Source organism: Copadichromis virginalis, linkage group LG7 (genome assembly GCF_057382275.1).
Source record: "Copadichromis virginalis isolate Kocher_CV1m ecotype Utaka linkage group LG7, C_Virginalis_male_GT1.1, whole genome shotgun sequence".
In the NCBI taxonomy this organism is placed as follows: Eukaryota; Metazoa; Chordata; class Actinopteri; order Cichliformes; family Cichlidae; genus Copadichromis; species Copadichromis virginalis.
This window is the reverse complement of record NC_140624.1, coordinates 1,416,467-1,554,231: the sequence shown is the minus strand read 5'-3', so window position 1 is coordinate 1,554,231 and position 137,765 is coordinate 1,416,467. Positions and strand designations below refer to the sequence as shown.

General features: G+C 42.1%; 4 protein-coding genes and 3 non-coding genes across 15 annotated transcripts; 2 read left to right on the top strand and 5 right to left on the bottom strand.

Annotated features, from left to right (window-relative positions):
- Positions 1 to 20,174: 20,174 nt before the first annotated feature.
- cbfb (core-binding factor subunit beta) lies at positions 20,175 to 48,921 on the top strand. 4 transcript variants are annotated; one of them, XM_085461114.1, is made up of 7 exons: positions 20,176 to 20,592; positions 21,025 to 21,111; positions 25,270 to 25,386; positions 41,841 to 41,957; positions 42,046 to 42,141; positions 43,259 to 43,320; positions 48,090 to 48,152. In XM_085461114.1, the coding sequence occupies exons 1-6, from the start codon at positions 20,515 to 20,517 to the stop codon at positions 43,286 to 43,288; spliced, it is 525 nt and encodes a 174-aa protein (XP_085317240.1). In that variant the 5' UTR covers positions 20,176 to 20,514; the 3' UTR covers positions 43,289 to 43,320; positions 48,090 to 48,152. The 4 variants fall into 4 exon arrangements, with proteins under 4 accessions (XP_085317237.1, XP_085317240.1, XP_085317239.1 ...); XM_085461113.1 differs by having other exon boundaries at positions 48,085 to 48,148; XM_085461111.1 differs by lacking the exon at positions 43,259 to 43,320 and having other exon boundaries at positions 20,175 to 20,592; positions 48,090 to 48,921.
- An 18,134-nt stretch (positions 48,922 to 67,055) lies between these two features.
- phaf1 (phagosome assembly factor 1) lies at positions 67,056 to 89,996 on the top strand. Of its 3 annotated transcripts, XM_085461108.1 has the most exons (17): positions 67,056 to 68,322; positions 68,439 to 68,521; positions 69,694 to 69,777; positions 69,871 to 69,914; positions 70,258 to 70,337; positions 70,447 to 70,541; positions 71,283 to 71,380; positions 71,548 to 71,660; positions 72,422 to 72,555; positions 72,776 to 72,859; positions 73,988 to 74,070; positions 74,165 to 74,208; positions 74,314 to 74,357; positions 74,738 to 74,796; positions 74,902 to 74,974; positions 75,334 to 75,433; positions 89,813 to 89,996. In XM_085461108.1, exons 1-16 carry the CDS (start codon positions 68,259 to 68,261, stop codon positions 75,427 to 75,429), a joined length of 1,278 nt encoding a protein of 425 aa, XP_085317234.1. In that variant the 5' UTR covers positions 67,056 to 68,258; the 3' UTR covers positions 75,430 to 75,433; positions 89,813 to 89,996. The 3 variants fall into 3 exon arrangements, with proteins under 3 accessions (XP_085317234.1, XP_085317235.1, XP_085317233.1); XM_085461109.1 differs by lacking the exon at positions 89,813 to 89,996 and having other exon boundaries at positions 71,316 to 71,380; positions 75,334 to 77,900; XM_085461107.1 differs by lacking the exon at positions 89,813 to 89,996 and having other exon boundaries at positions 75,334 to 77,900.
- b3gnt9 (UDP-GlcNAc:betaGal beta-1,3-N-acetylglucosaminyltransferase 9) lies at positions 83,960 to 89,815 on the bottom strand. The gene is made up of 7 exons (XM_085461106.1): positions 89,109 to 89,815; positions 88,295 to 88,550; positions 88,070 to 88,189; positions 87,352 to 87,690; positions 85,400 to 85,641; positions 85,070 to 85,325; positions 83,960 to 84,993 (listed from the first exon to the last, which is right to left on the bottom strand). The coding sequence occupies exons 2-7, from the start codon at positions 88,445 to 88,447 to the stop codon at positions 84,649 to 84,651; spliced, it is 1,455 nt and encodes a 484-aa protein (XP_085317232.1). The 5' UTR covers positions 88,448 to 88,550; positions 89,109 to 89,815; the 3' UTR covers positions 83,960 to 84,648.
- Positions 89,997 to 102,703: 12,707 nt separating the features above from the next.
- Positions 102,704 to 111,933, bottom strand: bbs2 (Bardet-Biedl syndrome 2). 4 transcript variants are annotated; one of them, XM_085461104.1, is made up of 18 exons: positions 111,791 to 111,933; positions 110,905 to 111,036; positions 110,334 to 110,561; positions 108,715 to 108,840; positions 108,546 to 108,608; positions 108,245 to 108,322; positions 107,980 to 108,084; positions 107,022 to 107,108; positions 106,772 to 106,907; positions 106,482 to 106,621; positions 105,955 to 106,084; positions 105,705 to 105,876; positions 105,485 to 105,614; positions 105,163 to 105,282; positions 104,876 to 105,013; positions 104,554 to 104,666; positions 103,551 to 103,699; positions 102,704 to 103,431 (listed from the first exon to the last, which is right to left on the bottom strand). In XM_085461104.1, the coding sequence occupies exons 2-18, from the start codon at positions 111,019 to 111,021 to the stop codon at positions 103,325 to 103,327; spliced, it is 2,139 nt and encodes a 712-aa protein (XP_085317230.1). In that variant the 5' UTR covers positions 111,022 to 111,036; positions 111,791 to 111,933; the 3' UTR covers positions 102,704 to 103,324. The 4 variants fall into 4 exon arrangements, with proteins under 4 accessions (XP_085317230.1, XP_085317229.1, XP_085317228.1 ...); XM_085461103.1 differs by lacking the exon at positions 111,791 to 111,933 and adding an exon at positions 111,492 to 111,630 and having other exon boundaries at positions 110,905 to 111,099; XM_085461102.1 differs by lacking the exon at positions 111,791 to 111,933 and adding an exon at positions 111,492 to 111,630.
- Positions 111,934 to 112,923: 990 nt separating this feature from the next.
- trnap-ugg (transfer RNA proline (anticodon UGG)) lies at positions 112,924 to 112,995 on the bottom strand. Its single transcript has one exon. It is a non-coding gene; the product is annotated as a tRNA-Pro (tRNA).
- A 19,124-nt stretch (positions 112,996 to 132,119) lies between these two features.
- Positions 132,120 to 132,191, bottom strand: trnap-agg (transfer RNA proline (anticodon AGG)). The gene has a single exon. It is a non-coding gene; the product is annotated as a tRNA-Pro (tRNA).
- A 1,329-nt stretch (positions 132,192 to 133,520) lies between these two features.
- trnap-agg (transfer RNA proline (anticodon AGG)) lies at positions 133,521 to 133,592 on the bottom strand. Its single transcript has one exon. It is a non-coding gene; the product is annotated as a tRNA-Pro (tRNA).
- Positions 133,593 to 137,765: the final 4,173 nt, after the last annotated feature.

Here is a 137,765-nt window from a genome sequence, read left to right as displayed (position 1 = left end):
CAAATTGTGATGTCCACATATGTGGACGCAGGTCCTAGGAGGTTAAAGAAGTGAGCATCCATCCATCCATGAGTGTTAGTGTAATCAAAGTGCACTGCTAAATTTGTGTTTTGATTACTACTACTTGTACTACTAAACAGATATTTGTTTGATATAAAGTGAGGCATTTATTAGTTTCAGGCATATTTTAGTGGAGTAGTTTTTGTATATGCACGCAGCTCCATTACCTGACAAAGTGTCAAAGCAGTCACTTTAGACCACAGGTGTCACACACAGAGGCCCAGGAGCAGAGCCGGGGCTGTGGCAAAAGGTACGGCCTGCTCACAAACACAGAGGGCCGTATGTGTGAAATAAGTTTGACATCCCTGGTTTATACATTAGTCTTTAAACTGTCCAAGTCTGGACTGAGTCTGTGTGACAGACGGCTCTGATGTGCAAAGGTTTTAAATAGATGTGATGTGTCCCATGGTTCTAACCTGACACTCTGGAAATTCTCCTGAAAAATCCAGCGTGCTTAAAATGAGAGATTGCAGAGAAACTGCCAAAAACCTCCACATTTTCAAACTGAGTTGAAAATAAACGCTGTTAAAACTGAAATTCAGCACATTAACAGTCACCTTAATTCTTAACTTGCGCCAGAGTAATGACCATTTAGCAGCCGCTGCTTTGTGTGAAGTCAGATTAGAGGAAGTGGAACAGAGCGGTCTTCATGCCACACACAGAAACGCCCTCATATTGTTTTTCACAGCCTCCCTGTGACATCACATCCCGGTAATATTGGTTTCATATTAGGTAAGGCGAGCATCGGATGTTTAACAGCTGCTAACAGTCCTGATTAATGGGATGTGATTCACTTCGTCTAGTTTCATAGGTTTCATCAAGATTAAGTATGGATTAGGAGAAGCTGCTGCTTGATCACCTGACTCATAGCAAATGCATTTTGTCATGCCGGTAACTGTTAGATGACTGATGTCAAACTAACAGTGACAGGATACATCCCAACCGCCTTATCAAAGGTTGATTATGTGCAGATTTCCACTTCACTTCAAAACAAAATGTTACTTGCATAAGCAATCCGTCACAGCGCCTTACACCCAGGACTGACACACTGCTGCCTCGGAGTTTGAAAGGACCTGAAGAAGCGAAGAGGACAGCTGGGAAAGCTGAGGGAAGCTTTCCACTCGTCAGAGTCCTGCTATAAATTTCAAGAGGCCTGCACTGAGCTCAGGCAGAATTAGCATGCAGCGTTCACCTTGAGATGTTTAGATAGATTCCTATCAGTTTAATGTGCCTGCTTCACTGCCACTGCTAATCCAATAGAATGCCTGCATCACAGTTTGTATTTACCGTCTAGTAACACAACATATACATCCCCAGGCCAAACTCTGTTTCACGAATAGGCTTCAGTCCTGTGTACACGAGGTATTTGTCTATGTTTGTAACATAATACATGAATACACGTGTGTTTAAATTAGTAACACATACTGTATTATACTACAAACAGAATAGACACTGGACCCAACGACGGCACACACTCACGTAAACGAAGCACGATTTTTACAGATACGTAAACTTTCATCACTTCAAGTTTCTTAAAGTGAAAATGACCCTAATCTGGAGTTCCAGAGGTCTTCATAGAGACTAATATCAGAAGGGACTTTGTGGGAAAATGGCAGCACATGAGGTCGAAATCAGTTTAAATAAGCTAAATTCCACAGTTGAGGCTTCAAAACGAGCCATCAGGTGGCTGTCTTTGTTTCCACTCTGTGTCCCTCTTTAGGTCATGTAATCTTTAGTTAGGATCTTTCTGTCAGTCACGTCTCCATGTTTGTTTATCTCCTGTCAGTGTTCATGTCTTAGTCCTGGTCTCGGTGTTTGTTACTTCCTGTTTTATTTTGATAGTCTCTTGTTTTGCTTCTGCTTGTTTTGTTAGTCAGATTGCATTCAGCTGTGTTCCCTGGTGTTTCTCTTCTCTCTAATTAGCTGATGTGTTTATACTGTCTAAGTCTCTCTTTGTTCTTTGTCACATTGTCCTTCAAGCCGTGTGTGTCTGTTTTCTCCTGCCTTGTTTCATGAGTCTCAGTAATTAAGCCAAGTCCTGCATTTGGGTCTAACCCTGCCAGCCACACAGCCAGACCTGATACTTAGACTGTCACAGTCACATACTGATGCTTAACAGGCAAAACATTTACCATGCTTGTTACCACGGTAACCTTCTCTAATTAGCATAAAACACTAAGAACAACTAAAGCTAATGATAACTGTAGTTTTGGCTTTAATATGACAAGAAACCAGAGTTCTTGCATTGCTTCCTGTAGAACCAGGACGATGTGTAGATATTTAGGTCTGGAACAAAGAATTTGGTTTGACATTCGAGTTTTCAGATCACTGTATAGAAATTACTTTTCTCCACTTTTTAGAAATGTTTTTAACAATGTTAGGCTGCTACAGTAACACAGACTCATCTCAGTAATGTGTGTTTTTAATCTCATGCTGAGTTTCCAGTGGCCTCGTGTTTGTCTATTCTCCTCATTATACTATGCAAATCTGAAGTGATTTCTGAGAACACATCTGTGTACCTGGATACCATCAGCTACCATCTGGCAGTTGTCGGGTTGCACATGTAACTGCTAAGACTGGTGAATCAAAATCTTCACCACAAAGTCCGTTCACATACAACAGGAAGGGGAGTGAGTGGGTCAGCGCTCAGGGCACAGAGACTAAGTTGGCCTTAAACACACCATTTATTTCCATGGAAACAAACACAGCCCGAATTACAAATACAGTTTAAAATCCCCCTATATGTAACGGGTGTATTAAAAAATAATTTGTATTTCACCAAAGATCCATCCTGCAGTGTTATCTCGCTTTGTCAGTATTGGTTATGTATATGTGTTTATTTATATATGTTTATTTTCTGTATTTATATTTTGGGAGCTTTTATTTTGTTTGTGTGACCTTTGACTTCCCACGAAGTCACTTCCTGTAGCTGCGCGCTATTTTCCTCAGTCGCCTAGAGGCCCCGCTGAGGAGAGGTGAGCGTACGCTAGTGTTCTCAGTTACAGAGCAAATAAACACAGTTAAAGTAACTAAAAGTAATTCAAACACTGCTCGTTCCCTTTGTGCATTTTGTCTCATAGTTCTTTTAAATGTTTTAGTGTGAATTATTGTTTCTCTGTCGAGTACAGCACTTTATTGTAACATGCTAGTTAGCCATTTCAGACCAGAGCATAGGAGCATACAGGTGGCTTCTCATGTGGTCCGCTATCCTTCTCTCTCCCTTGAAGGTGTTCATGCAGAAGTCCAGTAAAGTGAAGTTGCTGTACTGTTTTGTTTTTATTTTAAACAGGTATGTGAGCTCCCTCTTTTATTTTTGTGTCATGTGAACTGGTTATATCTTCTGTTTGTTTGTGATTCATGTTCACTGTTTCAACTTACTGTAAATATGTAAAATTGCCACTGGTAAATGAAGTCTCCCTAAAGTATAATTTTGTTGATGAGGTAATTGTCACTATATGTTCACGATGCAGTGCATTTTTGTTTGTTATATATGAATATAAATACATTTTAGCAGTATTATTTGGTAATTGGATTTGTTGTAATGTTGCACCTCAGTCGCCTAGAGGCCCCGCTGAGGAGAGGTGTTCATGCAGAAGTCCAGTAAAGTGAAGTTGCTGTACTGTTTTGTTTTTATTTTAAACAGTTCTGGAGAATAAATCCACCCAGCTGGCAAAGTGAGAGCTGAGTCCTCTGGTCATTCGCACAACACAACGCAGAGAACTAACGGCAATAAGAGTTTAAGGCCAGACCGGCTACATATATAATAAAAAGAGTGTTCTCAATACGCTAAAAACCCTGCCGGCAGAAATAACTACATACTATCAAAACAAAAGCTACACAAATGTTTCCCCCCCACAGTCCCATAATCCCACAGTCCAGCCACACGTGGGCAAATGTTCCTTATCTGAAACAGGAGAGGAATTTCTCTCTATAAAATAGTTGTTTTTCTTTTACAATCATTCATTTAAGCAGTAGGATTTACATTAAAAGAGAAACAAATTAAGTTTGAGTGAAAATATACATTTTGCATCTAACAGTATACCATGCACACTGCTTTTGGCTGACATCCTGCAACATGCCACATTTACATATAATTACCACGCTTCAAGGGAAGTCATACTTTTATAAGTAGTAAGTATAATCTCAACTTGTGGCTTACTATTGTGTACACTGACTATGCATGGATGTGGATCTTTCATGACTGGAAAAAGAAGTTATTCACATACAAAGCAGAAAAACTGATGCCATGATCCACCTGCCGGCATCTGTAAAGATCACTAATTAACATGTAATATCATGTTTGTCTGATCCACTCACTGAGGTATCAGAAAGGTCGTACACATCCAAATACCAGATCTTTCTTTAATACTGTAACATGGATCTGCTGACCTCTCAACTCTGAGTGCTACACAAAGAAAATTAGCTTTTAGCGTAGCAAGCTGGCAGAATCCAACTTAAAGCACAATTTGTGCTAAACTCTCTGTACTGCAAAGAAAGAAGAAAGAAGAAAGAAGGACACATTTGTTCTTTGTTGTGTTCATCAAACTCTGAAACAGTGGAAACATGTTTCATCTATGTCACTCTGAAACTAGTATTCAGACCATGTGAGGCAAAAACCAGATAACACAAGAATCATTTTATGTTTCCTGAAGCAGTTTACCGTTGGTAGATGGGACCCAAACTTCCTGCTTAAAGGTAGCTTCAAAACATAGACTGGTACTAAAAGAGGAAGTTCATTGAGCTCTGATGTAACACTGTCTGTGAATTTGGATTACAGTTTTTTCTGAATGCTTAAACCCTAACTGTGATTCCTGTAGCACAATCTCTAAAACTATTCAGACTTATAGCAAAACCACTCACTGAGTTTGCAAAACTAAAAGCACAAAAACTGCTTTGCACTCAGTTTGCAATTTTGTAACACACACTTTGCAAAACTGTAGGCACAATTCACTGCACAACACTCAATTACCAAATTTCCAACACACTCCTAGCAAAAGTATACACATGTATGGCTATCATTAACACTAATTTGCCAACTGTCTGGCACACTTTCACATGTGAAAACTTTTTTAGATAATTAGTTCACTTTGCAATCAGCCTAAGCACTATAATCCAGGTAAGCTGTGTGTGCGGAGTACAATGGAGGGAGCAGAAAGAGTGAGAAGTAGAGGAGGCCGAGGAAGAGGACGTGGAGGTGAAGAAGTAGGATGAAGAGGACGACAAGGACAAGGAGGAGCAAGAGGAAGACGAGGAAGGGGGAGAGGAAGACGAGGAAGGGGGAGAGGAAGATGAGGAGGGGGGAGAGGAAGGGTAGGAAGAGTAAGAAATAGAATTGCTGATGACATCAGAGCTACAATAGTGGACCATGTCATCAACCGTGGAATGACCCTGAGGGTAGCTGGCCAACGGGTCCAGCCTAACTCGAGCCGCTACACTGTAGCAAGCATCATAAGGACATCTTGAAATGAGAATCGGTTAGTACAGTCACTTTGCACAAAGATTTGTAGCACTGCCGTATGCCAATGAGAAACACACCAATACCATTGATGTAAAAATACTGAAATTGTTACTTTACAGAATTTCTTATTTGTGTGAAGAGTTTTGCAAAATTAGCCAATAGTTACAAAAAATGTGCTTAAGCAATCAGAAAAAACTGTAAGAAATAAGTGCTTACAGGTCAAGTTTAAAAACATGTTTAGCGCCATCTTCTGTCAGTGTGGAACGTGAGGTCACGTAGCCTAAAGCAGATGACTCGTAAGCTGGAGAGGAAATGGCGTGTCACAAATTTAGAGGATCATCATTTGTTGCTTTATAAGAAAGCCCTCTGCAAAGCCAGAACATCTTACTATTCATCACTGATTGAAGAAAATAAGAACAACCCCAGGTTTCTCTTCAGCTCTGTAGCCAGGCTGACAAACAGTCAGAGCTCTGTTGAGCCAACCATCCCTTTAACGTTAACCAGTAATGACTTCATGAACTTCTTCACAACAGATCATCTGCAGAGGAATGGCTTATTGGAAGAGTTTCAGTCAGGTTTCAGAGCTCATCACAGCACATCACACACACAACTGTTGTTGTGATTTGGCACTATATAAATAAAATTGAATTGAGTTGAATTGAATGTGGTTGGTTGGCTAATAGACTTACATTAGTTTATGTTAACTAGCTAGTGACAGAATCGATGACTCAGAGGAGAATAAGGACACTAAAACTAAAATTCAATTCGATTCACGTTTGAGTTGCAACAATGAGTTTGATGTACAGAAACTATACGTGGAGCGATCGTGGCTCAAGAGTTGGGAGTTCGTCTTGTAATCAGAAGGTTGCCGGTTCGAGCCCCGGCTCGGACACTCTCGGTCGTTGTGTCCTTGGGCAAGACACTTCACCTACCGCCTACTGGTGTTGGCAAGAGGGGCGATGGCGCGATATGGCAGCCTCGCTTCTGTCAGTCTGCCCCAGAGCTGCCTCCACCAGTGTGTGAATGTGAGAGTAAATGAATAGTGGTATTGTAAAGCGCTTTGAGGGGTCCCAAAAAGAGCTATATAAATGCAATCCATTACTATACTGTCCACTTTCACTCTCTGTCTCTTTAACAGGAAGTGAAGTTCATTGTTTGGCTAGCTGCACTCAAACAGGAAAGTCTGCCCGTTAGCTGTAATGTTCGGCTTTGTAAAGCACTTTATAAATAAGAACAGTGTAGACGAGAGCCTGTTCGAGTCACCAGACAAGCCGGAGTCCACAATCCAGCTTTTCCTCACCAGGCTAGGTGTGCAATCAGCTGGCAAAGCAGATGTTTGCGTGATGCTATCAGTGCTATTTTATGTGATCTGCTTAAACTGAATTCTAGTTTTAGTGTCCTTATTTTCCTTTGAGTTTTCGATTCTGTCACTAGCAAGCTAACATAAACTAATATAAGTCTATTAACCAACCAACCAACCGTCACGACGGGGCGTGTTAGTTAGAGCAGGACCCAAGAGCAGACACAGGCGAGGAGACGTGACATGACTTTAACAAAAAGCGAGCCTTTATTATGGCTGATGACAGAAGGCAAAACAAAAGCTAAGACGAGCGCAGGCAAGACAACTAACCTGGAAAACAGACTATGAAATCCTATGAAACTGTGATAAAGCTATGAAACTTGAAAACTAAGACTATGAGGACTATGACAAGCCATAACTGGGAAGGTTACACAAACTGAATGAAACACAGACACTAAATACCCACAGGGATGATCAGGAGAAGTGGAAACACATGAACCTAATGACAGGACAGGGGAAGTGAAACTAAACGCAATAAGCAAGGAACGCCGGACTTTCAGAATAAAAACAGGAAACATTTAGATTAGACATGACACGAACTTGACAACATAACCACACAGACATGACACATGACGGGTAGGCGTACGAACCACGAACGGGAGATTTAGTGGGGAGATGACAAAAGAAACTAAGAAAGAAAGGACTAAACAGCAACCTAGAAATTAACTAGATGAGCTAAACTGGAACACGAATGCACACAAAAGATATGTAAAAACTCAAACACTGGGTCACACGACCCAGTACCGTGACACCAACCAACTAATCACGTCATGTTGCACACTGACAGAAGATGGCACTAAATATATCTTTAACTTTGAACTTCAAGCACTTATTTCTTAAATCCAACTTCACAGACAGTGTTACGTCAGTGTTTGAGAGCAGGGCTTCATGATGTAAATTAGCTTTTATATGTTTAATGTTGCGTGTCCGCTTTGAAGGTGGTTTTGTTGATGTCTGAGAAGACGATGCAGAACATTGCACAACTTGTGAGTGACAAATGTCTGCAAAGACAAAAACAAGAGAAGAATGCAGCTGAAGCAGAGCTTGTGTTAAGCAAGCTCCAAAGATTAAAAGAGTCCTCTTTTATCTTCTCCCCGTCTCTTATTTATTCATCCACGTCTCCAGCACCAGAACATAAAAAGGACTCTCTAAATCAGCCCAACCTTTTTGCTGTCCCCTCCCTTCTCACTCTCTCTCGCTCCCTCCCTACTTTTCATCTCTGACTCTATTTGAAGTGGAGCAGGTGACCCACCTGGTGGCAAGGCAGTGGCACTGCACCACCACGCCCAGGATTCAGAATGCAGGACAGGAAGCCCAAAAGCGCAGTCCTTGTGTCGATAAGATGAGGATGCACTAATGCACGCAAAATTAGATCAGTCCAGTTAGACTGCTCCTGCACCCCCTCCACATTCCATCCCTCACATAGATAGATAGATAGATAGATAGATAGATAGATAGATAGATAGATAGATAGATAGATAGATAGATAGATAGATAGATAGATAGATAGATAGATAGATAGATAGATAGATAGATAGATAGATAGATAGATAGATAGATAGATAGATAGCGCTCTCTGCCCATGGGTATATAGTGCACTGTCCCCTCTAGGATACATGAAAGACACACACATACAGACTGACACACGCAGACGTGCATGGACAGGATATTTATAGTACCCTAGCCTGTTGCTAGGATACCAGCCAGCTCACAATGGTCAAACATACACTTAGGTTTGTTTACAAAAATGAATATGTGCTGTACAGTTTGCCTGACTCTCTCTCACACACACACACCTTTGAGCAGGCTAGTCTCACTGGATCACTTTAGCCTCTGAGCTGACAGTAACCATGGTGATCCTCTACAAGAAATGCTGACAGTGTTTATTTCACAGTCTGACAGACTTTGGTTGCTATGGCATCTGTCCCAGCTTCTCAGTAGCATCACTTCAGTAGAGGAAGGTGGCAGCGGGGGAACCTGAGGCTTCTCATGTGGGACTAACGCTGCCATGGTGCCCCCTGCTGGCCCAACAAGGATAGTCATAATTCCAAAAAGAAAATTCTTTTGATGGAATAGACTCAAGGTCAAGAGTAATTATTGGAAAGAAATTCATGCTTTAAATCTCTAAAACAAACACAAACAAACTAGTTGTTAGTTGTTACTTTTTATAGTAGGACACTTATGGTACATGTGGTACAATGACAGTCAGAGATTAATGCACAATAAGGCCTAAAGCATGTAAGGCATGCACAACAGGTGCCTGCAGACACAGTACAGTAGGAACAAACATGTCGGCTGGCCATAAGGTGAATATCATTAGTGTCTCGGTTTAGCATTAGTATGATATAGACTTAATAAACACAGCTGAGGTAGTTTTATTAAAACAACCTGTACAGTGTCGTGTGTGTTAAAGGTGGAACTGTTAACAATGACCAACCTGTTAAATCTTCATCTATGGTTTCATTTTATAGCAAGTTAGTGAGCCACATTATTGCACTCAATCAAAAGTGAATCCATTACCACAAACATGTATGGGAAACCATACACAAACTCCACCATAAACACACGAGCACCTTAAATAGTTACTAAAACTATATTGCTCATGGCTCATATTAGAAGTTTTATTTTAAATATTTTTAACAGAAATCAGTGGACCTCAGGTTGGAGGCAGGAAATGCTTGTTAGAAAGTATAAAGAAGTGTTTTCATGATGGATGTAAAGTTCGGAGGACAAATAGAAAATCCAACCAACAAGGGTGGAGCGTGTGGAGAAATCATCGGGGGGAAGAAGCTCCTCCTCAGTCTCTCTGTGTTGGTCTTCAGGAAAGCGATTCCGCTCCCTGAAGACCAACACAGAGAGACTGAGGAGGAGCTTCTTCCCGCAGGCGATACGGTCTCTCAATCACACCACCACACAGTCCTGACCCACACATACAGTTCTTACACACACACTGGACTTTCTGGACTTTGTTTTTGCACAACACTGGTCACTATATTCTTCATTTCCGGTTAATACTTGTACAGCTGCTGTTATTGTGTATATATTTATTTACATTTATATTTCTTCATACATTCTTATATAGTTCTATATTGTGTATTGTGTATTTTGTTGTACAGTTATTTTATTTTCAACTTTAATTTATATATTTATCTTTATCTTATTCTTCCCAGTTAAATTTACCCTTCATTCTAATTTGTGTTGTACAGTTATTTCATTTTTAACCTTAATTTATATTTTATTCCTTCTTAGTTAAATTTACCCTTTTTAATTTTTCATATTTATTTCCTATCTTATTCATAGCCTTTTCCTTTTTTGTTCTCTTTAGGTCACGAGCAGTTGTCCAAGCATTTCACTACATATCGTACTGTGTATGACTGTGTACGTGACAAATAAAATTTGAATTTGAATTTGAATTTGGATGCGATGACATTTGTCATGTCCACTGGGGGGCACCAAAGGGCATTTTCGATCCTCCATCCGTTTTTTTTTTTCAAATTCTCTGCACACATTTTAATATTGCAACAGCAAATGGAGTTTTGAGATGCTCTTAACGGATGTCAGTGCCAGTTTTTTTAAATTATTATTATTATTATTAGCATAGTGTTAAAACTAACGCGTGTTTAAGGTAAATTGAATATTGAGTTTCATTAAAAACACCTCTAACTGTTTTCAAACACTTTGAGTCTGATGTACTTTGCATAAAAAGATTTACAACACTGAAAACTGAAAATTAAAACAACAACTTGTTTGTTTGTCTTTGTGGGTTTTTGTTTTTGTTTTGTTTTTACATTTTTTCGCTTCATTTGACACTCGAAACACGACACAGTCCAATCATGGCTCTGTGTTGTCAGAGGGATAAAAATGTGGCCCCAAAAATAGGGCTAAAAGATGTCACAGGCGCACAAAATTTAAAAATATGACTGCTTTGCTAATCGTCACATCATAGCTACTTGGCTCCATGAGTGCGTGTGTTTATTTTTTCCTGTAGGAGACCCCTGCTTGCCCCCACCCCCCCTTCAGCTCTCCAACAGACAGACAAACAGACAGGCAGACAGACTGGCTGACCGTAACATTGTAACTGATATATTCAAATACTAGACCATGCGCCATTCCAAATTTGTCTTTCAGCCACGGGATCCCACCGTCTGACCAGAAATAAACACACACACAAACCCAAGCGTCTCCTCTTCTATATACTGTACTCCCCTCTGTGTGTGTGTGTGTGTGTGTGTGTGTGTGTGTGTGTGTGTGTGTGTGTGTGTGTGTGTGTGTGTGTTGGGTACCACAGTTAGCAACGCAGGGGCTGGATAAGGAAGGAGGCTGATTCTCAGTCGCTGATGTAACCTGACTGGGTCACAATGGGCCCACGTGCAGCCCTCTTTGTGGAGCCACCTGATAATCCGTCTGTTTCTAATGGCCATTTAATCTAAAGGAGACCTATTAAGTCTCTGCAGCTTCTGTCTGTGGGCTCGGTGAGCACCACAGGCCCCGCTGAACTGCCAGGAAAACTACTTAATTTCTCTCCATTTCAATAGCAAAAAAGAAAAGGAGACTGCACGTCAGCAAGAAAAAGACACGGTTAAGTGCAGAAAATCCTCCTCTCATACATCATGCATTCGCTCCTCCATTCTGGGTTTCTTTGATGGAGTTACAGACAGTAGAGAAACTTGCAAACACTTCATTTTTGTGTTCGAGTGTTTTTGAGGCAGTCATATCCAGGTAGCTGCACAGATAAAGAAGCTCTCTGTTCCTGCTCTTCCTCTCACTTCTTTTTACACAGGACCGCGGGACGCAGGTTATCTCAAGTCAGCTGTGTATCACTGTAGCATCATTAGCTGCTCCGTGTTCCTGTGTCATTGATGCATTTTAAATATTTAATAGGCCACTTTCACAGCAGCAGCAGCATCTTCACAAACAAAACCCAGACGCTTTATTCTACATCCTTGAATAACAACGAGGAGCAATAACAGGGGCAAATCTGGGTCGTATAGGAAATGATTTCTCTCTCGTGTTAGTCAGCCAAAAGTATGATTTTGTAACTCAGACAGCATTTGCCATGTTTTTATTTAATATCCAGGATCTGATCAGTCGACTGTAATGAGATACGGCTCTGTGTTTTTGTCTCCTGCACACGTTCATGTAGATGTTACATTTTGAAGTAATGAACTTGGAAATAAAACTAATTCTTTATGTTTTCATTCTCCGAGGGAGCCATATGGTTAGGATTTCATTACCAGCTGCAGCAGCTTGGCTGGTATAGTTTTCAACTTGTGTGTGTCATACAGACAAAATGTGGCCCTGGAGCCAGTACTTTGGCTGACTCTCTACCGAAGACAAAACTAGGGCTGCAACAACTACTTATTTTTATGACCAGCCGATCAGTCCACGTCAGGTCAGAAGTGAAGCAACAGTGGAAAGTGTTCATGTTTTTCCAGAATTACATAAATAGAAAGAAGCCCGATCATTCTGTTTAACTTTCTTTTTTAATAAATACAAACTGAATGGTTATTATTTTTATTTGTATATTTTTCATTGTTAAGCATTAAATACTGTTTGTCTCAAAAGTCTGGCATCTTCAGGGACTTCATGCAAAAATTAGTCAATCTGTTCTTCACAGATGCTGGGCCAAAGATACGCAGGTTATGTTTCATGGCAAGTTGAACTCGACTGAAGGTGAAAATGTGAGCCTGAATGGTTGCTGGGTTAAACACCAAACCCACCACAAGCCTGAACTGGATAAATGGAAGAAAATGAATGGATGGACGGATGGACGGGTGGATGGATCATGGATAGACAGGTGGGTGATGGATGGATCATGGATGAAGGATGGATGAAGGATGGATGGATGGATGGATGGATGGATGGATGGATGGACGGAAGGGTGGGTGGGTGGATCATGGATGGATGGATGGATGGATGGATGGATGGATGGATGGATGGACGGAAGGGTGGGTGGGTGGGTGGATCATGGATGGACTGGTGGGTGATGGATGATGATGGATGGATGGATGGATGGATGGATGGATGGATGGATGGATCATGGATCATGGATGGATGATGGATCAAGGATGGATGGACGGGTGGGTGGATCATGGATAGACGGGTGGGTGATGGATGGATGGATGGATGGATGGATGGATGGATGGATGGATGGATGGATGGATGGATGGACGGGTGGATGGATCATGGATAGACGGGTGGGTGATGGATGATGATGGATGAAGGATGGATGGATGGATGGATGGATGGATGGATGGATGGATGGATGGATGGATGGATGGATGGACGGGTGGATGGATCATGGATAGACGGGTGGGTGATGGATGGATGGATGGATGGATGGATGGATGGATGGATGGATGGATGGATGGACGGGTGGGTGGATCATGGATAGACAGGTGGGTGATGGATGGATGATGGATGAATAATGGATGAAGGATGAAGGATGGATGGATGGATGGATGGATGGATCATGGATGGATGATGGATGAAGGATGGATGAAGGATGGATGGACGGAAGGGTGGGTGGATCATGGATGGACGGGTGGGTGATGGATGATGGATGGATGGATGGATGGATGATGGATGAAGGATGGATGGACGGGTGGGTGGATCATGGATGGACGGGTGGATGATGGATGGATGGATGGATGGATGGATGGATGGATGGATGGATGGATCATGGATAGACTGGTGGGTGATGGATGGATGATGGATGAAGGATGGATGAAGGATGGATGGATGGATGGATGGATGGATGATGGATGAAGGATGGATGAAGGATGGATGAAGGATGGATGGACGGAAGGGTGGGTGGATCATGGATGGATGGGTGGGTGATGGATGGATGGATGGATGGATGGATGGATGGATGGATGGATGGACGGACGGGTGGATGGATCATGGATAGACGGGTGGGTGATGGATGGATGGATGGATGGATGGATGGATAGATGGATGGATGGATGGATGATGGATCATGGATGGATGATGGATCAAGGATGGATGGACGGGTGGGTGGATCATGGATAGACGGGTGGGTGATGGATGGATGGATGGATGGATGGATGGATGGATGGATGGATGGATGGACGGGTGGGTGGATCATGGATAGACGGGTGGGTGATGGATGGATGGATGGATGGATGGATGGATGGATGGATGGATGGATGGACGGACGGGTGGATGGATCATGGATAGACGGGTGGGTGATGGATGATGATGGATGAAGGATGGATGGATGGATGGATATGGATGGATGGATGATGGATGAAGGATGGATGGATGGATGGATATGGATGGATGGATGATGGATGATGGATGGATGGATGGATGGATGGATGGATGGATGGATGGATGGATGGATGGATATGGATGAAGGATGGATGGATGGATGGATGGATGGATGGATGGATGGATGGATGGATGGATGGATGGATATGGATGGATGGATGGATAGATGGATGGATGGATGGATATGGATGGATGGATGATGGATGAAGGATGGATGGATGGATGGATGGATGGATGGATGGATGGATGGATGGATGGATGGATGGATGGATATGGATGGATGGATGGATGAAGGATGGATGGATGGATGGATGGATGGATGGATGGATGGATATGGATGAAGGATGGATGGATGGATGGATGGATGGATGGATGGATGGATGGATTCTTTAAAGTTAATAATACATGTACAGTATTCAGTGGCACTTGACTCAAGGCAAGTTTGGGCTTAAATATCAGTATATGATATCAGTATATGATATCAGTATATGATATCAGTATATGATATCAGTATATGATATTTAAGCCCAAACTTGCCTCAACACTTACAACCCTACAGCAATATCACTAACATCTATGTGTGTGTGTGTGTCTTCATATATATATATATATGAAGACACACACACACTATTCTTCCAGCTTTTTCTTTTTAGTAGTGTTTACTTTTCCATAATTTTGCTGTTGCTGTCTAAACATCTGAGACTTGTTGCTGATATTAAATTTAAAATAATCTGTTTTTCATGAAACATCAAATATCTCATGTTAAATATTTCATGTTTTTTCTTTGATCAATTGTGAATAAAATGTTACTTATATGTTTATTTCATTTTACAGAGCATTGCTCTCTCTCTCTTGCAAACACACACGTGTGTGTGTGTGTGTGTGTGTGTGTGTGTGTGTGTGTGTGTGTGTGTGTGTGTGTGTGTGTGTGTGTGTGTGTGTGTGGTTCTTCATCTAAGAAAGATCCACTCTGTGCATCGTGAAAATGATTTACTACCATGAGTAACTGTTTACTGTTGGGACTGCTCTGACCCCCACCCCCCACTTCCTGTGGTTTTTAGACACAGGAAACATACTAACAGTTCACATGTGTAAATAAAGCAACCTACTGAAAAATCCTGCATTACACTAGATCATAATAATCGTTTTGAAAGTGATACTACTGTCCTTAGTGACGTCATTCGACCCAGAGCTTAGGTAATTTATGGAAAGAGTAAATAAATAAGCCCTTACTCGATTAACTTCACTGACAAAGTAAAGTTCAAACTCCCCAACAACACATGTGAGTGAGCATTAAACATGTAAGAGGACTTTAAAGCTACATGACATGAAATAAAGTGGGACCTGTCCAGTGTGCGTGTGAAGATGAGACCAGACTGCACGTCAGAACTCTTTGGCACAGCAACCACAGATTTTCTGTTTAATTAATGAAGCTTTTACTGCGTCACCAGCATTTTTTGGCCTGCAGCAAACACACACACACACACGAGACACTAAAATACTGGGCTTTGTGAGTGTGTGTGTGTCTTCAGGCTATCTGAATGGGTGAAGGGGTTTTGAAGAAATCAATGACACGGGTGTCATAAAAGGAGTGTTTCTTTTCGGAAAAAGGGTTGGGAGCATATGCTGCAGCCTGAGGTCTCGTTCCTAACCCTGGGACTCTTGTTAGGCAGAAAAGTAATGATTAAAACATTTGACCTGCACAGATGCACCACTTATGCTAAACTCCAGATACACATCTTTGAACAGCTGCACTCAGATGTGTGTGTGTGTGTGTGTGTGTGTGTGTGTGTGTGTGTGTGTGTGTGTGTGTGTGTGTGTGTGTGTGTGTGTGTGTGTGTGTTATTAAAGCTTAATTAGATGTGCTTCATTTTCTCTCTGTTCCATCTCAGAGGATCTTTGATCCAAACATATATTTATCTAATCTCTTTAGAAACACCAATAAAACGAACTACATCGCATGCCACGACAAACGCACACACGGAGGTTCGACCTGCTGGATCTTGTTCATAGTTTAATTAAGATCTCTGTCTGTTATTGTGAGACATACCTGAGAGTCTGATAGTCATATTTCCTGCGTACAGTATGTTTGTGTTGACAAGAGAAAAAAGAGATTTCAACATTGTGTTTATATCTCCTTTGATTGCATAAACAAACATCGATTCCTTATTTTGGTGCAAGTGCCGATAAGACTTAGCTGTCAAATGTAAAATAATATCAAACTCGAACAGCGGTTGGTGTCTGTAAGTGTTTTTTGACTATCCCTGGAAGCTTTAATTGCAACAAAGCATACTCGATAGAGAAGCAATGGAAATACCCAAGTGAAACATCTTTGTGTTTCCTGCTGTCTCGTGTCAAAATCTGAGGAAAACTTCAATCCGTCCATTTTCTTCCATTTATGTAATTCAGCTGTCATAGCACCAAAGCTAAGGTAGCCCCAGGACAGGTCACCCATCTGTCACTGTGCTTAGGAAAATGTAATTTATGAGAAACGTAAAGCTCACAAACGTGCATGTTAATAATAAAAAACGTAGTGTATTATGATGCCGTGATCACAGCAGAAGAAGCATACTCGAGTAAAGCACGTTTCTGAAATTTCAGGCACGTTCAGGGAAAAAAGCAGAGAAACTCCAAATATTAAAGCAGCGCGACTTAAACTTTGTTAAAAGAGTTCTGGTTGGTAGGGGAGACCGGGGATAGTTGTAACATTTTTCACATTTCTGTCTGTAAATTGGAGCTCTTTTAAGGTAGTGGATTCAAAATGTAATGCAAAGTATTTACATGTCTCTGCTATTAAATAGTGCAGCTATTTTCTCTGCAGCACAATTACCCATTGCATGGTATGGCCTCAAACACAAAGAGTGAAATGTTACAATTAACCCCATAGTCTGGGTTAGTTGTAACATATCCTGGGGTGAAATGTAACACAATGAAATAAGGGTACTAACAAAATATTAACATGTAATCTTTGTTTATTCAACACATGAATGCACTTACATCCATTTATGTAGGTGTGTGTGTGTGTGTGTGTGTGTGTGTGTGTGTGTGTGTGTGTGTGTGTGTGTGTGTGTGTGTGTGTGTGTGTGACAGAATGCAGAAATCTAACTTTGAACATATTCCAACCCCCCAAAAAAGACAAATTATAAAATTTTCTGCAACTGAATATTTCATTAATTTTGGTTGGTCTTCCTTGAGTTTGGCCTCATTGGCTCAGTGGGCATTATAACCTACAACTCTTGCACCAATTTTGAACATAACAATGAAGCTGAAAAAATGTAGTTGTTCACCAGCATCGCAATTCCATTACTTTTTATCATGGCTTACCTTGGTGTGGTTTGCAGAGTGCTTCAGAAAGATGAGGGAATCAGTTTCTTGCACCCATCCTGATTTATTTCCACTACCAGTACTTCCTACTGGTCCATCTCTGACACAGAGGTCTGCATAATGTATGTGTGGGAACACAAACAGTGGAGGAATTGTGTTGCCAATGGCATTAACCGCATATACAAATGCGACCAGTGAAGCTCTCTCTGCTGATGTCGTTCACAAACTTGTTTAATATAAGTTAAAGTAATAGTGTGGTAACATCTGCATTATTGTTACAACTAACCCAGACTGTTGCTGTTACAACTAACCCAGACTGTTGCTGTTACAACTGACCCAGACTCCTATAGCCACGAACTAGCTAACATTACAGCCAACGGCTAAAACACTAGCACTAAAGACTTACACAGAATATATCCCCATAGACATACAAATAACATAATTTGAGTTTGATGAGTTTAACTGCAAAGCAGATGATGCTATTACAAATTGAAATAAAGTAGAAAAACTTACTTTTTGGCATACAAATTACTTTTTTTCGTGTTAAATTGTCTGTGTTTGACGAAATGTGCTGATTTTTCACATGTGATAGCAGAACTGAATTGGGCATGCACAGGATGAGTCACATCATTTGAAACTTAGCCCTGATTGGAGAAATTGGAAGTGTTACAACTGACCCACGTTACAACTATCCCCGGTCTCCCCTACATTTTCTCGTCCATCGAATGAATCACAATCAGAGGGCGTTATGAATCCAAAGCGTGAATCGTTTTGTTACAGACACTCACGTAAAATGTAAATATGAAACAAAGAACAAAGACCAAAAAGTGGAATCTTAATTACAAATAATAAAAGAATTCCCGATGTCCAGTGTTGGGGAGTAACGGAGTACATGTACCGCCGTTACGTATTTAAAATACAAAATATGAGTAACTGTATTCCGTTACAGTTAGTAGTATGTAGTATTTATTTATTGTCATTGTCAAGAACAATGAAATTGTGTTTGGGGCTTCCATACAACCCAAAAAAAGAAGAAAATAATAAATACCCCTTAAAACCCAAGTGTACATATTTAACCCAGTGTGACTCCAATGCAATAAGACAATCCTTAGCAATAATGTTCGTAGAAATTCAGACAAAGACCTGAGAAACATGACAAAATACAACAATGCAACCCATTCAATATTATTGTACTGTGAGATATGATATCAGATATGATAGTTATCTATTTAAGAAAGAGGGGGGGGGGGGCAGGAGGGGGAAGAGAATAAAGATATGATGCACCAATGCAGACCAGTTCATTGCTATTAAGAAGTTGGATATGGTTATTGTCCGTGAGAGGGGGGCAGAGAGTTCAGGAGCCTCACAGCCTGTGGATACAGGCTGTTGGCCAGTCTGGATGTTCTGGCCTGTATAGACCTGTACCTTCTCGTTATAGCTCCTCATATATAAAGAGGAGCTATAACCTGGAGTTTAACGGCCACAGGTACAATGATTTCCTGCAGCATTCGCTGATGCATCGTGGGTGAATGAGTCTTCTGAGATGGAGAGGCTGTGGGGGATTTTAAACTTGTTTATTTATTTATCTAAGTCCTCACTCTTCTCAGTAACCTGGTATTTCTTTCTGTATGTGTACTTTAAAAGTCGAGCACAGTCTGTCTGAGGAGAAGATGTTCCAAACATTTGTCGATCGCATCAGTAAATCTGTAAATGTGAGAGAACCAGACTGACTGTATGTCTGCACAATCAGAACACCGCCCATCATTTCTACAGCAACACAACATTTGATTTCTTTTTAAAGCAAACACACACCGCCCCCTCTTTATGCTCTCCCTCCCGCTTCCACTTCTCACATAAGGATCCTATAAAGTTACTGCGGCCCAAAGTAGACGCATGCGCGTTAGGTAGCGTGTGTAGTAGTATTATTATTATTGTGAATGGGGGGATGGAGGTGTGGGCATGGGGTAGAGTGGAAATGGGATGGGGGTGGGTGGCTGGGGGGCGGTATTTTCGGTGTACAGTCACAAGAGCGACTCGACGGAGCCAGGAAGTAGACTGTTGATGCCTTCAAGTACTTTCTAAACTGTCGTAAATGTGACCTTTGACAGCGGCGCTAACGACCTGCCAAAGCGTTACCACGAAGGAAAAAAGGAGAGAAAGAGAAAACAAGAGCTCTGTTATTTTATGAGAAACTGAAGGAAGGACTGTAACAAACGGCTGCTTGTACTCCCGACTTCCACAATGATACTGCAGGCTGTTAGTGATGAATTGTAGCTATTTCCTTTTTTAAAATTCATTTTAACTCCGGGCATACTGCATTTTGGAAGCATTTTGACCTTTTGCTAAATCATGCTGATACATGAATGAAAATGCAAATTATGCTACACACCAGACAAATATTTCCTGTGCTGCCAGAGCATAAAACAGCTTTGTTCCCTGGCATCCCTGCATTTATTCTAATAGCAACTTTACAGACTTAAGCGCCTTTGTTTGGTGCTTTAAGGTTATCTGTATCCCAAAAATCCCTCTTGACCCACGGGTAGTCGGTAGGCCCACTGAGAAGAAGCACTTGAAAGTTACAGGTAGACTTGAGACGCGCTCATTTGTTGCCACTTGCTTGAGATCAGACGCTCGTCGGGAGAGGGAGGGAGGGAGGGAGGGAGAGCTACACGGTCAAACTGAGCTTTATCTGTCGCTGTGGGTCACTTAATAAGAGCCATTTGGAGCTAGAGGCGACCCGGAGCGCGCAGGAGCCGCAGGCAGAGGCAGATCATCAGTGTGTCAGCAGCAGTCACAATCACAGAGATCAACAGCACAGAGCACATTGCTCCACACAGGGAAGGAAAAAAACACAGAGAGAGAGAGCGAGAGAGAGAGACGCGGAAGAGAAGTGAGTGAAAGAGAGACTGAGTGAGGGACGGACTGCAGCACACTCTTTAACTTGTACTCTGCGCTGCGGGATAATTACCAAAAAAAGAAAAAGAGGCGAATCTGAAGTGGCCGCAAAGTGTTGGTGAAGATGCCGCGGGTAGTCCCGGACCAGAGGAGCAAGTTTGAGAATGAGGAGTTTTTCCGCAAGTTGAGCAGGGAGTGTGAGGTGAGTCTGCTGCGCTTCTACACTCGGCGGAAATAAAGAGAGAAAGGAGGCTCGTTAGAGGAGAGAAGCGTGCTGTAACAAACTTCACACTGTTGGGTAAAACTAATAAAAACTGGTAGCGCACAGAGAGGCTTTGTTATCAGTTGCTTCGACATTGTTACTCTTTGTTATTTTGCTCTTTCCCTTTATGTCGTTATGGATTTATTTGTGGTATTAATCCTGGATGAACAAAAAAAATGTATGTATTTTTTGTTTTTTTGTTAAAGGTACAAACCCCAGAGTAGAAAGAAGGATCTGTTTCTGACATCAAAAATCTAAATTCCTGTCGCTTATCTTCAAATTGCAGCTTACTGAATATCAATCAGTCCCATTCAGTGCAGATGCCAAATCAAATTCAGCTTTATGAACATGTATGTGTTCTTTTCTCTGTAGATTAAATACACTGGCTTCAGAGACCGGCCCCACGAGGAGAGACAAGCTCGTTTCCAGAACGCCTGCAGAGATGGACGCTCAGAAGTGGTGAGCAAAACAAACATTTTTACTCCTTATAGAAAATAACTGGATGGGAGGGCAGTCCTGTGTACCCATAATGTGACACAAACAGTGGGAAAAGTGCACCAGAAACTTTTCATTTCTATAACAAGCACACTGATGTGGATATGATGTGCAGTGGCTGGATGGTGTGTCTTATTCGCGCTGTTGTGAATGGCACTAGTATATATGAAATTACAAAGACACGATCGCGGCACTAATACGTGACACTACGAAAGCGTATTGTTAAACTGGCTTTGTGCGTGTGCGGATATTTTGATGCGTCCCTGCACCAGGAAGTAGACCTGTTATCAGACATGCAGACCCACCAGACTTTACTTCACTCGCGGGCTTCTTTCCTCTGTGTTCTGCAGCTGCAGTCGTCGCATGTTATCACGCAGGCTTCACGGTTCCAACGAACGCTGTGCAGGAGGCGCGATTTGGGGCCTGAAAGCTGCCACTTAAGCTAAACCTCACCTTGCTTGTCTAATGTTGTTGTACACAGGATCCAGACGACAGTAACGATACAAAAGAGTATTCACTCATTTTTTCAATAATCATGTAACTGATTAATACCTGGTAATTAGATTACTATTTTAGTTTAGATACTCAGTTGTGCTGGGCGGTCCCGTGCTCTGCTGTCGCCTGCGTCACACTGATTTATGTAAAAGTTTTTTCTTTATTTTCACTTACGGAGGAGCAGCCTGTGGGGAGCTGCGGCAGCAGGAGGTAACAGTGAGCTGGCTCTGCCATTTACCCGTTCCCCCGCCTCGCTGCGCTCTTCCAGTGCATCCAGTCAAACGTCCAGTTTGAAATGGATGCCTCCTCACACGAGCTCACTGTCACAGGATCACAATGTCAATTATAGTGCAATGCAGGTAAAACTGCAGTATTCTCCGGGGGATGTTGTACCCAAACAGTGTGAGCAGCATTTAATGTTGCTGTGTTGTGTGAAGGCTTTAAAACAGCTCTGAGTGGGAGATGAATCTGTGAACTCCAAAGTGCAGCGTAGAAGTTGCTCAGTGTCGAACTTTAACAGTCACACAAAGCAACAGTGTAACAGAAACGTATCTGCATATTTTACTGTCTTCACTTCTGTGGAAACACGACAAAGCTTTCTCCTTACAGTAAGCGCAAACAAACCCACGTGACCCGCTTTTGTTTCCTTTCAAACACACAGGGCGCAGTGTTTGCGATCAGCACTTTACCGCGTCAGAGCAAGTCTGGACACATTAATATTCTAATGAGGCGATTAGCCACGTCTGTTTCAAACTTTCTATATCACGCCTCCAATAAAAGGTGAGGTCAGACGAGAAAGCCTTCGGGCTGCTGGCGCAAACACAGAGCAACTTCTGCCGTCTTAGTCATCCTCGTGGTATTTTTCACAAACACGCTGTCATCATCGGGCAGCGGCGGTGAGCCTGGAGGGTGCAGGCCATCTAGTTTTACCATCTTTTAGTGGGCCGCGTTGCGTCTGTCTGTCTGTCCGCACTGTATTTATAAGCCTCTTCTGCCGTGAGAATTGATGGCCACGGTTTTAATGGTTTGACGGCAGCTGTGACATCATGCCTCTGATTTATCTATCGGCCTGACGCCGCTAAAGACCTCCTGCTATTTTAACGGTGAGCGTGAACAACTATTAGACACAATGTGCTGTCGAGGTTGGCCTTTTATGGACGAGACAAAGTCTTTTTAATACTTCTGGATTTTAAAGTTTGACCTCCAACGGATTGGGATGTGTGTGTAGCGACGTCACAACACGTTAACGTGTAGCTTTTAATAAAAGCTGACGTGTGTCAGCTCTGGCGCAGTCAGTCGATTATTAACTTTTAAAAACGATTGGGAAAAAATGACATCAGACCTTTTTCCAAGCAAAGACTTTTAAATCTCTGGGACTTTAAATAAATAGATTTCCAGAACAAACACGTAACTCACGGGCTAACTGTAGAATTCATTTTACTTGACATGAAAAAATCAAAGACAAAGTTTTAGTGGTTTTGTTTTCATTATTTTTTGAAAGTAAAATCAGATGTGCAGAAAGTCTTTAGAGTTCAATGGCTTTTAAAGAAACAGGCATTTATCTCGTTTAAAAAATCCTACTCATTTCTGTGCCTCGGCATTTTGTTAGACACGTACGTATCACGAGAAATGAAATGAGGCACACACACTGATACGTGGCTCTAATCGCAGGGCCAGGATTGATCTGATGAATGGGACAATAATTCAAAGTAAATGATCTTCAGCTCAGCTCATTAGAGATGAGTCCTTTTCTAAACTACTATCGATTTTCCTGCTGCGCTGCTCTCTCTGTCTCTCTGGATGTTCATCTCCTTTGACTTCATTTTCTTTGCTCCTCATACTTCTCTTCATCTCACTTCATGTCCTCCTCCACCTTTGCCTCAGTTTCTTGTCTCCTCTCCTCCACTTCTGTCTTCTTTTCTGCTCCTTTGTCTCCGTTTCCCTCCATCTCTCTTTTTGCCTCCCCTTCCCTCTTTTTTCTCTCCTGCAGTAGTAGGCAGCAAATTAGTATCAGATGGTTGTAATCCAATACTTCAAATACAGCAGAAATGATGACTCGGGTGTTCTCTGCTCCCCTCCGCGTCGTTCTGTCCTTCTTCTCTTTCATTCAGTTTTTGCTCCCTCTCTGATGAGGGACAGATTTGAAAGGGTGCATAATTCATATGCTTCCAGTTTCAGTCGCATCACTAATGCCCTTAGTATTGATCTGTCTCAGCAAACGCAACACATCACACGGACACACAAAGACAGTGGGCGCACACGCACAGATTCGCATTATAAAAACGACATTTTCTAACCTAATTTTCTGCCTCTCTGTTATTCGTTGCTTTCTGACTGCAACGGAGAAATGCATTTTATTGATTTTCATTTCATTTGTGCTTCTGTGCGTTTGTGTGGAGGTACGTGCGCATATTCCGAGCGGAGCACATCCCATTAGAGCGAGAAGCTGTTTTACAGAAATCCGAACAGAAGAAACACTAGAGCCTGGTGTGATTATATGTTTGTGAGGAGAGCAGGCCGCTGTTTCAGTTGGAGCTTTTGTTCTGAGAGGAGAGCGGTTAGACCACGAAGAAACTCAGAAAGGCAAAAGGGAAAGAGGAGGAGGGGGCTTTGATGCATCGAACTTTAACATTTGTCACTTATTTTCAGCATTTCAGGTTTCCTGCTGAATGTGCTGGGATTCTTCTCATTTCTGGACGTTTTAAGAAAAAGGCCATTAACATTGATTAATTACAATAATGCCACTGAACTTCTAAATGCCAGCTTCTGGTTTGTTATCCAGTTTCAAGGCCCAAGCTGAGATATAACAGTAAGGTCGAGTAGATAAAAATGCTCATCCAGAGCCACAGCTGTGCAATATCCCCTTATTATCACTTATCACTCTGAGGTCAATATTAGCCCTCTTTACACCGTTTTAGGATTATTTTTTAATGTGCAGCCTGATAAAGTTCAATAAAAGTCACAAAACAAATAAAGAGCAAGCGACACTGTTAAATGTAACTCAGTTAGTTTGTCTTGTAGCATGTAACACATGAAAGTCCATGTTTGAATTATTGAACCAACCCAAGTAGGTTTTTTTCTTTTTGCCTATCTAACCAAACAGTCAATGGTCAATGGTAACTTTATTGTCCCTAACGGGAAATTGATTTGCAGTATGTCCGTACAAACAAACAAACAAACAGACAACCAACACATCACATACACTCACCAAGATAATATAATAATAAGTGACAGAAAAGGAAAAGTGGAAGTGTAAATGCAGCCGTCCCAAACGGGCCTTCAGCTCCTCTCTTTGCTTGGCCGTCACTGGCTTCCTAATACAGAATTTTGACAGTTGTGCTGTACTGGCATGTACACTGATGCTAAAGCTGTGTTCATGTGTGACAGCAGTAACAGCATCACCATAACTTCACCCGCTGGATAGTGAAGACCTGTGGTACCAAAGTCCTGCATAAAATATATTGTTATTTTTCTCAGAAGCTAAATGAAAATGAGCATTTTGAAGTCAAAACACCAGTTGTCTAAAAAGTTATGTGTTGAGATCTGTTTTCAAAACTTCATGCACATTTCAAATGATCTCGTTTCACCTCTGACCGACTCAATTGTGCATTTTCCATTTCTCCACAGGCCTTCGTAGCGACAGGTACCAACCTCTCTCTCCAGTTCTTCCCAGCCAACCTGCACGGAGATCAGAGGCAGGTTCCTACGAGGGAATACGTCGACTTCGAAAGGGAGTCGGGAAGGGTAGGATGAGTGAAAGATGCACCAGCTCCAGCAAACACATTTCTTTCATTTTGTAGTGTGAAGGGCAGCAGTCAGTGTCAAGCAGCGAGACACACTGTTTGCACCTTTAATCACGCAAACAGCAAAACCTCCACAGGTTTGAAAACAGATGTTTAGTCATGTGTGCTTGATTCATATGACGTTGACATTGTGAAACTTTTAACAAAAAAAATAGAGAAATGGCGTCTGCCCCTTTGCTTTCTGTTCCGCTTTTATTCAAGAAATGAAAATGACACCAAAGACCAAAAAAAGCCTCATGTGAATTTCTGAGTAGACGTGTATCAGGACACATTTGACTTCAACTTTTAGCCAATAACAGCTGACAGAAAAAACACTGATTTGGGTGTCAGGGGTCGTACAGGTGCCCACGATGGACTTGAAGGATCAATGAGCGTGTGGACGCATTTTGTCTTTTTTGCAAAGATAAGCTTTTAAACCAGCGTGGGCTGATTGTGACGCTGTGAACAGGATCTTGTTCTCAGAGGTGAAATCGCTGCCGAGCTTCGTCTCTCACGACAGCAAATTGATGAAAACCTTGTTTGAGGCCTGAGCCTCTTCTAACTTCAAAGAAGTTAAACAACTTAGAGAGCTCAGAAGATGTTAGTTTGCTGCTGTTTCCAAAGTAATATCCACTGCTCGGGAAACCGGCGCTGCCCTGTTTATGTGTATGTTAATTGTGTCCCCTGGCGCCAAGCCTGGACTCTTCCTATGGTTGTGTGTGTGCGTGTGTCAGAAGACCCTCCACGGACACTGGCCAGCTGAAATGAATGCCGGCTGGCGGCTCATTAAAAATGCATTCTGGGGAATCGATGGACCTCCGTGCCCTGAGGCTGACGGGCTAATCTCACACTGTTAATTATTTAGCTCAAGTGCCCTGACGTTGGGAACTCGTGTGTGTGTGTGTGTGCATGCACTCGTGTTAATGGGTGATTAGCATTTTGCAGACTTTGTGTTTAGTGTCAGGCAAAAGGATGCATGCGTATACAGCCGAGGCACAGTTTGCGTGTAAGACTCTCCTCTTCTCTGTCACCTTAATGGTGCTCACAGATCTATGAAGTTTTAATGAGGCCAGCACTTGTCAATGTAAAGCAGCTCAACAGTTGTTTCGTAGCACCAAAGTCAAGGCCTCGCTTTCTGTGTCTCCCTCGTGAGACGAACAATGCTGACGCTCGTGCTGACAGCGTGGCGTTTGACTCCATATTCATGTTTTAAACTGAAACACAAACGAGTCCTTCTGCTCGCTGTCCGGCTCCTTTCATGCTTCTCCAACAAAAGACAGAACGATTTCGGTCTTTTCTTTGATGTAAGATTCATTTCCATTAAAAAATACAGGAGGGCGTGGTTTCCCGAGCGCAAACAATTCCACTCTGCCGTATCAGTGCAGAACCTTTGTTCGTGCACTCGGTGTACAGTTTCTGCAGCGTTACTCCACCAGTATCCCGTCTTTAGTTTCACGCACACAAACACACAAATACACACTCACAGCCTGCCTCGCTATCCCACTGGACCTTCCTGCAGAAGATGACTGTCAGGCCAGGCCAGAGATCTCGTGTACGTTGCAACTTCTTCTCTTAATTACTGTCACGGCTAACCCACACAGAGAAACCCGATGCTTGGGGATCGTTGGGGGTTTTAACTGCTTGCAAAACAATTGGTGCAGGCGAAAACTTTTCAAAATGAAATTACAGCACAGGGTAACTTTAGATATAAATGGGGTTATCGTTCTTGTAGTTCTCCTGATCCTTTCTCTGTTCGTTATTCTTTTGATTTTATGCCAACATCCATACTGCATCTCCTTTTTTCACTCTGCCAGCTGGACTTAGATCCAGATCCTTTGGGTCCCTAAGTTAGATAAATGGTAAAGAAAATGGGTCCACCCAACCCTCCGTCCACTCCCGGTATGTTTTGCACATATCCTCACTCCCACGCTGTGGGCTTCATCCCCCACTCCTTTACTCACTCTCATCCTCACTTCATTGCTCTACCCCTCCATTTCTCCCCTTTTCCCGCCTTCGTTTCCAAACACTGATGGTGCCAAACCAAAAGAGTGGCACAGCCAGGTTAAACTTGGCGACTGAGCATATGGTGTGTGTGTGTAAGAAAGAGGGAGAGAGGCAGGGAGTGTAGAAGTTACAGGCTCTCTGTTTTGCTGCAGGCTAATGGGAGCCAGCTGTGGAGGAGGTTAATTTTAGTGTTAGCTGCTAAGTTGCTAGCAAGCCTCTGAACAGGAACTGTAGCGCCGGCAGCAGCTTCGTCTGAAACAGACTACAGCACGGTTCTTATTTTAGAGTTTTGGAGCATTTAAAATGTCAAAACTTCCCCGGTCACTATGTTTCGGTTTGACTTTGCGTCGCGCTCAGCGTTGGATTGGTCTATCTGGGTCAGCCGTGCCTTGTTCAGAGGCAGGTGTGACCTGAAAATTAAACCCATTTCTAAATAAATGTTGGCTGATTAACGACAAAACAACTACACTATTATTTAAGTTTCAAATACTGAGTGGTGCTTTCTTCTGTAATCAGAGTAGTACATCGTGTTTAAGCACATTACCTTTATCGTTATTCACATAAATATGTGATTTGTTAGATGCTTGTTAAGTCATTTTTTTGTTCATGAAAGTCCTTAAAAATCGCTTTTCCCCTTCGTTGATTCTTTCGTGGGAGTAACCACGTTTCTAAAATGGATATCTGCCTTTCTCGCCACATTCCCATCCTCCTCCTCTACTCCTCTACTCTGCAGCTTTTAACAGGACAGCTCGAGACACCGCCTTTTTCATTGACCCAAAAGAATCGAGGTGAAGAGGCCATAACACCGTTGGGTTGCTGTACTTGTTCGGACCCAAGGTGCTAAAGTAAAGGTGCTCTTTTGGATTGAGATGTGATGATTGTGCAGTCCACTTGTTGTCAGCAGTGTCACCAGTGTTGTGGCTTTCTGCTGCTGTAGTACATCTGTGTGAGGGTTTGGTGTATTGTTATTCAGAGATGCTCTTCTTGGTTGTTACAAGAGGTTTAATAGTGTGGATGCCCTCAAAGGCATCCACACTATTGAGTTCCTGTTTCTCTTTATTCTTTATTCCACTATAATCTAGTTGCTTCCGTATGTTTTTTGGCACTTAACTACTCCCTCAGTTTTCAGCCAATTTTCACCGTTCAAACTTTTAAAAATTCTGCTGTTTCTGCTAATGGGTACAATGACTTTTGGTGCTCATAACTTCTATACTTTTTGAGATATTGAATTTTTTTTTTTGCAATATTTTTTGTCCATTTCTTCCGCATTATAAGTGGGGTCACTGATTTTCCTCACTGGGTTGACTGGTGTTTTAGCTCATTGAGATGAGCAGCTGTTCTCAGACTGGGAGGCCCGGGTTCAAATCCCGCTTATGGCAATATTTCTTTCAGTTAACAGTTTAACTTTTTTAACTCTTTTCAACACAAATTTCAGCTTTTTCACCAATTTATTTTCAGCTGTTTTCAGAAAAAAACTCTTTTGAGCAGAAATTCTGCTGATTCACCTCTTTTCTGCAAAGTTTTCAGCCTTTTCACCTCTTATCAGCACAATTCTCAGCCGCTTCTGCTCATTTCAGCAGAATTGTCAGTCTCTCCATCTCTTCTTTGTGAGAATAAGCTTGGCTCAGTGCGATGAGTAGCTGCCTTGAGACCAGGAGGGCCAGGTTCGAATCCTGCTCATGGCAACATTTTTTTTTTTCAGCAACAATTTTCTGCTTCTTCACCGCCATACAACTTTTTGCAAGTTTTCAACTTTTTCAGCTTTTTCAGCAGGCAACTTCAGCATTAAGGCATCCACACAGCATTTTCGCAGGAAATGCAAATTTTTCTAGTTGCAGTTGCCTTCTCCTCCTGACCTCAGCATCAGTAAGGTACTTTTGCCAAAGCTGCTGCTCACTGAATACTTTCTCCTTTCTTTACTTTTTATTGTGATACATTCGGATGCTCTTTTGCAGGATGTCCTGAGCATGTCTACGCGCCTAAATGCATTGATCTGCTGCCATGTGAGCGGCTGATTAAATATTAGCATTAAGCAGAAGTTGAACGGGTGTGCCTAATAGAGTGAATTTTTTGCGTGTGAAGACGCAGAAAAACTAACTGAAAACCTGTTCATGAACCAGGCCATTTTCAGTCATACGTGTATGAACTGTAAAGGTCTAGTTGTGTGAATGCTGTGTGATGGTTTTCAGCGCTGAGGCTCCGTCTCTGTTAAGTGTTCTGACTTTGATCCGGTACGACGAGCCTGCACTGACACTTTTTCTTCTGCTGTGAGAAGTAATCAGATCTGCAAAGTCGTCGAGCTTGCAACCCAAAAAACTTTAAAGGATCGTCAGGTGATAACTTACCGTTTGTCATGACAGCACAACTGATGGCAGTTAACTCCACTTTTTATATTAATTCACACCACAAATATGTCGCACACCCAGTGGGCCTTACTTTCTCTTTGTTGGTGCCTCTCCGTGCCAAATGATTAGATACTATTATTGTGCCTGCAGATAAAAGTTGTTCCAGATCGATAGGAGTGAATAGAAAATATGGCAAATATGGACACAGCTGTTGATGTATGTTATTGCACCGTCGCAGCTCCACGCCAAGAGTAAACGGACAACTTTTGAGTCATCGACAGCTTTCAGAAGAAGAATGTTCGCAATCATAGTCACTCTAGAAATGTCGCTCTTTTTAGGTTAGATACACAACAGTGGTGCAAATCAGCTGCTGCAGAAAGTGGACATTTCAAATGAAGTCAATGTCAGAATTACACTGTACACTGTGATGGATGCAAAGTGCTTTGGCTTCTTTGATCAATGTGAGAAGACGCCAGCTGTGAACCTAAATGTGCATTTCAGTGTGTTTGTCTGCTTTGTGCTCCAACCTCAGAGTTGTTTTCAAAGATGGTGAAAAAGTTCTTCCAGATGGCAGCGATCTCTCTGACACACAAGCCCTCGCAAATCATTTCTTATCTGACGCCTCTGCTGCCCTCTAATTTATTCATCGGCTTTAAGCCTCCAGGACTCTGTCACAGCAGCATCAAGTGTGCGTGCATGTGTGCGTGCGCGGTGTGCGGTGTTATGTTTCCCTCTGAACGGAAGCTGTGCCATCGGTGCGTGACTTGTCAGTGACATCATCAAAGCCAGACCACTAATTGGTTCCCTCTGCTACTGCTTCTCTTCATCCAAGCCTGTGTGTGTGTGTGTGTGTGTGTGTGTGTGTGTGTGTGTGTGTGTGTGTGTTACTTCTCAGACAGCCCGAGTGGCTTTTCCGTTCATTTTAATGAAGGTTGTTTGATTGAAATAAGTTAAAGTAAACTTTGATCTGAGCCCCACAGAGACACACATCCACACACATCCACACATCCACACACACATCCACACACATCCACACATCCACACACACATCCACACACATCCACACATCCACACACACATCCACACACATCCACACACACACATCCATGTGCTTCTCCTCCCACAGAGTATCATGTTTCCTGCTCAAGGGCTCAGATCAATGACCACACCCACTCCCACAATGCACTGTTCTGTCTAGTGTCCTCTGTTTGCATGCTCTTTGTGCGCGTCCCCGTGCTGCATGTTCACATCGTGTCTTTGTGTTTGAATGGAGCTCTCTTTCTGGACTCGGGCTTGAACAGAGCGCGAGCTCACTCTGGTGAGGAATCCAGCACGAGTGTGTCAGTCCCATTCCTCTGCTCTTAGTCCTTCTCTTCCAGTAAACGTGTGCTGAGCTGGAACAAAGTATGTGCAACAGTTCACCTGTGTGTTTCTGTCCCTGTGAGCCTCAGATGTCCTGACGCGATCGCACACTTTTCTCTTTCCCGTTGCTGTTTTTATTGTTTTCCTGCCTCTAAAGAAGGACAGCCAGTGTTCTGAGTGGAAATGTTTTATACGTTATGCAGTTTTATGTGTACTTTGTACCTCTGAGTTATTCTTCTTTTTTTAAGCTTAGGGTTCTCAAAATGTGGTCAGCGGGTGCACTGGCAGCATTTCACGTGCCCTGAAAGCACATCAAGGAAAGAATTCACTTCTGCTCATTTCATTCATTCATAATTCACGTTCAGAACGAGGACAAAGGTGAATGTGCTCTTTTGTTGCCGTCATCGCAGCGCCCTAAGCCTTCCTAACATTGACAAATACAGCTGGTTTTTCAGAAATCTCAGCATCAACAACAGTTAAAGTGTGAGCCAGCACAGAAATTTAGTGAGCAGTGTTGAACCACCATCCTCGTAAAAGACGCATTAACTAACTAAAGGCTTTTCGTGTGTTTGCTTTAGCTTCACACCCAAGCTCACAGAAAACCTTTAAAATGGTTTAAAGGGATATGTGTAGAAAACTCACAGCACGTTGTGATGTGAACTACACTGTTTCCCCATTAACTTACTACACTTTGGTCTCCATCACCTTTGGTTTGCATGTAAGTCTACATGGGAAAAGGGAAACTGCTAAATACTGAGAAGATGCTGGATGAGCACAGATTGGAAGCTGAGCTTTGAAACACGCTGATGTTGGCTGAGCTGCTTCAAACCCGATGAACAGGATCAGCTGCAGTTTGTGGATCGGTGTAGCGGCAACAGCGCGTTTCTCCACAAGAGAACGACGTGCCAAACACAAAGCGATGTCTGCAACATCATTATTTCAAACCTACAAGATGCATCTGTTTTCCTGCATCACAGTAAACATGGCAACCTGTTGCTATTTGGAAAATGTTGCTGCTTTGCTGCGAAGTTTTTTTCTTTGCCTGATCAGATATAAATCATTTTCTTGTTTGGACATTAAGCTCCGCCCCCACCTCCCCATCCTCCACACGGCTGTCAACCGTGTTGACAAAATCAAGCATGATGAAAATAATAATGTAATGAGAATAGCGAGATACAAAAAACACAAATGATTTGATTCCTGCTCCAGTAGCTGAGTAAAGCAGACTTTCTCCAGGTCACATGACACGGGACGTAACCTTCATCTCCAGGGTTTCTGGCTTTGGACCTCCTCTGATGTCCTGCAGCTTCTCTTCAGTTGCTGGACTGAAAAAAAAACACAAACACAATGCTTTGGAAATCTGCAATCATATCAGATAAACTGTGTCTGCAGAATATTTGGCAATGCAAAATGTGCTGGTGCGTGTCAGCACGTGTGAGTCTTTGGAAAAATATTTAGTACGAGCTCGTGCTCTCTCTTGTTTGTAAGTGCATCTCCAGCATGTGGAAGGATTTGCATGATATTTCCATGAAAGCCATAGGAACATGCCACAGTTTCTGGCCCTCTGGTGCACACAGAAAGGACTTTGCATAGCAATGATGCACATTATGTGTCTCCGGGCAGTTAGAGATTCAGACTGGGGCAGGGCCAAGTCACTCACAATAGAGGCACCAACTGCCAGGAACAATTGTTTTGCAATACAAAGATATGACCTGAAAAAAGTTTCAACATTTTCGCTCTGTGAAAACTGAAAAGTGAGGCCTGTGAATCAGTTTGCACATAGAGAAAAGTTTCTTCTTCGTGGGTTCGTGTTTGTTTGTCTTCACCTTCCTCTCACATCTGTCTCAGATCATTTAGATGGAAGCTCAAAGTCCTATTTGACATCATCCAAGATGACCTGGCAGTTACTGTTTGTCATGTGGTGCGCGTGTGAGTGTGTGTGTGAGTGTGTGTGAGTGTGTGTGCGAGTGTGTGTGTGTGTGTGTGTGTGAGTGTGTGTGTGTGTGTGTGTGAGTGTGTGTGTGTGTGAGTGTGTGTGAGTGTGTGTGTGTGTGTGTGTGTGTGTGTGTGAGTGTGTGTGTGTGAGTGTGTGTGTGTGTGTGAGTGTGAGTGTGTGTGAGTGTGTGTGAGTGTGTGTGTGAGTGTGTCACGTGTTGTTTTGCAGTCTTTATAATTACAGGGTGGAAAGGCAGAAGAAGAGAGAGTGGTCATACAGTAGAAGAGTACCCTGCTATTATACTTCTGTTGCTTTAGCAGGTGTGTGAGTGTGTGTGTGTGTGTGTGTGTGTGTGTGTGTGTGTGTGTGTGTGTGTGTGTGTGTGTGTGTGTGTGTGTGTAGGACAGACAGAGCAGGCTGTATTCAGCAGGGGATTAGAAACAGAAGGCCAGTAACGTGCTTTATCTACACCTGCTGCTGTCACACCTGGCACACACACACACACACACACACACACACACACACACACACACACACACACACACACACACAGGTCTATGACTTTAATCTTTGAGGTGAAAACACTTATCGCAGTTTAACAGTTAAAGGCATGACAGTCAACCTGTACTTTATATGTAACATCATTACTGTCAGCTCTGAGTTTGAGCCTTTTCATAAGCACTGAGTTAGTCATTCATTTGCTTTACATTTTCCTCCATGTTTGAGCCAAAAGTGACCATATTTGGACATGAGGGTGGACTGTGCTAAGCTAGCTCTAGCTAGCTCAGAAAGTACATGTGAGCACATCACACAGTTTCCAGTTATTGCTATTAAAGGTTCATTCGCAGAGAAAAACTGCAGCACTCAGTTTTTACACAGGTTGTTAACAGTTAACCACACAGCAGCTGTATTATGTGTTATATTATTACATTAAAAGAGGTCTTAAAAAACACAAGACGCTTAGCTGAAACCAAGAACACAGCTAGAGGTCACAGCCAACTGCGTAAGCACCAGCCTCATTCGAAGTGGTCAAGCTCTTAATCACACATACTTTTAAGCCTTCGAAGCCTTTAAAGCAGGGGTGGGGAACTCCAGGCCTCGACGGCCGGTGTCCTGCAGGTTTTAGATGTGTCCTGATAAAATGGGTAAATGAGCTCCTCAACATGTCCTGAAGTTCTCCAGAGGCCTGGTAATGAACTAATCATGTGATTCAGGTGTGTTGACCCAGGGTGCGATCTGAAACCTGCAGGACGAGGCCTGGAGTTCCCCACCCCTGCTTTAAAGTAAACCCCACAGAGTTGTCATGGAGCTGCAAGCTGGCTTTTTGTACCAGGCTGTAAGTTTGTCGATTTCTTTGTTAAAGTTGGAGGTCTTTAGGGACTGACTCAAGCATGAATCCAAGGACCTGCAGTTTTTGGCACGTCTGTGTAAAATGGTGTAGTTTTACACCTCTGGAGACGGGAAATTGGTTTTAAATCGTTTTGTAGTTAGAATCGATTTTAATGTTATTGCATGCATAACATGGCTGCAGGATCAGTCTGTGTGACTGTAACCATGAAGGTGAGCACAGCTGTTTTAGCGCTTTATGGTATTTTCCTTTGCATCATTATTAGCATAATGATTCTGAGTATATTTCAGTGGATTAACCATTTCTGTCTGGTTTCATTGACTGATCACTATGGTTTCAAAACGACCTACATCAGCGATATCACAGCGTGTTCATGTTGATAACCAGAGATGGGCAGTAGCGTTACTGTAATCCCATTACTTTTTTCAAGTAACGAGTAAAGTAAGGGATTACTATTGCAAAAACGGTAATTAGATTACCGTTACTTTCCCGTAGGAACGCTGCGTTACTACGTTACTAAACCGTGATTTTTTGCGAGAATGTCTCACGACAGTGACGTAAGCGAGTGCGACGTTGGTGACAACAGCTGTGTGCAGATCAACAGTGGATCACATATCGAGTGCAGAGAGAGTATGAGCGTGCAGCGTTTAAAGTGTGGAAGTACTGACCTTACTTTGAGTTTGATTCCATAAAAAGTGACAAAAACATTAGTGTCCGCTGTGCGTGGGAAGAAAACTTCTTTTTACAGCGAAAAAACCCCTAAACTTCCAACAAGCACCGAGTAGCTACGACGTAATGGGAAACTCACAGAGAAACTCGCGGATTCTTCCACTGACCGCGGCACACCTGCACCAGGGTAAACCTCCGCCTACCCCACTCCTGCTTTACAGGTGAAAATAGAGCAACAGGACCGCTGAGTCTTTGACTTTATTTATTTTCTGCTGTGTTTTACTTGCATCTATTTGAAAGACTGAGTGTAAACACAAAAATATTTTATTTTATGTGCTGGAATGTGCAGAAAATAGGTTTAAATGTTAAACTAATTTCTTCCAGTCAGAGAATGTTGCATATAATTAAATGTTTGCTTGAAGCATAAAGTTAAAAGATTAAAACTAATAAAACAAGTTTTAAAAAGAGACTTTTCCATTTGATTACATTTTGTATGATGGATTATGCAGAAAAAGTAGAATTGGGCTGAAAGATCTATCGCTTTATCACCTCTTCAGGTTGTAAATCGTGTTTTTAAAAAGTAACTAAGTAACTAAGTAACTAATTACTTTTGAAAATAAGTAATCAGTAAAGTAACTGGATTACTTTTTGGGGGAGGTAATCAGTAATTAGTTACTGATTACTTTTTTCAAGTAACTTGACCAACACTGTTGATAACTATTGAGCTTCGATCCATCGATCTTTAGACTAAAATCCTAAATCTATAGCTATATCACTAAAGCACTTCTGGATGGATGCAAACTGCATTTCGTTGCCCTGTACCTGTGCATGTGCAATGACAATAAAGTTGAATTCTATTCTATTCTATCCTAAACTCTTTCCAAACGTCTCCCTCAGCTTCTCTGCTTTAACTTCCAGAGATGAGAAAACGAGGTCTGCTGGCTGTGAAAAGGCCGTCGTGTGTGCTGTGGATGAATCAGGAATGATTCATGTGATGTGCACTTTATTATCCTCGCAGCTGTCCTGAGACTGTTTTACAAAATCCCTCCATTCTTCAGAGCAGTCCGTGGTCCTGTATCATACGAGGCGATCACATGGGTGATGAGATAAAAGGAGCGAACGGGGAAAGCAGGCAGAAAAGAAAGCATCTGGCTGCTGACTCAGACGCACACAAGGGCACGTGTTTATTGTGTGAATAACACACACACAGATTTCCACATAGTCACTACAGATTGTCTTTAATCTAAATCACACACACACACACACACACACACACACACGCTGGTGTTTGAGTGACTCTTTGTAATCGACACATTCAACCCCCCAGACACTGATGTTACATTCTTCTGGATAATAACATAATTACTGCACTAAATCAGTCGGTGCCTCCAGCTTAGACAGTAGACACACACACACACACACACACACACACACACACACACACACACACACACACACACACACACACACACACACACACGCCTGAAAGCAAAAAAGTTATGCGCTGAATTGTGGCGGAGGAATTAAAGAAGGCACGTTTTTGTGTTACTCGAATGTGTTTGCGTGTGCATTGACATGTGTAGGAGAGACGCACTGCCACAACTCAAAGGGCTGAAACACAGATACCCATTGTGATCACACACACTTTGTGGGCACTGGTCTGTGTGTGTGTGCGCGCTGTAGTGGGTTGTTGTGCTGACTAGATGGTTGGCATCAGGCTGAATGAAGGGCAGTATGCCAACACATCTCCCTCCATCTGCGTCACGCAATGTCTGCCAACATATACTCTGCCTTTCTCTTTGTTACACACACACACACACACACAATCTCAAAAGCACTTACAATAACCGGCGGCTCGGTGGATGTGTTAGCATGTGATACGTCTTTGCTTGGCTCAGTTTTTTCTGACAAAGTGGAAGAAAATACGATAATTAGATTTCTATTCTTTACACAAATGCAAATATTCACAGAAGAAATATAATTCACACTCATTCACAAACGAACTGGTTGTTCCTGTCACGTACAATCCTCATCAGCGGTCAATAACACATGAGGAGAATTAGTTTAAACCAGTCAGAGTAACATGTCACAGTGAGCAGAGATGATCCACAAACACACCTGTGAAGGTCACAACAGGTCAGTCAGGATATTTCACCAGCCATCCAATCACTGAGGCTACGTTCACGCTGCAGGCGAAAGCGCATCAAATCCGACTTTTCTGACCCTCTGCGACCATCTGTCCGATCATGGTCTGACAGTGTGAACGGCACAAATCTGATATTTTCAAAGCCGATCTGGGTCACTTTGGTATGTGGTGCTGAATCCGATACATATCTGATGTTTCAGAAAGCGACTGCTGTTTGATGGTCATGTCGCATTAAATCCGTCTTTTACGTCACTGACACAAGACAGACGCCAATTATCAGCGCCGGAGAAGACATCGCGAACGCTTCCTGGCCATCCGGTGTAGATGTCAGTGAAACTGTTGGGAAGACAACGTGAACATTTTATTTGTTGTGTATAATCTGCAGAGTCTGACAGAAATCTGCAGCTAGAAGCAGCGCTCCTCTCTTAAACAGCAATAAGGATCATTATTAGGTTATTTACATTATTATGTAAATATTATTATGTAAATTATTATGTAAACTGTCATTTACATTATTATGTAAATAACAAAATAATTTAAAGCAAAAAATTGGGAAACGTAAAGTCCGAAGTCTTTATATTAAAGGGCCATCAGTCAAGCAATGCTGTTTGCTCTGGGTCTAAACAGAGCGCGTTTGCTGTCGCATTTTAGTTGCAGTGTGAACAAGCACACAAAAAAATCGGATTTGATCAAAAAATCGGAATTGAGCATTAAGACCTGCAGAGTGAACGCAGCCTAAGTGACCTCTTCGTGTCCATCATCAATCTAAGCTGTGTGAAGTACCAAGAGACAGACGAGAGCGAGCATGATGTCAACGTATGAGTGTGACAATGTTAGCCTCACTCATACGTCTGCATTTCTATGGATGGATAAGAAGCAGTACAAAAAAGATGCTGATTGTGACTCTATAATATCATCAGGAGAACCCCACCAAAGACCAACGCACACACGTGCACTCACACACTGGTTTAAAATAAGTCGTAATTACTTAGCAAGAACCACACGACACTGCACCTATTCAACCAAACGTTAAAAGCAATTTACAAAAACGGAAAGAAGACAAAATATTCACTTAAGAAATAAATATATATATATTCAGTGCAATGCTGCGAGATTCCTGTGTTGAGGATTTAATGTTAGAGTCCAAAGAGAAATCGATCTGATCGGAGAAAAAGACAAAAGAAGCATTTTGACCTCAATGGAAATAAATCCAACACATCTCAGATTGTCACAGGCTCCACTGGAGACTCGCTGGTATAAAATCTAACATTCGAATAATGAAAATGATGAATCATTTTACAACTACAGCTTTTACAGGCATCACAGCACAGATTTGCCTTTGCATTACAGCTCACAGAGATGATCCTATCAAAGAGATAGTACGATTTGAAAGGCCATGGACTCAAAATAGTGAATGATTTCTCTCACAAAATGCCCAAACTCCAAGTAAAAGAACAAAATCGAGCCAAGGAAACTGTTTTTCATGCTTAACATCACTTAATAGAAGTCTGTATGCACGCTCAGCCCTTTAACACAGAAACAGCAGCGGCGCCCTGGTAAATGCACGGTTATGGGAAACCATGTGAAATATATTTAACCTCAGTAAACTTCACGTGTGATGACGAAGCACATAGGCACATGTGGTTTTAGAGTCTGTTTGTTCTTACAAGTGAAAACGTGAAGTTTGCTTCAAATGTTGTTGTGAGGAAGACTCACAGTGGATGGTCGCACTTTATAAAGTATGTGTAACTCTTACCAGTTAAATCAGTACATACATAGTCTCTGAGACCAAGAATAAGGCAACGCTTCACTGAGTGGTTCGCATTTCCACTGGATTTCACTCTGCTTGTTTTTCATATTCACTGCAGTGTGTGAGTTCTCCTGTCTTCACGTGTGTGTCTCAGTAAATGGATGTGGGGGTTGACATGGTTCTCTCTCAAAAGGAAGTCTGTGGTCGGGCCGTTTCTACATATTTTCCCCTCACACACACACACACACACACACACACACACACACACACACACAGACACACACACACACACACACACACACACACACACACACACACACACACACGTGCGTTTTCCCTGTCAAGCTAAATGAAGCTTTCTTTTAAAAGCAATATGCAGCCCCACAGATGTGGAAGCCATTCCTCTTGCTCTCTCTTGCTTTCACACACACACACACACACACACACACACACACACACACACACACACACACACAGACACACACACAGACACACAGACACACACACTGACACACACACACACACACACACACACACACACACACAGACACACAGACACACACACTGACACACACACACAGACAGACACACTGACACACACACACACACACACACACAGACACACAGACACACACACTGACACACACACACACACACACACACACACACACACACACACACACACACACGTGCGTTTTCCCTGTCAAGCTAAATGAAGCTTTCTTTTAAAAGCAATATGCAGCCCCACAGATGTGGAAGCCATTCCTCTTGCTCTCTCTTGCTTTCACACACACACACACACACACACACACACACACACACACACACACACACACACACACACACACACACACACAGAAAAACATTCACTCGAATAAACACAAAAACCCACAGTCTCTTGGGGTGCGGTCTCCCCTGCAACCCCGGTGCAGTGTGGGTAGCTGTCGTAAAAGAGGTCCTGTGAGAGAGCGTCCAAAAATAGCCTGAGTAAAAATGCAGGACCATAAAGCTCACCCAGTGTCACTCAGAGAAATCCAGTCATCTGTGTGTCTGTGGATGTGTTTAAGTTTTGTTCATTCATACCAAAATACTTATTGATGTTGATAAAAATAGCCCCTCACAGCTTCCCACCCTGACAAATACACTCTCTGCATCTGTCAGAGGTGCTGCTTCATTGGGTTACAGACATCAGAGTAAAGAAAAGGACGAAGGCTGAGTGTCCTGCATCGTACATTATGAACTCTTTTGGCTGAAATAATTTCTTAAATCTTGTGAAATTCATTGTTTAGTCTGACTGTGTTTTAACTAACTGACTGTTTTTGGCTGCTTCTTCGGGGTTTTGCCTCAGTTCAGGGCGCTGCAAACAAGCTGATACTGATTTATTAGATATGGGTTTTTATTGATCTCTGAGGGCCTTTCTCAGGAGCACAAAGACTGGTAGAATGAGCCCAGTATGTTTTTGAGGAAGGGAGAAATGTGATCAAATATAAGCGTTTTTAAGACATATTGAGGCAGAGGTATCTTTGGCCACAGCAGGCAGCTACACCCTGAATATGCTGCCTGCCCAGCAAGTCAAACAAAGTTAGACTAGACAGGAAATAAAGTGTTGCGTTTGAGCTTTTGGTGTCGTGTGTTTTCTATTCCTCAAGTATTTTGATGGAACCCAAAAAAACTCTAATTATTTTTTTATGTATTGCCAAATACTGAGAAGTAGTTCAGTTTGCAGCTACTTGAACAGCAAATCCAAACAGAGAAATAGTTTTGTGATCCTACAGATGCGAACGTGGTCTAAACTCAGTTCGTGCATACATGCAGACTGTGGCATACGCACCCTGACCACAGCCTGATCCTCTCCCAACGCACTGTGCTGCTCAGCAAACAAGGGAGAGACGAGGGCTCATGAAATATAAGTGAGCACTTCTAGTCCCTTTATTATCACAGCTATTTCACCTCTCTCACTGACGGAAAGACAAAACAGAGACAAAACAAGGTCAAAGAAGAGTGACGTGGACAGTCTACTATCGATCGGCTAATGTTGTTCCGTTTCTCTTTCTGACTTAACTGAAAACACGTGACATTTGAGGCAAGATTACATTTATTTTCAATGAATAATGAAAGGGATGAAAGCTGTGCAGTCTAATGTCTGAATGAGACCATTAAAGAAGCCGCAGACCTTTTCCAGAGGCTTTGAAATTCAAATGCCTCTAAAAACGAACACAAAGAAGATGTTTTTGATATGCGACACTCACGTTTGATCATTTTAGCTACACTGTATCAAAGGAGTGAAAGCATCACTCACACAAACATTCGTGTACATTCAACGACCTCGACCAGTCGCACGTGCACACATCTGTAATTGCAAGTGTGTGCGTGTGTGTGTCATTTAATAGTCCGACACTCAGAGTCTCTGGAGAGGCCTTGACGTACTTTGTGGTTTTTCTGTTTCACAGACGATGGAGCAGGAGGGGTCAGTGGCAGGAAGGCGTCCACGTCCCAAACTCGGAGCTTTAACAGCCGATAGATTCTGATTTAAAGCCGTCATTTCGAATGAACTCGTGTTCACATGAAGCTGCTGCTCCACCCCAGGGCCAAAGCACAATCCGTGCACGCCCAGTGTTTCTGTCGTGAGGAGCAGATAACACATCTTTGTGTGATTCTTACAGAAAGAACTGATGTACTTTTAATATGACTGACTGCCATCTGCCTTAACAGCTTAGATGTAACTGTGATTACATGAGAGGAGTTTGAACAACACCATAAGCGCCGCAAATACTTAACCAATGTCACAACACATATTGGTTGCTATTTAAAATGGCAAATGTGGACATTAATGTGGTTCTCGCGCTGTCCTTGCAGGTCTATTTAAAGGCCCCTATGATCTTGAACGGTGTGTGTGTGATCTGGAAAGGCTGGATCGACCTACAAAGGCTGGATGGGATGGGATATCTGGAATACGATGATGAAAGGGCACAGGTATCACCAGTTCTGCTTTTTACTCAAATGTCTTTTCCTCGTCAGGAAACCAACTACGATCTTTCTTTGTTGTCGTTTGTGCTCGCAGCACGAGGACGCTCTGGCTCAGGCCGCGTTCGAAGAGGCTCGACGCAGGACGAGAGACTTTGAGGACAGAGAGCGATCGCACAGAGAGGATCTAGAGGTGAGAGACGAGGGATCGCCGACTATTTATGTTGACTATTTATCTCAAATTTCTACTTTATCTTGAAATCTTTCTCAGTCTTGCAAAGCCGGTCCCAAATGATTCTGTTGTGGTGAACAAAACAAAAAAACCTCTCATATATGTAAAGGTTGGAAACGTGACTCGTGCAGTAGTGTTTCATGCTGGGCCTCTCAGTGATGGCTATAGTAGCTGTAAAGCAGTACAGTGAACACAAACTGCAGCTCTGGAGGTCGCAACAAAGCTTGACGTGTAATTATTTTTTACGGTGCATTTTAGTGTGAAAAAGAGAATTAAATGGCAAAACGGCTCCTGCTCTTTTTGCCCTCTAACATATTTATGTCACAGACTGGCTTTGCAGGACTGGACAGAGCAAACAGCATCACCAACACAGCTTGCTTGTAGTGCAGTTTCTTGTTTGCAACTCTGAAAATAAATTGGCTCACTGAAAATGATTTTGATCCTCTGCTGAATTTTCTCACAGATGCTTTCAGACGCTGAAAGTAGAAAAGTATCAAAGTGAATTAAAAGTAGAAATGTATCAAGAGTGTAATATATATCTGCAGCATCAAATTTGTAGTATCGCTTTCCTTGCTTAGTGCTTGGGGTTGTGTGATGTGTGCTTGTGTTCTGTAGTTTGTTTTTAATTATTATTCTTTTTCTTTAAAGATTATTTCTGTAGTTTGAACCGTAGGTTTAGTGCATGATCAGTTTGGCGGTAATTCTAATCTGATAATTGATCTGACTTGATATTCATGAACTATTGAATGACTACAGTTTTGTCAGGTTTCCCAAAAGCCTCAGAAGGGAAAGTAGTTTGCTCATTCTGTGCATTCCTTTGAGAAGTTTAATTGATGCAAACTTGGCAAAACAAGGTGATGTGTTCATTTTAGTAGTTCAAATGTGACCTTTGAACTGCACGTAGATGCTATAAACTGATTTCTAAACTGAGATTCTGTAGGTTTGAAATTTGAAAGTGTCCCAAATGCATTTCATTGCTTGAGACAAACTCACTTTCCCAGCAAGGCTTTGGGGAGATCAGTGGCATCCTTCCTAAGCTGACGCCCTCCGAATGAACCCCAAATTGTTTATTTTTTAGGACCCTGTGGTTTCTAAAATCTGGGACTGATGACACACAGACAGCCAGCAGAAAAGAACAGGGTCTGTGTCCTTCATTTCTCACCATCTATCACACTGTCATGCACTAAACCACCTCGTGTGTGTGTGTGCATGTGTGTGTGTGTGTGTGTCCACAGTTTCATTTGTGTATCTGCATTCTTGTTTTTGTCCATTAATGTCTGTGTGTGTCTCTCAGCACCTGCAGCATTTTCTATGTTTTTATTTCCACACCGTGTGTGTGTGTGTGTGTGTGTGTGTGTGTGTGTGTGTGTGTGTGTGTGTGTGTGTGTGTGCGTGTGTTCATGACTGTGCATGCTCTGCAATGAATTTTATTCCTATAATTTTACTGTGTTTGTTTAATGCTTGAATGGTGTGAGAGACTCGGTGAGCACAATGTGATGTTTCATAGCTAGTTTGCAAAAGGAGACACACAGCCGACTCAGGCACAGCTTTGTGGCACATGGTCCTGCAGAAATGAAAGAAAAGAGAGGCTGAATGTCATCGTGTGAAACAGAAAGAAAGATTTGATCCAGGTTGCCTTTTATGTGACTGAGCTCATGTGGCTTCCCCGAGGCTGCGGCAGAAAAAGGAAACCTTGTGTCTCTCACTAAATCAGTAGAAGCACCATCACTAGCTTCTTTAACACAATGTATAAACGTGTTGTTTCCATATTTAAAATGATTTTGGACACATCGGCAATCAGAGGATGGAAACTGTTCCACTGTGCAGTAAAGTAACCGCACGTGAAGGTCGTGTTACTAAAACGCATGTTTGAGATGGAGCACATGAGCACATTGTTGCTATCCTTATCAGTATATATGAATCATAACGTATAAAGCTTAGCTTCATACATATGGAGATCAAAATAATATAAATCAATAATAAAATGATAATAGCTCACGTGATTTTATATCAAAGAAAAAATGTGCACTGACCCTGAGGAAGAGTCGTGGCTGTCTAAAAGCAACGGCCCCACAGATGATTTTACATTTCAATTCTTGTTTCATACCAAAAGAATCAGAGTTTGTAGAGTTGCTAGAAACAGCAGCCACAGCTTTTTGTTGTTTTCTCTGGGTGTGCCTGACGAGTGTTGCTGAATAGCTGCACAGATTCAGCCTCTGCATTTCTGTGGTCTGAACTCCACCTCTCCATCTGTCTCTCTTTCTCTGTAACTCTCTGTGTCTCGCTAGCTGGTGATCGAGTTATCTCTGTGTCCTGTCTGAGCTTCAAAGGCAAAGTTAATTTCTTCTTCTCTCCGACAGAAGAGAAAGAAAAAAATGAGCTGAGGCAAAATTCTCGTTTCTTTCCTCTTTTTCAAAATAGAAAGGGGAGGGAAATTTGATTGTTTCACCTGTACTGGAAAACACACATGACGATAAGAAGATTAGGCCGATTAGTAGGTTAAGAAAATTATGTTGCTCCAACTTTGGGTTGAGAAGTTTTCAAATAGATCAGCAGCAAAACGTTGACGTCTTTTTTCTCCTGTGAATGCTGATTGAATATAAAAGACCAGTCATTTTGGGAGACACAGCATTTTTCATCCAAACGCAGCGATATTCCAGTTACTCAAGGTCAAAGGGTGCCTGTCACAATGATGGATGTATAAGCAATAGATGCATTTTTAATACTGCATGCATACACACACGTGGTGTGTTTAGCTATCCCTGTGAGTGCTCGCCCTTTGCTGCTCCTGCACAAATAATATTATTTTACACATGCGCCGTCCAAACACTCAGTGCTGACTTCTGTTTGAGTGAATCGATCGGAGCTCTGACACTTTGGATGTACTGGACACTCTAATTGAACAGTGGGAATCGGGATCCTGTGAAATCCTGACGCACGCTGATCCATCTCCCAGTCCGGTTACATTATGTGATAAAATGAGCTAATGTACAGCAGACTAATGGGACAAGAGCAGGAGCGCCACAGAACTGACAAACATCCGGTTTTCTTCCGTGCACAAATGTGATTTTCCAAAATATAAACACGCTGCCAAAAACCCCACGCTTAGCTGATGCTGTCAGTCCAGGTGGTTGTGTGTTTGTGATTGTGTTTACTGATAAGAGGGACAGTTATTCTGCTGTTGTTTCAGATCAGTTCAAACAAGTAGAATTTAGTTTCAAAAGCAGAGTGAATCGAGCCAACCAAAAGCCTCTTTATGCAGTCGGCCTGTTTAGCCTTACGTACCGGGTGAGTGATAGCAAAACCTAAACATGCGATTTGCTCATGAGCACATCTGTTGCACCGGCCTCAGTGAAAGCCTAACCTCTATTCTCACTTTAAGGCAAACCTACACCCGACGTGTGAAAATGTGACGACTGGCCGAGGGTCCCCTTCGCTACGATGTCCTCACGTCAGCGGTTTAAAACTCAATCGGGTCCCCACTAGGATAGCTAGACAAGTGCATTCACACACAGTCACACGTGCACTCCAAGAGCAGAGAGATTTGGTGGTGAATGATGAGCTGCCACTAAAAGCATTAATATATCATTAGTATTGATTGCCATCAGACCCCCTGCTTTGACTTACACACACACACAAATACTGTACAGGCACACATGCACAAACTCGCAGATACAGCACATTTGCTCCAAGTTTATCAAGACACACACACACAAACACGCACGTGTGCACACTTGACACACTATTGAATTGTGGTTAAGCAGCCTATAGTGGTACAGAAGGCTCGCATCTTTACGTGGATCAATACAGAGAGCTCTTCTGGCCTTATGATTACTGAGGACCACTCCCTTCTGCAGAGACAAACACTCGCTCAAGCTCTCGCTGTCTGATTAAAATCTTGCTTGTTTCCTGAGATTTTGGATAAACGAAGGTGTGTTTAGTCACATATTTAACTGCTACGTGCTGTTAATGTTAGAGGGAACAGTTTGTTTGTTTTTCATTTTTCAATTTGACCACTGAGAACACAGAGCAGCAACATGTCCTCAGCCAAATAATGTGAGCACCAAAACAACACATTTCAAAAGTACAATTAGCAGTCTTCTTCCTTATCACACACACACACACGTAAACAAGCATCACATCGTACCCGGTGCTCTTCTCAGAGCAGATTCAGTGAGAGCATTTCTGAAAATGACCTTTGCTTCATAGCAGTAACTATGATTGTAACTGGTTTTTAACTACCAACAAGCAGGTACTGGAAGCAAGTTGCATCACAACTCTGTAAGTAAACAGCTGGCCAAGTAAACGCAAAACACAAATACTTACATTATGTGCTCCGTTGTTAAAGGTGCTTATTATTCTTAATGTTTTACATCATCTTGCATCTAAAACACGAGACTGTCATAGTCACGATGGTTTATCTGTAATAGCTATCGAGTTCAACCCAAACCTTTTGCCTCAGTATCCCAGTTTTCTTTGGGTTTCTCCGATTGGCTCTGAAAAAAGCGACAGAATAATCCAATATGACATTTTCTGGGGAGTACATACGCACATGGCACAGATGGTGCTGTGTGATCAATTAACTCAGCTTTGATGCAAGTCAGTCTAAATGAGCCACGCATTAATATTTGATGGTTGCAGCGTTGATAGAACAACAGAAAGCTTTCCAGAGGAGACTGACAGGGCCTGGAGTCAGTCTGGCTAAGAGGAGTTAAAATGGTAGCATGACATAGTGTGTGTGTGTGTGTGTGTGTGTGTGTGTGTGTATGCTGCTATTATCGTGAGTCACTGAGATGACACAAACTACATTCCTCTTGAACTAAGCAACCCTTTACTATCTCTGTCTGCATTTCTGTCTGCTCTGCTCTCTGCTTCACCTCTCCCCCTTCTTGCTCTCAGTTGACCCCTGCTAAACTCCCCCAGCTATCACTTAAATGTAAACCTACAACCACAGGTTTTTTGGTTTTTACACCAAGAGACCATGCTACGGCGCAACAAACACGCGGACACTAAACCCACATATTTTTAAAGGCCTCGTCTCTCGACCCAATAATCTGCTTTGTTAGTGTGTTTGTCTGCGTCAGCCAGTTTATCTCTCTGCCTCTCCTGCCTGTCTGCCAGTTACCTCAACTAAAATATCAACATCGGTAAAGTGTATAAACAGCAGCACAGTCGTGCTGTAATGAAGCTCTCTGAGTACCTCTAATGGCAGTTTGGGGTATTGCAACTTTCTTTTGTAATTCTGTGTGTGTGTAGAGTCTTTTCAACATGAAAATCAGACTCTGTGTAAAGATTCTTACCTCAAGTGAAGCTTGGCATGTTTGCTGTTGCCATGGTGCTGGGGGCGGGTCAGAGGTGGCCATATTTGGATGAGAGCGGCTGAGTTATCACATAATGTTAGCGAGCTGCAATCATAGACTGTATGGGTCCAGTATGCAGACACATGCCTTGTAATTAGTGCTACATAAAACACTATTATAAGTTAATTGGAGCCTCTGGCATGTCACTGCATTAGATGATTGCATAAATCACCAACAACACAAATGTTTACTGAGACGTCTCTGTGACTGGAATTAGCAGCGATGAAGGTGAACTCCTAACGTTAAGCCTTAATTAAGTGTTAAAGAAGATTTATAAAGAAAACTTTGCTCTCACAGTGGTCGTAGTGAAAGGCTGTAAATATGTTTACTTCTGTTTTAATTTGGGAGTCTGTGGGCATTGGCATTATTTTGAAGTTCGCCCCAGACTGGAGAAATCCTTACATTTGTTAACATGTGAAAATCTGTACTCAATTTATTGTCTTTTTTCTCTCTCATCCCTTCCTTGCCATCTCTTTCCTCCTGTCGTCTTAACATGCTCTTCTCTTTCCCCCTCTTCCATCCTTTTATCCCTCTCTCTCACCAGTCCAGACGACAGCAGGACCCCAGCCCTGGCTCAAACATGGCCAACGCTGACATGGAACACAAGATGCGCTGAGGAGGAGGAGGAAGTTATGCAAGGAGGAAGAGTAGAGAACCCGTGCCGGCTGTCCATTCACTTTCAATGCAATCAACTGAAAAAGAGTTGAATGAAACTGCAGTTGTAGATCAGTTGTTTCTAACGATGAAGGTTTCGCGTGATCATTTCTACATGCGACTCGTTTTGTTGTTTTCAATATTTGAATGTAGATGAAAATTGATTGAATTGAAAGTGAATAAAAACCCTCGAAAAAAGGGCCGAGGACACAAAGGACCTGGGCAAAAAGTAGTTATATGAATATTTAAATGTTGAACACGAGCAGTTAATGTTACAGGATATTGTAGATGTGACACGGCTTTCACGGATGTCATTCAGATTTAAAAGCTTTAATATTTTTTGTCCAGGTCTGAAAGAAAATCGATGGATAGGGCTAGTTTTGCATACCAAAATGTATTTTCTATTACTATTACTGTTAAAATAGAGCAAGAGTGGTTGTCAGAGGGCTTTAATGTCATTACGGGGGAGGGAGGGCAGAAGCTGAAAGAAGCAGTTAAAGAGAGTTTGTTGTGGCCTGAGGTCACAGCTTACCAGCATCAAAGGTGTTGGAAAAAATTTAAATAATTTTAAAAAAAGGTTTCTGCATTGTTCAGTGTTGTGTAACACTTAATATTTGTTAGCATGCCCTTGTTTACCCCTATTATACCTAGCTCACGTCCTAAAGCCTGCTGTTTTCTGAGACCAAAGTTCACTTTGCTGGAAAGGGGAGGGGGGGGGGGGGCGGAGGGGAGGGGGGAATAAAAGAAGAGGGAAACTTTACTTGCATTTACTTTTTTTTTTTTTTTAAGATAATTTTGCCAGGCTCTAGGGTTTAACAGCATTTGCTGTACTGTAATGGTAATTATCTATGAAAACATCACTATCATAAGATACCTGTGACGGTGAAATAACAGGTAATGTAGCAACAATCTGAAGGTAAGACAACAACAAATATGCTACAGTATCAGTGGCTCTGGAAGCAACTGGGAAAATTGTGTTTTTCTGGAGAGGGTTGGTCAGTCCGTGTGTCTTTTGTCTTCCAAGGGTTTCATTGATTGGGATACAATCAGTCTTGGCCTTTCTTTAGATGCATGAAACCAAACACAGGCCTGCCTACGCTCGTTGTTGTTCCCCACGTGGCCCGTCTATCATCAGAGCAATCGTTACAGTGCGTCGATTTGGAATAACAGGGTGATTCAAAACCATGTCATCATAGTGCTCCTGCTGCGGACCCCAGCAGGAGCACACAAAGGATCTGTGTCCTCATAGGACTTTTCAGATTTTCAAACCAAATGTCGCCTGTATGAACGATTTTTTTAAAAAGAGGTCGCCGTCTAATGAATCAGATGTATCTCCGAAATCTGGGATTTTTTCTTCTTCTCTTGGTTCATAAAAGATATATTCTATATATTGGAGATATGTGGTTTTCATCGGACAGTGAGCATCTGTCTGATCCATAACAGTTATATAACCCATCCATCCAGATCTGTCACCCAGATATTCCTTATCAGAAAAGGACAATAAAACCTAAATGCAGTCTAGCATCCCGTGTCCTGTTACTGCGTGATGAAATGGTATGTTTTTTGTTTGTTTTGTTATCATTTTTGTTTGTGCGAAAGTCATGATGTTTACTTTTTATATTACTTCTCACTTCTGTATATGTACTCGCTTTTGTTCAGCTTTCAGCTTTCTTATGAAGCAGCAGCGGCTGCTGTGCTTTTCTAGAGTTTAAAAGTACAAAATGTGTCCAGAAATTTGGGATGTTTGAGGACTTTGATGGATTTATTTTCCACATGTTCTTTTATTAATGTTATTATTTTTATTGCATTTGTTGTTATTTTATTTTAGTTTTTTTTTTTTTAAATCCACTTCCTGGGTTAAATACATTGACTGTGGATTAACTTATGTCCTGTTACCAGGCAACATATTTTTTTTATTTTTTGCAGCTGAAAGTTTATTTCAGTTTCCAATGTATTTTAAAGTTAGTACAGTCAACGTTTTCATTATAATTATTATAACCAAGAAAACTCTTTGTTCCTGCCTTTCTTTCTTCTCATTGTTAGCAGTTGTGTCGAGATTGACATAAAATTAGAAAACTCTTCTTTTTGTACATTGAAAGCCACGAGTTTGTAACATTTTACATGATGTTTTGAAGTAATGTTGTTGCTAAGAAATGATAGTTTAAATTAAAATAAAAAGAACAAAAACTCAAACAACGAAAAGAGACTTGAGGAAGTCGTACGTTATTTTTAAGTTAAGGCCTCGGGATCCAAATGATGCCTTAACTTAAAATGATGAAGGACTCATTTTTAACCAAAACTTCACAGAGAGTCCATCCTCTGTTTCCCCTTGCTTCAGGTAAAACAAAATAATACATTCTGGTTTTCAGATATACATGAAAGGATTTAATAACGTTAACCTAAGGTTTTTTTGTCTTCTCTCCCCCATTGGAGAATATTGAGAGCACAGAGAAATGCTTACCTTAGTCTCCTCATACCCTCCAAAGTCAGCTGGCCTTGTGACTCAGTGCTTGATAAGTTCAAGAACGTGGAAAATATATGATCTGTCTGAGGTTACCTTCAGTGGGATAAGTGGTGGATTATGTTGTCTGGGTTTAGCTCGGTGTTATGTTGAAAAGTTGAGACATAGCAATCAGATGCCACTGAAGACTTTGAATAGGGTGAGTGGACGAAGGGACAGAGTGAATGTGCATATAAAGCAGGTTATACCATAAGATGGGGTTAAAGTGATGCTGGTTTGAAGTTTTCATACTTTTACATGAATGCTAGCTGAGGTTTTAATGGGGCTGTAGCCAGTCTTGAAATTTTCAGGATTAAGGAATTTGATTTCATTCAGTGTCAGTGATGGTAAAAATGGCATTTTCACCATTTTTTGGTGGAAATTGAGCATTAATGAACCATTAATGAACTGGTACAGCACAATGAAGGGGTAAGAAGTAGGTGTTAAAAGCAGAATGGTATGAGGCATTTTCAACTAGGTTGTGTTTTTGTAAATTGATAGCATGTGTACCAAATTTGGATAAAGCATTCTGTGATAAATGTGGGATTTCTTCCACATGGTCAAATCTGAAATTATATATCTATGGATTTTAACAGCATCCTCAGGTAAAGAAAAATTAGCCAGATAAGACTGGAACTTCATAACCAAGTCAAAGATTTAGGTTGTATTTAGTGAACATGCAGCCCTCATCAAATTATAAGCACGCCTCAGGTGGAGTCCATCCCTCAGTTTTCTTAATGCAGGCATTAAGGCAAACCATAAAACATTTTTTCTTCTTCTTCTTCTTTTTTTTTTTTACCTAAACTGTTTATGTTCTTAAGTGTTTAACTTATTTATACTTACAACAGCTCTGTGATATTTAGCAGCTTGGGCATACTTTCAGTTTCTCCTGCCTGCTTGTGGTCTATGTTTCCCTCTCTTTTAGGGTTGAGCTTGTCCTCCCAAAGAAAATATGAGATACTCAATTTAAAATGTTGGATGTTTTTCAGAATAAACCTGTATTAATTCTTTGATTTGTTTATGTCTTTTTTTCAAACTAAATATAGCAGTTGAATGTCTTTGAATCAATGAAACTGGCATGTCAGTTTTTCCCTAGACTATATATGTATATCCAATTCAAATCAATTTTATTTACACAGCGCCAAATCATGACAGCAGTCAAGGCACTAAGGTCGACCCTACAATAATACAGACAGAGAAAAACCCAACAATCACATGACCCCCTATGAGCAAGCACTTTGGCGACAGTGGGAAGGAAAAACTCCCTTTTAACAGGAAGAAACCTCCAACAGAACCAGGCTAAGGGAGGGGCGGGGCCATCTGCTGTGATTGGTTGGGTCTCCTTTACCATGAGCAGTCAGATTACCTTGTAAAATAAACTAAAGTAGGACCTTTTCACTCCACACTTAGCACAGTGCAAAAACACAGTTATTACTAATAATATTAATAATATCCCAATTAGCCAAGACAGTATAAAAGGAATTACGGAGTTTAACCTTAAATTAGTTTTGTGACAAGTTGTGCATCTTTTTTGCATTTATTCCTTTTGAAACAAAATGTCGGAAACTTTGATTAAAAGGGCTGTAATCTCTCTACTGTGTGGATCTGCCCTAGAACATCTTCCTGGTTGGACATCGCTGGAACACCTCACCCAGGAGGCATCTTAGTAAGATGCCTAAACCACTTCAGCTAGCTCCCTTCAATGGGGAGAAGTTACAGCTCTACACTGTGCCCCTCCTGAGTTACTGAAGCCTTTTTTCCATTAGTACCTGCTCAGATCGGCTTAATGCGACTCGAGGCGGTCAGACTCGGCATGACCTGTTTTCCATTACACTAATGTCTGTGGGGCCGTTTTGAATTTCTTGAAGGAGAAAAAAATCCATAGAAAGACAAAAAATGTCCTTGTAATTTTCTGCCAGTACATTTTGGGGGTTTTTACGGAGGTTTGACGGAGTTTTCTGTAAATGATAAAACGGAAAATTCTGTAGATTTACAGTATACTCTCTGTACTATTTACGGACGTTTCCTTCAGCTATAAAACAGAAAATTCCGTTCACAGTATATTTTCTGTATCATTAACTGATATTTTCCATTCATAGAAAAATTGAAATTTCTGTTTATATTACTATTTCATAGCACTTCTTTTCACTGTAACTCATTAAATATGGTTTTTATATCCTTACACGTACATTTTTATGCAATTACAACCAAGTGCACCATCTGCTCAAAAATTCATAAATTAAAACTTTTTAAATTAATCTGTGCTTAGTACACAACAACATTGGTACAATTAATGTTAGATACTCTTTTATCCTCCTCAACTCAAAAACTATACTAAGATAGAACAACAGAATCCATCTCGTCATAAAACACTAAACAGCTGATACATGAGCAAAGTAACTCACAAGCTTTCAAATTTGAGCATTTTTATTTCCTTGAAATCTGTTTGCCCTCATGTAAATGTGTTTACATACATTCATTCAGCTTTGGATTACTTAATATATTATCATGCTGTTTACAGCTACATGAATGTACTATTGCTGTGTGATTTATTAGTATTACTGAAGGTCCGCGGCTCCGAACCGTAGTAAAGGGACCTCTGGCTAATACGTCGGGTTCGTGTCGGGCTTGTAGCTGAAAAATAGCTTTACTTTGTTGTCTGGGTCGACTTTGCTAGTGAGAGACAGAGAGAGGCGTTGAAAGGCTGCTCCAACGGAACTTATTGTTTTTGGAGGAAAACAGGAACACGGTGTACAGTCGAGTCTTAATAGCTTACTTACAGCTGGGCTCGTCAGGCTCTCTTCTTGGCTGCAGTGGTTATTATTATATTTACATGCTTCCAGCTCCCGTTTGTGCTCGGTGACAACTCGTAATTTTCCTTTCTCTCCCTCCTCGCGCTCACAGACACATAACAGGTATAGCAGTCCATTCTCCCTGCAGCACGGACTACACTGCTCATCAGGCTGCATGCTTTAGGGCAGGGGTGCTCACACTTTTTCTGCATGTGAGCTACTTATAAAATGACCAAGTCAAAATGATCTACCCACTACAAAAATCCAAAACATATACTTATTTATAAATATATTGAGGATTCTTTATATCTACAATGTATATACATGCATAACCGCAATATCCAATATTTCACAACACAATTAACTATGTAAATTTTTTGTCATTACCTGAGTTTACTCTGATGACTTGCACTGAATTGAATCAGCCAGGGATGCATAGTCCGGACAGTAGCTGCTGACGGCCAGGTTTAAGAGAAAAAACCGAGAGCTAAAAATTGGAGTTAACTCGCTGACTAGCTTGTCAGTTTTACTACACTTCGCGCCGCTGTTTGCGCATGCGCAGCGACCTAAGCGTCAGAAAAAATCTGCTGTCATCTGACTGGCTTCCCTGTATCAATCAAGTGACGGGATGGATGATAGGCTGGCATCTATTTTTTTTAATGCCATGCGATCTACCAATATTACCTTTGCGATCGACTGGTCGATCGCGATCGACGTATTGAGCACCCCTGCTTTAGGGCAATGCCTGTAGCATTCTGCCTGTTAGCTTAGCACAACAACAAAAAGGCGCTCTCTCACCAGGAAACACACAGTCGCAGAGAGAGCGTCATGTATGTATGTACATGTACTCCGTTACTCCCCAACACTGAGTATACACATGTAGTCAGTTATAGCCAAACACATTTGTGTGAACATTTGTCCGAGATGAACTCTTTGGGGTCTTTACCTTACAACATGACATACTTTGAATCAAAATTTGTTGACTGTTTAAGTGGTGCCACATGAATAAAACTGAACAGATCTAAAGGTGTTCCTGAAATTTGGGTTTATTAGAACAGGACGGATGGATAACCACAGGACTTTTCCCCATATGAAAACTAAAACACAAAATAGATTAAGACAGATTACTGTTCCAAACTTAAAGATAAAAGTGCATTTACTGGAATTGTTTTGACAGCTCTTGCTTTTCAAAGACAGTGAGGAGCAAAGTACAAGTAGAAGTGCTTTTCCTGATGAAGAGTTAAACTGTAAACAGCAGCGTAGTGAATAAGGATCTGTGTCCATAATCTTCAGCAGTGACAACACTTAAACATCATAGTTCAAAATCCTTAATGCACACCTTTTTCTCCACTGAGTTCAAATGCTCTTAGCTGTTTAAGTAGAGGAAAAAGTCATATTTCATGACAATTAAATGTTAGACAAGGCTCTGAAAACGAGGTCACGGTTACTTCCCAAGCAAAAACCTCTGCTTGTACGCACAGAACCTAAATTGCATCAAATAAGACAATAATAAAACAAATGACTGCAAAGTGACACCAGAAGCTGGAGAAGAGCAAGCATAAAGTGACATGTTATGTGTGCACAATTTCTCTTGGTACCACGCTTCATATACCAGTGTGACAAAGCCCTGAATGCAGCCTGCAGGTTAGTTCATCAAGTTCCAGCTGAGCTTTTTTTTTTTTTTTTTCCTGCCTGTCCCGTTTGGCTCTTTTGCATCAGAATTATTGTCTAAAGGCAAAGAAAGATGCCCAACGGATTTACTTTACCAAACTGACCATCCCAGCCTTGCCGTAATGGTCCATTTGATTCACCTTTTATTGTTTATTTTATTTTCACTTACTGAATACGGGACAGACTTGACTGGGGGAAAGAAGGGGAGAAAGAAAGAGGGAAAGAGAAACAGCTGAGAAGAGGGACGGGGGAGAAGGGCAAAAGACAAAAACCAACAGAACGGGCAGAGAAAAAAAAATGCATATATCAATCACCTGGATCACCTGCTGAGAAAGAAAAAAGAAAGCAAGCAGAAGAGAACAAGAGTAATAGAATAAACAACATCACAATGATATATGGGAATATGACAGTAAATACTAAATGTTAAACATTATTGTGCAGCACATAAGATCAACAGAACACAGTGTGCTTTGAGGTAGGAGCCAAAAAGGGTGTAGTTTGTGGGTGTGATCACCCGTGTGTACACCTGTGAGCATGGACGCGCTTGTTTTTAAAAGGTTCCTTCATGTAATGATCTGCTAGAGGGTGTGGGGGGGCCACAGCCCCGTCCTCCAGGGCATGAAGCAGGTATGGAGGAGATCAAAACTCCAGACATCCAGAGGCCCCCAGAACACAAGAGACCAAGGAAGACCAACAGAGGGGCAGCCGCGCCACTGTCCCGGAAAGAGCTGAGGAGAGTCCCAGATGAGGGCTCACTCAGCAGCCGCGGAGCAGAAGCCAGGGGGAGTTGCAGTGACGCGCCCGTGAGCTCCGCCGGCAGCCAGCTGCGCCTGAGTGACCGAGCCCCAGGCCGAGAGGCCGGGGGCACCCCACCTCCGAAGTGGCCCGAGCGAGCCCCAGGCTCCAGGCCCCGATAAGCGGCCGCCAAGGAGTGAGCCGGTGTGTACCTGGACGCCCATCCCCGGACACAAAGAACCACCAACGCACCGATGTCTGAGGGGGTCCGCCACTGGCAGGGAAAGTGGTGGTAGGGGGAGATAGGCCTCCAAACCTTGGAGGGCCTGAGATGTCCCCAGAGAGGTGGCGTCTGATACCCAGCCTGACATATAGACACAGACATACAGGCACACACAGACACAAACATCCATTCCCCCCCCTCATGCTCTCATATGCACTTACTCCACACTCAACCAACGTGGAGACAGACATAAAGAGACGTTGTACACACGATCACACTCCCCAAGCGTACTCTACAAACCGGGTCTAGGTGCCCCCGCCCCTGGAGGGGGGAACTGCACCCAGACCCAGGTGGTGTTTCCCTTTTCCCTGCGGTGGGGGGAGGCAGACCGCCCCGACTCCGCAGCAGCAGGGAGGCCCCACACCCCAGACCGCAGTCGGACGGCCAACTCCTCCTCCTAGCCCCCCCGCTCCAGCAGGTCGCAGAGAATGGGGGTGAGAGAAGACTCCAAACCTCCCTCCACCCGCTCATTGTAATGTTGATGCATGTGTGTTCTAAGGTGCATTTAAAACCCAGGAGGGCATGGAGCTACCTGCCAGAGAGCAGCAGGTAAGCGCATGGTCCCTCCTGCTAGCCCTCAATGTCTACGTGTATTTAAAATTGAGAGGTGGGCAACGATGCCAGGGGTGGGGTGTACACCCTGATGGTACTTTGGGTACTTTGGACTCCGTGTATCGTGCCCACCCCCAAGATCCTATATGTATGTGTAATGAGAGTGTGAGTAATGTGAATGTCTAAGTTGTGGGATAGAATTGAGGCAGAGGCAGCCAGAAGGGGACAGAGGGGGGGGGGGGGGGGGGTAGCCTCCTCTGCACCCTGGTGACATACCCCTACTCCAAGGCCCTGCATGTGTGGGTGGTTGTGGTGGAGCGGGAAGAGGGAGGCAGCTGGAGATGGGGAGGGAAGGAAGGGAGGGGCAAGTGACCCCTCCCTGGGGCCAGCTCCCCCGCTGACCCCAGTAGGCACCCCCATACTCCGCGACCCGCCAGGGAAGGGGGCCCAGGCCCATCCAGACCGGGCCCAGTGCAGCAGCGCCGCCCGGCCCCACAGAGCCCGGGACAGTCCACCCAACCCCACCACAGAGAAAACTGCACCCACCCCACCATCCACTCATCTTCCAGACTACATAAGACAATAAACACCCAGGCTGAGATCTTCCTCCACCTCTCCTGTATCTCCCCCTCCTGCAGAGGGAGCTCCTGAGGAGAGGAAAGCTCCTGCAAGATGTGACAATCTCCCCCACCAGTTGAAGAGCCCCCCAGGTGGCTCGACGCACCGGCGGCACCCTGCTCCAGGGCTGGGCCCCCATGCACCCACCCGCCCACAACCCCGGCAACACACCAACCAGGACCCAAGCCCCGGAGGCCCGGTCCGGGTCCCAGCCCAGAGACGGAGCGCCCCCAGAACCTCACGCCCATCCCGGACCCACCCAGGGGCAGCCAGGCTACCAGGTCAGTAACCCACGTCCGTCAGCACAGACCCTCCCCTAGCCCCGCTGCACGCAGCCGCGAGGAAACAGTCACCGGAGAGCCAACAGAGCCCCTAACCGGACATGACCGCTACCCCGGGTTGAGCCCCCCAAGGAAGATGCCTCCGGGGAACCCCCCGACGCCCTAAGCCTGTCCCTACCCCCTCACCAATCACAACAGTGAAGGCGGGACCTAACTATGACCCCCCACCCCCACTAGGTGATGGAGCTGATAAAAGGGGCCCAGAGCAATTGATCTAATGTGGTGGCAGAGGCTGTGTCAAGACTAATGTAATCTAATAGATAATTTCTATATTGGTTAGAATTAAGATTATTTTTATTTTTCCAGTTCATGAGGACTGTTTTCTTGGCTATGCATAGGGCAGTGAAAACCATATGGGCGATATTCTTTTCTGAAGTGACATTATCTAAGCTGCCCAACAAACACACTAAGGGGGAAGTTGGAATGTTACATTTCAGACACTTCGATAAGTCTTCACATATCTCGCGCCAAAACTTCTGAACTGGTGGACAGAACCAAAGAGCGTGGATATAATTGTCCGGTGAATTGGTTTGGCAGTGTGAGCAGTTGTTGGTAGACGTAAAGCCCATCTTGAACATCCGATGACCTGTATAGTGCACTCTATGTAATATTTTGTATTGAATTAATTGAAGACTGGGATTTCTAATTAGATGAAAGGTTTTTAAGCAAGTCTGAGACCAGAAGTTTAGGTCTAAGTTAACTGATAAATCCGCTTCCCATTTTGCAATAGGAAGTGATATTGATTCATCTGTTTTAGAAAGCATTCTGTATATTTTGGATAGTAATTTGGGGGGTTTAAGAGTAAGAAATTGAACCACACTTGGTGGTGTTTGTAGTTCAACTTGACCCGGTTTAAATTTCTTTTTTACTATGGATTTAATTTGTTGATATTCTAAAAATCTTTTCTTGTTGATCCCATATTGTGTAACTAGTCCGTCAAATGAAATAAATTCTGTTCCTTCTAGTATATGTTCTAAATATTTGATTCCTTTACCACTCCAATCTGAAAAGTTTATCATATTATTGTTTTGTAATATGTCAGGGTTGTTCCAGATAGGTGTACGTTTGCATGGGATTAATGAAGACGCCGTCAATTTTAGAAACTCCCACCATGCTGTCAGAGAAGAGCTGATGTTGATGCTTTTAAAGCATTCATGTCGTTGGATGTTTGAGCTGATAAATGGTAGGTCTGAGATCTCTAGATTATTGCAGAGTGCTTGTTCTACATCTAGCCAAGGTTCATCTAAGAGGGTGTGTTTTAGCCATCCTGAGATAAACTGAAGCCTGTTGGCTAAGAAGTAGTGCTGAAAGTTAGGCAGTTCTAATCCTCCTTTATCCTTGGTCTTTTGTAGTGTTTTTAAGCTTATACGTGGGGGTTTATTTTTCCAAAGGAATTTGGACATACATGAATCTAGAGATCTGAACCAATCTTGTGGCGGTTTAGTTGGGATCATTGAGAATAAATAATTTATTTTTGGTAAGACCATCATTTTTATAGCGGCAACCCTTCCCATGAGTGATATGGGTAGACATTTCCATCTAGCCAGATCATCTTCTACCTTCTTTAAAAGTGGGATATGGTTTAATTTAGTTAGATCTGCAAGCTTGGGAGAAACATTAATACCTAAATATTTTATATTTCCCGATTGCAGTGGTGTAGAAGAGGAATTATGGAAGGAGCAATTAATCGGTAGGACTGTAGATTTTGACCAGTTAATTGAGTAATCTGATATTCTTGCAAAAGAGTTTATCAATTCAATCACCCCAGAGATATTGGTTTGTGAATTTTGGAGAAAGAGTAACACATCATCCGCATAAAGGCTGATTTTATGTTCCACGTTCTTGCATTTTATGCCCTTAATTACTGAATTCTGTCTAATTGCTGCTGCTAGTGGTTCAATAAAAATTGCAAATAGTGAAGGGGAGAGTGGGCATCCCTGCCTGGTGCCCCTCAAGAGACAGAAGCTGGAGGATGTCTGGTCATTTGTTCTGACACAAGCTGTTGGGGAATTATATAATATTTTTAACCAGTTTATGAAAGAGGATCCAAAACCAAATTTGTGTAAAGTTGCAAATAGAAATTTCCAGTTAACTCTGTCAAATGCTTTTTCTGCGTCTAAAGAGAATATTGTAGTTTCTAGGTTTTTACTGTATGAGTAGTCTATCAAATTAAGTAATCTACGTGTATTTGTTGATGAGTGCCGACCTTTTATGAAACCAGTTTGGTCAGGATGAATTAAGAGGGGGGTTATTTTCTCCAGTCTCTTTGAGAGAGCTTTGCAGATTATTTTAAGGTCTACATTTATAAGGGATATTGGACGATAGCTTGAGGGATATACAGGGTCTTTGCCTGGTTTTAGCAGGAGATTAATGTTTGCAGAATTCGTATTTGATGGAAGTCTGCCCTTTTCTTTAATTTCCAACAATGTTCTGTAGAAAACTGGTGCTAGAATCGACCAGAATTCTTTGTAGAATTCTGCAGGAAAGCCGTCTGGACCTGGAGCCTTATTATTGGGCATACTTATCAGGGCTTCCTGGAGTTCACCTGGTGTCAGTGGTGAATCCAGTGTCATTGCTTGAGTGTCCAATAATTTTGGAAGAGTTATGTTGTCCAAAAACTGATCAATTTCTTTTTTAGACGGGTTTATTTGTGGTGAATACAACGTTTTATAGAAATCCCTGAAAATGTTGTTTATTTGTATCGGATCATATATTGTGTTCCCAGATGAATCTTGAACAGCACATATAGTTGTTTTTTCTTTATTTATTTTTAGCTGGTTTGCTAGAAATTGACCGGATTTATTACCATGTTCATAATTTTGTAGGCGTAGTCTTTGTACTAAGAATTTTGTTTTTTTATCAATTATCTCATTTAATTCTAGTTTTGTTTTGCGTATTTTGTTCAGTGTTTCCTGATCTTGGTGGGACGCGTAGGCTTCTTCTAGTGATTTGATGTTTTTTTCTAATTCCTGAATATTTTTGTTTTCTTTTTTCTTTTTATGTGATGAGAAAGAAATTATTTTACCTCTCATCACAGCTTTCCCTGCTTCCCATAGAACAGAAGCTGATGTTTCGGGAGTGTCATTATAGTTCAAATATGAAGTCCACTCTTTTTTAAAATATTTAATAAAGTCTTCATCTTTAAGTAGTGATATATTAAATCTCCAGTTTTTTCTTGGCGTAGTATTATTCTTGTGCATTAGTGTTAAAGATACAGGACCATGATCGCTGACAGCTATAGGGTGAATCTCAGTGTCTGAAATGTCGTTCAGCAGTGAGCTGCTGACCAAAAAATAATCCAGACGAGAGTAGGAGTGATGGACATGTGAGAAAAAAGTATATTCCTTACTGGTGGGGTGAAGGGAGCGCCATGCATCGCAAAGACCAAAGTCGCTCATATACTGTTTGATTATATTTGTGGACTGCCAATTACGCTGAGTTCCCGCTGTATTGAGCCTATCCATGTCTTCATTTAGTCCAAGGTTGAGGTCACCGCCAAGAACAAGTGTGCCATCTAAGTGTTCAGAGAGTGCACTGAAAAAACCGTGAAAGAATGAGGGATCATCAACATTTGGACCATATACACTTACAATACACAGCTTTTTATCACGTATAGATAGTTTAATGATTAAGAATCTGCCCAGCTGAGCTTTAAATAAAGTACACTCAGCTTTTCCTTGGATTTTCAGAGTTGCTCAGTTCATACAGGAACTGCAGCAGTCGGGGTTAACGTGTCACTGTGTTGCTCCTCCATCTCAGTCATTGAGACTAGTCGCAATTTATTCTGAGGAAAAAAAGAGGAACAAAAAGATATTTTTAAAAAGTTTGTATATTTATTCTTTTTTTTACCTTAAAATGTCTATCGTTTCATATTATACCCTATCGTTTGTTGCAAAATAAACTGTTTACAGCAATATTTTTTCATGGTTGTGATGGTCACTGTAGTGGCTATATTACTTTCTTAAAGTTCTCTCCTTCTCTTATACTTAAAATAACCAGACTATGGACGGACAAGCGACTGTTTCTATGCATACTATCGTTACCAACAATGACAGTAAAACCATCGTGTGGCTCCGCCGTCCGCTTGTTTATTTTCTACATAAACCTTTCACAATAAAGCTCAAGTTTCTGTTGAGACTTTTCAATAATAAAAAATAAAAACATCAAGTAACTATAAATGGCGCTTACAGTCACCACGCGGATGCAGGCACAGAGAATACCAGCATGACCAGCGAGGATGAGGCAGAACCAGCTAGCTCCAAACTGAAGGACCAGTCAAAACAAATCGAGGGCCTTATTGCTAAACGAGGGGCTACCTCTGTAGCATGGACATGGTTTGGTTATGAAAAGTTTGACACGCCCCAGAAAACTGTACTATGCAAATTATGCCACAAACTGGTCCCCACCACCACTCAAACATGACAAACCTCTTTAACCACCTACACAAGAATCACATGAAAGAGTTTCAAGAGAGTTTACGAATGAAAAGCAAAAAAAGAGTCATCAGGTGCTCAAAATAAACCTTAGACTCAAACGTTAGAACAGGCTTTTCCTCGCAGCACGCCGTGTAATAAATACTCACAAAGAATGGCGGCCGTTTAAACTCATGTCTAAAAGTGTATAGTTTCATGCATCGGTCAAAACACTCGACTCCAGCTACACGACGCCCAGCTGGAAACACTTCACACAAGTTGAGTTGCCCGAGATTCATAGAATTTACAGAAATGGCACTATTTTGTGATATATATCGTTATCAGGAGAGATATGTCTTATATTGGGATGACATATCACACAGCCCTACAAAGAATAATAATTCACGTGGAATTGCATACACATAGCAGCATTCTGTTGCAACATATGCAGTTTATAATCAAAGTGACATAAATACCTTGAAAAACTAAATCAACCACAACATTGAACTCACCTTGTTTCTGTAGAGAAGGTGATCAGGGTTTTTCTTCATTTCCTGAGACCAGCTGCTCTGGATCATCACCACCTTGTATCTTCATCTTTTTTTCACTGGGGGAAGTCTTTCCTTTTCATTGCTCTGCACTGGAAAACCAAAGTGTGTGATCACAGGTGAAATAAGTGATATTTTTACACTGCAGGATTTAGAGTGCTTCAAGTAGTGAAGCAAGTAGCTCTTGATGCATTTCTCAAAAAATCTCTAAGGATCTGAATTTTTAAGAAAGATACAAATATCTCTGCTTATATTTGGCTAAAAGCTTGATATAGACATAACAGTTTATAATATGTCAGCATCCCCCAAAAGACATAAAGCTCCTGCACACCAGCATTGCGCTTACAATATACTTCAGTCAAGATATAGTTATTATTGATTTATTATTGAATTTTTTTAGTAATAATTATTAGTATATGTTGGAGTAAAAACACAGTTACAGGGGAAATGTGTCTGTCTGCAAATATTAACTAAACATTTTTATGTGCTACAAAATAGACATAATTGTAAATGTGCTGAGGTGAAACTATACTTTCAATAATTTTACCACTACAGTCTGTTAACCACCAAATTAATCTATGCTGGTCAGCTAGCTAAAACTCTTTACTTTAGCAGCCCAAAACAGAGGCTAACATTAGCATTTGTTAGCGTCAGCCAGGAAGGTCTGAGACAAACTAGGGTAAGTGTAACTTTGCCTGAAACCCTTTAAAGTGTACAGTAGAGCCAATTGTAAAACACAGGTGATATAGTACTTATTAGAATCCTAAAATAATTTCTTCCTCTCTGTACATTAGTAGAACCATGAAGTTCTCACTTTTCTGTGTTTGACTTAATAAAGCTTAAGTCATGTTAAACTTAAACAACGATTATTTTAAAAATGAGTCAGCAAAATGTTCCTGACTTGTCTGGAGACAGCAGAAACCAGTTAACAAATAAATTAACAATTCTTTCTAAATAAAAACACGGAGTCTTTTGAAAAACATTATTTTAATAAAAGAACATATGAGTTTAAATATTTACCACAGAAATGTGAAGGCAGTTTCTCCAACTCCAGAGTCCAAAATCCAGATGAAGTCTAAAAGAAGTGTAATGGCTGCTCTTACTCTGACTTTTCCCTCCTTTTGGGGTTCTTTTTCCCAAAATGCATTGCAGTAGTTGAGAAATTCAGAAAAATACCTGTAAATGACTAATACGGAAAATTCCTTTACATTTATACTGTAGATTGTACTGTACTTTTGGATTTTTTTTACAGTGCAAGTGATGCCACTAATTAGCCAATCAGTGGCATGTTGATATCACATTTTCAGTTCACTTGGAAAACCAGTCAAGTAGGTACTAAAGAAGTAACTGGTACCAGGTACTGTCACCTAATGGAAAATCCTAAAAACCATGTCGAGCCGTGCCGAGCCAACCTGAGTAGGTACTAATGGAAAAAGGCTATAAACTACTCACCCTGTCTCTAAGGGAGAGATCAGCAACACTTCAAAAAAAGCTAATTTTTCATTCTTTTAGTCACTACCCAAATTCTATAACCATAGATGAGACTAGAAACATGGATCAATTGGTAAATTGGCACTGCAGGGTCCCAATCCATCTGCCAATTTCCCGCTGCCCCTCACCTCATTTGTGAACGAGATCCCTCCGCTTGGGGCATTCTGCCCTTTTCCAGCTGAGAACCATGGCCTCAGACTTAGGGGTGCTAATTCTCAGTCCTGATGCTTCACACTTGGCTGTGAATCCTCTGGTGTGAACTGGAGGCCTTCACATGACAAAGCCACATCATCCACAAAAAGCAGCGATTAGATTCTGAGACCACCACAATGGAAGCTTTTTGGACCACTCATCATCAGGCTGTGATCAGTTGAAAGTTTGGCTCCTCTCTTCAGTTTGACACCATTTCTCCCGTTCCCGTTTCCCCAGCTCTCTCTTGCTGCCCACATGACTGTTGAAGTGCCTCGCCCCATAGGGGTTTTTGAATCCCTCTTCATCTTGCCACTGAACCACAGCCTTGGGAAAGCCCATCTGTGGATTTTGCTCCTGGCAACATAGCCCCTAGGATCCTGGGACACACAAACTCCTCCATCACAATACGTTTGCAATCCACGGAGGGGAAGTATAAAATTATTTTAAAAATAAAGAGCTTTAACCTCCTAAGATCTGAACTCTTCCACAGCATGCATTTTTAATTTCTCTTTGATATTTGGGCAGATTGGGACCTGATGAATGTAAAAACAAAGAATTATCAGAATTTTCTTTTATTCATATGAGGATATTCGTTTAAAATTTCGATAGAACAGTAGCAGTATAATGTCTTCGTATGCGGATACCAGGCTCTTGTAGAGCAAAATTGAGTATTTTGGTCTAAACAACCCAAAATGTGATGTCCACATATGTGAACGCCAGGTCCTAGGAGGTTAAGTCAAATCATGTTATTGTCTGTGAAGGTTCTCAGTCATCTTATTATCTTATTATTATAATATGATTAAATAAATGTAATTTATGATTAATAAAGTATGCTGATTCTGATTCTGAAAAATGACATGGCTACACTTTGCTGACCAGTTAAAGCATTTAGGAAAGTTTGAAGTTAGAGTTGGTCAGTTTCTTAAAAAAACTGTAATAATTTAGCACATGATTGTCTCATAAAGGCACAGTATGCATTCATTTTCAGGGTTTTACTCCTTGAAAATAAAGAAGAAGCTGGATGAAAACTTGCACCAACTTTATTTCCTCTTTGTTCTGAGTAGACCACTAGCTTTCAAATGTAGCATCTACGGGGAACATGAGCATCAGAAGAGTGTTAAATGTTGCTTAGTTTAGTTCTGGTATATTTTAAAAATGTGAAAATTGTTTAAATTCAAGTGGCTGATAGGATTAAAAAAACAAAACATTCACAGCTCTGGAGGGACAAACAAACGAATGTTTGTGCTTTTATCCACTTTTGATAGTGGTGCACGAATCATGAATACTCAATACTCAAGAATCACTTTACTGACTCTGAATCATGATTCACAAGCCCAACTGACTCACTGTAGAAAGCTCACATCAAGACAATAGCTCCTCAGTTCACACTAGCATCGCTCTGCTAACATGCTAACAGCACATCTGAGTTACTCCCATCCTGTGCTGAATCGTAGCATGAACGAATCACTCACTCACTCACCCCCTCCCTTCCTGTGCTGAATCGTAGCATGAACGAATCTCACCCCCTCCCTCCTGGCTCACAGCTTCTTCTTCTTCTTCTTGGTTGGCAACCAATGTCAAGGAGCATTACCGACCCGGGGCACACAGCTCAGCGGACATTTAGATGAGAAAATATATATTTGACACATTTGAGGAAAAAACTAATAAAATAACATAAAAATAAATAAAATAAATGTTCTCTTTAGAAAACTTTTTTTTGCTCTTTTTTGCTCTATAAAAATAGTTGTTTTTCTTTTTCAATCACTCATCTTAGCAGTAGGATTTACATGAAAAGAGAAACAAATTAAGTTTGAGTGAAAATGTACATTTTTTCCACTCTCTGGTCAACTGACTCAGTGACTCAAATGACTCAAGAAACCCGATTCACTTTGGTGAGTGACTATTCAAACTCGATTCAGTAAAAAGAATCAAATTTACCATCACTAACTTTTGAAAAACTTGCAGGAGAGTTTTTTTTTAACTTTATTTAACAAACAATGAGTATACAACATACGAACAGATGAAGTATACAAAACAACAGAACATGAACACACAAAGCCAAGGGTAAAAGAAAAAGGTAACAATTATAAGAATACACGCAAAAATTCACATACATACATTGTTTTGAGAGCCTTTTTGTTGGTGGAGTCTGATATTGATTGTATGTACATTTTCACATCCTTAAAATAATGACAGAAACATGGTGTTTTGTTAGTAAACTTACATTTATGGATAAAAAATTTAGCTAAAAGTATTAACAAATTTATCATAAAAAACATTTATCATACTTCTTGGGAAACTTAAAGAAACAGAATAAAACATTTTCCCATCGTAAAGAAAACTCCCTTAAAATATGGACAATAACAAAGCTGCTAAATTCCTTCCAGAATCTCTGTGTAGAAGAACAGTACCAAAAAAGATGTGTCACAGTTTCTGGATGATCCCCACAGAAAGTACAATTAGTATTAATGTCCCTTTTAAATTTTACCATGAAGTGACTGGCTGGATAACATTTATGTAGAATTTTAAATGAGACTTCTTTCACCTTATTTACAATCAAGTATTTATGGGGGACCATCCAGACTGTCTTCCACTTGATATCTGGAACATATCGGTTTCAATAAGATATTATATATGGGAGAGAGACGATATCTTCTTGGAAGCAGGAGAGAACTTAAAACGTCTCTAGCTGTCACCTGACCATGACGTCATGACGTCGACCTCGAATGTGCGCCGAAGACAGGAAGTTGAATTATCAGCTGATCCTACTGGCTGTTGTTGATGCCTGAAGTTGCTGTTGTTTGGACGCCGTGTCGCTCTTATCAGGTCCTGACATTGAAGACACGTTAAAGCGCAGAAAGGGACACGGTGGGCATTTACCGGCCGGCGAGCTTATGAGTGACACGGAAAGCGTTTCCGCGCGAGTACTTGGGAATTTGCGCACGAGCGACGAAGAGCTAGCGCTCGAGCTTAAAGCTTCGCTGAAACGAAAAAAGAAAAACAGCAGAGACAGCCGACGGCTCGGCGTGCTGTCTTTTGTTTATGTCGTGTCAGTTTGAACCGTGATATTCATCATTTCTGTCTCGACTTTGAGAGTCTTTTACGTTATTTATATTTATACTTGATTGAAAATAAGCCAACAGGGCAGCTAGCTCGTCCGCTAATGTTAGCTCGTAGCGCGAAGAAAAACAGTCTTGTTGACAAGATTTGATGCTTTCGTAACCGCCCAACTGTGACAGATGATAAACATAACGGGCGGAAACAGCTGAGTTTGAAAGCGCTATTTTCGTGCCTCCGTATTAGTTTGTTGTGTTTTAACCTGTCTGCCACTGGATCCGGTGCTCTGTTAGGAAACACGGCACCACAGAAGTTCATGTTTAGTTACTGAATCGAAGCCTGTTGGAGACATTTGTGGCTGTCGGACAAGTTTCTGATTAAACTCAGTGGATTAGTTTTTTAATCCTCATCGATTTATTTAAAAACACACAAACAAGCAGTCAGCTAGTTGACAGCTGGCCTTGTGCGTTTTAGGTTTGCTAAACGTTGCGTAATTTATGTTCAAGCTGGCAGCCAATGTTGGACAACTTGTTAAATTCCAAGTTAAAACTTGTGCGTTTTAGGAAAGTTTGTGTGCTTTGTATGTGATTTTAAGGCCCGTTTACTTTCTCTTCTTTGGTACCATTTTAATGTCAAGGACGTATGACATGAGATAAAAAAAGGACACGTTTACAGTAACGCGCAGACTGAGTGGCTGTTCTGATTCTCATGAATTTGATAGCTTTGGAAAAATAATAAGAGTTATGATTTAAAGTAGCCGTCGGAAATCCTGTGGGAAAGTACTGTGTTCAGCAGCGAGAGAGAGAGAGAGGGTCCCTCACAGGATCCCATCGTGTCTTGAGGTGAGGTGAGCTGCCCCCCACTACTTGCCAATGCTGGATCTGGAAGTGGTGCCTGAGAGATCACTAGGAAATGAGCAATGGGAATTCGCCTTAGGTGAGCATTAAACATCTTCGGTGAATTGAAAAGATACTTTTCAACTACCTTACATATGCACTTGTTTAGACTCAATAACAAATTGTGTGTCTTGCGTTCACTGTGTGGGTGTTCAGGGATGCCATTTTCCCAGGCCATCTCTATCCTTCAGAAACACTGCCGCATCATCAAAAATGTCCAGGTGCTATACAGTGAACAGGTAAGACGCACAAATATCTGTTGTTTAAAAATATAAACTTGTGCTTGCTCACAATCCACAAACAGTCATAATCAGGTTGCAGAAGAGTTCTGGGCAGCAATTCGAGTTGTTCAGGCGTTCCCGTGCAGTTGAAGTAAATCAAATTGGTTTCTAATTATTTTTCACTGAAATTACTGTAGACCACTGTAACACAGATAAAGCCATATTTATAAGTTTATCAGTTGATGATAAACAAATGCTTAACAATCTGTTTGTTGAATAAAATGTCGAAACTTTGTTGTCAGTAGGTCGTTTGTTCACCATAGTGCTGAAAAGTTCAAATTTCTATCTGCTATTGTCTTTGTCACGATAGTACGAGAAGCTTGTTTCTCCCATTTATTTAAAAAAAAAAACACCCCCAAGCTCTTAATCACCACAAATTGTAATCTGTTGCAAAATGAATATATATATTTACATTTTGCAACAGATTACAATTTGTGGTGACTAAGTAGTTGCTCAGAGCTTGGGGATGTTGCACTTTCGATTGCAAAGCACAGGTTGCCTGACGGGGGGCATCCTTTCTGCAAACATTTACAGTTGGACTGACTGCAGTCACTCTCAGAGACTGTTGGAACAGATAATTGCTGTCTAATTTATAAATGCAGACAGATTGCTCACGTTGCCATCAGTCTGAATCTTTGTTAGTGAGCACAAACTGACTTGACAGATTGACTCAACTGGCTGCCAGCTTGTTGTATTCTGGTGATATTCCTGTAGAACGGGAAGGTTGCTGAGTGGAAGTGCAATAACGAATTAAAATTAAAAGAAAAATAACTGAGGTGAGATAAGTTTATTTTTACCTCTTAAACCTTGTCAATATCTGTTTTAACTCTGAGGACATGCTGTGCAGGTGAAAAAATGTGATAAACCACAATGACAATAATATTGTATCGTGGGATGTCTGATAATTCCCACCTCTGTTATCTTATATATTGTTAATGTTTTGTTTTCACTCATCTGCACAAATCTTCTAATAATCACCCAGTATTAACTTTTTAAAATCATGTCAAAAATAAATCGAGGTGGTTGTTTCTCAGGTTTCAATGAATTCAAGGTCCGTTTGCCTGTGCGTGACAGCATCTGCTCCTGCCTCTTAATGTTAATTTATCGGTTTTAACTCCCTGCCTCTGTAGACACCACTCAGCCATGACCTCATACTGAACTTGACTCAGGATGGGATTAAACTGCTGTTTGATGCCACAAATCAGAGACTCAAGGTAAGAATTTAAGATAATTAGCAGAGCTCCAACAGTCTCCTCCAAACACTCTTGGCATCCGTGCGCTGATGTTTCTGACTTTCTGCGTGATAGGTGATTGAAGTGTATGACCTGAGCAAAGTCAAGTTGAAATACTGGTAAGTAAAAACGTAAATCTATTAAATAGCAGCTGATGTAGCTGCTTTGAGAGTCATGTTAGCTTCTCAGCGACATTTAATGGCATAAATCCTGGATTGTTCTGCATACACGGCACGCCTGGTTCTCTTTATATTAACACGAACACCACTTTCAACTTTAAGTCACAGGTAGGCTTACAGCTTACTTGAGTCTGCCTGCATTAATGTGTTTCTTATTCAACGTTATCTGTTGACAAGCATAATCCATTTCCCATCTTTGCCATTAACTCTTGAAATAATGCAGCACAGGCGCTTTGTTAATGGGTTTAATACTGACACCGTGTATGTATGGATTGTGTTTCAGTGGAGTCCATTTCAACTCTCAGACCATTGCCCCCACGATAGAGCAAATAGACCAGTCATTTGGCGCTACACACCCTGGAGGTACTTTCTAAAGGACCAGCACACTTGGAATGTTTTCACTTACAACTAATTTGGGGCTTTGGTTGTTACCCTGTATAAAATGCTCTCCTCTTCACGTGTCTCTCCCTAGTTTACAATGCTGCAGAGCAGTTGTTCCATCTCAACTTCCGGGGACTGTCCTTCTCTTTTCAACTGGACTCATGGAATGAAGCTCCAAAATATGAGGTGAGAGCGTTTTAGTCCATTTGCCTGTGAGCCAATTAAAGAAGAGCTGAGTGCTCGCTATTTCCAGTCCCAGGACAGCCAGGCCAGCCTTGGGATTTGAGTGGTTTCCAGTCATGTAGACACTCAAAGGTCAAGCTGTATTTTTTGCCTTGTCACAGATTTACATGAAACCAAATCGGTGTGTGTCTTGGATTCTGACAGTGTTTTTGTCTTTCAGTGGATTTTGTCATGAAGTTTGAGGCACACAATGACAAAATTCATGTATTTTCTAAATTAACCCGTGGTAGTCTTAGTGTATAAGAAGACTTTATTCTTCTTACTGCAGATTAATGACTTTTTAAATGGGTAGTGGGTACGAGATGTGGCTGTTTTTAATTAAAATCAAATGTCATCCCACGGGAAGGACTCCTGCAGTGATAGCTGCATAAGAATAAGTCAGAAGTGCTGAGTCACAGTGAGTCTCGATTTGATGTTGGACCAGATTACGCCGAAGATCCAAGACGAATGAAAGTACAAAGAACAGTGTCATCAATCAGTGAAAACACTGGTGCTTTCTTTTTTTTGAAAGCAGTGTTTAGTCAGTGCTTCATGAGACATTTCACTCCCTTGATCACATGTTGTCACTCCTCTGTACTGTCACAGCTCTGTTTTTTAGTCTTCTGAATGTGTTTATTCATGTGGACGCAGAGACCTTTAGTATCTACCAGTCCTGTACTACTTCCAGCTGTTTTGCCTTGGCAGCCTAACTTTGCCATGGGTTTGGCCTCCCTGCAGATTCCACATGGGGCAATGGTCAAGAGGATGCACATCTACACTGGCAACAACCTGCAGGAAACAAGGTACGTAATAATGGCAATGCTGCCAGAGGAAACGGTTACTTTTAGTCCTTACTTCACATATTGATATGAGTTTGTTTCAACTGTTTTAAATGTTGGAAATCAATCACAGAGACGGCAAGAACAAAAAGTTACAGAAAAAATAGCTAAACTTATTTCACTGTTCTCAGAGCTCCTGCAATGCCGTTGGCTTGTTTCCTCGGTAATATTTATGCAGAGTGTGTGGATGTCCTGAGGGATCGGGCGGGCCCTCTGGGACTCAGGCTCCGCCTTCTCACTGCAGGTAACACACAGCTCAGTACCGTGTGTGTGTGTGTGTGTGTGTGTGTGTCTTGAAGGCTGCAAGTGATTATTTGTAAGTTTGACACCTTTGTTTTCCCCATAATGTTAACCCTTTCACGCATAGTGGTCACTACAGTGGACAGCTATTCAAAGGCTGTTTTCTTGTATTTGTATCAGTGTTGATGGTGTACTTGCACATAAACCATACCTGCCACCCACTGGTCGTTTAATGTTACTATAGATGGATGACTTGTTTCATGCATGAATTATCACAACCTCAATCTGGATTTTTTCTTATTCATCTTTTCTTGCATAAAAATGAATAAAAATACTTAAGAAAAAAATCCTGATTGAGGTTGTGATAATTCATGCATGACAGGGTTAATATGGGACTACATAAATGAGCACATATACACAGTAATACCAATTTTTACTGTTGTTATTAACAGTGGTGTGAACTTGAGCTTCTTTTCTTTTTAATGTCAAAAATCACTTTTAATGTCACATCACATGTGCAGGTACACTGGTACAGCACATCAGAATGAAATTCTTGTGTGCGAGCTTCACAAGCAACAGAGGTGTGCAAAATACAATAACATAAGAAGTAGGCAAAATATGAGAATGGAAATCTGTGAATTATAAGAAAAAATAAATGTACAAATAAAATATATATATATATATATATACACACACACACACACACATACATAGGTCAGCAGTGCAGTGACGTGGAGCTTTACTGACTTGTTGTCTAAACTGCAGGTTGTGGTCTCGGTGTGATGACTGATAGTAAAGTCAAGTCCCTAGAGAGGAGCATCTACTTTGGAGATTCCTGTCAGGATGTGCTCGGTGCTCTGGGCTCCCCACATAAAGTTTTCTACAAATCTGAGGACAAGGTAGCAATTCAGTTTAACTCCATCTTTGCTTCTTGTGTTATTGCTATTATGTTAAGTCTGTAAAGTGGTGTTTAACCTGTTGGATGTTATCCATTTATCAAACCTGCTCTCTTGTCATATTTTCACCATCTTAAGAAGTTGTATTAAATATTATTTGTATTAATTTAATTAAAGACAAAAAGTCAGAAGACTATTTTCCCAAATTCTTTTTGTGTTTCAGATGAAGATCCACTCTCCGTCACCACATAAGCAGGTCCCATCTAAATGTAACGACTACTTCTTCAACTATTTTACCCTGGGAGTGGTACGTAAGCGAAGCCGTGCTTGTGTGTGTAAATCTTGGTGTCAGTGTCTGTGCCGAGTTATTTTTAAGAGCTTTGTCTGCCTCTGAGCTGTGTTTGAGTTTTCGTTTCCTTTTAATGGGGACTCAATGTTGTCTGAAAGTACTGTATGCGTCATTCAGAACCATTGGACGTCATACTGGAGCGCCCATATCAGCAGCACCTCCCCCTCCTTTCATATTTATGTAAGTCAGAGCCACGCCAAAAAGAAAAGTCCAGCTGCAACCGTTGGTCAAATCTAGCAGTGTACAGTTATAATGGTCGTAGTGTATGTACCCCATCTCCTCCTCATTGGGTGGGCCAATCTTACTGAAACCTTGGATGAACATTGTCACACCTACAGTGATTATTAGTCTGTTTCTCAGAACGATTTGTAATGAATCCCATTTTTACCATCACCTGCAAATGTGATGTTACATTCACTCTTTACGCTTGTTTCACGTGTCACATTCGACACACATCATCATCGTGTAACTTAAAGGTCACCAAAATTTGTATCTGCGATGATTTTGTTGACTCACCACTAAATACGTAATGAAGAACCAGCAGGAGCCTGGCTAGTATATTCAGTGACCGTGGTATGCTAAAAGTCAACGCATCGTGACCCCCCGTTAGGATAAGTCCCTGCGGCCGGGCGGCGTGGACGCCCAGAACCTGCAAGCGAGGCAACGCCGATGAGTTTGAATATTGTTGACCTTGACCACTCCTACCTGCTCGCTGTGAATTAATGGGACATTTACCTGCACTGCAGCTTGTTTCTACAATGGATGAGATGCAGGCTAAAACCGTGATAGGCGCTCAGTCTAACACAGCTTTAACTCAGTCATGTCAAGATTCATGTCTTTGGACTGTGAGAAAACTCCTGGTCCAAAGACATGAAGGTTGAAGTTTGTGCAATAATAAAAAACAAAAACTGCAGTTTGCAACCTGCAACCATCTTGTGATGCAAACCACATGCACCTGCATAAATCACTGCATGCAGAGGTGTAGTTCTACTTTTCTTGATTTGCTCACATCTACTGTTTGCAGTAGATGGGTGTCTACTGCAAACACTAAAGTAACCTCAATGACTGTATTTTCGTATTTTTCAGGATATTCTGTTTGACTCGACAACTCACCTGGTTAAGAAGTTTGTTCTCCATACCAACTACCCTGGACATTACAACTTTAATATGTAATTATCCTTCTTATAATATAAACCAAATGTTTATTATATTTTTACACTTGTTTTTGTTGTTGCACTTATTGTAATCTCTCTGTCATCACAGATATCATCGATGTGACTTTAAGATTCCACTTGTCATCAAAAAAGGTAAAAGTTATTCAGTCGACAGCAATAACTCCATAATCATGCTTTAATGTCTAGTACTTGACTCTCCTCTGTTCTAATGTCTGTTCATTTATGTCGGCGCTTTAGAGGGAGCAGACTCTGAGGACTGCATCTTAACTACATACAGCAAGGTCAGTTCTGGAACTGTTCAATTTAGCCACAGGGTGGCGCTGTGGTAGGCAGTAGAAATCTAACAGGACTTGTAGTTTTCGGTTCGATGTTCTGACTCTGCACCTTTAGCGGATTACAAGGTTGTGACTTTGCATCACTGACATAGGCTTACAAATTTGGTGACTGATCATAAGATGCTTTCTGTTGCACCACAGATCCATTAACAAATCAACAGTCCTGTGATATGAAACATTCATAACTGAATATCTTAGTCCTTTCTGCCGCTGGAAATGGCGTTGAGTCAGGTGTGACATAAACAGCTGTCAGCAGTCGAGAAACAGACCGACTCCTGGAAATGTGTTTGTTATAATTGTCTGTTAACCTTTTGACTCTTCCTCAGTGGGATCAAATCCAAGAACTGCTCGGCCATCCAATGGAAAAACCTGTAGTGCTGCACAGGTAACATATAGTCTACATATATGCATTTAATATAGACAACACAGCTGTTTCAGACACCACCCACATATGTGACATCAAGTCTTGTGACCTTGTTTGCGTTTACAGGTCTTCATCGGCCAATAACACAAATCCTTTCGGCTCTACGTTCTGCTTCGGACTGCAGAGGATGATCTTTGAGGTCAGCACATTTTATGATTCAGCTGGGATTACAACATAAAACTATATGGCAGCATACATTTTATCTGAACCACCTGGCTACATGGATTGTTCCATTTAGAGCACATGTGTTACGTAAAATGCTGCACAAGACTGACACGTTCAGCAGTGTTATTATAGCAAAGCTGCTGAACCCGTTTAAAGCTGACAGGAATGTGAATTATTCTCTCTGAAAGGACATTTGTAGAGATTTGCTCGCAAAGTATTAGAAATGCAAAGGTGATCAAGAAACAGCTCAACCCCTAATCTTTGAAATATGTGTTGTAGTTTCGAGCCCGTGTGTTTCAGGAGTCCTCACTGTCTTGTGTTCCTCCTCCCCAGGTGATGCAGAATAACCACATAGCATCGGTAACCCTCTACGGTGCTCCACGCACGACCAGTCACGCCCGACCCGAGTCCAGCAGTAGTTCCCACTAAACAAGTAACCGCAACCACATCCTGTTTTGGCCTGTCGTGAATCCAGTACTTCTACTGACTGACTTTCTAATCCAGAGCCAGATTCTTAACCAAGCAGACCTAACCGAACAAAGTTACTCTTACCCAGCTCAGATGCTAACAGAGAAACAACTAAAATCAGACACGGCATTTACCAACTCTTCCTGTTGGATACTAAGACTCATTCTTCCAATCCGGCACACCCACCTAGCACAGCTAAACCAACTCTGTCTATCCCGGGACATCCGAGATCCAGTCACACAGTCTCTGTGCTGGAGCATGGAGCGTTTTATCTTGGTTAGTCCAACGGTCCCAGTGGTGCTGCGTTGTGGTAGAGCTCGACTGTTTCCTTTCCATCCTTAAATTGCTTTCACCCCGGACCACAGGGGGAAAAAGCTTGTGCAGACTCTAAGCTGGCGCCAGTTTATTTATCAGCAGCCTCCGTACCGCTGTGGTGGGACAGTTGGCGTTTGAATTCATCTGCTGCAAATCTCAAGTTGTTTAACATCAGTGTAATAATATCGCAGCTGGAAGCTGCTGTGGCCAGAGTCTGGAAACAAAGTGTATCACGTCAAACAACCAGCAAACCAGTACCGCCAGTCTTCCTGCCTCAGCTTCAGAACGGCATCCAAACTACAAAAAAACCAAACCAGTTCAGTCCAACCGAGAGCCATCAGAGCCAAAATGCAGTGAAAGCTGCAGAGCACTTGAACCAAAAACACCAGAATCCCAATTTTGTCACACAAGAGAAGAAGCGCTCGCTCTCAGGGTTCGGACGGAGACGTCCTCCTGAACATAACCCGCTTGATGTCCCGCCCAGTTGAACCAGATGTGACCAGAAAGAAAATCCTCCCTGTTGTCTCCTTATTCTTCCTTCAACTTTGCTCCGCAGCGCCCGCCAACACACACAGACACACACACAGGCAAACAAAGCACACTCAACAGCACGGCTGCTGTTACGTCTCCCTGCACGGACACGGTGACAGAAATGAGCATCTGCATGTGGTGTGAGGCTAATTTTTAAAAATGACGTTTGAATTTGTGTTATTTTAAGCTTGCACAAACACACACAGCATCCTTTCATTACTAAACTCATGTATTCCTGATACATGAAAGCTGGTTTTATCCGTTTTATCGTGAAGCAGACTGACATGCAGGAATGACACGAGAATCTTTGCATGGACTCTTGTGCAGCGAGAGGAGACTTACTACAAGCACAAACTGACAGCCCGTTTTCTCTGATTGGTTGCATCTTCTTGCATGTTGTGAGGGGTGTAGAGTCGCCACAGAGTTTCTTCATTTTACCGCGGCCGCCCTTTTCACTCGTTCGCCTCGAGACCATTTCCATCGTGTACTGTTTTAAATCCGTCCGTACATTTGCACTAATACTCACCTTTTTACTTGACTGTTTGATTGATCTTCAGATATGGATTTTTTTTTTTCGTACATTGGATGAGAGTGTGTGTGTGTGTCCTGTATACATATGGAAAGAAAGAAGAGGCCCTTACGTGGTGCTCAGTGTTCGCAGTGCCGTCCTCTTTGTCGCTCCATCTTCTGCTCCTCCTTCACGTCACTGACACATGGCACAGTCTGCATTTGTTTCCTTGTTGAATTGCCAAAGAGGTTTCAGGATGTTGTTATTTGATGTGCTGACATTATCACTGTGTTACTGTCTGAACATTTCATACAGAGAGAGTCGGGCGTTGGCCGTCTCTGTTCTTTTGGATCTTTTTGTGTCTGACTTGCACATGTTCGTCGTTGCTGTAGTAAAACCTCAGCTCCTGGTTTCTCTGACGGCTGACGGTAATTATACGACACGAAGAGCTGACTCTGAAAGCGCTCAGTCCATCTGTCGTCTGGATTCGGTTCCACAGATTCACAGTAGTGTGTGTATGCTGAGAAGTGTCAGAGTGGTCACTGTTGTCACTGAGCTGTCATTCAAAGATCCGCCACCATTTCTCTGGGTTTAGTTCATTTGAACCTATTTTGGAAACGGGGAGAGAAAACCAGTCATTCCTCCATCGTGTGACGTGCAGCTTTGCATCAAACTCCCATTTTATAAATTTACATTATTTTTAATTCCAAGCAGATTAATAAACTGTGTATTAATTTTAATACACATTTTCTTGTCTTGTTCTTCAGTACAAACAATTCCTTTAATTTTCTCTCTGTTGCTGAATTTGTGATCAGTGACTCAATCGGTTAGCATCCCTGTCTGTTAGCCTGTGACCAGCATTAGCCAACAAGTACAAACCTGTGCTAACTCTACTTTAATAAGCAAAAAACAAACAAAAAGACCAATACTGCGATGTTTTCATTAGAAGGAAACTAATTAATTTTACCTGTCTATGTTCCTAATTCCTTATAATTCCTAAGCATTTGCTATTTTTATGTATTCAGGCCTTTATGCGTAATGTTGTTGTATGAATGCTGTATATAAATGCGTGCTCTTATTCTGGTGTCTTCTTATTTACAGTGTTAGTGGCTTGGCACCTCAACATTTCTGCATTGATTTTTATTAGAGTTAAGCTCAGGTGGAGTCACCTGCTCACAGCTCATTATTGTTTTTATTCTAGACCACTCAGTATTCATATTTTTGCATGTGCAATGCTAACACTGCAAGTATGCTGACATGTCAGCAGTTAGTAAAGCCCTGCTTAAACTGCTTGTTCACAGTTGGCCTGGAAGAGAGCTCTGTCTTTAATCCAGTGGACAAAAATGGATTTTTAGTCTGGCTTTGGTGTGCTGCGAGATTTAACATCTGCATCCTGAAAGTTGATGCTGTTCATCTGGACGTTTTCAGTGGGAGAAACGTTTCGTCATCATCAGGTGACCTCTTCAGTCTCAGCTGACTGCAGGTTTCCAACCTTATAAACATCTGCACAATGACAGAAACTAGCACCACCGAATGAACAATGGGCTGGGAGGCCAGTTTATGATCATTAATATGCAAACTGTTATGATCATTGATCAAAGCCCATGAGTCCCATTCACAGAGAGTTGAGGACTGGCTGCAATCACAGCATTGTGAGATGGTTACAGATGCATCTACATCTACTTGTTTACAAAGAAAAATATCAGTTTTCCAAGCTTTCCTGTAGCCAGATGAGCATGGCGTTCCATTACTCGTTTTCCAAAACTGGGACACCACAAGCTACAGTAATATTTTAAAATTTAAATCCAAAAAACACCTATTTTCTTATTGGACTCCCAGGGTCAGATATTTAAGAGCGACGGCTGTCCGCTTTGTCTCTGATGAAATTGGAAAGACTGTTCCCTACTCTCCTCCCGTTTGTCCACAGCTTCAGTCAAATAAGGGAAAGGTGTAACTCTAGTGAATGCTACATACCATTTGCTACCACTTGCTTTTGTGTAAGCAAATATAAATGTAAAAAAGAAGATACAACACTGTTGGATATCGTGCCTCATCTCCCACCGAGCCTGTCTTTGACTTCTTTCTCTATCGACCCTGTAAAAAGGAATCTCCTTGTATATAAAATCGAATGCATTTGAGCTGCAGCGTTGTACAGTATGTATGTGTGTCACTGAGCTCCAGCAACAAGGTAACATGGTATTATGGCTGACTCGTTTTAAATTTACCTGCACAGTTTGGCAGGCTGGGTTTCCCCAAAATGAGGAATGTGCTAGTTAGTTATTTTTGTTTGAGTTTCTTGTACTGGCTTCCATTTCTGTTGGGGGTGTGGAGGGTGGGGTCTCATGTGTGTTCATAACCACCCGAAACACCCAGATCAGTGTTAACATGGTGTGGAATACATGAGTGTAGCAAATGCAGGTCCAGAAAATCAGGCCTTAGTTCTCCACGAGTGACAGAAACTGAAAAAACCTGTAGATTTCAGATACAAATCAACATCTGAAGCAAAACGTCTCCTCCCTCCAAGCTCTGCTGTAACTGTTTGTCTTTATCCTTTTTTTCTTGTTTTAAACACAGTAATGTGAGAATCTGAGACCCGCATTACATCAGTCAGCCACAGCACTGCCTAATTTTGTCTCGTTGAGCCGAATGTGACCCCTCACAGCATGAAGCACCTCTGAGGGTGTCCCGTTGTTCCTCCAGAGAAAGGGGAATTTGCCTGTGGCCCCAGTTTTGGTAAACCCAGCCCAGTTTCGTGCACGGTCATTGCTGTGATGAAGCATTGTCACTCAGAGATGGAGAGGGGAGCTGTAAGGTGCTGGGTAGGTGATCTCACCCTAACTCAGGTGGACATATCACATCCTGGTTTTTCCAAAGTTTTTAGGGAAGAAAAACAAGAGAAACTTTGATCTGTGTGGCTTTTAAGTTACACCTTTTTTTTTTTTTTCTTGCTTTTTACAAATGTTTATTTTACTGAATGGGCAGATGTGTGATTATCAAACTGAGATTGTTGTAATTTATAATTGTCATCTTCAGTGTAATGATAATCTCATCTTAATGCTTTGTATCGTCTGTCCTTGGTATCATTTGTTCAGTTGCCCCCCCTCTTTACTCCCTGCTCTGTGTGTGTGTGTGTGTGTGTGTGTGTGTGTGTGTGTGTGTGTGTGTGTGTGTGTGTGTGGGGCCCATTTCTGGAAATGGAGCTGGTATACTTAATTAAACATGTAAAATTCATGGCAATGTGGCATTTTATATTTTGAATACTATAACTTTGTGTATGAAGAAACCGGTAGATTAACAAAGCATGTCCACAGGAAAAAAGGCAATAACGTAGCGAGTTACCGAGAAGGACTGAAAGCTTCGCTCTGGCACTTTGATGCTGTTTCGCGATGATGAGATGCGCCGTCTCCTAAGACTCCAACTTGGACTCCAGTTTGGACTTTAATGAAAGTGAATGTTCACTGCTGACTGACATCAAAGTTCATTTTCTGTTTGTGCAACCAGGATATGAAAAAAATAATAAAAAAAAATATGGATGTGGAAAATGGCAAGAGGTTTTTTACTTTTTTTTTCTCCCCAAGTTTAAACTCAAAGATGGATTACGAATAAGAATTTTGTCCTCTTCATTGCACATGACACATCATTCAAAAGTTTGTGTGTCCCACAGAAAACCAGTTGGCCAGTGGAAGTCCTAATTTAAATTCCTGTCTTCTTTTATCCGTCTGTATAGATGGATAGAGATATTAGAAAATGCTAAATTCATCACTCATCCTCGGTATGCCATTTATAAATACAGATATATTTTTATAACTATGTTTGATTGTTACTAGTAGTGATGTGGTAGCAGTGATATCTGTACATGCTGTGACAGATGGATAAACATATCTGTGTTTATAAAAGACGTACTAGTCATGAGATGATGAATTAAACACTCACTAACACCATACTAATGCTTAATAATGTACCATTATGAAGTGCTGCTGATGACTGAAATAAAACCTTTGAAGAAGGTTGAAAATAATGAAAATAATTCTAGGAGTCTCGGCATTTCCAAGAGAGCGGGATTTATCGCTGTGATGGCACGATGATTCGCACACCAGGTTTGGAACTTGAACTCAGCCTGTATTCATGCATTTTCACCCGTATTGGATCTCCCCTACAAACCCCTTTCAGGTGAGCTGTCTATCCTTTATCCATTTCTTTATTATCAGGTGTGTTTCCAGAACCACTAAAAACTGCTGTAATCAAACCTATACTGAAAAAGGACAATCTTGACAAGACACAAATGAACAACTACAGGCCGATCTCAAATCTCCCATTTTTAAGTAAGATCATTGAAAAAGCAGTTTCTCAACAGCTCAGTTACTTCTTAAAACAGAATAACTGCTATGATGCCTTCCAGTCAGGTTTTAGACAGAACCACAGCACTGAAACCGCTCTGACCAAAGTGTTTAATGACATATGTCTGAATACAGACAGTGGAACAATGTCAGTCTTAGTTTTGCTGGATCTCAGTGCAGCATTTGATACAGTTGACCACAACATATTACTCAAACGACTGGAGAACTGGGCAGGTCTTTCAGGAACTGTACTAAACTGGTTCAAAACATACGTAGAAAACAGGAAATACTTTGTATCAATAGGTAACTTCACATCTGAGCAGACAAGTATCACATGTGGAGTTCCCCAAGGTTCCATCTTGGGACCCCTTCTGTTTAACATCTACATGCTCCCACTGGCACAGATTATAAAGAACAACAAAATAAACTACCACAGCTATGCAGATGACACACAAATATATATCACAATGTCACCAGGAGACCGAGGCCCTGTACAGGCTCTTGGTAAATGCATTGAGGAAATCAATGACTGGTTGTGCCACAATTTTCTCCAGCTAAACAAAAACAAAACTGAGGTAATAGTCTTTGGCGCCAAAGAAAAACGATTACAGGTCACCAGAGAACTTCAATCTATACATCTAAAAACCACAAACCAGGCGAGAAATTTGGGTGTAGTGATGGATGCAGACCTAAACTTAGAAAAACACATTAAGACAATAACAAAGTCAGCTTACTATCACCTCAAGAATATTTCAAGGATCAAAGATCTGATGTCTCAACAGGACCTGGAAAAACTAGTCCATGCATTCATCTTTAGTAGGCTTGATTACTGTAACAGCATCTTTACAGGTCTACCTAAAAAATCAGTCAGACAACTACAGCTCATTCAGAACTCTGCTGCTCGAGTCCTCACTAAGACCAAAACAGTGGACCACATCAGTCCAGCTCTGAGGTCTTTACACTGGCTGCCTGTCCGTCAGAGGATAGACTTTAAAGTTCTGATGCTGGTCTATAAAGCTCTGAATGGTTTAGGACCAAAATACATCAGTGACCTCCTGACCCAGTATGAACCTTCCAGATCCCTCAGGTCATCTGGATCCGGTCTTTTATCAGTTCCCAGAGTCAGAACCAGACACGGAGAAGCTGCATTCGGCTTTTATGCTCCTTATATCTGGAACAAACTCCCAGAAAGCCTCAGATCAGCTGAAACACTCAGTTTATTTAAATCCAGGTTGAAGACTCACCTGTTCTCAGCTGCATTTGAATAAAGCACCAAATCCACACTTTAAGCTTAAATTTCAAAACTTACATTTAACTACTGATTTTATCGACTCGACCGGACTCGTTCCCGGTGGGTGATGGGCTCCGCCAGGGCTGCCCTTTGTCTCCGGTTCTGTTCATAATTTTTATGGACAGGATTTCTAGGCGCAGCCAAGTGGCGGAGGGCTTTCGCTTTGGTGGCCTCAGAATCTCATCTCTGATTTTTGCAGATGATGTGGTTCTGTTGGCTTCATCGGGTGAGGGCCTCCAGCTCGCACTGGAACAGTTCGCAGCCGAGTGTGAAGCAGCGGGAATGAGGATCAGCACCTCCAAATCTGAGGCCATGGTTCTCAGCCGGAAAAGGGTAGAGTGCCCACTCCGGGTCGGGGATGAGTTCCTGCCCCAAGTGGAGGAGTTCAAGTATCTCGGGGTCTTGTTCTCGAGTGATGGGAGAAGGGAGCCGGAGATCGACAGACGGATTGGGGCTGCAGCTGCAGTAATGTGGATGCTGCACCGGTCCGTCGTGGTGAAGAGGGAGCTGAGTGTAAAAGCGAAGCTCTCAATTTACCGGTCGATCTACGTCCCTACCCTCACCTATGGCCACGAGCTGTGGGTAGTGACCGAAAGAACGAGATCGCGGATACAAGCGGCAGAAATGAGCTTCCTCCGAAGGGTGGCTGGCCTCTCCCTTAGAGATAGGGTGAGAAGTTCGGCCATCCGGGAGGGGCTCAGAGTAGAGCCGCTGCTGCTCCACATCGAAAGGAGCCAGCTGAGGTGGTTCGGGCATCTGACAAGGATGCCCCCTGGGCGCCTCCTGGGTGAGGTGTTCCAGGCATGTCCCACCGGGAGGAGGCCCCGGGGCAGACCCAGGACACGCTGGAGAGATTATATCTCTCGGCTGGCCTGGAAACGCCTTGGTGTTCCCCCCGATAAGCTGGAGGAGGTGGCTGGGGAGAGGGAGGTCTGGGCCTCTTTGCTTAGGCTGCTGCCCCCGCGACCCGGCCTCGGATAAAGCGGATGAAGAAGGATGGATTTTATCGACTGTTTTTTGCTTTGCTTTTTTTTTAATCAATTTTAAATCATGCTTTTTATTTGTTTTTGTTTTTTAATGTCTCTGTAAAGCACTTTGAATCACCTTGTTGTTGAATTGTGCTATAGAAATAAACCTGCCTTGCCTATCCATGCATTCAGGTTGACCTATCAGAGAGAGGGACAGATCAGCCGATGTTATATTTACATATTGTTCTGTAATTATCTGTGTTGTGTGTTTATCAATCGCTGTAAGTATCTGATGAAGCTGGTTGAACATTTGGTTTTGTTTGTCTTATCTCGACCCATTGAAATGTCAAACAAGTAATGACAGGGTTACAATATGCCTCCAAAACAAAACCCACTTTGCTGAAGTCTGCCACACTAAATACTGAACCTCAGTGCTGTCCCGTCCATGTTTGCTTTGTCTGTCTTTATGAGGACCATATCAGCCATAATATTCTAGACTAATCTTACACAACATGGCAAAAACAGGCAAATTCTACTAAAGTCCAGAGAACACGAAATTGTTTATTTTGTTTTAACGGACATAAATGTGATCTGTATACATGTGTGAACTTTGGCAGATTACTCTGAGATTCAGGAAACGGGATACGTCCAAACTGCGGCAGAGGTTTAGTTAGTGTGCATGTTTCAGTGAGCCTTGGTCCCATTTGGTTTGCATCATGCAGGTGGTTTCTATTTAGACTTGATTTGCTGCTCCTCCGGGGAACAGATAATGCGACCTTCCATTGGCGCCTCTGGGCAGCGTTACAAAGAAGAGAGGGGCATCTCTAAAAATCCCTGCTCCCTTCCCACTACACAAAGTCATTTCCAGTCTTGTCCACAGTCTGAATGTTAACAACGTGACAGCTTCGAGCAAATGGGGTTAAACCAGCTAACCGCACTTTCTTTGGTTGTTCTTGTGGAACTGTATGGACGTAAACAATGTAAATACATTAAGGTTTAAAAGTCCCAACTGTTCACAGCCACAGTGTGAAAAGACAAATGGGGCTCTGATGTCAAACTAAAATCCCCTCGGGGCTTTCTTCTCAATAATCTGGAACACATTTGGCCTTCGTCAGTTCATTTCCCCCACGACTGCCAGCCAGCTTGTATAAAGTCTCATATGACTCAGCTGCGCTTTTGAACGCCTCACGAGCCTTTCCAGTCTCGTGCTATGACCATTTTGTAGGGTCACTAATGTGAGACGAACACCCGTTTCTCATCGTAGTCCGTCTCCTCCCCCACCATCGAGCCCAGCCCCCCCCTCCATTTAAAAGGCCGGGGCGTCCGGCTGGTCCTGTTGTGGCAGCTCAGTTTGGGGTCGTGCAGGAGGTTCCACATGAGCCAGATTTGGGGGACGCTGAGGCTGTGAACAACCATGAGTTCTCTGTAAAAACAAGGGTCGAACGTCTGAAGGTGAGGAGCTGCTGACGGTCGGGGAATTCCAAAGGTCCGAAAGCCCTGATGTCGCGATGGTTTGATGCCGATCAGCTGGAGGCACATTCCCAGAAAGACATCGTCGATGGGGAACAATTCCACCTGGAAAAAAAAGTCATTCGAAATCATAGCATTTTTGATAGATGTGTGAAAATGCTCACTTTCTAATTTGAAGTACCTGTCGACAGGCGGAGCTCAGTCTCTGAGCTGTGTGTCCCGACATAACGAACCCTCCTCCGCCAGCATAATCGGGGTACAGACCCCCTCCGTACAAAAACTCTGGCACATAGTATTTGGAAGTGCGCCGGCGAATGGGTTTAGCACGGATAATAATATCACCGATAAACAGATCCTCGTTTGGCTGTTGGCCTCGTAGCATTTCCAGTATGTTTTCCACATTAACATACACATCAGCATCACCTTTGAAGATGAACCTGGATAAGACGAGATAAACGTAAGCTGAGCACCAGAAAACAAACTTAAGTCGGCTCGATTAATCGACACTGACTTGACACGAGGACAGCTGCTGTTGATCCAGTTCAGAAAGTGTGTTTCTTTTAGCGTCAGGTTGAAAAAGGTGTCTTCGAAATCCCACAGCAGGACGTCCTTATAGGTTTGACTCTCGTAGGACAGGAGCTGATCCCACAGAGGCAGAGCGGTTTGATTCTTGGGAACACCCAAGAGGAAAACTGTGCGGATGGACACGTCATTTTCAAAATGTCCTTCCTTACCCCACGTCCGGCGTACTACCTAAGAAAAAATGAAGCACAAAGGTTGTTTAACTTGACTAAGAGAGTAAAGGTTTTCCTAACACGCTGCCCAGACACTTTATAGACTAGGAGCGGTAATACTCTTCATTAGGAATCATGTTTATGTCGATAAATTGAGTTACGTCCCACATTCAGTCACTTTCTTTGCTCAGTTTTGTTCCTTAATCCACTCCTGCCTTAAAGATGCGCTTGATCCGTATCGACCGGTGCTGGAAAACCAGATTACGTAAGTAGTGATGCCGTGGCATGGAAAAGGAACTAAATTGGTTATTAGAGCCTCAAGTTTAGTAAGACGCAGAAAATACTGAGACATACACTCAACAAAAATATAAACGCAACACCTTAGTTACTGCTCCCATTCCCCATGGGATGGACGTAGAGACCTAAAATTCATTCCAGATACACAATATAACCATCCCTCCCAAACAGTGGTCACAAATCAGTCCAAATGTGTGGTAGTGGGCACATCTGCCATATTGAGATAATCCATCCCACCTCACAGGTGTGCCACATCAGGATGCTGATCTGACATCATGAGTAGTGCACAGGTGTACCTCAGACTGCCCACAACAAAAGGCCACCCTGGAATGTGCAGTTTTTTGTGCTATTGGGGGTCTGGGGACCCAGAACCGGTCAGTATCTGGTGTGACCACCATTTGCCTCATGCAGTGCAACACATCGTCGCATGGAGTCTATCAGATTGTCAATTGTGGCCTGTGGAATGTTGGTCCACTCCACTTCAATGGCTGTGCGAGGTTGTTGGATATTCGTGGGAACTGGTACACGCTGTCGTATACGCCGGTCAAGCACATCCCGAACATGCTCAATGGGTGACATGTCCGGTGAGTATGCTGGCCATGCAAGAACTGGGACATTCTCAGCTGCCATCTGCCCTGAACAATGTGAACCATGATTCATCCGTGAAGCGCACACCTCTCCAACGTGCCAGACGCCATCGAATGTGAGCATTTGCCCACACAAGTCTGTTACGGCGACGAGCTGGAGTCAGGTCAAGACCCCGATGAGGACGACGGGCATGCAGTTGAGCGTTCCTGAGACGGTTTCTGACAGTTTGTGCAGAAATTGTTTGGTTGTGCAAACCAATTGTTCCAGCAGCTGTCTGGGTGGCTGGTCTCAGACGATCTTGGAGGTGAACCTGCTGGATGTGGAGGTCCTGGGCTGGTGTGGTTACACGAGGTCTGCGGTTGTGAGGCCGGTTGGATGTGTTGCCATATTCTCTGAAACGCCTGTGGAGATGGCTTATGGTTGAGAAATGAACATTCAATGCACGGGCGACAGATCTGGTTGACATTCCTGCTGTCAGCATGCCAATTGCACGCTCCCTCATTGCTTGTGGCATCTGTGGCATTTTGCTGTGAGACAAAACTGCACATTCCAGGGTGGCCTTTTGTTGTGGGCAGTCTGAGGTACACCTGTGCACTACTCATGATGTCAGATCAGCATCCTGATGTGGCACACCTGTGAGGTGGGATGGATTATCTCAATATAGCAGATGTGCCCACTACCACACATTTGGACTGATTTGTGACCACTGTTTGGGAGGGATGGTTATATTGTGTATCTGGAATGAATTTTAGGTCTCTACGTCCATCCCATGGGGAATGGGAGCAGTAACAAAGGTGTTGCGTTTATATTTTTGTTCAGTGTATGTCCTTGCAGAATATTTTACCTGACGTTTATCAAAATCTGCTGCTATGGATTTCACCGCAATGAGCATATAAGGGGCATTGTTAGACCCTCCTCCTTGTTCCTCTGCTCCTCTGATATGACATTTTTCTGGCTGGTCTATGAGCAGCTTGAAGTTTCTGTTGTCCTTTTCTCTCAGATAAGCCTCAAAGTCAAACTGTGGCATCGTGGGTAGGGGATTGGCCGCAGTCTTGGTCGGCACAGCGTTCTTCCTTCGTGGCTTGGATTTGCCCTTAGACTTGGATTTGTGTTGGGGAGGTTTCGACCTGGACTGGGATTTACATGGAGGTGGCTGGACCCCTGAAGCCCTGGACGGGAACGCCTATTAGGGGAAAATGTGTAAAGAAGACAATATCATTCATTAGCGGCACGTAATCTTAACAGCCATATAATACTCACACAATGTCCTGCATAATGTTTGTTTGTGACTCTGTATTTCATACTAATGTTGTAAATAAGGACTGAGCTAAGAAATGAATATCATGGTGCAACAACTTCATGACTTTGTGTCACAATCTGATCCACTCCTCCACTTTTATTTAAATCTCAGTTTCTATTGAATATCTCAAAAAACAGATTTTTTGTATATATCGCTGGCAATATAGACCCTTAAACAATATCTGTTTTAATAAAGCCATTAGGCTCGCTGCTATAATACCAACACCTTCATATCAGCAAGTGTAACCTATATCGGGTCATACCCCTTGAAAGTCCTGGCCCACTTTAGCTCCAGTGGCTCCCAGCAGGGTCCGACTGGGGCTGGTGGAGCCGTGGATGTGCAGCTTCCACACAGGTCTATCCCATCCAGTGGAGAGCACAACCTGGAAACACAAGTGTTGTTTGAAAACTGAGTTGGATTTTTCTTTTAATCCAAAAAGCAACAGTGAAACAACGTGAACAGCAAAAAGAGCAACTTCCATCCTTACGTGTCGGGCATACAGCAGGAAACAGAACAGCACCAGCAGCAGAACTGTGCACATCACGTCTCCCTTCACATGGAGGAGCCTCCTCGTCACCAACATCCTTCTCAGCATCGTTTGAAGACGCTGACTGTAGTGAAGTATCAAGCAGGGATGCATTGGTCAGTCCTGCAGCAGCCTGGCAGACTGACTGGTACTTGGAGCTGGAAGACTCGATTTGGTTTTGCTGACTAGTCTGTTAAACTTGTGACGTGAGAACATCCTGGAGCAAAAGCAACAGACAGCATCAAAGAAAAAACAAAGAATCATTTAACGACCGCCCCGTTATTCTTCCCTTTGGGTTAAACTGTCCCAGATATTTATTTCAGCTCTGACCCGCGGTCATCTGATGCAATCGCTTCTTCCACTGTGGAAGGAATCAGTTCAGCAGATTTCCCGGGGCAAACAAATAAGCTGCAGTCTAGATGCCACGGCCAATCCTCTGTTTCACCCACTTTTTACTGTATCACCGATAAACATCCACGCAACAATATCACTCGTGCTTTTTATGAGCTGATGCGACTGTTTTTCCCTCTCACACCAAATTCTTCACTGGGTTCAGGAGTGGGAGTGTCTGGGTCTTGTGTAAGGGAACACGAAGGTACCGAGAACTATTTTCTAAGAACGCTGTGTCCCTGAAGCAGACATAACGGCATAAATTAGAACAAGAACACAGAAGATTATCAGCTATATTACAAATATAGAAACACGCATCTGCTTATTTCTTTCATATTTAAATATATCGAGTGTTTTCTTGTTAAAGCAATTCATTCAGACTTACCCGCGGAGGCAGACAGAGGGTCAAACTAAAAACATCTGGGCTCCAGCGTGGGCTCCTTCTGTTCTAACAAAGTAAACCGACTTCCAGAGTTCGTAGAAAACCGCGAGGGGAAGTAAAATAGCGCACTTCTGTCCGTGTGCTGTTTTCATGAGTACGAAAGATGCTCAAAGACGAGATGAAAACCCTGAAGGTGTTTCTCTGACCTGGCGCAGGACGGCTCTCCTCATGCTGCGTTAAGGTGCTGTAGGAAATAACACGTGTTCATTGTGTACCGTGGCAAACGCTAGCCTGTCTTACTTTTGGAGCGCTAATGGTTAAAGTGTGAGTTACTGACTCGATGTGGGCGTGGCTGAACGAGCTCAAAAGTAGAGTATCGCTCTACGGATACTTTTCAAACGCAGTTAAAGTAGACGATCAACGCGAACAGCCTTTGGGAGGAGATGTATAGAAATATGTCAATAAACCGGGCAAAAGCAAAGGGCATATGCAAAGACATCAGGCTAGTGATGCAAGTTTTTTGGGGGGTTTTGCCTAATAAACTCTGTAAAAATGTCGCTATAATACAGGACAGCGTGGGCAGTGGCTCTGGTCGGCAGTAGGGAGGAGTTAACCACTGATTCAAACCAGGGACTGCATAAAACATTTAAAAATGCAGTAAAACTTGGAGTGTTGTTCATGGTTTTGGTCTTGTTTGTTTCTACCAGGGATTTTAGAGATGAGCTCCAACTACAGAGCAGACTCAAGGAGACGTTCAGTGGCATCAAGTTTGATGGTGTCCAGCTTTTGATGCAGGTTTGCCACCACACCGTGAAGCAGAGGAAATACAAGAGAAGGTGATGATATAAAACGGTATAGAAGGAAATGTAAAAGTCATCCTGCAGTGCGTGTACAGCATTCAGACTCCCAACTGCATTTAAAGCTACGTGACCCACTGTTGGCAGAACCGTGATGATGTTTTCTGTACACAGTCCGTGGCTTTGTTGTATGGAACGCCAGGACTGCCATAATGAATTAATTAAATACACCATTAAATAATTAATTAAATGTGGCAATAATTAATTAAAATTGGAATTAATTAATTAAATAAATAGTTATGACACATGTAATTAATTAATTATTGACACATTTAATTAATTATTTATGTATTTCACATTTTAATTAATTATTGACACATTTAATTAATTAATTATTGACACATTTAATTAATTATTTATGTATTTCACATTTTAATTAATTATTGACACATTTAATTAATTATTGACACATTTAATTAATTATTTAATGATATATTTATTTATTTCATTTTGGCAGTCCTGACGCCTGGCTCTCATCATGAAATAATTTTATCTGTCAGCCTCACCCATCAAACTCAGGGGGCGGGGTTAACGCTGATCGAGTCAAAACCATTGCTTTGGCCTGGTGGCCATTGTTTCTAGCACACAACAACCGGCATGTGGAAGCTAACAGAACTGAGCTTTGAAAAACCGTTTGTGTGTCACCAAATACCGTTTTAATATTTTTTTAGCCGAGAATGTAGTGGTTTAATCTTCATGTGTCTGGTCGGTTTGTCAAGATACAGCCTCTTTGCAAAAGTGTTTCGATGATTTCGGAGATGTCTGCCCAGTCTCACGGCAAAGCGTGGGATAGACCCGCTCGCCTCGCAAGCAATCCCACCGACAAAGCGCAGGCCCCGGTACACAGCTGTAGTAACCCCCGCTGACTTCTTTTACTGAGGTTATATTTATCGGTGTTTTATTTCCTGATGTTCTTATGTGTCCTACGTGTTTCAGTCTGAATTATAACTAACATTAAAAACATGTTTAAGGAGGAGAGAGAGCAAATAAATCTGTTTAACATCTGATCTTTGGGTTTTTGTTCAGTAATCAGCGTGACCTGTGTATAAACACATAAAAGAGATAACGTTGGTGTTTCCGTCATGTAGTAACTGCTGGCTTTAACTGTACAAAGGTTGTTCGACACTATGAAACACATACAGACTTCATGATGTTCGGCTAATATTTTTATTGTGAATATTAATCATGCTGACCTCGCTCTGTACACCACGCAGCGAGGTCAGCATATCCACGATATCCTCAGCTCCATGAGTTAACACAAAGTTTCCCAGCTGACTATCTAACTGCCAACTATTCCAGAGACGTGAAAATATACAGCATAAAGAAAAGTGTAAGAGACTCAGCAGCAGATTAGAATAACAGTTATACATTTAATAAATCACCAAATGAATCCAAGAAACGAGCAAACCTGTTCCGACAATTTGAATTTGTATTCCCTCAGCTGCAGACTCGCTGCTGTTTAAATGTTTGAAAAGGAAGATTAGATATAAAAAACGTCAAACATAGACTCAGTCTGCCTTCACATTTGATATGAGGCCAGCACGTATAGTGGCCTCAGCAGGCTATTACTGAAATACACGTGCTATATCATAAACTATGATATAAATAGGGAGGTCCTATTAACATGTTTAGTTTTAAAGGACACCTTCCTGCCTTTAGTCTCATTCATGAGCAGTATTCGTTTTCTTCTAACATCCAGAAGTCTGCACGATGTGTTTCATAGTTTGTAACAAGCCTTTGACAGGTAAACATAACATGACCGAAAAAGCAAAAAAAAAAGAAAAAAAAAAGAGAGAGAGTGTTGACATAAGAAGAGAAAATTCTCTCAATTATGGAGACAGACAAATGGTTCATTTATGTTTGACGTGTGTTTATTCCTCCCTAAATATCGTCGGTGAAGTTCGCCATGCACGTCAGATTTTCCTGCGCATTTTTATACCTCTGCCAACAGAGAGAGAAAAAAAATCACATTCTAACAGACAGCTGGTGCTTAGAATACAGTTGAATAACTATTAAAAAACAGATGATATTTAGATGATAGTTCAGTCTAACACATGTGCCAGTGAACCATTAAACGTCTGTGAAACTATGCAGTTATGAAACGTAACTTTAACCTCAGCCAAACCGATTTGCTCAGTTGTAAATAAAACAGCGAAGTAAACGTGACCCGACAGACAGAACCTGAGTGAATGAAGTCCAGCGTTTAACCACTGAGAGCTAAAACTCAGCTGAGGTTTGAAAGCTGTGTGCCGGTGATTGGACATCAGCCGCTGATAAAGCTGTTCGCCTATAAAGTGCTCTGTAAGGAAACGAGCTCCAGCAGCTCTGCGCTCGGGGAAAACACTATATTTACTTATCTTGTGCAGAAAAATGCGCTGACATTGCGTTATATCGAGCACCGGCTGCCCAGTTAAACTGTGACTATCACCAGGTAACTAGGCTGTTTCTTGAATTAGCAGCAGGTGTTAAACAGCTGACAGATGAGGAGGAGGATGCATGCAGGTAAACTGAGGGTCTGTTGAGCTGATCGCTGGTTTCGTGAGAAAAATGTCAGCTCGTTCTTTATGTTACAGAAGCACAGAGACACAAGACCAGGCGGAAAGAGACGATCGTTCGGTGAAAATGAGAATCTGCGAATGCAACATGTGGAACACGGAGAGTGGAATATGTAAACAAACCGGTTAATGTACCCCCTCGGTGCACTCTGCATGCTAACTGTTAGCAGAGCTAGTGAAATCTCTGAAAACATCTGAGCACTTTTGCAAACATGTTCTATGTTGACAACCTGACCAGACATACGTCGCGACATTCGCGGCTAAAACACTGTTAAAAGTGTAGCTGGTGACAGAAAAACGGGGTATTTTAAAACTACACCACCACCATTGCTGCTTGTGATTTGATCTGCATTCTGGGATAACTGGCTGCCCCAAGTCTACACAAGCAATCGATTTTCTAGGATCGACCTGTTTTGACTTACTTTGCACGGCAACCAATCAAATGTTAGAGAAGCTGCATGGGCAGCGTTAACCCCGCCCCCTGAGTTTGATGGGTGAGGCTGACAGATAAAATTATTTCATGACGAGAGCCAGGCGTCAGGACTGCCAAAATGAAATAAATAAATATATCATTAAATAATTAATTAAATGTGTCAATAATTAATTAAATGTGTCAATAATTAATTAAAATGTGAAATACATAAATAATTAATTAAATGTGTCAATAATTAATTAATTACATGTGTCAATAATTAATTAAAATGTGAAATACATAAATAATTAATTAAATGTGTCAATAATTAATTAATTACATGTGTCATAACTATTTATTTAATTAATTAATTCCAATTTTAATTAATTATTGCCACATTTAATTAATTATTTAATGGTGTATTTAATTAATTCATTATGGCAGTCCTGGCGTTCCATATTGTTGGCCCAGGATGGGAGTGGGGTAACTACGGCTGTATCCCAATTCAGGGTCTGCAGCCTCAACGATCCTCAAGCGCCGCGTACTCAAAGACCGCTAAGGCCGGAAGTGAGAGGCTTGTGAAATGGGCGGTCTAGCCTCCGTCGCGCTGCCCAGGTTGCCTAGCAACCATGATACTAACAGCTGGAAACGTGTCATACAGCTTTGTTTGACAGAAATGAAGGAGAAAATCTTTTGTTCATGTGTTTGTTTGTTTCTACATGAGCTTTGATCATTCTCTGTGAGATTAAGCTCAGCTATTGGACGGCGTATATTTTAAAGTAAAGGCTTTAAAACCAAGTAGAGCTGGGCGATAGAACGATAACGATATGTATCGCGATATAACTTTTACTCGATAGAGAAATTAAGCTATCGCGATAGACTTCGCCGCTCTTGTCCTCTTAAAATTTTTTTTTTTTTTTAAAAAAAGGTCAGCCAATCCAAATTAAGTAGCGCAGAGCCGAACCAATCACAGCCGCAGCGTCACGTCGCGTGACTTGTTACGTACAGCACAAGTGCCAAGCCGCACGTGTGTTTGTTTGGGAAGCAGCCAGCGGGTAATGGAGCCAGCGCGTAATGGAGGAAATGAGTGTGCCGACTAGAAAAATCAACCGAGCGTGACCGAAGAGAAAACAGATGATGGTTCCAACGCCGGAGAGATTGTCAAACGGAAGAGCCATAGAAGTTCCGTAGTGTGAAGGTATTTCGGCTATTTCAAGTCTGACAAAAAACAGAGTAGCGTGCACTGTAAATGTGCCGAAAGCAAGTCTGGAAATACAATAAACTGGTGCATGCGTCACACTGTGCGCCACGTTATTGTTTCGGTGAAATGAATTTCTACAATACTGTTAATTCTACTCTCTGCAGTGTTTAAATGCTTACATATACACACAGTTACTGTCCGTCCACACATACGACTCTGTTCTGCTTCTATGCCCCAGCTTTGTTTACTTTTTCCCACCGAGGCTTCTAGACTTCTGATTGGCCAACATTTCTGCACAGTTAGGAATCTAGCGCCACCTGCTGCTTTGGCATGTTCATAGCAGCGTTTTCCTTCATTTCTGCCTTTATGCGTGGACGGGATTATTTTTTAAAACGAAAACTGAAAATCTCCGTTTTCAAAAATACCCGTGTACGTGTGGACGTAGCCTCAGTCTCTGACTGGAAGCGCTAATTTGTCATTCGGCTTTTGTCAGACTAAAGTAACTGTTAAAACTGTTTGAAAAGCTCAGCTATACAACAAGGAGAGATTGAGAATTTCCTTTTAGTTCTCAGTTTATTTGATACTGACAAAAGTTAGTCAGTTTTGTCTGTTCTTCTGTAAAACAAACTAAGATTTATTTTTAGAATTAATATTTTGTTTCTAAGTGGAATTGACAATTTAGTCTGTTTCGTTTGTTCTATTTTGAAACTTAAACGCTTTAGCGGCTGCCTTTTGTGTAGTTTGCAATATTTGCCTTTATTTATCTGAAAAAGTCTCATGTTCCTTAAGTACATCTACCCTGTTGAACTTATTATGGGAAATAAATATTTAAATAAAAACAAGCTGCTGATTATTTCACATTTTACTTGTGAGCAACGGCACATTTAAATCTTACAAATATAGTTATTTGGCTGATATCGTGATAGATATCGTTATCGCCTGAAATGAAAAAAACATATCGTGATATGAAAAAATCTCATATCGCCCAGCTCTAAAACCAAGTTAGTACAAACGTCACTAATGTCACATAACTTTGCCGACATGTGGCCAACAGGAATGTTTAATGTTCTTTGTTATTAAACATTCGCACATAAATAAGTGACATAATATTCAGTATGTCTGTGAAGGTTCTCAGTCATCCAGGTCATCGTAGTCAAAGGAGCTTGCAAAGAAAAGCGTCTGGACTTCTTTAAGTTGCTTGAAGACGTTTCACCTCTCATCCGAGAAGCTTCTTCAGTTCTAAGGTCAAATGGTGGAGAGTCCCAGATATAAACCTAGTGGGAGTAACCCCCACAGAGGGACAAAGGACCCCCTGATGATCCTCTAATCGCCTGAGCCAAGGTGTGAAACTGGGTGTGGGTCCCAATCAGCCAGGGTTTCGGGTGTGTTCATTGTGAAACCTGGCCCCACCTTATCATGCGAAATCCTGAGGTCAGATGGCCCAGGATGTGAGTGGGACACATCCAGGCTGTGTCCCCTGAATTGGCACACATCCAGGGTCTGCACGCTTGAAGTACGCGCACTACGCGTACTACGTACGGTGCGTACTATAAGTACGAGAAGTGCGGAAGTGAGAGGCTTGTGAAATGGGACGGTATACGCTTCGTCGTGCTGTTCAGGTTGCCTAGCAACCATGATACTAACCGCGAGACACGTTACATACAGCTTTGTGTGACAGAAATGAAGGAGAAAAAAAATGTTTTGTTGGTCATTCATTTCTGTCATGACATCACTTTGATTAGTTGAATATCAGAGGCTGAGACCACGGGACTGTAAAACATGATTGTTGGGCTTCATTTCTGTGCTGAACAGTCATTTAAGATTAGCTAGTAAATAACAATTAGCTAATGTTGTTCATGAGACTAAAGTCATCTCACTGTGGTAATGTAAATATAATATGGCCAATATTATATATATATATATATATATATATATATATATATATATACCGCAGGCATGCCGGCTCGGATGTCGCCCAGATCAACAAGGTCCGCGTCAGGTGTTGAGGAACCAGGGCACCCTGACGAAAAGTGGGCTACTGGAACAAGAAGGCATCGGTGGGCAAGAGACGAAAACAGGGCGTTGTTGGAATGCTACTACGCAAGTAACCCCGGCAGAAGGGGCTACATGAATAGGATGAGGGACCTATGGATTCTTCGATACCCAACATCCACAATGACAGCGAAACAACTAGTAGCTCAGTGTTCCAACATTCGAAAGAAGGGACTGCTCTCACAGCTAGAGATTGACGAGGTACAACACAAATGCTACGGCAAGGAGGAGTCAGGACGCCAGGTCAGGGGGGCGATATCATCACCCCCACCCGAGATTGGGTACATAGCCCCAAGTGCGATAGGAGAAGGATCGTTGAGTGCGAGAGGAACTGACCTGAAAAATAGGATCATGGACAAGCTTGAAACCTGGATCCCCCGTAGCCGGTTACCAAGATTACGTGAAGTACCCTCAGAAGGGCTGCTAGATGATGTTAATGCAGCACTACGGGCAATACCTACAACCACGATTACCGACACTAACAAGCTGATCTACAATACGGCAGCAGTGATCAGTGAGATGCTTGGCTACAAGTTGAACAGCGACAAGGGGCAGTACCCTCCATGGAGAAGGAGGCTAGAGGGCAAGATCAAAGTAGCCAGGAGGGAGGTTAGCCAACTAACGGAGTTGCAGAAAGGTGCGACAAAGAAGGTGCATAAGAAATACAGCAAGCTGTCCATACCTGAGGCCTTGGAAACTGCCAAGCAAAGACTCACAGCCTTGGCCAGCCGCTTGAGGAGGTACACCAGAGAGATAGAAGGCAGGAGAATAAACCAGCTGTTCTCCACAGAACCAGCAAAGGTGTACTCTCAGTGGCAAGGGAACAATAAGAGAACAGCACCACCAAGGCTGGAGACGGAGCAATACTGGAAGAGCATATGGGAGAAGGATGCAACCCATAACGGCAATGCTCAGTGGCTAGTGGATCTGAGGGCAGACCACAGCGACCTCCCTGAACAGGGTCCAGTAACCATCACAGTGGCAGATATCCAAGAAAGGGTCTCCAGTATGAAGAGTTGGACAGCACCAGGGCCCAACATGGTTCACGCCTACTGGCTGAAGCTGAAGCTGACTGCACTCCACGAGCATCTGGCAGCACAAATGAACCAGCTGCTAGTTAACGAGAGACACCCGGAATGGCTAACTGAAGGCCGGACGGTCCTGATCCCCAAGGACCCCAAGAAGGGACTGGTCCCCTCCAACTACCGACCAATAACCTGCCTCAGTACTACATGGAAGCTCCTGTCAGGCATCATATTGGCTAAGATGAACAGGCACATGGGTCAATACATGAGCGGGACACAGAAAGGGATTGGCAAGAATACCAGAGGCGCAAAACACCAGCTACTGGTAGACAGAACAATCAGCCGAGACTGCAAGACCAGACTGACCAACCTGTGCACTGCCTGGATTGATTACAAGAAGGCCTATGACTCAATGCCCCACAGCTGGATACTGGAATGCCTAGAATTGTACAAGATCAATGGGACCCTAAGAGCCTTCATCAGGAACTCAATGGGGATGTGGCGTACAACACTAGAGCCCAACTCCAAGCCCATAGCACAAGTCACCATCAAGTGCGGGATCTACCAAGGAGATGCTCTGTCCCCACTGCTGTTCTGCATAGGCCTGAACCCCCTCAGTGAGATCATTAACAAGACTGGCTACGGATACCGACTACGGAACGGAGCAGTTGTCAGCCACCTCCTGTACATGGATGACATCAAGCTGTATGCCAAGAGTGAACGAGACATCGATTCACTGATCCACACTACCAGGCTATACAGCAATGACATTGGAATGTCGTTCGGACTGGAGAAGTGTAGTCGGATGGTATCAAAGAGAGGGAAGGTAGTCAGAACTGAGGGGATTGAACTACCAGAAGGCAACATTGCAGACATAGAGGACAGTTACAAGTACCTGGGGATCCCGCAGGCGAATGGGAACCATGAAGAGGCCGCTAGAAAAGCTGCAACCACCAAGTACCTGCAGAGGGTCAGGCAAGTCCTGAGGAGTCAGCTGAATGGTAAGAACAAGATCCGGGCCATCAACACGTACGCCCTGCCCGTGATCAGGTACCCTGCTGGGGTAATAGGCTGGCCAAAGGAGGAGATAGAAGCCACTGACATAAAGACAAGAAAGCTCCTTACCATGCATGGAGGGTTTCACCCCAAGTCCAGCACCCTGAGGCTGTACGCTAAGCGGAAGGAAGGGGGCCGGGGACTGGTGAGTGTCAGCACCACAGTCCAGGATGAGACAACGAACATCCAAGAATACATTGGGAAGATGGCCCCAACTGACCGAGTGCTCAGTGAATACCTCAGGCAGCAGAAACCCAAGAAAGAGGAGGGAGACGAGGAACCATCATGGAAGGACAGGCCCCTGCACGGTATGTACCACCGGCAGATAGAGGAGGTGGCTGATATCCAGAAATCCTACCAGTGGCTGGACAAAGCTGGACTGAAAGACAGCACAGAGGCACTAATCATGGCAGCACAAGAACAAGCTCTGAGCACAAGATCCATAGAGGCTGGGGTCTATCACACCAGGCAAGACCCCAGGTGCAGGCTGTGTAAAGATGCCCCAGAGACAATCCAGCACATAACAGCAGGGTGCAAGATGCTAGCAGGCAAGGCATACATGGAACGCCATAACCAAGTGGCCGGCATAGTGTACAGGAACATCTGTGCCGAGTATAACCTGGAAGTTCCGAGGTCAAAATGGGAGATGCCCCCAAGGGTGGTGGAGAATGACCGAGCTAAGATCCTGTGGGACTTCCAGATACAGACGGACAAAATGGTGGTGGCTAACCAACCGGACATAGTGGTGGTAGACAAACAGAAGAAGACGGCCGTAGTGATCAATGTAGCGGTTCCGAATGACAGCAATATCAGGAAGAAGGAACACGAGAAGCTGGAGAAATACCAAGGGCTCAGAGAAGAGCTCGAGAGGATGTGGAGGGTGAAGGTAACGGTGGTCCCCGTGGTAATCGGAGCACTAGGTGCGGTGACTCCCAAGCTAGGCGAGTGGCTCCAGCAGATCCCGGGAACAACATCGGAGATCTCTGTCCAGAAGAGCGCAGTCCTGGGAACAGCTAAGATACTGCGCAGGACCCTCAAGCTCCCAGGCCTCTGGTAGAGGACCCGAGCTTGAAGGATAAACCGCCCGCAGGGGCGTGCTGGGTGTTTTCATATATATATATATATATATATATATATATATATATATATATAATGTGTGTGTATATATATATATAATGTGTGTATGTATATATATAATCACTGACTTTCAGCTTGTTGTGTTTGTGGATATATGACTGACTTTAATTATTAAACATTCGCACATAAATAAGTGACGTCATATTCAGTACTTTTGACAGTTCACTCTTCGGCCGCTCCATCTTATTAGGGAAATTCTACAAACATAAATGTAAATTTCAAAACTCAACCCCATCATTTAATGTGTTTTTGATTGAAATTGAATATTACTTAAACTCTCTTAAATTAACTTCCAATAAAAAAGGTTTATCATTGATTGAAATTCATTCAGAAATGTTTAACGAATGAGCTGTCACAACTTTCAAGTACAAAGTTGTTGTGAAGTCTGTCACATTCCCCCCCCCTTTTTTTTTCTTTTTTCTTTTCTATCCTTTATTTATTTATCCTTCTTATTTCATTGTACTGTATATTGTTACTCTTATTTGCCTTGTATGTCTACTGTGCAAACTGAACTGGAATGACTGACTGTTCTCTTTGTAATTTCAATAAAGTTTTGAATAATAAAAAAAAAAAAAACCTCTTCGGCCGCTCCCTTCTGTCGTATTTTGCGGCAAAATTATCCACACCCACCGCCGCGCTATGAATTGTGGGATATATGGGACCACAAAGCATGCACCGGACCACGCTTGATATTTGGGGAAATCGACGGCGCATTTGGAGTACACTTCAAATTGGGACACATTTCTGGATATGATCACTATGTTATACACTGATATTAATAGTTGTGTTTCTCTTTCAGAAGGCACAAGTCCCAGGTTCAGGGTGGAGAGAGGTATCAGGCAGGGCTGCAGCATCTCACCTCTTTTATTCATTGTAGCCACTGAATTACTTGCTATTACTGTCATAAACTCAAACATAAAAGGATTAGACATAAATAATCACAAATTAATAATAAGTCAGCTTGCCGATGATACAACAGTCTTTCTAAAAAATAAAGAACAAATTCCATTGGCCTTAGATACAATAAAGATCTTCTCTGATGCTTCTGGACTACGCCTGAACCTGGACAAATGTGAACTCATGAGTATCCACAATTGTTCTCACTCTTCTTTGTATGATATACCTGTCAAAAATGAAATCAAATATCTTGGAATCTGGATAACTAAATGCATGGCTGATAGTGAAGAAAAGAATATTCAGAATACAATTGACAAATGCAAAAAAACTCTGAACCATTGGCTACAGAGAGATTTAACGTTGTTCGGCAGGATAATGTTGACCAAGGTTGAATCTTTGTCCAGATTAATCTATCCAGCTTATTCCCTAGCCATCCCACCAAGAATTATAAAAGACATCAATAAGGTGAATTTTAATTTCATATGGAAAAATAAACATCATTATGTTAGTAACAGGGACTTGATAAAAGATTATGAAGAGGTGGGTTTAAAAGCAATCGATTTTGAAATAATGAATGGCATTTTAAAGATTAATTGGCTACGATCTTTCTTGAAAAATGATAATGAGATCTGGTTCTTGATACCATCTCTTATTTTCAACAAAGTTGGGGGGATCCAATTCCTTTTAGTATGTGATTTTGAAATTTCTAAACTACCCATAAAACGTTCCAAATTTCATTAACAAGTTTTGTTAAATTGGAAATTAATGTTTAAACATAACTTTAGTCCCCACAATGTTCCATTGTGGAATAATAGGGTGATATTGAATCGGGGGAAATCTATATTTGTGGAAGAATGGATGACAAAACAAATTTGGTCTGTGACACATATAATGGATGAAAATGGAGATATACTTGAATTAAACAGGCTTAATGAGAAATATGACATGAGTTGCTCATTCGAGCTCTATAAAAAGGTTTCACAAAATATCCCAACAGTCCTTGTAAATACGGTAAAGAACAATTTTTCAAATATACAGACTCCAAATTTGCATAAAGTTAAACTAGATGGTCTTGAATTGGTTAATGGAAAATGCAATAATCAGTTTTTGAGGAGGTATTTGGTTAACACCTTATATCCAGGTAGGACAAAACAGTCACTCGTCTTTAAAGATTATAACAAATCTGAGATCTCGTTGATCAGAACCAAATATTTAACATTTCCAATTCCCCCCAAATTTAAAGAAGTCCATTTTAGAACTACAAAAAATATTTACCCCTCCAATGAATTTATGAGAGAAAGATTTAAATTTGTGTTAGACAACTGTTATATTTGTAAAATAACTTCGGAAACAACAGAGCACATGTTCTATGGATGTGTGACAATCCAGAATTTATGGAAATCTCTCCATGTCCTAATATTGTCCCAGTATGGAAATATTGATTTTTGGTCTTTTCAAAATATTCAAATTGGAGTAATCCTTAAGGACAAAAATAGTGAGTTTTTAATTAACAATCTCATTATTATAACAAAGTATTACATACATAAATGCCGATATGCTAAATCCCCCCCTTCATGGCCTGCTCCTAAAAACGACCTCTCCCTGTTCCGTAAATCTCTTAAGCTAATAAATAAGCCCCAAGCAATCAAATTGCATAGATTTTTAGAAGAGTTTGATTTTTCTTAGCCCCTTATTTAAGTTATGAGTCTTGTTTATGGAACCTCACTTTTAGAGATTTTATGATCCCCCTTGTTTTCTTTATTTCTGTTCCTTGTTTTTCTTTTTTTTAAATTCTTATTTATGTTTGTATTGGTTATTCATCTTTTTATATTATTATTATGTAGATGTGTGAATATGGATGTGTATGTATGCATATGTATATGCATATATATGTATATATATGTGTGTGTATGTATGTATGTTTACTCTCAGTTACTGTCGATTTCATTGTGGTGTATAGGAGATGTGATTCTGTTCTGATTGATTTAATATGTCGCTTGTCTCTTTGAGATTGTCATTGTTATTGCTCTAAATAAAGTTCATATAAAAAAAAAAAAAAAAATTGGGACAGCCGTCGTCGCGTGGCGGTGACGTAACCGCACTTAAAATGCGTACTTCAAGCGTGCGGACTCTTAATTGGGACACAGCCCCTGAGTTGGGATACAGCCTACGTCCACTGTGAGCGACCATCTTTGAACAGAGGGCGGGGCTTACCACACCATGTTTATTTATTCATGTTTTTGGAAACTTGCCTGTAAAGCAGACTAAATAATGTTGGAGCATTTGTCTAAACACATCAGTATTTAAAATGTTTACCTGCTCTCTTTTGATTTGATATAAACGTCTCAAATCCATCTAGAAATAAACCCTCCCTTTATAGGTACTGTAAAAAAAATCAGCCAAAAGTTATAAATGTTTAAAATGTAATTTAATAACAATTTTTCCACAAACACAAAGTTACATGTGCACTTTCTGAATACAGTCTACAAAAAGTAAACAAGTTAGACAGTTTTCTTTGGCTACAAATGCCACACGAACACGCAGCAGCTGAGAGCCGAGGCCGAGCGTGAAGGTCCATGCCACCGGTGACTTTACGGTCAGCTGAATGAAACCGGCACACTCGTTTTCTCAGACTGTCTGGGACAGGTCACCACAAATGCATGAAATTGGCGTCATACTCGAGTCCTTCTGTTTGTCTTAACTTCTGACTAAAGTGAGTAAATGGCTGCTCACGCAGGTTAGTGATTTAGGTAAACTCCAGCGCACTAGCTGAAGCCCTTCCAATCAGCCCGACAATTTTGCACAAAGTCTGAGGTCACCATTATATTTGTGTTGGCTGAATTCCAATTTCAAGAAGCTGGTGCCAAATGTTGCTTAAAACTGAGTCGTGGATTAATGCCGCTTCAGTGTCTCTGCCTATCTCCTGCTGTTCTTGCTCCAAACGTACTCGCTGGCCTCATTACAGTTATTACACGTGCTGACTGTAAACTTCTCTAGTCCGCTCCCGCGTCCCTCATCCTTCCACTCTCAGGAGGATGCGGTGCCAGCCCTCATGATCCTGAAAAGCGCGTTGACGTTATTGCTTTTGATGGCGTCTCGACAGGCAGAGATCACTTGGTTCTTGGGCTTACCCACTGCAGAGAAGCATACACAGAGGCAGATACGCTTAATATATCATCTTCTCCCCTGGTTCAATTGGAGGTAGTTAACAAACAGTGCTGCTATGTTAAGAAGTAGTGCTTGTCAGACTTACCTCGAAGCCTGCCGGCTCGCTGTATGGCTTGGTTGACAGACTTGAGACAAGCCAGAAGAGCATTGTGGTTGTTTGAGCGGATCTTGTACTCATTGATTAGATCCCGGTTTAGATCATACAGCTCTCTGTAGCGCTTCTTCATAGTTGTCCTACGGTGGAAACGAACAAAGATGTGAGGAAAAGAAGGAAGTTTTTGCAGTTTCATGATAGAAGAACTGACATGAATGAAATGATACTGTAACAGGTTTTATTCTTCTGCGTTAAATCTATGCTGTAGGTATGTCAAGACTGCAAACCCCTGTGCAACCCTACGCCATAACCTATGCCGTTATCTGACGTGCACGTCCCTGGAAATGTAACGCTGCCTCGGTGCAGCGCTTGACTACCGCCATCGTCTCGGTCAGTGCCGTCAGTCCTCTGATCCATTTATGGATTTCTGTTTGCCGCGCTTTTTGAACGCATCAGTGAGAGAATAATAACTATCACCTTAATAAAGGACTCGTATCATTAGTAAATTCCTGAAGCTAGATCACCAAAACTATTAGATATGTTTACCTGTAGGGGAATAAAAACACGAATAAATAAATCAAACTGCTCACAACAAAGAGAGAGAACCCAGGATTTTATTTCTACCATGGCTGCAGTGAATGAAACACACGCCTTTCAGGGCACATACATCCATTCGCTTCCGCTTATCCTTTTAAGGGTTGCTGGAGCCTATCCCAGCTGTCATCAGGCTAACATACAGAGACAGACAACAATTCACACTCACATTCAATTAAGTAAGCCGGAGTACCCGGAGAGAACCCACGCAAACACGAGGAGAACATGCGAACTCTACACAGGTGGTGGAGACGGTGGAATTGAACTCAGGACCTTCTTGCTGTGCAGCAACAGTGCTAACCACCGCGCCACTGTGCTGCACATACAAGTCCAGATAATTCAACAATAATGTAGCAATATGGCTGCAAGTATTACGAAGTAAAATACTGAGATAACTCACATGTCACCCATTAGGCGCGCGTCCTCTGCTTGCACCAGCATGTTTCTAATGTAGTTGGAGTGGTCAGCCATAGCTGCAGTTAGTTTCTGGTGGACAGAATGGAACTCGTCCACCTAGGAAACACATTTAAACGTACAGGTCACCTTAAATTCAGCTGACCTATTTTTGGCCTGTAGTGTATGACTTGCCCAGTTTAGGAGATAGACTACAGGGACTAAAGTTTTGGTCCACACCTTCTAATCTCAAGAATTTGGACTTTTATTGCTACTGACCCAGGCTGTCCTGAACGTTTGACAGAGAGCAGATGAAACCTGAGCCAAACCTCAGTGAGCGTAGTGTGTAGCTCCTCAAAATATGTGGGGAAGTCCGCTTCTGCTGACAGGTCCTCAATTGCCAGGAAGGAGGCTAATGATTGGATCAGATCTCCTGCTAGGTCAATATCATCAGTTCTTATGGTGATCTGATTGGACACATTACAAATTATTATTGTTCTTAAAATACATATAAACTAATGACAGAGCAAGTCTCTAAGTTCATATAAGAAACAAATGAGTGCTGTGGATATTTTATTGTATTGTATATTTTTCACACAGCAGTGTTGATGTGTACCTGTCCACTGCTGGCCATGCTGAAGGACAACAGCCCCCCACCTCTTAGTGAACTGAAGGTAACATCGGGACTCTCCTCTCCCTCTGGAAGCAGGAAATTCTGATTCAGCCACATCACCACCTACACAAGAACACAATGACACAGAGCCGAGGATTAAACAGGAGACACATTTATAATCATTCAATATACAGCAAGTGTACAAGGAAGGACATTTCACTGCAGCTGGCTCAAAACAGGATAAAAAAAGTGCAACATTAAACATGTATTAACATACGGAGCAGAATTAGATTTTATAAATGCAGATGATCGTGCGACAGCCTACCCTCTGCTGTCGATCGTTGATGCTGAAGGCGACCCTCCCTGTGGGCTGTGCAGCCGACGAGTCGACAGCGAGGTCGTACATGGAGAAACGAGGCAGCTGACGAGTGATTTCAAACACGTGGAACTGAGTGCTAACGAGGACGAAAAGAACAGGATGACGTGAGAATGAGAGCGGCGTTGTTAACTGCATTAGAAAAAGACTCATTACTCGCAGAGCTTACCTAGTTCTCCCTCCAACAAAGGCTTTGATGTGCAGATCCACTGGTATATCCTTTGGGGGCACAATGGGGACTCTGACACAACCAGACAGGCTTTGAGCACTGGGGTGGACAACGTGACTCTCACCCTCAAATATGCCTTCTGCAAAGATGAGCACTGCACGGATAACAGTCTCTGTAAAAGATCAAGGAGAGACTCAGCAACTTATACGCAAACACTCAATAAACGGTGAGACGCGCTAACCAACTCTACCATTTGGTGTTGAAATGCTGAGCTCCACATGAGCCTTCTGGGTCTCTGTAGCAGCTTTCACTGACAGTGCTGTCTGGAGCTGAGTGTTGGCTGGTATGACTCCCATCCCACTGTGTGTCTCTGACACACCCTGAAATAAGAGCAGAGTTTATGACTCCTCACACAGGCTGAGCCCAGAAATTCTTTCAGAACACACAGTTGTGACTACATTCGATCAGAAACGTTGCTTCCACAGATCAGACTTTTTATTAACATGGATGAATCAATAACAAAAACTCTTTAACACAATTACAAACAGCTGCCTCAAAGGTGCATGTTAAACTGTAGTGGCGCCTGTCTGCAAAGCAGTGTGCTCCAGTTCTAGGGTTTTTATAAAGATCTTTCGTTAACGTTTAAGAAGAGCTTTTTAAATTATTGGTACCATAAATGTAAAGCCACTGTGTGCCTGCTGAAATGTAGAACCCACAAACATCACCAGATGCGTGCCTCTTAAATCCCCGTCAGTTTATTGTGACTGAATAAATCACCTTGGCATTCTCCTCGTAGTTGCGAAGCTCCAGCAGCAGATTCTGTCTGCGCTGGCTGAGCTCTCGAACAAGGTCCTGCTCGGCACTCGTGTCCATGAGATTCCCTTTTAGGTCTTTACTGGCTGGCAGATAACCACGAACTACAAACACATTGACAAGTATAGCAACATCCTCTTATGAGCTCACAGTGTCAGTCTTTGAAATTATACCTGGCTTGTCCGTGTTCACAGAAAACACACAAGGAAATGTACAAATGTCCATTTTCAACCAGTTCTCACACACAGACTTACCTTCTCCTTCTGTAGAGGTGCAGATGAGTTGTTTCTGTCCATCCAGCCTGTAGTCTCCCTCCACTACTCCAGCCACAGAAGAAGAGAAGTTGTCTTTGAAAATGACCTCACCAGTGCGGTCGCTGCGAGCGTCAATCTGACATAAAAAGCACACCGAATCCTTGCCAGTTGTTGTCCCACAAAATCATTTTGAAAAAATCCCATGTTAAAACAGTAAGAAGTAGTTTGTGGATAACAGTTGTGTACTCACCTTTCCATTGGACCAACCAGTGATGAGCTCCACAACCCCATCGGCATTCAAGTCAAATGCAAAGATGCTCATTGCATGATTCTTGGACTAAGTGAGGAGAAAAGAGCACATTACACAGTAGAGAACTGAATTATTTACATTTAATCCCAGCCAAAACTGTCTTTACTCATCAGGTTCAAACTGCAGGTGAGCAATGCACTACTGTCCCTAAATCTTCATGCTGTGAAAGGTAACACTGAGAGGGTTCCATCGTTCATGGACGTCCTACAAATGACTATTAGTCATGTTACAAGTAGTATTTGTTACTACTACACTAATCCCCGTCAGAGACATTTATACTGGCAGACTTGAGCGGAGAGTCAGTATCATCATGGCACTCTGGACCCCCCAGTAAAGGCTACAGGTCGATCAGGTCAAAGACAAACAGACTCAATAAAGGGTTTTACCCGCACGCTGTCAAACATGCCCCACCTCCACCCTGACTCAAGGTCAACTGTGCTGCTAACATTTATTTACATTTTCACTGTAGTTATAAATAACATTCCTACCTGTATTTATAAAGCAGACTTATTATAGTATAATGCAACCGACATTCCTACCTCTTACTCAATGTGCACCACCAACTGTATATATCTGTGCATCTTTTATTCTGAAGTAACTTTAATGTAACAAATCTACATATTGCTAATGGAGAGATGCCAAACTGCCATCCATTGTTCTTGTAACAGTGACAATAAAGATCTATCTCATCTAAACCACATTCACAGAACAGATACAGTTTGACATTATCTGGTTATAAATGAATTGAAAAAAACAAGAACATTTGGATTAATTAAATGTTTATTGCAGAATAATCTCAAAGTTTTGAACTTTTAGGAAACATAAAAAGTACAAAAACAAAATGAAAAGAAGGAGAGACGCCAAAGAAATGAAGAACGTATGAAGATGATTACGGTACCTTGATTCTCCAGTAGCGGGCAGCGCGGTCATACACACCGACAGTGCCATTAGCCAGAGCATAACCAAACCTGCTGCCGTGCATATGGCACAAAGATGTTACTGTCTGTTGGAGCAAGACACAGATAAGAAATTGTACAACACATTAGTGCTACAAGTGCAAAGTGTTTTATTATTGCTTCTTGTGCACAAAGCACATTAAAAACATGTAACACAACATGATCAAGCTAGCAGTTACCAAGCTACGCATTGCACCCTCATTTTACCTCATTCTCAGTCATCTCTGACACAAGTTCATCCTCTTTGAACACTCTGATGTCAAAATCCTCAGACCCCACCAGGAGCTGTGAGTACAACAGCAACAACAGCCAGCTTTATTTATATGGCACCAAATGACAACAACAGTCACCTCAGGGCAGTTTGTATTGTAAGTTAAAGACCCTCCAGTCATATTTGTATGAATTAATTTCATACCTATATTTATAACAGAACTGTAAGATGCTCTGTTACTGAAATTGTAGTGTGTTAAGTGGAAAGCTCCCCGACTACTGGGCAGTCAAGACTTACCTCGTTTTTTCCATCTCCAGTGAAGTCACAGAGCACCAGAGACCTGACATTATCTCCAGTGACCTAAGAAGATGTAGTTTAAGATCAAGTGGAGCACAATTTTTTTATAAATATGTGAAAAATATGTAAACATTCATGATTTTAGACCAAGAAAACCAGATTTTCTTACCGTCCAAAAGTGGTCATTGCCCTGATAGTCAAAGCCTTGCAAGGCACAGTTCCCTCCAATGATAGCAAGAGGAGAGGGGATGTCCCCAAGTTTCCCCAACGCGATGGCATTAGCTCCATCTGTCACCTGCACACAGAGAAGAAGCACGTTTAAATACAAGCCAGCTTCACATCGTTTTGGGCAAAGCATTTATAATCGAGCCACTTTTCATTTTGTGACTGTTACTATGAAGTAGCGGTGGGGGAAAAAATCGATACTGTGTAGTATCGTGATATTTTGTTTGCTAATAATGTATCGATACAGGGACAGCAGAAATCGATATTTTGTTACAAAAAGGTTTTTGTGCTCTGACTTCAGAGCATGTTGACCTTTTTCTGAGCAAGAATCCTGACACTGTCCAAATGTGTTTACCTTTTTTTTTTTGCAGCAATAAACATGACAGTTTACTTATTTTAATTTAAGACATGTTTTATTTTAATTAAGTTTAAAACTTTTTTATTTAATGCAAAATTATATTTTGTTTTAATTTACTTTCAAATTCTTCAGTTGCTGAAGGGGCTGCATAGTTTTCATATTGCATAGTTCAGAATAGCTGTAATTGTACCAGATGGTTGCATTCAGTTAAGTTGGACTAGACTGTAATACAAACCGTTCAGTTTGTCAACAATAAAACTGAAACGAGAGAAAGACTGAGTGCGAGACTTTGATATTAGATAAAATTAATATTGATGAAGTTTACCTTCATGTACAGAATCTGAATATCGCAAAATTTTTTAAAAAATTGCAATAATATCGTATCGTGCGTTAAGTATTGTGATAATATCGTATCGTGGCATGTTTGGTGATTCCCACCTCTACTATGAAGCAGAGATTTTTACTTGTCACAACTGTATAATTAGCTGAGTCAGTCAGGTTGTGGCGTCAGCTGGATTAATCAGTAATTCTGTCACTTTTTAAACCAAATTACATATAAAAAAGCTGAAATCAACAGAACTAATTAAGAATTGTTTGAATCCTGATTTAAATATAGAATAACACAAGTCACAACACCCAGTTCCAATGTCTTGATGCATTCTCAATCATCCAGGAAAGTAAATCTCCAAAAGTTGATTCTGTTCATCTGGACGCAGCGTTTTGTGGGAGAAACGTTTCGTCACTCATCCAGGTGACGTCTTCAGTCTCAGCTGACTGCAGGTCTCCCCAATCTTATAAACAGGACATTTGCATAATGACTGAAACCTCCTGATTCGAGGAGGGGGCCTAAGGGTACATCTGTCACCATCTTACAATGCTGTGATTGCAGCCATTCCCCAACTCTCTGTGAATGGTACTCATGGCCATTGATCAGTGGTTATTGATCAGTGGTTGTTGATCAATGGTCATGAGAATTTGCATAATTAAGATTAAGGAACTGACCTCCCAGCCCATTGTTCCTTCAGTGGGCTGGTTTCAGTCATTATGCAAATGTCCTGTTTATGAGATTGACACCTGCAGTCAGCTGAGACTGAAGAAGTCGCCTGGATGAGTGACGAAACGTTTCTCCCACAAAACGCTGCGTCCAGATGAACAGAATCAACTTTTGGAGACCCAGTTCCAATATTTTTCCTGACTTTACTCACCTCTCTGTAAAATATGTCAGCATTGTCATGGACATCATAAGCCAACAGGTTTGTCTGGGATCCCACCAACAGTGTGTCCCCAGTAGTATTTGGTCCCAGTCTTCCTGCAGCCAAACAGGTGACTGCCTGATTGATGTTGAGCAGAGAAATGTCAGAGTCTTGGGCACTCTGGCTCAGTCGGTGAGCCACAGGTCTCTGGCCACGGGTGTGGGGGTTGTGAATGAAAACCTTTTAATGAGAAAGACAACAAGAGAGTAGGGAACTGCCAAATGCTCCAGAGAGTCAGCAGTTCTTTTCCACACAGAGCCAGATAAGTTTGGGTAAATGAAATCATCATTTGAAAACTGCATTTTGTATTTACTGAGGTTCTAATTGTCTAACATTAAAATTAGCTATTAGCGTGAACCAGGTAACTGTGACAAGTACGATCAAAAAAGAAATCATGAAGAGGGCAAATACTTGGCTGTTTTCACTCTCATCGGGTCACAAAAACATGATAGTAATTTTCCTACAGCATGGATGATATTTATCACATAACTGTGAGGATTTTGCAAACATTTATTTCCCTCACCTTTCCAGCCTGCGTGGCGGCAGTAAGGCATGGATGAACCCCATCAAACTGCCCAATAGTCACCATGCGAGGGTTAATCTTGTGGTTCAGCTTCAGAGTGAATATGGGGACCAGCATGATGCTTACTCTGGTCTTAATATAGAGATGAGAACTTACTGAGAATCAAATATCTCACACACAAGACGAGAAGGTTGCCTAAAAATAAGCAAAAGGTGATGAGTAACTTTGCCACACTAATGTAATTACAGGCTTTAGCTCAGCCAGCCACAGGCGACTTCCGTTGCCTAGCAACAAGGAGTCGCAAGCTAAAGCTTTTCATCTGGCTAATCTCCCCGTCGTTTGCTCCAGAAGAATGGCATTTAACCAACCATAAGACACCACACCCGACACCTTCACACGTCGTAAGCCCTGCATAAACACCAAGTACGGCATGGTGCTTTCTGCTGAAAGAAATATTGGACTTAAACGCATGGAAAGCTAGCACAACTAGCTGACATTAACGTCGATGTCTTGGAACTCGCAGGAAACAAGTCCAAACTACTGACGGCCCAACAACAAAAGACATCACTCATTTGTGACAAACGTACCAGGCCCACGCGTTAGCAGCAAAACTTCGATTTTTGTTCCAAAGAATCCAGTCGCAAATGAGCTACCTGGATAAAATGATAACACGGCCACAGGAAGTCGACTAGCTGCCAACATCCGGTCTGCTGTTTTCAAAATAAATTACACAACTCAGAGTTGCAGTGGGCTAATGTTGCTATACATGGAAGAAAAATGCATTTCTTCTTCTTCTTTCAACAGATCACCTTCCTTCATCTTAACCTCTTCCTAATATTGTGTCACCTCAACCCACTTCATGTCCTTCTTCAATATATCCACGAACCTGCTTTGCTATCTTCCTCTATTCCTTCAGTTTGGGAGCTCCATCTTCAAGATCCTTGTGCAGAGGCGGGACTGTGGATGTATTGGACCTCTAATATACTCATTTTTAATCTTGTCTTGTCACTCCCACTCATAATCTTACTATCTCAATTCTGCCACCTCCAACTCATCCGCCTGTCTTTTTTCATATTTCTACTGCCACATATCACAACAAGTCTCACTACCATCTTGCAAACGGTCTATTTCACTACTGTTACCAATCACCCCTGACGCTCATCTTAACACACTCTACCTGCCTCACACACGTGTGTGTTCTGTTTCGTTTCTACTGACTTTGATTCCACGGCACACCTCTACCCCTCCAGACTATCACTACAGATAACAATGTTGTCTGTGAACATCATGGTCCACAGAGACTTCTGCCTAACCTCTTCTACCAGCCTGTCAGTCAAAACTATCTCATCACCTGTCCAAATGGGGATCAGATCAGAATTCTGTGCTCCTAAGGACTACCACATGATCGGCCCACGGTGTCTCTACGTTTATTTTATTAGTAGTTTAAAAAATAAAATAAAATCCCACCACCAACAACAACAACAACAACAGGCGTTTTAGTAAATAAATAAATACATTCTGACAACTAAGGATTCAATTCAGTGGGACAATCTCAGATTTTTCATTGAAAAGGTGTAGGCGGAAACTTAAGCTTGTTACATCTGCACTTTTTACATACATAATATCATAAATGAATTACACTAACACACGTAAAACAAAACACAACCATGAAAAAACATCTATAATAACTTTGCCACTTGGTTTTTGAACTTTAAAAATTGAAGAAAAACTTAATAACTTAACTCCTCATCAAATTTTCCACTCAAAATTTTTAAGCAATATACATATTTTTTAACCACTTACTTCTAAATTTCTATTTTCTAAATTTCTAATTTAGAAGTACTGATAAGTTCTGTGTGGTTAGAGAATAATTAAATATGTTAAATAACTCTCTTCACAGTCACAAAACTCAAGTCCAACTGCATGAGAAAAGTAATGATTGCTGTTGTTGTGTGTTTTCATAAAGTGATTATCAACAGTCTGTCTTTGTAAAAAAGAAAAAGAAAGAAGAAAAAGTAAGGGCTCGTCCGGGATTTGAACCCGGGACCTCTCGCACCCAAAGCGAGAATCATACCCCTAGACCAACGAGCCAGTTGAGAACCACACCTGCACCTGGAATTTTTAACTATAAAGACGTGCTGTTGAATTCTTCAAAACTTGTGATGTGGCACTTTGGCCTCGTCATTTTAATCCGGTCAAACATTACCCTCTGGTGGTGGACAACAGTATAGCTTCAACTTGTTCCAATCCCGTCCAACCATCCAGTTCGGGGGGGTGGGCACGTGAAACAGAGTCAGAGTCATCCGGTCGTTAAGTCTGACGTCACTAGCCGTGTCTGGGCCTAAACTCCGCTGCAGGTCCATATATCAAACGATCACTGTGGCATTACTGAGAGTTGAAAAACTGTCTAAAGTCTTTCATCTTTAATAAAATGATCAGCGTTCTGCTCTACCAGGTGTAACAATTGAGTTTAACATCCAGGCATCCATGAAAACGGAATTTATGACATTTAACGGAGTTAGAAGTTAGCAGGGAGTTAGCTCGCTAGCTTCTATCTAAATACAATATAGCATGTCCTGACTGCGGGGTTTTGGAAACAAATTAAAACGTATAGCTCTAATTAGACTAATTAGTTTTGATAAAATGAAAGATAAATATTCATTAGAAACACAGGATTTTTATAGATATCTACAGATGAGGCATTTTGTCAATAAAAAGCTAAAAGCTAAGGCTGGATTAAGTAAACAGCTGCTAGACGTATTTAAAAGGGCAGTTCAAATAAAAATAGAGGTATTATAGGTGACCTCTATAAAGGATTAACAAATATGAAATTACACTCAACCTTATATAGCAAAGCAAATTGGGAAATGGAGGGAGGAATAAAGGAGGAAGAATGGACAACAATATGGGCATATCAATGGAAATGTAGCAGCTCACAGAGCTGGAGGGAATTTGGGTGGAAAAGCCTGATAAGATATTTTATTACACCTCACCAAAAATCTCACTATGAAGGTAAGCCTCCCACTTGCTGGAGAAATTGTGGAAATACAAATGCAAATCACTATCATATTTTCTGGGACTGTCATGTTATTAAAACTTGTTGGAAGGGAATACATGCAGCAATACAAGAGACATTTGGAAGATATTTACCTTTGGAAAGTAAAACTATGTTTTTGGACTTATGCCAGAAGGATGGACAAAGAACAATAAATACTTGTTTAATATTTTACTGGCAGCAGGCAAAAAAGCCATCACAAAAAAATGGCTTTCTTCAGAGAGCCCAACTATGAACATGTGGATGAACATCACAATGGGCATTTACAGAATGGAGAAAATGACAGCAGATGTGAACTACAAGAGGGACCTGTTTGTATCACGATGGAAGAAATGGATAGACTACATTAAAAAACGCAGGCCAGTTTTTGCTTTTGCTTTAGATTTTGACTTTGTTAACTACTAGAAGACTAGACGAAATATTAGTTACATTAATGGAAACAAAAACACACTCCCTACATTTATTTATTTATTTTTCTTTCCTTTTTCCTTATGTATTTTTTATTTATTTATTGTTTCCTGTTTTGCTTCTTTTTCTTTTCTTTTCTTTCTCTTCTTCTTCTTTCATTCTTATTTTAGTTGTTTAAATATAGGGAAAAAAATATATATATGTACTGAAAAATTGCTGAAGTTGATGGTATTGTATAGTGATTCCAAAATGTCAATTAAATAAAAAAAAAAAAACCATACAGCTCTGCTATCACTTCCAACATAAATGAAGACAGAAAACTAAACAGCAGTGATGTTTGTAGGGTTACTGAAGTTTGGCTAGCTGGTATATAATGATGTGCTACATGACCGCTAGCGACACAGCTATGTTAGCATAATATAAACAAGCTAACTTTTTTCCACTCGATAAAAGTTAACGTGAGTGTTCTCGGTGGTCAGGAACAAATGTAATCGCATGGCAGGATGCTGTAAAAGGACCAAACTTCAGCCAGGAGAACAACCCCACCCCCCTCTGTCCCCTTCTGGCTGCCTCTGCCTCAATTTTATCCCACAACTTAGACATTCACATTACTCACACTCTCATTACACATACATATAGGATCTTGGGGGTGGGCACGATACACGGAGTCCAAAGTACCATCAGGGTGTACACCCCACCCCTGGCGTCGTTGCCCACCTCTCAAGGTTAAATACACGTAGACATTGAGGGCTAGCAGGAGGGACCATGCGCTTACCTGCTGCTCTCTGGCAGGTAGCTCCATGCCCTCCTGGGTTTTAAATGCACCTTAGAACACATATGCATCAACACTACAATGAGCGGGTGGAGGGAGGTTTGGAGTCTTCTCTCACCCCCATTCTCTGCGACCTGCTGGAGCGGGGGGGCTAGGAGGAGGAGTTGGCCGTCCGACTGTGGTCTGGAGTGTGGGGCCTCCCTGCTGCTGCGGAGTCGGGGCGGTCTGCCTCCCCCCACCGCAGGGAAAAGGGTAACACCACCTGGGTCTGGGTGCAGTTCCCCCTCCAGGGGCAAGGGTACCTAGACCCGGGGCTTAGAGTACGCTTGGGGAGTGTGATCGTGTGTACAGCGTCTCTTTATGTCTGTCTCCACGTTGGTTGAGTGTGGAGTGAGTGCATATGAGAGCATGAGGGTGGGAATGGATGTTTGTGTCTGTGTGTGCCTGTATGTCTGTGTCTATATGTCAGGTTGGGTATCAGACGCCACCTCTCTGGGGACATCTCAGGCCCTCCAAGGTTTGGAGGCCTATCTCCCCCTACCACCACTTCCCCTGCCAGTGGCAGACCCCCTCAGACATCGGTGCGTTGGTGGTTCTTTGTGTCCGGGGATGGGCGTCCGGGTACACACCGGCTCACTCCTTGGCGGCCGCTTATCGGGGCCTGGAGCCTGGGGCTCGCTCGGGCCACTTCGGAGGTGGGGTGCCCCCGGCCTCTCGGCCTGGGGCTCGGTCACTCAGGCACGGCTGGCTGCCGGCGGAGCTCACGGGCGCGTCACTGCAACTCCCCCTGGCTTCTGCTCCGCGGCTGCTGAGTGAGCCCTCATCTGGGACTCTCCTCAGCTCTTTCCGGGACAGTGGCGCAGCTGCCCCTCTGTTGGTCTTCCTTGGTCTCTTGTGTTCTGGGGGCCTCTGGATGTCTGGAGTTTTGATCTCCTCCATACCTGCTTCATGCCCTGGAGGACGGGGCTGTGGCCCCCCCACACTCTCTAGCAGATCATTACATGAAGGAACCTTTTAAAAACAAGCGCGTCCATGCTCACAGGTGTACACACGGGTGATCACACCCACAAACTACACCCTTTTTGGCTCCTACCTCAAAGCACACTGTGTTCTGTTGATCTTATGTGCTGCACAATAATGTTTAACATTTAGTATTTACTGTCATATTCCCATATATCATTGTGATGTTGTTTATTCTATTACTCTTGTTCTCTTCTGCTTGTTTTCTTTTTTCTTTCTCAGCAGGTGATCCAGGTGATCGATATATGCTTTTTTTTTTCTTTTTTTTTTTTCTGCTCATTCTGTTGGTTTTTGTCTTTTGCCCTTCTCCCCCGTCCCTCTTCTCAGCTGTTTCTCTTTCCCTCTTTCTTTCTCCCCTTCTTTCCCCCAGTCAAGTCTGTCCCGTATTCAGTAAGTGAAAATAAAATAAACAATAAAAGGTGAATCAAATGGACCATTACGGCAAGGCTGGGATGGTCAATTTGGTAAAGTAAATCCGTTGGGCATCTTTCTTTGCCTTTAGACAACAATTCTGATGCAAAAGAGCCAAACGGGACAGGCAGGAAAAAGAAAAAAAAAAAGGAGAACAACTGAGATAATCCATCCACAATACGAGGTTAGTCATTCATATACTGCTGCATGGGCTGGGCTGTAGTTACATCCTAAGGTTTTAAAAACTGAGCTTAAATAAATGATTAGCGGTAATAAAAGCCGAGGGAGGTCAACAGTGATCACTGACTGTTTTAGGAGCTTTTTGAGATTAAATAGAAGAAAATACAAAACATTAAACATGTTAACAACACAAAAGCCATATTAAACGCAGACTACTTTAGACCCGGAAGTAGGATTCATCACTTAACGACCGGATAGCTGGACTGGCCATAGGCGCTAGTGGTGGGATTTCCGGCTCTTTTTAGAGAACCGGCTCTTTCTGAATGAGTTGAAGTTATGAACTGTTTCTGAGAGACAAATAACACCAGGATCCTTTTCTATGTAGCTGACAGCTGGTAACTGTGCAGGGGCGGATCTAGCAAAGTTTTTGCCAGGGGGGCAGGTAGGGCATTAACAGGAAAAGGGGGCACAAAGACATACTTTTCTTTCTTATTCTCATTTAAAACGTTTCACTTTTATTAAATAATCATCTGAATCTTGCAACCAAAGTTTTTATCTGATATACAATGTATATAAATCATACATATACCAACAAGACAGTGTACATCACTGTCACAACAGCGTCCGTTTTCATTCAAAGGCTTTATGGCTTTTCCTATAATACCTGGTCTCTAGTCAAAATGCCCGGGCCCATTTTTTGTCCCAGTCCAGCCCTGGTCAAAGTAACAGGTAACAATTTAGAAACACCAGCTGACCTAACACCACAAATTTAAACTTAATAGCATTTTAATATATTTGCAAAAGATGCTCACTGCAAATGTATTCTAGTTAAACTGTTGCACCGACACAAATGGTCTACTATATCAGCAATCATATCAATAGTCCAATGAATCACAACAGAAAAGTTTTGACCTCTGAACTTTGGCTTCATAGAGACCCACTGTTGGGCTTCTAAATTTGTGATATATGATACTCTGGCCTCAGCACTTCATCCAGTCCTCTACCACCCCCTGTTGGTGGACAACATTATAGCTTCAACTTCTCCAATGTTTCTATACCACAGAATTATAAATCAATCAATAAATAAATGGAAACAAAACTTAGGTTTTGGTAGATTTGTCACACTTAAATGTCAATAAAATTCTAATAATAGCCAAAGAAAACCGAATGAACTACAAAATGCTTTTAAAAAAATATGATTTGAGTGAAACAGCAAAGAAACAAGGTCAGTGACGTCTGTCAGTCTCCAAAGAGCTAACAGTGCGTTCACACCGAACGCGATAGACGCGACCAGAGTGTCAGGTTTACATGTAAAGTCAATGGAGAAGCGTAATGAAGCGCGACTGGGGTTCCCACGAAAACGTGGTGGTCGCGTGTCCTAGTAGCGCAACTGACGCGTTTAACGCGCGAATAAAAATACACACGTCAGTTTGTGTGGTGCATTTTGTGCATTCGCGCATATCGTGTCAACCGCTCGAGTTGGAAAAATCTGAACTCCAGCGTGAAGTTGCGCCGCGACAACCAATCAGGAGCCTGGTGACGTGGCTCTGACCTAGGTCAAAGGGGCAGGTCCAGCCAAAGCCCTTCATTCTTCATTCAATATGTGCCGCACCCACAGCTATGTAATTGTAGCATCAGATGTACCGCAGCACTGATAACTTTTTACTCGCCCCTTGTGATCACCTGGCCATCCTGGTGTCCCTGAAGAGGCCACACCAGTCTCCAACGGAGCATTTCCTCCTCAGCCTTGTTCCTGCTCTGGAGAGCATGCCGCCTCAGATACGAGTATTAGTGAAATTTCAAATTTAGAAATTAGTTTTTGAAAACAGCTAAGCTGTGTTAAATTTGGAAACATTGGACCCGAGCGATCAGTAGTTTTCTGATGAGGCAGCAGCTCTGCAGGGCAGAAACAATGTTCGTAGTTTTCTCCTCCTTCTCCCTGAAGCTCTAACACTTTAAGCTGGGTCCTTTTTATTCCTGTCTCTCTGTAAATACTTATATTTGATATATTTATGTTTAATGTGTTTCTGTTTGAGAATTTTAATATTATTTCAAATAAAAAATTTTAATGACTAATGTCTCAGTTCAACTACACAGCAAATATTGGCACACAGCTTGAAACATGTAGAATTTATCTCATGTTATACTAATGAAAAAATATACTGCTATATAGGAACATAGTGAAGACCAATTATTTAAAAGAATAAAGAGAGGTTAGTTTATTTTGGAGTCAACCTCCATTTATTAAGAATATTTAAAAACAGGCAGGAACGCTCTTCAGAGGTTTGTGGGTGGCTCAGAGCCGTTGTGGGGAAGTTGCTGGGACTTCAAACGGGCTTCTTTTGGCTGCCAAGACGCTGCCCCCTCCACCGAGAAGTGGGCCCTGAACCTCTCCCTCACCAGGACGGCCTCTCTGGAGGAGTTGTTGGCTGCTACACGACCCAGGCCTGTTTTGAAAAATTAACCTGTGATAAGACAGCATATCAAGATATATTATCATATAACTAAAGATGAACTGTTCACAGTTTTATCTAGCTCTCAGTTTTAAGAAAGGCTGGTGACCCCTGCTATAGAGTCTGACAGCTGCAGGGATTATATACAAATATTCAACTGAATCTATACCAGAATTAAACCAGGTCTAAATAAAAAAAGGACTTTATAAGATAGACCTGAGTATCACTAGCAATCAGAGGTGGAAAGAGTACTCACTCAAGTACAAGTACTGTTACACTGGTTAAGTTGTACTCAATTACAAGTAAAAGTACTGGTGTTAAAAAAATACTTGAGTAAAAGTACAAAGTACTCTTCTCAAAAACTACTCAGAGTATTAATAACTTTTTAACAGACTGATGTTTTATTCTGTCGTCAATAGCAGGCATTCAACTCGATTCACCAGTATAAATATTTATGTTCAAAGCACATTTTTCAGATGAACAAGGTATAGAAAGGTAACTTGTTTTGTAAATAAATGTAGATGTAAAAGGAGGAATTTTGTTTGTTAAAACAATGACAAAAATGTTTCTGAACATGCGTAGAACCATTTAAACTTTTCCCCATACACTGAACAACAGGCAGGTAAGTGTCTTAAAGTCTTAGCATTTCTTTCACACTTTACTTTCTGAACCTTTTGTTCAGTTTCAGCACGAGCTGGTTTTCTAAATTAACAGAGGCAATCCGACTTCGTTTGGCAGTGAAGAGTAGACCAGCACAGCTAAAAAGTCGTTCACACGCAGCAGAAGCAGGCAGAGCTGTGTTTAGTTTAAGAGAGAGGTTTTTGATGGCTGAGGAGTGCAGCAGCTCCATGGTGTCTGTGGCACAAGCAAGATAACCATCAAGCTCAACTGCACTGGTCTGGAGAAGAATTCATCTTCATCAGATGACTCTTTGCTGATCCTCACTCTCATGCTCTGTCGTTTCAAGATGTTGTTTGATGTATGTCAAGGCTGTAATTGCAAGTAGATAACACAATTTTGTTATTTAAATTTCAGTGATTATTCCTGAACACAAATTTAAAATCGGCAAATTCTCAAAAAGGATTGTTTAGTATTCAGGACAGACCATCAATAACTTACAATGTATTAGGTGAAATACTCACTTAAGCATGTGTTCAAATGTAAAAATACACAAAAGTGGGATCACATGAATCCTTACCAGCCTCTATTACATCTGCTCTGTCAGTCCAGGAAGTCTTGAACTTGGGTAAGAGGACTGCAGCTGCAGCCAACTCTGGATCCTCCATCATCGTCCAAAACGCTTTTGAAGGCCATTTTGCAGGGCTCTGATGAGTGGCACGCATGTCGTGCTTGATGTCTCCAGCCTGCTAAGTTTGGACAGTAGTTGTTGGATTACTGGCAGGAGCCATCCCATAAAGGAAGTGGACTCAGACTGAAGGATGTTTGCAGCTTTCACCAGTGGCTTCATGGTGGTACAGTACTCCCTAAGGAATGCAACTTCTGCAGGACTCAACCTGTAAGACACAACAACAAAACCCACCATGACTATAATAGGGATCTTCTGATTTAATATTAAGAGTCTGCTCACGTTTTTAACCATCCATTAAGGAAAATTCACAAAATTTGCAACCATATTGGTAGGTGTCCAATTTTACTCACATTTTCACCTTGAACTCCTCACAAATGCTCCTGATGGCATCTTCCCCCTTCTCATCAATGATGCGTATTATCCTTTCAATGGCAAGGTAGGTTGAATTCCATCGTGTTGCATTGGGACGAATGATCTGTAGCTCACACTTGTCCTCTACCACTTCATTAGCCAAATGAGATCGGCCAGTTTTGTTCCAAATGGCCTGGCATTTTGCAAAGGTTGCACGGGAGAGCCTCTTGTAGGTTTCACTCATGCTCTCTGCTAGGGCAGCGTCAGATGTTGCCACAAGGTTTAGCAGGTGACATGCACATCGCTGATGAGGCGGGAGTTGATACTCCAAACCAGAGTCTTCATCAAGAATTGCACCTGCCTCATGGTAGTCAATATGGTCAGTCAGGTCAAGAGTTTCTGGGTCTGCTTCATCTTCAGCTTCATCTGCATCATTTTGTGCCCCAAACACGTGGAAGGCCTTGACAAAGTTGGATCCATTATCAGTTGTGGTTCTTACAACTTTGCCTCTAATCTTGTATTGACAATGGATATCATTAAGCGCACCAGCAAGCAAGTCAAATGTGTGAGACCCTCTCAATCTTTTGCATGCTGATGCTGCAGACTCTTCCTCTATCCAATGGCATGTGACTCCAAGGTAACTTTTCTGATGAGCTGACCAACAATCAGTAGTGGTAGCAACAAATTTGACTTTATCGAATGCTGCAACCAAAGTCATCTTCATGTGATCAGCAGCTTCACAGATTCTGGCACGGACAGTGGGTCTGGAGATGACTTGAGGTTGTAATGTGGTAACCAATTCTTTGAAAGATGGCTGTTCTACCACTGCAAATGGCTGTAGACCCTCACATATGAAATTGATGACAAGCTGTCAACAGTTACTTGTGGAACATGTTTGTTTGCAGCTCTCAACATCAGGTCTGGTAACTTGGCTTGCGTATTTGCTGAGAGCTTGTTTGGTGTGGCTGTGGTCTTTCGCTGATGAGATGTTGATGCCACAGTGATATTGTACTGCTCAGTCTTCGATGGATGTTTCCTCTGTAGAGATAAATATTATCATACGTCAGGTTCATACATTACTTCATAACCTCACTGTGATTAAAAATAAAGGAAAACACATTTTTAAAACATCATTCAACTAGAGTGGGCAACTCCAGGCCTCAAGGGCCGGTGTCCCTGCAGGTTTTAGATGTGTCCGTGATCCAACACAGCTGATTCAAATGGCTAAATCACCTCCTCAACATGTCTTGTAGTCTTCAGAGGCCTGGTAATGAACTAATCATTTGATTCAGGTGTGTTGAGCCAGGGTGAGATCTAAAACCTGCAGGACACCAGCCCTGTGGATTCTTTCTTTATAACTTCAGGTCATTCAGGTAAACTAGTTATGTTATGTGTAACGCTGTCATGTGCCACTCTGGTTTTATGTTTCAAATTCATGTAAGACATCCAGAGTACTCTGATGACATTGACAAGGACATCTCCAGTTTACATGGGAAACTATTATTTCGTGTTCTTGAGATTACTTATTTACATCACTTTTCACAAAACGTACATACAGGTCTGATTCAAAACTGCATTTCTATTTTTTTAATGCATGTTGAAAGGGCAAAAATATTCCTGAGATACTGTTAACATTATTAAATTTGAAGGTTATTATACAGTGGTATTACTTTAAACTGAGTAAGACGGTATTTTGATAAAAGTTAAGGTCTCCGTTTGTTTCAGAAAAAGCATACTGTCATTTATTTGCTTTTATTATTTATTTATATGCCCTCCGCGGACCATCTCTGCACTGCGATGGTGATTAGTGGCTCCCTGCACAGTAAGGGCTGCACACAGGGACAAGACGCACTCGGTTACGATCGGATCTTCCCTGGGCAGGGGGAGGTGATGAACTGTATGCCACTTTTTCATTGGCATACATTAAGTACAATGTTTTATTGCCTACGGTGGGGCAGGTCACATACTGGGTGAAGGTGGGCAGTGTGGAGTCCAGCGAGACATGATTAAAGTCCCCTGATATTAGAAGAAGAGCTCTCGGAGATTGCGTTTGCAGTCTGCGGACCACAGAGAGTCACAGGCTGCCTCCACGGATGCTAACGGCTAATAGCTCAATGTCTCTGCTGCAGAGTTGTTCTTTTCACAGCGATGTGCCCAGGGATACCACAACAAACACTGCCAGTCCCCCTCCTTTCCTCTCACCGCTGTCTCTCGTCTTGTCTGCCCGCAGCTGGAAGCCGGGCAGCCTACTCACAGAGGGAGTACCGGGCAGTGCCGGGATACTGCCACTGTGACCGGGTTAGCGTCATTAGCTCCTCAATCATATCAGGGAGCGATCTCACATTTACAGTGATTACAGGAAGGAGAGATGGTGTGTAAGGTGTCCTTCTCGGGAGACATCACCCCCGTCTCTTCCCTCACCAGGGTTGTCGGGTCTGTCTGCCGGTAGCGCAGCTGCAGGGCGCAGCACTAACAGCTGATCCCTAACGTAAACAAAGGAGCCATGCGCCGAGTGTCCAAATACGGGTGAAAAAAGAGGAGACAAAAGAAGAGAAGAGTCAACATAACTAGCACGAAGCGGTAATGCATGATGGCAGAATCTGATTGCTAAGACATAAGTTAAAGGTTAAGAGAAGTAAAGAGGAAAATAAGAAAGAAGCTCAGAAATGAGCAGAGCTGCCATAACAGGTAACACAGTTAAGGTTTCAGAAAAAGCATTCTGTCGTTTGTTTGCTTGATCATGCTTTAAACACATCAAAATGCATAGTGGGATTATAATACAAGTGAATACTGTGACAAGCACTGGTATTGAATAGGCAATCACTTAGCAGCAAGGTGAATCGGTGATGCATTAGTGTGGTCTGCACTTCCTCTTCTTTGATTGGGTGAAATGAGTTGAAAGTAATTGGATGAGGGAACCATGGGGAGTGCTCTGCATAATTTCAATAAAACGCCGTTTTTATGCATCTTTGAACGGTGTTTTCTGCCGAGTGACGTAAAAAGCGGCGTTCAAAGATAGACGAAAACACAGTTTTTTCCGCCACTTGGATGGTGCATTCAAGGCGACATGTGTGTGGCGGAAAAAACGGAGTTCTGTCTGGACAAACGCTGGGTTTTTTGCGTTTTAAATAATTAAACTGCGTTTTTTACGCCATTTCTTAACCAAACGGGTTAGAAAAGGGGCGATATTTGGCACTAATGGCTTGCCATACCTGATGGACCCAGGTACGGCGAGGATGTCCTTTACGCCGCTGATCTGCTCTCCACAGTAAATAGAGAAGGGAGACTCTCTCTTCAAACGCTAGATTGACAGCTGCCATCTTGCAAACATACCGTCTGGCACTACTTCCTCCCACATTTCTGCTTCACGCGTGATCAATTCGCGTTGGATGTGCGTCAAGGTGCGAATGTGCACACGACCAGCTAGGGGCGTCTGGCACGTTTTGGTTGTGTCTATCGTGTTCGGTGTGAATGCACCGTAAGAAACAATTTCAAAGGCTTTGGGACTCCACTGGTACCAAATGCACAAACCTTTGAACAGTTTGAACAGTTGCTATTTGAAACAGCCCGTTCTCCCCCTGTACTGTGCACAATACTATACAGGGCCCCAAAATACAGTACGGACTTTATAAAGGAATTTCTGACTGAAGTCACGATAAAATGTGACTCCTTTCTTATTGTCACGGATTTTAATATTCATGTGAGCTGTCCAGAAAAGCCCATGGTTAAAGACTTTTTCAATCTTACTGATTCTTTTAATTTAGTTTGATGTGTGTCTGCACCCACACAAAGGTGTGGCCACACTCTCGATCTGGTTTTAGCGCACACATTGCCTGTTTTTAATCTGAAAGTCTCTGACCCTGTTTTCTGTCCCTGTTGTTAAATTCTTTCACAGCACCACGGTTCTCCACCTACTATAATCAATTCTCCATTCCTGAGACACTCAAACGTAGAGGAACTCAGTTCTAGGTTTCATACCACTTGTCAGACTGCCTTGGATATTGTTGCCCTTCTAAAAATCAGGCATGTTAAGACAAAGCTTGAACCCCGGTTGAACGATGAAGCCCGCGCTGCGAGGCGTGAATGTCGTAGGGCTGAGCGGAGATGGAAAAAAGATAACTTACAGGTCTCTTTGCAAAATGAGAGCGCTGGGCCTTATATAAGTTCACAGTAAAAGAAGCAAAGCGGAAATACTTCGCTAACATTATTTTGATAAATTATCGGAAACCACATATATTGTTTAAGTCAATTGAGACCATTTTAATCACTTTTCAGTTTTGAGCCTTCACATGAAATGTGTGAAAAGTTTCTGCACTTCTTTATAAACAAGGTAGCTTCGGCTAGGGCGCAGATTATTTTGCCCACATCTGACGCCTCTGATCCTCCAATTTGCTCGGCTGTCTTTCAACAGTTTGAGTCGGTTACTCTTGCTCAGCTACAGGAGGTGGTGGATCATCTAAAGCCTGTAGGCTCGCCCTACGATGCCACCCCTCCCCGTTTTCTGAAAGAAGTGGTTTTCTACCACAGGTTCAACTGTTTTAACCATTTTAAATAGCAGCCTTACCTCAGGTGTGGTTCCAAAGAATTTCAAAGATACAATTGTGCAACCACTTCTTAAGAAACCTGGGCTAGATACAAATCCGGTTTTGAAAACTTTAGACCAATATCTAAGCTGCCCTTTTTATCTAAAGTCTTGGAAAAAGTAGCATATAACCAATTGATCCTGTACTTGAATGCACAAAATGTTCAGGAGATTTTCCAGTCTGGTTTTAAAGCAATGCATAGCACTGAATCATCACTCTTAAGAACTTTTAATGATATATTTTTATCATGTGATTCTGGTGAAAGTGTCATTCGTATTTTACACGATTTAACTGCTGCATTTGACACTGTAGACCATGAAATTTTAATCTCGTGTTTGGAGCAGTGTCGGTATAACAGGTGTGGCTCTGAAATGGTTCAGGTCTTACTTAACAGATCGATCCTTGTCAGTTCGCCTAGGAAAGTGCTCCGCTGTCTCATGGAGTACCACAGGGTTCCATTCTGGGCCCTATCCTGCTTTCGCTTTATTTACTTCCCTTGGGCTCAGTTTTTAGGAGACACAGAATATATTTTCACTGGTATGCAGATGACTGCCAGATTTATGTTCCAGAAAAGCCAGATCGGGTCGGTTGTAACCAATGTTCCCTCTAATGTTTCACGTGTCTGAGTGAACACACAAACTCTCTGAGCGTCCCTTGGACCACTGTGAGCGACAGCAGACGTGTGCACTGTGGTCACGCCAGCATCCAATCCATCCAAGTTACATGTTTATTAAAATAATCAAATTACAGCATTTATGTTAGACTACTTTTAATTAACTGCTTCAGCCCACTTACAATGAAAATTAAAAATAAAATCTTGTTCATGACCTGTAGTATGTTAACACTATTGGAAGTAAAAATAACTTGAACTCCAATTGTTGCAACTTTTATACATAAATAAAGCCGCGGCCGGCTGAGTTGGTTGTGTCCCTGTGACGCGCCTCCAATAATCCATAATGAGTCGTACTTGTACTTTGCACATTTATTTTAGGAACAAAACAAAAACAAGCGTTTGCGCTTTCAATCAATTTACAAATAGCGCATGGATTACAAGGTGTGCCAAAAAATGACGGTCAACAGAAAAGTTTGCCCACAAACCACTCACCCAACACACCTGCCGCGAACACCGAGATCAGGTACAGTGGGGCAAAAAAGTATTTAGTCAGCCACCGATTGTGCAAGTTCCCCCACCTAAAATGATGACAGAGGTCAGTAATTTGCACCAGAGGTACACTTCAACTGTGAGAGACAGAATGTGAAAAAAAAAATCCATGAATCCACATGGTAGGATTTGTAAAGAATTTATTGGTAAATCAGGGTGGAAAATAAGTATTTGGTCAATAACAAAAATACAACTCAATACTTTGTAACATAACCTTTGTTGGCAATAACAGAGGTCAAACGTTTACTATAGGTCTTTACCAGGTTTGCACACACAGTAGCTGGTATTTTGGCCCATTCCTCCATGCAGATCTTCTCGAGAGCAGTGATGTTTTGGGGCTGTCGCCGAGCAACACGGACTTTCAACTCCCGCCACAGATTTTCTATGGGGTTGAGGTCTGGAGACTAGCTAGGCCACTCCAGGACTTTCAAATGCTTCTTACGGAGCCACTCCTTTGTTGCCCGGGCGGTGTGTTTTGGATCATTGTCATGTTGGAAGACCCAGCCTCGTTTCATCTTCAAAGTTCTCACTGATGGAAGGAGGTTTTGGCTCAAAATCTCACGATACATGGCCCCATTCATTCTGTCCGTAACACGGATCAGTCGTCCTGTCCCCTTGGCAGAAAAACAGCCCCATAGCATGATGTTTCCACCCCCATGCTTCACAGTAGGTATGGTGTTCTTGGGATGCAACTCAGTATTCTTCTTCCTCCAAACACGACGAGTTGAGTTTATACCAAAAAGTTCTACTTTGGTTTCATCTGACCACATGACATTCTCCCACACCCACATGCTATCTCCTGAGATGCAGGTAAAGCTATACACCTGTGCCACCATAACAAATAAACAAAACATAAACATTGACTTTGGCTCTTACACCAATTTTGAAAACAAAACTTTCTTTTTTTATTTGTTATACAGGGAGTGCAGAATTATTAGGCAAATGAGTATTTTGTCCACATCATCCTCTTCATGCATGTTGTCTTACTCCAAGCTGTATAGGCTCGAAAGCCTACTACCAATTAAGCATATTAGGTGATGTGCATCTCTGTAATGAGAAGGGGTGTGGTCTAATGACATCAACACCCTATATCAGGTGTGCATAATTATTAGGCAACGTCCTTTCCTTTGGCAAAATGGGTCAAAAGAAGGACTTGACAGGCTCAGAAAAGTCAAAAATAGTGAGATATCTTGCAGAGGGATGCAGCCGTCTCAAAATTGCAAAGCTTCTGAAGCGTGATCATCGAACAATCAAGCGTTTCATTCAAAATAGTCAACAGGGTCGCAAGAAGCGTGTGGAAAAACCAAGGCGCAAAATAACTGCGCATGAACTGAGAAAAGTCAAGCGTGCAGCTGCCAAGATGCCACTTGCCACCAGTTTGGCCATATTTCAGAGCTGCAACATCACTGGAGTGCCCAAAAGCACAAGGTGTGCAATACTCAGAGACATGGCCAAGGTAAGAAAGGCTGAAAGACGACCACCACTGAACAAGACACACAAGCTGAAACGTCAAGACTGGGCCAAGAACTATCTCAAGACTGGTTTTTCTAAGGTTTTATGGACTGATGAAATGAGAGTGAGTCTTGATGGGCCAGATGGATGGGCCCGTGGCTGGACTGGTAAAGGGCAGAGAGCTCCAGTCCCACTCAGACGCCAGCAAGGTGGAGGTGGAGTACTGGTTTGGGCTGGTATCATCAAAGATGAGCTTGTGGGGCCTTTTCGGGTTGAGGATGGAGTCAAGCTCAACTCCCAGTCCTACTGCCAGTTTCTGGAAGACACCTTCTTCAAGCAGTGGTACAGGAAGAAGTCTGCATCCTTCAAGAAAAACATGATTTTCATGCAGGACAATGCTCCATCACACGCGTCCAAGTACTCCACAGCGTGGCTGCAAGAAAGGGTATAAAAGAAGAAAAACTAATGACATGGCCTCCTTGTTCACCTGATCTGAACCCCATTGAGAACCTGTGGTCCATCATCAAATGTGAGATTTACAAGGAGGGAAAACAGTACACCTCTCTGAACAGTGTCTGGGAGGCTGTGGTTGCTGCTGCACGCAATGTTGATGGTGAACAGATCAAAACACTGACAGAATCCATGGATGGCAGGCTTTTGAGTGTCCTTGCAAAGAAAGGTGGCTATATTGGTCGCTGATTTGTTTTTGTTTTGTTTTTGAATGTCAGAAACGTATATTTGTGAATGTGGAGATGTTATATTGGTTTCACTGGTAAAAATAAATAATTGAAATGGGTATATATTTGTTTTTTGTTAAGTTGCCTAATAATTATGCACAGTAATAGTCACCTGCACACACAGATATCCCCCTAAAATAGCTAAAACTAAAAACAAACTAAAAACTACTTCCAAAAACATTCAGCTTTGATATTAATGAGTTTTTTGGGTTCATTGAGAACATGGTTGTTGTTCAATAATAAAATTATTCCTCAAAAATATAACTTGCCTAATAATTCTGCACTCCCTATAAAGCTCTGACTTGTATTATGAGTCTGAGTCTGTGGTCTGGGAGAGAGTCTGTAACTCGGTCTGCAGAATACAGTAAATAATGACCAATGTTGGGCAATTAATTATATAGTTACTTCTTCAAAAAAGTAACGTTGTTGTTTGTTATACAAACAACAAAGTTTTGCAGCTGTTTACCTAAAAATGCAGCCAAGGCGTTTTTTAAACAAACATTTCAAACTATTTACAGAACAATCAGCTGTTCTGCATCAAATCTGATGCCACACAAATTATTTGTGCCACTCCAAAAATAATTTGTGTCCACTATGAGATGAAGGAGAACAACACCTGATACCTGCAGGCCTGACAGCAGCAGATGTATCACTGCTGTAACACCTGTAACACTCAGCAGTCGCCTCATTGTTCTGACACACAACAAAACTATTGACTACACTACACACTAACTACACACTAACTACACACTAACTACACAAGATTTGCGCTAAACGTCACAAATCTCTCACATCTCAAACACGCCGTCACTCCTAAAACTTCCCCCTCCCTAAACAACTAAATGCCATGTTGCCATATCACGTTTTGATTGATCCACATAGTACATTTGTTCACAGGCTTTCGAGCGTTTTCCTTATAAAACGCTGTTTTTACCGTTTCTTCCCGCAGTAAATATAAACAACGACAGTATTCAGGAAGAAAAACAAACATTTCAGATATTTTATCATAACTCTGGTTTTACGTGGCCGATCAACACAATTTAAAAACTGGTATAAAGTCCACACTTTGTCCGTCAGTTGTTCCGTCTGTCCTGCTCACATCTCCAATGGTTGTACATGCTGTCATTAACGTGGCTTCACTCGCCGCTTTGCTCGCTAAAACACCGGTGTCGGCACATAAGGACGCTGTCATAGCCTTTCAACCATGTGGATTAGCTGCGTATATATGAATGTGAATCGCATGATTGGCTGGACTGTGGGATAAGGTAAGATAAGAGAGAGAGATAAGATAGAACTTTATTAATCCCTCGGGTGGGTTCCTCTGGGAAATTCGACTTCCAAAAAAAGCACAGCAACGACCGAAGTTAGTTACAGAACTGTTATATATATATATATATATATATATATATATATATATATATATATATATATATATATATATATATATATATATATATACACACACACACACACACATATATATAAATACAGAGACAAATATAAATAAAATATACGAAGGGGATAAATAGAATAAATAGGAATAAAAAATAAAAATACAAGTGAATTGCACATTTCAAGTATTGAGTCTATTGCACTGTTGACTATTTACAAAAAGTATTGCACAAGGTATTGCACAGTGAGGTGAAGAGGCACTACAGCTTAGTTGTTCCCCCCTCCTTTGTCCTCCTGTTTCCCCTCCCTCTCCCCTCCAGAGAGGAGTTAAACAGTCTGATGGCGTGTGGGACAAAGGAGTTTTTAAGTCTGTTAGTTCTTGTCTTTGGGAGAAGCAACCTGTCACTGAACAGACTCTTCTGATTGTTTATGGCCGTGTGCAGAGGATGCCCGGCATTGTTCATAATGTCCAGCAGTTTCTTTAATGTCCTTTTCTCTGCCACTGTCACCAGAGTGTCCAGCTTCATGCCGACCACAGCGCTAGCCCTCCTGATCAGTTTCTCCAGCCTGGATGAGTCCTTCTTTGCTGTGCTGCTCCCCCAGCACACCACAGCATAGGTGGCATCGTTCTGATCCCATACGGGAGCAGCCAGTCACTGACTAACACTGCAGAACAGAATTGTTAAAGTTTTAATGTTAATTTCAATTCAGGTTAGATTTTTTTTCTGTGCGCAGAGACCGTGCCAGAAGTGCGCAATTGCGCACGCGCGCAGCTTAGAGGGACCATTGGTGGTGAGGTCTAGTTTCTTTCATCTGAGGCAGCTGACCAAAATTAAGCACTTTCTTGCATGACAGCAATTTGAAACAGTAATCCATGCCTTTGTAACCGTTCGGCTGGATTACTGTAATTCTCTTTATTTTGGGGTGAGTCGATCTCCTGCTTGTCGACTGCAGCTAGCTCAGAATGCTGCTGCACGTCTTTTAACTGGCACTCGTAGATGCGAGCATATCACCCAGTTTTATATTCACTTCATTGGCTGCCCGTGCATTTATTAAGCTGCTTTTATTTGTTTTTAAATGTTTGTCTAATGCTGCCCCTCTGTACCTCTCTCAGCTTCTTCATCCATACATACCTTCCCGGTCCCTCAGGTCGGCAGACCAGCTCCTCCTGAGCGTGCCCAGGACTAATCGTGAGCTCAGAGGGGATCGGGCGTTTGCTGTGCAACACTGTAGCAGCATCAAAACTGTGGAATGAGTTGCCTTTACATGTTAGACAGGACCTTCCTTATCTGTTTTTAAATCACGTCTTAAAACATATTTATTTACTTTGGCTTACAGCAGCAGGACTTGTTGATGTCTCTTCATATGTTTCTTATTAATCATATTATTTTTCAATTTTAAGATATTCTATATGTAATGTAAACTGCTTTCTCTTTGTTTATATTTGTAGTACGTTGGCCAACATTGTTGGATGTAAAGTTCATTATAAATAAAGATGCTATGCTATTCTAAGCAAATATGATATTGAAAATGTGATAAATAAAAATGAATAAAAATAAGACTGCAAGTTTTTTACAGCTGCAAAGTTCACGGGCAGCAGCCTTTTGTGTGTCTCCGTGTGTGCTGCATGAAAAGTTACAAGAAATACATTTTTCAATTATCACAAAATTAACTTTGACACAAGGGGATAAAAAAAAGCAAGGGCTCGTCCTTGACAGTTGACAGATGACTTGACAGTTCATGTGCAGTCACTTACTATACTTGCTTTGATAGCGTTTGTCTTCAAACATCTCATTTTGAGTACAGCTTTTTACAGGAGTTCAGTTCACAGGCAGCAGACTCTTTTGTGTCTTTGTCCATTTGAAAAGTTGCAAGAAAGTCATGTTTCTATTCTCAAATAATCCATTTTAACTGAATTGATTAAAACTTAGGGCTCGTCCGGGATTTGAACCCGGGACCTCTCGCACCCTAAGCGAGAATCATACCCCTAGACCAACGAGCCACAGGACACAATAGCTCACATCTGGACTTCTGACATATACTTGTGTCTGAATCCTGCAAAGTTGTGATGTGGCATTTGGTCCTCACTGCTTCATCCAGTACAACACCACCCTCTGCTGGTGGAAAACGTTATAAGTCTTCATCTCGTTAACAGACGCCCCCACTATATGCTGTAGCATTTTTATGGTATCTATGTACCTTTTTCACTAGAGATGTGTAAAAACAGCATTTATTTCTTCAGTTGCACAAACGTAATTATACAAAAAACATTAAAAAGTTTTTAAGGGACAGGAATACACCCCTGTGGATTCCTGCCTCATCCCCGTGGTCTGCCAGGATGGCGCGCCGCTCCTCCGTGACCCCTGTCCTCCACAATCTGAGGCCGCTGTGTCGGACTCCCTGTAAATGACTTTTCAGAATTTCTAGCTGGGATTATACCCAACTACGATCATGTTCTTATTGTGGGAGATTTTAATATCCAATTCTCATGTTTGTTTTTAAATGTTTAAACGGTCTTGCCCCAATTTACCTCTCTGAGCTTCTTCATCCTTACTCACCCCCAGGTCTCTCAAGTCAGCTGACAAGCTGCTCCTGGAGGTACCCAGGTCCAAGAGGAAGCTCGGAGGGGGCGGGGCCTTCTCTGCCCCAGCACATTAGAGAGGCCCCCTCACTGTCCACTTTTAAAACACGTCTTAAAACCCATTTTTACTCCTTGGCTTATGACACAGTCTGACCCTGATTTTATTGTTTTAATCTAATGCCATGATTTTTATTGTTTTAAATGCAATTCTAATTATCATTTTATTCAATTTTATTATTGTTTTTGCTATTTGTGCCAATTTTATTACTTTAAATGTTATTTTAATTGTCATCTTATTTTTTAAAAATATTTCTCTATTTTATATTATTTATTTTTTTTAACTTGTTTAATGTATCATGTTTGGCATGTCAAGTGTACAGCACTTTGTGTTCAGCTTGGGGCTGATCTGAAAGTGCTATATAAATAAATTGCTTGCTTGCTATTTAAACAAAACACTTATTTACCGAGTAAAGAGAAATTTCTTGATGCATTCTGATTAACGCACTGTCACAAGACAAGCTGTCAGTTTGATAGTGCGGTAATTCTTGACTTGACAGTTCATGTGCAGTCACTTACTATACTTGCTTTGATAGCGTTTGTCTTCAAACATCTCATTTTGAGTACAGCTTTTTACAGGAGTTCAGTTCACAGGCAGCAGACTCTTTTGTGTCTTTGTCCATTTGAAAAGTTGCAAGAAAGTCATGTTTCTATTCTCAAATAATCCATTTTAACTGAATTGATTAAAACTTAGGGCTCGTCCGGGATTTGAACCCGGGACCTCTCGCACCCTAAGCGAGAATCATACCCCTAGACCAACGAGCCACAGAAAGCAGCGGCTCACATCTGGACTTCTGACATATACTTGTGTGCAAAGTTGTGGCATTTTGTCCTCACTGCTTCATCCAGTGCAGCACCGCCCTCTGGTGGTGAAAAATGTGATATCTTCAACTTGAACTTTTAAACGTTCTTTTTTTTTTTTTTTTTTTTTTTTCTTTCTTTCTTTTTTTTGTGTGTCCCGTTTGGATCTTTAGCATCAGAATTGTTGTCTTAAGGCCAAGAAAGATGCCAAGCGGATTTATTTTACCAAGTGGATCATCATGGCCTTGCCATATTGGCCCATTGGATTGACCTTTATTATAATTATGAATTTATTTTATTTTCAGTTGCTACAAACGGGACAGACATGACTGGGGGATAGGACAGGGAGAAAGAATGAAAGAAAGAGAGGGAGAGAAAGAAAACCAAAGGTGGGAAGAGACGGTGAGAAGGGGGGGAAGAAAGAAAGAAAAAAACAAACAAAAAAAACAAAACACCTGGATCACCTGTATGGAGAAAAAAAACAGAAGAGAAAGCAAACAACAAAGAGCAACATAATAAAAAAAACGGCACCATCACAATAAACTAGCTAGCAGTAAATATCAGTAGATACTAAATAATAAACGATATTGTGCAGCACGCAAGATAGACAGCGTACAATGTGCTTTGAGGCAGCAGCCAAGAAAGGTGTAGTCCGCGTCTGTGAATACCCGTGTGTACACCTGTGAGCATACCTGTGTGGATCAGCATGCTTGTATTCCAAAGGTTTCTCCATGTAACAATCTGCTAGAGAGTGTGGGGGGGCCACAGCCCCGTCCTCCAGGGCATGAAGCAGGTATGGAGGAGATCAAAACTCCAGACATCCAGAGGCCCCCAGAACACAAGAGACCAAGGAAGACCAACAGAGGGGCAGCCGCGCCACTGTCCCAGTAAGAGCTGAGGAGAGTCCCAGATGAGGGCTCGCCCAGCAGCCGCGGAGCAGAAGCCAGGGGGAGTTGCAGTGACGCGCCCGTGAGCTCCGCCGGCAGCCAGCCGTGCCTGAGTGACCGAGCCCCAGGCCGAGAGGCCGGGGGCACCCCACCTCCGAAGTGGCCCGAGCGAGCCCCAGGCTCCAGGCCCCGATAAGCGGCCGCCAAGGAGTGAGCCGGTGTGTACCCGGACGCCCACCCCCAGACACAAAGAACCACCAACGCACTGACACCTGAGGGAGTCCGCCACTGGCAGGGGAAGTGGTGGTGGGTGGAGATAGGCCTCCAAACCTTGGAGGGCCTGAGATGTCCCCAGAGAGGTGGCGTCTGATACCCAACCTGACATATAGACACAGACATACAGGCACACACAGATACAAACATCCATTCCCACCCTCATGCTCTCATATGCACTTACTCCACACTCAACCAACGTGGAGACAGACATAAAGAGACGCTGTACACACGATCACACTCCCCAAGCGTACTCTACAAACCGGGTCTAGGTGCCCCCGCCCCTGGAGGGGGGAACTGCACCCAGACCCAGGTGGTGTTACCCTTTTCCCTGCGGTGGGGGGAGGCAGACCGCCCCGACTCCGCAGCAGCAGGGAGGCCCCACACTCCAGACCGCAGTCGGACGGCCAACTCCTCCTCCTAGCCCCCCCGCTCCAGCAGGTCGCAGAAAATGGGGGTGAGAGAAGACTCCAAACTTTTAAACGTTCTTAACAAAAGAAGTCAAAGACTTTATCTTTGATGTGCATGGTATCCATTATTGCAGATCATATATTATATATCCTGTAGTGTTTGTTTTTCACAATAGTACACGTGGAAGTATTAGTAAAACTGACTATGATGTTAACAAAAGGTAGAAAGAATAAACAGGAAGTGGTCAACGTTCCTGCAAGACCATGGTGCTACATATTACATATAGCAGACAATCAAAACAGGACCACATGTGCAATGTGCAAAAAATGCAAAAAATGCATAAACAAAAATGGTGCAGCACCGGACAGAACAGAACGAGACAGACACAAGACAGTGCAGGAACAAGAGTACAATAGAAATTTGCAAAAGACTTTGTATTGTGCAAAAAGTCACATGTTGTATGAAGGTTTGTGTGTGAGAGAGAAAGAAGAGTGAAGAGGTGATGTCATGTTCTCGGCTTTTTAGGAAACAAACATTTGTTCCACATGACTTTTCCGGTAATTTGTGCCCCACCAGTGAGGCATGCCACACACTTTGAGAATTGCTGCCCTATAGCCCAACAAGCAAAATGAAACCTTTATGGTGCTGTGACATGAGAATCTATTCCAACATAATCTTCTGCTGGTAAAGTTTTTCTTTATTGTTTTTTAATTTCTTAAGACATTGGAGACCTACATAAAGAACGATTCAATAAGTCGCTGAGTGGATTTCCCACTGTATAGACTATGTGCACCTTAGCATATGCTACTTCCGGTGGGGAAACTCCTGTAGGGCTTCGTTTCCAGTGTGATATTCGCGTCTTGTTTACGGTCGGGTTTTCCAAAAAAAAGGTCAACCAAATGGACGAATCAAGCGGCGATTTACATTTCTCAAGATGTCTTGGGCATTTACCGAATATGTCTGTAGATGATGTTCATCGACTTATCGATATTTTTCCCTCGCACCTCAGAGCAAAAGAGAGAAAGGGTTGAAATTTCTCAGTATTTGTATATAGAGTTCCCTTGTCTTGATGCATGCTCAGTCATCCAGGTAAGTAAATCTCCAAAGGTTGATTCTGTGCATCTGGACGTAGCGTTTTGTGGGAGAAACGTTTCATCCCTCATCCAAGTGACGTCTTCAGTCTCAGCTGACTGCAGGTTTCAATCTTATAAACAGTACATTTGCATAATGACTGGTCAGTTCCTTAATCTTAATTATGCAAATTCTCATGACCATTGATCAACAACCACACCCAAAACCCACTGATCAAAGACCACTGATCAATGGCCATGAGTACCTACCCTGGAACACCACCAAGTCATTGGTTCAGATATGTGGATGACACCTGGGTGAAAATCAAATCTCAGGACGTTCCACATTTCACGGATCACATTAACTCATCAAATTCACCAGGAAGGATATGAACAGTGGCAGGTTAGCCTTCTTAGACTGTGAGATTTCCATCAGTAATGGGGGACATCTAAAAGCTGACGTGTACCGTAAACCTGCACATACGGATCAGTATTTAAGGTTTGACTCTCATCATCCACTGGAGCACAAACTGGGCGTCATCAGGACGCTACAACACAGAGCGAACACCATCCCCACTGACACAGCAGCCAGGGAAGCAGAAGAACATCAAGAAGGCCCTGAGTAAATGTGGTTATCCCCACAAAGCTGGGAAGGCTCCTAAAGAAAGCTCCAGCCGATCCAGGAGAGAAGAACAACCGCTGCCTAAGTGAAAACCTGTAGTGATCCCGTACGTGTCAGGAGTATCGGAGCAGCTGAGACGCATTTTTTCTAAACATCAGGTCTCTGTGGCTTTTAAACCCCAAAACACGCTGCGGCAAAAACTGGTCCACCCCAAGGATCGGGTCCCCGACACAAACAGAGTAACATAGTGTGCGCTGTTAAGTGCAGGAGGATTGCCAGGATTCATACATCGGGGAAACCAAACAACCTCAGTATTAATCATCAGTATTAATTTTAATTTCAATTCAGGTTAGATTTTTTTTGTGGGCAACGCAGATTTTCTGTGCGCAGAGACCGTGCCAGCAGTGCGCAATTGCGCACGTGGCAGCTTAGGGAACATTGGTGGTGAGTGTTCCCAGACTACAGCCAGATCAACTATGCTATGTGATAGTCAGTAGATGGGTTCCAAATTGAAGATCATATGCAAGTTTTGGAGACTGTTTATTACTAATCACTTGGTAACTGCTGTAAATTCACAGTAACTGCCATCTCCTTACAAATGTTTTTTGGATTAACCACACTTATACAGACTGTATAGAACTACCACCTCTAAAATGTTCGTTTGCAGAGAAAAGAGACAGGCAGACTATGCTTACAGGATGTGATGTGACAACACTAATGAAATATTGATGTGTCATATTTGTTCAAGACGTTTTTCTTATGGGCAAAAATATTAAAATCATAATGAACAGGGGTGGTGATTCCTATGACTTTGTGTATATAATTTGGAATTTTTTACAAATGTGGGCCAAAAATAGACACATGATATCATTTC

Excerpts from the sequence above, each read along its gene's own strand:
- bbs2 (XM_085461104.1), bottom strand. The coding sequence starts at position 111,021 with ATGCTGGTCCCCATATTCACTCTGAAGCTGAACCACAAGATTAACCCT. Across the intron at positions 110,562-110,904 it reads CCGCCACGCAGGCTGGAAAG|GTTTTCATTCACAACCCCCA; the intron begins GTGAGGGAAATA and ends TCTCATTAAAAG. Across the intron at positions 108,323-108,545 it reads CTGGAGATGGAAAAAACGAG|CTCCTGGTGGGGTCTGAGGA; the intron begins GTAAGTCTTGAC and ends TTGTACTCACAG.
- phaf1 (XM_085461108.1), top strand. The coding sequence starts at position 68,259 with ATGCTGGATCTGGAAGTGGTGCCTGAGAGATCACTAGGAAATGAGCAA. Across the intron at positions 68,522-69,693 it reads AGGTGCTATACAGTGAACAG|ACACCACTCAGCCATGACCT; the intron begins GTAAGACGCACA and ends CTGCCTCTGTAG. Across the intron at positions 74,797-74,901 it reads AAACCTGTAGTGCTGCACAG|GTCTTCATCGGCCAATAACA; the intron begins GTAACATATAGT and ends TTGCGTTTACAG.
- cbfb (XM_085461110.1), top strand. The coding sequence starts at position 20,515 with ATGCCGCGGGTAGTCCCGGACCAGAGGAGCAAGTTTGAGAATGAGGAG. Across the intron at positions 20,593-21,024 it reads AGTTGAGCAGGGAGTGTGAG|ATTAAATACACTGGCTTCAG; the intron begins GTGAGTCTGCTG and ends TTTTCTCTGTAG. Across the intron at positions 25,387-41,840 it reads TCGAAAGGGAGTCGGGAAGG|GTCTATTTAAAGGCCCCTAT; the intron begins GTAGGATGAGTG and ends CTGTCCTTGCAG.
- b3gnt9 (XM_085461106.1), bottom strand. The coding sequence starts at position 88,447 with ATGCATCCCTGCTTGATACTTCACTACAGTCAGCGTCTTCAAACGATG. Across the intron at positions 87,691-88,069 it reads TGGGCCAGGACTTTCAAGGG|GCGTTCCCGTCCAGGGCTTC; the intron begins GTATGACCCGAT and ends TTCCCCTAATAG. Across the intron at positions 85,642-87,351 it reads CAGATTTTGATAAACGTCAG|GTAGTACGCCGGACGTGGGG; the intron begins GTAAAATATTCT and ends ATTTTTTCTTAG.